Raw genomic sequence first — 144,179 nt, 5'->3', positions numbered from 1 at the left:
CAAAAGCAGGACCCCAGGCAGAGGGAGCCACACCCAACACAGACACCCCACTCCTCCTGCTGAGCACAACACAAAGGAAGGGCTGGGGCTCTTAGCAGAGCCCTTTAGAGTCTACCATTAGTGGTAATTTTCTGTATCTATTAGGTAATTCAATCTCTTATGCCATTAAGACATTAAATTGGCTAACAGTAGATTCATAGCCCCATCTGTATGGTGTGTTCCTTGGACCCAGAACAAGATTTGCAGTATTATGTTTACCTTTTGGGAATGCATTGAATGTTGCACTGCTTAGAATCAGTCTACAGCAGGCCTAAAGAAACAAAAATGCCATAATACCTTTGGTGGAGGTGCTTGGTCCTCAGTGTCCCCTGTTTTGCTTAACTAAATAACTTCTATTGGTTTGCATTACCTGTTCCTGCAAAGATAGCCCTTGTCGATCAGCACCGGCTGAGGCACAGAAATGGCCCAAAACTAAAAAAAATATACTAGGTTTAATACATGCGCTTATCCTCTTACATGTAGAAAGGTAAAAGGTTTTAGGAGCACAAATTGCAAGCAAATTCCTCTGGCTAGTCTCTACAGAAGATATAACTAAGACTTTGTGCATACTGTTTACATCGGGCTTACCTTCTGTCCAAAGGCAACCAGAAATCCACGTGACCACTTTGACATAATGCTTTTCCAGCTTCCATGCTTACAGAAATGATGCAATAAGTATAAATTAATATGTAAATTCTGGCAATGTAGATGTCTAAAACTGTCTAAATACCTATTTGCATTATTATTTACTCTAATTGCTTTAAGTCCATTCAAATGTAATTCAGTCTGTCACCTTATCAATATTTCAGGTCTGAAGGTGCATCATTGGACACATAGTTCTATGACAATCCTGTCAAATGGCTAGTTTATTATTATTTTTAATTTGTTATTATTATTAAAACAGAAACATCTGCAATCAAAATATAAGGAAAACAAATTCTGTCAACTGTGAAAGTAAGATTTCCCTCACAGATAAAATCTGCCCCAGAGGAATTCCAAGAGAACTGAAACTATGTTAGAATTACTGTATCAAGGGGGAATATCTAGTCCTTTTAACAATAAAACTATATTCCAGGAATAGAGATTTATAAGCATGTCAAATTTGATATGATATATCTTATAAATGAGGAACACTAGCATTGTCACCAGCAGTGACAATGTGGTAGATAAAAAGCATTATAAGAAGATAAGTATTTATTGAATCCATAAAACTGATTACAATCAAAAGTACTATTGTTTTGTGTAACACATTTCAATGTATGCATCTGATTAGGCTTGATTCTGGCATCTCCTTCTCCCTAGATGGCACTGTTTGAGTTAAATGGCCTTAAGAAACATCCTGTATACTCGAGATACTCAAAAAGCAAAGCATTCTAAAAGAAAATATTAACAACCCTGGTATTTCCTGTCCAATTAAAATTAGTGAAAAAAAGTCAGAAACAGTACTGACAGATCTGTGTTCTAATACACCTTCACAATTGCTGCTTCTTAAACAGAAAAATTTTGGTCTGGATATAACTTTCATTCATTTATTTTCTTTTTACTGAAAAACATCCCATATTTATAAATTGCAACCAGCTACGCTTATATTTCTTTTAGTGCTACCATAATTACACGTCTGGGGGTTGCTGACATTAGTATTTAACTTTCCATAACAGCACAGAGGATCTTTATCTTTGCAGTATTACTCAAATGAGTGAATATCTTCTCAAGCTCTGTTAACCCTTTATTGATACTCTTCTGAATGTATTTCTATATAGGTATGCCGGTAGGATGTGTTCCTTTCTTTTTATTATGATTATTTATTGAAAGAAGAATGTTGATTTTATACAACCAAAGAGGATCCACTGAAATACATAAAGTATTTTCATAATTATTCCCATTGTAACAACATGCCCAGTGTTATGAAATATGCTCTCTTTGCAGAATCCAAGATACTTGCATGTGGCTAGCAGACAGGACACAGTTTCTGTAGGACATCTGTAAACATCTGGAGAGTGACATTTAGGTCATCCCAAATGAGCAGGAAACTATGTTTAGGTGACTGAATCAGATATCTAAATGGTTGATAACTTACGTTGCTGTCTAGAGCACAATGATCATATTATTTGGATTTCCAGGGCACGGTTAATTTCCTAAGTACCAGTAAGTAACTGACATTTTGAATATAATCAAAATATATTCAAGTGTCAAGTAGTATTCAAGGCTCCAAAGATTTTTTCAAGGTTGGAAGATACTTCATGGACCTTATAGGAAGTCTGAGCAAGAGGGAAGACAAGCATGATAAAGACCAGTTTCTTCTTTCTACCAGTTGCCAATTTGACAAATCTCTTTTTTGGAGATAGTGTTAGAAGTCAGATGAAGCATTTGAAGTGGGAGAAAAGTAATGCATCATATAAATAAAAATTAAACTCCCAGTATCTGACAAAAAATACCTGCAGTGCAACAGTTCCCAGTCATAACTGGTTATGTTAGTGGAGAAGGGGAACATACCCAAAAGACTTTTAGCTCTTCAGATGATCACAAAAAATAAAACTGGGATTATTAATGACAGAAAACCACTGGCATATGCCATATTAATTGTCTTCCCAAAAAAGCACAATTTTTGATGCAAAAGAAAGACAGAAAGCAGCTGTAGGATTGTTTAGCGTTCCAAAGTGACTTGCCTGCTTCTGAGTATCTATTCTAAGTCAGTATTTAGTAGTGCAGCTGGCATTGTTATTGTTTGAAGAACTCCATTTATCACATTGAACATCTTAGCTTCCTGGTAAAGTATCTCACAACTTCCTACTCAATTTATTCATCATTCAAACTCAAATTTCTCAGTTTTTATATTTTTACTGTTTTTTTTTTTTAATATTTATTTTCTCCCTATTCCATCCCTGCTCCCCCACCCCCACTTGCCTTCCCCATCTACTTTTCCTCCTCTTTTCCCTCCCTCTATGACCCTCTCCCTCTTCCCTTTCCTCTCTGTCCCCCTTAAATTTTAATAGGTTTGATAAATAGGTTTAATAAATCCTTTAGTTTCAGACAGCAGTTTTCTCCATTTAAACTGTTTTTCATAGATTAATATTACTGTGTCATCACCAGTTTTAGAAATAAGTCTTATATTATTACAAAAGTCATGTAGTAATTGCTCAGTGAAACAGAGACCCAAATGTAGCAATGATCCTAACAGTACACAGAGATGATACTCTCTAATTAAAAAAAAAAAAAAAGTTTTATTAATTTCCCTCTCACACTCCACCTTTTTTTTTTTTTCTCTTAAACAGAGTATGCCTGGTAAGTTATATTCTTACCATTCTTTCTTTATTTTGAAAGTCTATGTTTCATTCTATAACTTAAACCATTATTACTTTAACTTACGTATAAAAAAACCCAAAACACCTTGTTGCTAAACTCTTATTCTTGGTGAAGATGACTCAGTTGTAACTTTAAGATAAAGTGTTTATTAAATATTTGGCAACTCAACCAAAATACATCCCTTTTACACAATAATATATTGCATTAGTACAGTCACTTTTTCTTCAATATTTTATTTCATACATCATAATACTATATTAAACAGATGCATATAGAATACATTATAATTTTAACATTAAATGTAACTAAAAAACATTTACAAAAATTAGTTAAGGTATTGTATTTAAATGTTAAAGAGGCAAACATTTCTACTTTAAATGAGGTGTAGCAAAAGCACTCTCCTCTCAAGAAACTACAGCAAAAATACTTTTATGCCATCATCTATGCTTCAAACATAATTGCTAAAAATGCAGATTCTTCACAGGGGACTTGAGGTATTTCTTGCAGAATTTACTGTGCCTAGCTTCTCCATTGTGTTTTGTTCTGTGCAGCAGTATGCTACCAGGGATGATAGGCCTTTGATTTTAGAAGCATTTCAAGGAGCTACTTTTCAAGTGCTCTAAATTATTATCAAAAATTTCTCAGCCTTAATGTAGGCAAGACACATTTCAGAAGGTCGACTTATCTTCACAGATAATTGTCTTTTTCTGTGAAAAAGATCGGTTGCTATTTTGCTATAAATTATTTTAAGTAGGTCTTGCCTTTCCAGACCCTACTGGCTGTACTTTTCATATCTGTAGGAAAAAATCCGTTTTAGTGGTAGGGCTTTATTTAGTGAAAATTCAGAATGTAAAGAATGGGTAGAATACACCATTTAATCACAATGGTAATACAAAACAGCGATATATATGACCATCCTTTTCTGTTTATTTAGTTTGTTGATATCTTAATTTGGGAGTGTGTGTGTGCGGGGATGTCTTTCGTTTATGAATCACCTCCATTGGAGAATTAATCTTAGTACCCGTGGGGTGGAGAAGGAGACTTCTTTTCTGACTGCAGTGGAATATCAGTTATGGCTTGTCTCGAAACTACACAGCTATATGCTTTTAAAAACAGAATTCTAATCTAAGATTTATTCATTATATGAGTAGATCTATCCTTTAATTGGTATAACAATGACAAATGCTGCACTTTCTCAGAGTTAAAAGATTCAAGTGACAAAAGTGTGTTTTATTTCAGGGTGAGACTGGAATGCAAACAATTTAAACTTCTTTTCTTGTATTACTGTTTTATTTTATTTTGTTCTGTTTTTTTTTCATTTTGGCAAGGTTTGTGGGTGTAGTTTCTGTAGTCATGTTGAAAAAGCAACAGTTTAACAAAAGAAATCAATTTTTTGTATATATGTAGGAGGAATTTACATTGCATTTTGTAAAGTAATTTTATATAACAGTTTGCAAATAGAAAGTAGAACACTAAAATATAGGAATCAAAGTTTGCTTTTCACTAGCTAATGGACTCAGTAAACCAGAACTCTACTCCATTTTTTTTTTTAAAGTTAGTTTCTTTTACGACTCACACAGTATCACAGTATCACCCTGGTTGGAAAAGACCTTCAAGACCATCAAGTCCAACCACTACCCTAACTCTGCCACGTCCATCACTAAAGCCTGTCCCCTGGCACCACATCTGTCTTTTTAGATGTCTACAGGGATGGTGGCTCAACCACATCCTCGGACAGCCTGGATCACCAAGTGAGACAATCACCTCCCTCAGCTGGCTGGCTATGCCATGCTTGATGCACCCCAGAACTCAGTTGGCCCTCCTGGCTGCCAGGGCACATTGTTGGTTCATGTTCAACTTGTCGTTGACCAGAACCCCCGGATCCCTCTCTGCAGGGCTGGTCTCCAGCCTCTCACTCCCCAGACTGTATGTAAATCCAGAGTTACCGTGTCTCAGGTGCAAAACCTGGCATTTCTCCTTGACAAAATTTATAGAATTGGTGATTGTCCAGCTCTCTAATTTGTGCAGATCCCTCTGCTGGGCCTCTCTGCTCTCCGGAGTGTCAACCACTACCCCCAATTAGTTGTCTTCCACAAACTTAATAAGTAGGCCTTCAAGTCCTGCATCTAAGTAATTTATGAACTGTCTGCTTCCAGCCTATCAGCCTTCATGTCTGAAAACTTATCAGATAGTACACTGCTATGTAATTTAAGATAGAATATTTTAAAGTAAATTATTGCATACAATGGTTTGCTTGTTTTTGTATTTCCAATGGGAAATTAGTCTAGTAGTTGCTGGAAAAACCCAGTCTGTACTAATTGCTGGTGTATGACAGGATTTTTTCTTTTGGCCCAGTTCTTTAACAGGCTACTGTTAAAGACAGTCAACTAAGACAAGTGGTCTGTAACTGAGAAAGATAGGTACTTCCAGGAAGTAATCACATTATCCTAAAAATGATGTCTAAATTTGATCAGTTTACTCACTCTTAAAGATGTCTCCACTGCCCATAAAAAAAGACATGGATTAATAACTTGGGCATAGGATTTTAGGTACCTAACTGTAGGATGTTAAATTAATGTCCTCAGAGTGACATAATATATGAAATTTAGGCTCTTAAAACATGAAAAAGAACTGCAATCTTTAATCAAAGAGTTAGCTAGTAAATTGCTTTTGTTTATGTAATACCTAGAATAGGATTATATTTACTTAAGGAGTTTTTGTCTGGTCAATATTTAAAGTACTCAAAATTTAAAGTATGTAATCTAGTTCTCTTACTGAGGAAAAAAAAAAGATTAAAGGATGTCTTTTGGAAGACAGATTTGTATAGATTTCACACATACACATAGATTCATATGTATATCTTGATTTCCGATAGTACTTGGTGCAACAGAGCTCTAATAGACAGTGCAGGAAAGAGTTGTGTTTGCATGAAGAGTTGGGTCTTTAGTTCTGCTCTGGCTGCTTTGTGCAGACTAGCACTGTAAACCGCCAGTACTGTGTATTCCCTGAACAAAGTCCTAAATTGGCATACAGATACTACAATCCTTGTATTTCTCTGCACATAATCTTAAACCTCAGAGAGAGTGAAATGAAATATCAAAGAAACCTTGTTTGGAAAATTCATCTTTTTCAGATACCAGAATGACCATTTCAGTTATAAGAGCAGAATAGCATTAATTAGGCCTTTCCTTAATGTGTTTAAGTTAGATCAGGAATCTGCAATCCTTATCTGATACCTAGATTTGGAAATCATTATAGCTACATGTCCTTTAACTTTGTCTCCCAGCCTTTACCTCCCTGTAATTGTGCACTAAGTAGAATTAATCAGAAAATGAAGAAACAAAATTTGTACTGGGTCAATAGTAACATGCTGTGTTCCATTCCGTTTAATGAAATACTGGCAGTCTCCTAATAATATTCTTCTGACATTTATGAATCAGTGCTTACCACTAAAACAAGCAAACCAATTAATTAATTAATTAATTAATTGTTTCCTTAGCATTCTGTTGACTTCAGTGGTTGCTGCTGGTTTTTTGTTTTGTTTTTATTTGCTTCTATTTTCTTCTCTTTTATTTCCTTTATTTTCTTTCAGAAGTAAAATAACAAAAAAAGTTTTTAATAATGGCAGTAACTTCATGCTAGAACACTTTACAAAAGCAATTACTGAGACAATTTTGATTCTGTTGTATTTTAACAGATTATTTTTTTTCTACATGTATTTTTATGTTGCTAAGCATATTATTGTCAGTGCTTCTTTTTGCTTATTTTTCAGACATTTTTTTATGATTAACCAGTCTATTTTTAAGTTTCAATGCTGAACCTACACAAAAGTCTTTTCATGGAAGTAATTGATTGGATAGGAATATACTAGAGAAGGAGGGTTGAGCAGGGTTGAAAGTTAGACAGAAAGTAGGATGAGCTGAAGCTTCACAGCTGTGCTGTTTGGGATTTCAGGTGCTCTCTCAGATACATAGTAGAATTTAATCTGAGTCTCTACATGTCAACGTTTGACTCAGGTCCGACAACAATGCTCTCGATCCCCTCCCCCCCCCACCCAGTCAGGGAAGGAGAGAGAGAACAGGAGAGAGACTTGGCTGGATTGAAAACTAAACTACACAGCTTTAATTAAAACACTAATGAATCACACAAGAAAAATATATACAATTATATACAGATATATTTAGATATGGGCAAAAGCCTCTCGCCTCCCCCCACCCCCAGCAACTCCCACAGCACTCCCCTGAACTGGCAAGAGTCCCGAGAAATCCCGGAGCCGCTGCTGGAGAAAGCGGAGAGTTATGAGGGTCAGGAGAGCTCGAGCCTAAGGGTCGGCGGTGACGGATGAGCAGAGTCCTCCCCGGACGCCGGCCATGGACGGAAGAGAGCGGCGAGAAGAAGGAGGAAGCTGTCTTCTAAGATCTCTGTCCTTCCTCTGAGCTTACGTAGATATATGGAATGGAATATCTTTGGCCAATTTTGCTGTCTGTCTAACTCAGCCTCCCACGGGGGGGTCAGAGATCTCCCCGTAGTGTCTGAGCCGGCGGAGTGAAGGTGTAACCTTGAAGCCTCAGTAGTTAGAAAAACATTCCACTGTCTTATCAGCCTAGCAGAACACACAGTTGCTAGTTACAAGAAAGCTTACTGAAGGAAAAAAAAGTCAGTAAAAAGAAAAATTGGCTTAATCCTGGCTCACACCAGGACATTCCACCCCTTATTCCATACCATATATTACATACAGGCTCTATACTTTACCAGCTGTCAAATTAAGGATTCTCTCCCAAAGTCAGATTACCTTGAGGTACATATTGTACTTCACCATCCTCCATCATCACACACCAGGTATGTCCAGGTCCCTGAGCAAAAGCAATACCCCTGACAGGTTTACCTTTGCCTGAAGCAGGATAGACCCAAACACTTTTACCCAGCAGGTTTCTTTCACATACCACAGGGACTTTATCCCCATCTGTAGTATGCAAAAGGTCTGACTGGGCAGGACCAGCCCGATTGATGGATCCCCTGGTATTAACTAACCAGGTGGCCTTTGCCAAATTTTTATCCCAGTTTTTGAAAGTTCCACCACCCATTGCCTTTAGGGTAGCCTTCAACAAACCATTGTACCTTTCAACTTTCCCTGAGGCCTGTGCATAGTATGGGATATGGTAGATCCATTCAATACCATGCTCTTTAGCCCAGTCAGTGACAAGACTGTTTTTGAAATGAGTCCCATTGTCTGACTCAATTCTCTCTGGAGTACCATGTCTCCACAAAATTTTCTTCTCAAGACCCAGAATAGTATTCCTGGCTGTGGCATGAGGCACAGGATATGTCTCCAACCATCCTGTACTTGTTTCCACCATTGTAAGCACATAGCGCTTACCCTGGCGGCTCTGAGGAAGTGTGATGTAGTCAATTTGCCAGGCCTCTCCAAATTTGTACTTTGACCACCTCCCCTCATACCACAAAGGTTTCAACCGTTTTGCCTGCTTAATTGCAGCACATGTCTCACAGTCATGGATCACCTGTGCAATAGTGTCCATGGTTAAGTCCACCCCTCGGTCACGAGCCCATTTGTATGTTGCATCTCTGCCCTGATGACCTGAAGCATCATGGGCCCACCGAGCCAGAAAAAGCTCACCCTTGTGTTGCCAGTCTAAGTCTACTTGGAACACTTGGGCAGCCTCATCTGCTCGTTGGTTGTGTCGATGTTCCTCAGTGGCTCGACTCAGAGGCACGTGTGCATCCACATGTCGCACTTTTACCTCCAGTTTCTCTATCCGAGCTGCAATGTCTTTCCACAGGTCAGCAACCCAAATAGGTTTACCCTTTCGCTGCCAGTTATTCTGCTGCCACTGTTTTAGCCAACCCCACAAAGCATTTGCTGCCATCCACGAGTCAGTGTAGAGGTAGAGTCTCGGCCACCCCTCTCGCTCAGCAATGTCCAAAGCCAGCTGGATGGCTTTTACCTCTGCAAACTGACTTGATTCACCTTCTCCTTCAGCTGCTTGTGCAACCAGTCGTGTAGGACTCCACACGGCAGCTTTCCACTTCCGGCGGTTCCCTACAAGACGACAGGAGCCATCGGTGAAAAGAGCAAATTGTTTCTCAGTCTCTGGTAGATGATCATATGGTGGAGCTTCTTGAGCTCGTCTTACCACTTCTTGTGGTGGCATTCCAAAGTGGGTGCCTTCTGGCCAGTTTGTAATTGCTTCCACAATACCTGGACGATTAGGTTTCCCTATTCGGGCTCTTTGGGTGATCAAAGCAGTCCATTTACTCCAAGTCACATCGGTGGCATGATGGACAGGAGAAAGGTTATTCTCGAACATGAATCTCAGCACTGGTAGCCTGGGCGCCAGAAAGAGCTGTGCTTCAGTGCCAATCACTTCTGAAGCGGCTCTAACTCCTTCATATGCTGCAAGTATCTCCTTCTCAGTTGTTGTGTAGTTGGCCTCGGAACCTCTGTAGCTCCGGCTCCAGAATCCCAGGGGTCGACCTCGAGTTTCCCCTGGTGCTTTCTGCCAGAGGCTCCAGTTGGGACCATTGTGTCCGGCTGCAGTGTAGAGCACGTTCTTGATGTCTGACCCTGTTCGAACCGGTCCAAGGGCCATTGCCTGTGCAATCTCCTTCTTGATCTGCTCAAAGGCTTTCTGTTGGTCAGGACCCCATTTGAAATCATTCTTCTTTCAGGTCACCTCATAGAGAGGTTTCACAATTTCACTGTAACATGGAATATGCATTCTCCAGAAACCAACAGTCCCTAAAAAGGCTTGAGTGTCCTTTTTAGTTGATGGTGGGGCCATAGCTGTTACTTTGTTAATCACATCCATTGGGATCTGGCGACGACCATCTTGCCACTTGATTCCCAGGAACTGGATCTCTCGCGAAGGTCCCTTGACCTTGCTTCTTTTTACAGCAAAACCAGCATCCAGAAGAATTTGGATGATCTTTTTACCTTTCTCAAAAACTTCTTCTGATGTGTCACCCCACACAATGATGTCATCAATGTACTGCAGGTGTTCTGGAGCTTCACCCTTCTCCAGTGCAGCATGGATCAGTCCATGGCAAATGGTTGAGCTGTGTTTCCACCCCTGGGGCAGTCGATTCCAGGTGTACTGGACTCCCCTCCAGGTGAAAGCAAACTGTGGCCTGCACTCTGGTGCTATGGGAATAGAGAAGAATGCATGAGCAATGTCAATAGTGGCATACCACCTAGCTGCTTTTGACTCCAACTCATACTGAAGCTCTAGCATGTCTGGTACAGCAGCACTAAGTGGTGGTGTCACCTCATTCAGGCCACGATAGTCCACTGTCAGCCTCCACTCGCCATCAGGCTTTCGCACTGGCCAGATAGGACTATTGAAGGGTGAATGAGTCCTGCTAATCACACCTTGGCTTTCCAATTGCCGAATCAGCTTATGAATGGGGATCACAGAGTCTCTGTTGGTGCGATACTGTCGTCTATGCACTGTTGAAGTGGCAATTGGCACCTGTTGGTCTTCAACCTCCAGCAACCCTACTACAGAAGGGTCATCTGAAAGGCCAGACAAAGTACGCAGCTGTTCAGTGTCCTCAGTCTCTACAGCTGCTATACCAAAGGCCCACCGGTACCCTTTCGGGTCATGGAAGTATCCTTTCCTGAGATAGTCTATGCCAAGGATGCACGGAGCACCTGGGCCAGTCACTATAGGGTGCGTTTGCCACTCCTTACCAGTGAGGCTCACACTGGCCTCCACAACAGTCAGTTGTTGAGAACCTCCTGTCACTCCAGAGATAGTGACAGGGTTTGTCCCTTTATGACTCGATGGCATTAGAGTGCACTGTGCACCAGTGTCCACCAAAGCTTTATATCTTTGTGGTTCTGACGTGCCAGGCCACCGAATCCACACAGTCCAATAAACTCGGTTGTCCCTCTCCTCCTCCTGGCTGGAGGCAGGGCATCCCTAGGGTTGAGCACTAGAGCTCGATGAACCATCCTGGTTGTTGACTGGTGCAACCTTCCTCTTGGAAGAACCATCTCCTGGCTTTGTTCTGTTTAGAAGCTCTTGCACACGTAACTGGAGCATATCAGTGGGTTTCTTGTCCCAGACTCTCATGTCCTCTCTAAAATGATTTTTCAAGAGAGACCACAGGTGGCGTCGCAGCGAGTCCTGTCTTCCTTGCTGCTGTCTCGTAGCAGGACGTCTCTTCTTAATGGCTGCAACACGTGACCAGTTGTCTCTAGGAAGAGTCTGGAGTTTACTTCCATTTGGCATCTTATACTTCCTGTCAACCATTTTCTTAACGGCTGAGGTTTGGAAGTAAAGGGAATCAGAGAGGATGTCTCCATACTGTCGTGCTTTAACAGTTACCTCACGTACAGTTGGTCTTTCGTAACCTTCAAAACATCCCATGAAGGAGAATATATGGGCATGCGCTGCTGGTACAGCCTGAACAAACTTCCGGAACATTTGTGTGTCACACTCAACATCATCAGGATCTGTGATTCCATCGTTATTATAGATCACCTCTCGCACAGCAATCTCTCTCAAGTAGGTGATGGCTTTCTCGAGAGTGGGTGTTCTGCTTCGGCGCCATCCGATGTCACCCTTGTGGGGATATCTCTCTCTCACAGCTGAAAGAAGTCGGTCCCACAGGGTAGTAGTTCCTGTCTTACTACTAAGTGCTCTGTCAATACCAGCATCTCTGGCCAGGGATCCCAACTGCTTGGCTTCTCTCTCATCCACATTGTAGGTCTCAGCACCACTATCAAAGCATCGGAGCAGCCAAGGAAGGATTCCCTCACTATCAATGCGGGTGAAGTCCTTTCTCATGAGGCGCAGTTCTTTCATAGAGAAAGGGTGGGCAAGGTCATCGTCGTCATCTGATTGAGGAGGACCTGCTGTTCTTTTATTTGCTTGAGAGTGGCTTGGTTTTTTATCTGTCTGAGAGTGGTCTGGTTTTTTATCTGTCTGAGAGTGGTCTGGTTTTTTATCTGTCTGAGAGGTACCTGCTCCATCAACTGTATTAGGATCCTCTTCTTCCTCACCCTCACTTTCTGCTGCTTTTGTCTTTGCCTTGCTCCTAGTCACAGGGTTAACTAGCTTGGTTCGCGATGGATCAGGCTTTTTCTTTGTAGAAGCAGTTGTTTTTGTAGCAGCAGGAGTGGTGGTATTGGCAGCAGTGGTGTTGGCAGCAGCAGTGGCAGCAACATTGCCTGTGGGGGAGTGGCAGTGAGCAGAACAGCATCTGACCCTACGCATCCACAATATATTATAAACATTCAGCAAAAACATCCCCACTGCAACCATGCTATTCACATCAAGAGCTGGGAGATTCAGCTTGAGAGAATATGGAGAGGTAAAATTGAACCAGCTATTGCTGTTACCAACATGGACCATTCTATCCACTTTAGGAGTTGTACCAGTAGGACTAGCAGTATAACCGTACACATACAGTGACCCCATAGAGAACAGTATCATCATCCCTAGGATCACTAGGCTGGTAATGATACGGTTGATTATGGCTACAGTTCTGTCAATAAACCACAAAAGAATCACAAGAGCAGCTACAAAGAGCAGAATGCCCTCAGCTACATACCACATGTACAATTGCAGGTTTGGAAAAAGATCCAATAGATTCATTGCAGCAAGTGTCTGTTCAGTTTTCAATCCGTCAGGACACTCAGCAGAATTATTGCTCATTGCTCTCTGAGGGATTCCTCCCTTCAGAGATGGAATTTTGGACACTCCCAATTGATGAAAATGTGTAATCTGGGCTTAAAATCGTGCCCCACGTTGGGCGCCAATTAAATTGTTGTCAACGTTTGACTCAGGTCCGACAACAATGCTCTCGATCCCCTCCCCCCCCCACCCCGTCAGGGAAGGAGAGAGAGAACAGGAGAGAGACTTGGCTGGATTGAAAACTAAACTACACAGCTTTAATTAAAACACTAATGAATCACACAAGAAAAATATATACAATTATATACAGATATATTTAGATATGGGCAAAAGCCTCTCGCCTCCCCCCACCCCCAGCAACTCCCACAGCACTCCCCTGAACTGGCAAGAGTCCCGAGAAATCCCGGAGCCGCTGCTGGAGAAAGCGGAGAGTTATGAGGGTCAGGAGAGCTCGAGCCTAAGGGTCGGCGGTGACGGATGAGCAGAGTCCTCCCCGGACGCCGGCCATGGACGGAAGAGAGCGGCGAGAAGAAGGAGGAAGCTGTCTTCTAAGATCTCTGTCCTTCCTCTGAGCTTACGTAGATATATGGAATGGAATATCTTTGGCCAATTTTGCTGTCTGTCTAACTCAGCCTCCCACGGGGGGGTCAGAGATCTCCCCGTAGTGTCTGAGCCGGCGGAGTGAAGGTGTAACCTTGAAGCCTCAGTAGTTAGAAAAACATTCCACTGTCTTATCAGCCTAGCAGAACACACAGTTGCTAGTTACAAGAAAGCTTACTGAAGGAAAAAAAAGTCAGTAAAAAGAAAAATTGGCTTAATCCTGGCTCACACCAGGACACTACATATCTTCTTATTTGTACTATATTTGAAGCAAAGCTTGCAGGGCTATGAGAAGGAATTATCACAAAGATGTAAGAGACAGTGCTTCAGATGAGCACCTAATTTCAGAAGTTGTCACTTTCCTCCTGAAAAAGTTTTCCAATTTTTTTAACATGACTCATGACCAAACAGCATCCTTCGTTGCTAATTCCTCCTGTGGCATTAAGATACTCATAGCATTTATGTCACCATCCTAGATGCAGCTGCAGAACCAAAAGAATGAAAGAAAAAAAAGAAGAAAAAAGAAAAATAGTTACATCATGGTTATTGTGTACCATTGTCTCATTTCTAGTGCTGGAGACCTCACCCTGTGACCTTTTCTTTTGACGCGGAAGACGTAACCGCTGTTGTAGCTGTAGGATGCTTCTGTCATTGAGATTCTCAGTGGGTAAGTGGGATTGCAAACATTCACAGATGCAGCCCTAGGATATCACTTCCATTTTCTTGGTTCCCCCACTCATGATCATGGTTTGTAGTACCCTGACCTCATCAATACCATTGTGTCTGTATTGATATTTGTGCTGAGTAGGGGATGACTGTTAGCAGAGAACTTGCTACTCAAGAGATGAATACCTCTTATGATAGGCACATCTTAATATCCTGCATCTCAGTTTATCTCCAAGCCCTATAAATATTTCAGCAGAGTACTTTTGAACGCTTAGTGCAGATGCTGACAGAAGAAATTCTAGCTGTGTTTCATATTAATAGACATATTTCATATTAATAAACTTCTCAGGGAGTTGTTCCTTCATCCTGGAAAGTAAAATCAGAAGCTAATGTGTTATCCAATAACCATCAGCTGTTTATCTACATAGTTTTATAGTGCATGTGAATTCATAAGCTGAGTGCGCCCATCTTGAATTTCTGTGTTGGAAACTGGGGACACTATATGGTATTTCTACATTAGGCTGGTACCAGGAAGAATCTTCTAGCAACTGAAAGCAGTGGAATGTATAAATATTCTAACTAGAGATCTAAGTTTAGGATAGCTATCTTGACAGTACAGATGTGTGACTGAGTCATTTTAAACTCTAAGTATTCATTGCTGTTAAATCTATACACTCATTCCTACTATCATAACTAATCAAGTTGACGTTTCATGTTTGAGCCTTATTCAGATCTGAAATCTAGCTCCTGACTCCGTTAAAAGTGTAATTGTTTTTTGTGTGATGAAATATTACATTGGGATAAAAGATGTTCAGTCAAAACTGAAATGAATGGTCCCTTAGAAAACACAATAGGAATTTAGGGTCAAAATGCAGAGCTTTTTTAACATCTACATAAAGTATTAGTTGAAATTAAGCCTTTTAGGTAAGAAAGTAATTCCAATGTATTAAAATTGCAGCATTTAATTGGTACTGTACAGATTTGGTTTCATTCCCATTGAACTAGTATACAATATCATTATGAAATAGAATAATACTTGGTAAAAGAGTTTGATAGGTCTTGTGTGTCAGATACAGTTCCTAACATTAAAGCTTCTTTATAATCTATGCATCCAGGACATTACTATTTTTTATACTTTATATTTTAATTGAACAGAGGACATCCTCACTGGTACTGAAGTTATTCTATCTCAAAATTGCAGTACTAGATACGACTCAAGTTTAAAGTAATTTTGTGAAATGTTCTGTGCCTTGGGTATGAGCAGAAAAATATTAAGATGACTGACTTACCTAACAAATTTTGCAGTCTTAGCAAAACTCTTAGATAACATGCAGCACGTTGTTTTTCATTCCAGATCATATCCTGAAGCCAAATGAAAGGGACCGGTCCCTTAACTTGGTAACAGTTCACTGAGAAAATCCTCTAGCAAAGCACAGATACAACACTGAAGTGCTGGTTCCATTGATGTTGAAGTACAGCTCCAAATGAGTGATGCTGAGGTTGAAGCTATATGATGAGTGAGTGGTCTGTCACAGGAGAATATGCATGTATATGAGGCATAAATCTGGTTATTGTAAAACAAAAATAATTTCTTATTTTAAGAACAGTAAAAACTTTCATTAATATATACACTAATAAATAAAATACACAAATTTATATTAGAAAACTAACAAAATCTCTCAGAAACCTGCTTTCTGAATTTTGATAAAGCACATTTTATCATGTTATATCGTATTTGGATTTTTTATATTGAATCTAGAGAAGATCCTGCTTCTTTCTTTCTTTAACCTATTGTTCAAACCAGGAAGATCAGGTGGCTGGTGTTTTTGTTTTTGTATTTTCAAAAGTGATTTCTTCAAACAGAATATTTAAAATTACCTACCAGGAAATCCCTTGTATTCAACCTGGTATATTTCTAGGTGCCCCAAGTTCAGAACTGTCTTTGGCACTAAACGAAACAAAAGATGGTGACATGGTAAATTTTTTCTGAACAGCTGTATGAACAAACTACAGCAATGCAATGCTGTCATGCTAGCTGTGTTCAAACCCATGAAGATTCCAACTGCACCTGGTGTCTTCAGTTTAGTCTCATATAAGGCTGCTGCATCAACCCTTACCAATAGCTGAAGATGAATATAAAATTCTCTGGTACAGTCAGTGCAGCCATGTGTTTGAAATCTTACAAAAATAACAGAAACCCCATTTTTCTATTTATTGGTATGAAAAGACTGTTGACAAACATCATAATACTGATAAGATGGAGTGAATAACTTCTTAAAAACATACAGAATATGTAGCCTTCTAGCCCCCAAATGTATTATTGTCTTTGGCCATAAGAGATCACCAGCTTTGCATTGACTTTACAAGGCCTCAAAACTGAGGTTCAGCAGTTTTTCTGGGCTGCCTTGAGCTTTCTGGAGCTTTGTTCTAGCATGTTTAAGTACAACTACCATTCTTTTAATATTTTTTTATTGTTGTCTCTGGTTTAATTGCTCATCCTGAGTCAAACCATGACATTTATTTTGCATTTGTTGGGGGTTTTTTTGTGGTTTTTTTTCACTTTTGCAAATCTTTAAATATCGTTACCATAAATGTGTATAGTTAGTAACAGCAAGTAGTTATGCTGTGTAGAATGGATATAATTGGAGGGGGGTTATACAGAATATAAAACATGGGATGGCACATATAAGCTGGCAAAGGATTCTCCAGGGTTATGAAGAATTCATGAGTGATCAGTTAGAGGAATGGAGATTTGAGAGCTGGAGATAACTAATGGAACAAATAGCAAGTGTATTGTGGTTTAACCACATCAGGAAGGTAAACAACACACAGCCACTCACTCACTCACTCTGTCCCCAGTGGGAAGGGAAAAAGAATGGAAAGGGTAAAAGTGAGAAAACTTATGGGTTGAGATAAAGACACTGTAATAGGGAAAGCAAAAGCTGAACATGGAAGGAAATCAAATATGAAATTAATTCACTACTTCACATTGACTGGCAAATGGAAACTAGAGTTTCCTAATGCACAACCATTACTTGGGAAGAAAAATCCCATAACTACAAGCAGCTCCCTTCCTCCTTCCTTCCCCCAGCTTTTATTTCTGAGTGCAGCATGGGATATCCCCTTACTCATGTGGAGTTAACTGTACCCCTTCCTAAACTGGACCCCCAGCCTACTTTCATAAGATGCACAGCATATATGGCTGTAACACACCACCATAGAAGCCACTGTGAGGAAAATTAACACTATTTCAGCCAAAATTACTACTATCTAAACCCCTTTACTGTATATACAATGAATTTGAATCTCTTGTGGAGTTTCAGAGCAACGAAGAAAAAGTGGTGTTACAAAAACATGTTAGAAAACATTAAAAAATCCCTAACACATACAGTGTCTTGGCAAACATTTGTCATGACCAAAAAACCTCACCATTAAAAGTTACCTACAGATGCCAGTATTGTCAGTTCTCAGACATACTTCCCAAAACTCTTCCCAAAACTGAAGCCCTTGACCATAGTACTCAGGGGGGCAATAGAAAGGTGAGCATAACAGCAAAGAAAGGCAGATGCATTGTGAAGTGTGTGTGGAGCAGCTATAATGGTATTATTCATATTTTCCACCAGATTATTACTTAATTTTCTTTCTCTTTTTTTTTTTTAATAGTTGCATCTGAATGATTTTTTTTACTTGACTGATATAATTTCCATAAATTGTAAACTGTTGTCTTGTCTTTCTGCTTTTCAAATTAGCACAGAATCACAAAATCGCAAATTGTTATGGTTGGAAAAGACTTCTAAGATCACCAAATCCAACCATCCAGCCAGGAGAAAAAAAAACCAACAACAACAAAAAAATCCAAACCAAAACTGCCACACAACAAAAAAAAAAAACAAACCAAAAAACCACTCACAATGCCCGCTAGAACACAAACTACAACTCCACATTTTTTTAATACCTCCAGGAATGGTGAGTCTACCACCACCCTGAGCAGAACCATCCAATGCCTAACTATTCTTTCAGTAAATAAATTCTTCCTAATATTTCATCTAAACCTCCCCTGGTATAACTGCAGGCCATTTCCTCTAGTCCTATCATTATTCCCTTGGGAGAAAAGGCCAACATCCAGCTCACTACACAGTCCTTTCAGGCAGTTGTAGAGAGCAATGAGGTCTCTCTCCCCTTAACCTCCACTTCTCCAGGCTTATCAGCCTCTTGCTCCCCCTGCCTCTCCTCATAAGACCTGTTCATCAGACCCCTAACCAGCCTAGTTGCCCTTCTCTGCACCCTCTCCAGCAGCTCAATGTCCTTCCTATACTGCAGTGCCCAAAACTGCACACAGTACACGAGGTGCACAGTCACTTCTCTACTCCTGCAAGCCAGGATGGTGTTGGCCTTCTTGGCCACCTGGACACACTGCTGGCTTATGTTTAGCTGGCTATTCACCAGCACCCTTAGGTCCTTTTCCACCGGGCAGCTGTCCAGCCACTCTGCCCCAAGCCTGTAGCTTTGCATTGGTTTTTTGTAACACAAATGCAAAAAACAACACTTGGCCTTATTAAACCTCAAACAGCTGGCCTCTGTCATCTAATCCAGCCTATCCAGGTCTGTCTGTAGAGCCTTACTACCCTCAAGCAGATCAACACTCCCACCTAATTTGATGTCATCTGCAAACATGCTGAGGAAGCATTCAATCCCCTCATCTAGATAATTTATAAAGGTATTGAACAATACTGGTCCCAAAACTGATCCCTGGGGAACAACACCAGTGACTGGCTGCCAGCTGGACTGAGCTCCATTCATTACAACTCTGGGTTTGGGTATCCAGCCAGTTTTTTACCCTGGAATGAGCACACGTGTTTATGCTATAATTCACCAGCTGACAGGCCTGCAGGTACCCAAATAATCTTTCTGGCTCTTCTTGTAGATGGGTGTCACAGGACTTCCCCTGTTAGACAGGACTGATGATAAATGATGGAGAGTGGCTTGGCAAACTCCTTCTCTGCCAGCACTCTCAGTACTCTAGGATGAATCTCATCCGGCCCCATAGACCAGTGAGTGTCTAGGTGCTGTAGCAGGTCATTAACTGCTTTCTCCTGTAGTAAGAAGGAGGGGATTAAGGAGCTGTTCTGCTCTCCATCTTTATCTTCCAGCTCAGAAGACTAAATATCCTGGGGACAGCTGGCCTATTAAGTATTAAAGACAGAGGCAAAGAAAGCATTAAGTATCTCAGCCTTTTCCTCGCTTTTGGTTGCAATGTTCTGTCCCACATCAAATAAGGGATGGAGTTTCTCCCTGATACTCCTTTGGAGCCTCCATCTTGAGGCTTTGCCTCCCACATTTCACTGATGGAAGACTTTGCTTCAAGGATAGTATGGTGTGGCTCCACACATCTACCTTTTTTTCACATTCTCAGATACTCCTTAATCTTTCCACCTCTTCTTCCAGCTCAGCCACCGGGCTGAGCAGATCTTTCATCTGGTAGAAGTGCATGCAGGTGTTGTCTCCACTGCCCTCCAGTATAAGTGACAGGCTCAGGCACTCCCTGCAGCCAGAGACCTGAACAGCTGCATTTTCAAGTGGGACCTCCATCTGGGTTGCCACATTCCTTCTGTTAATTTTTTTTGGCCAAGAGAAACTATGACTAGGTCCACTCTGGGAGGTGATGGCCACTAGATGAGTTCTTTCTTGAGCCAGAGAGGGGGACTGCACCATGCCCACTTGCTCTGCCCCTGCAAACTGCTGTGCGAAATGCCATACCACACCCTTCTGACACGTCAGTGCCCTGTTTGCCCTCTCAGTTTCCTACAATCCTGGTCACTCACGCTTCCTGGGAGCTGCTCTTGTATATGAGGGTGTCAGGCTGTCATCACCATTGACTCCATCCATGATGGGTCAGAGGTGCTGCTTCTCACCAGATCCCTCTTCCCACTCTGGGAGCAGAACTGAGACACCTTGTCACTCCCTGTGCTTTTGTCTTTATGGTTTTAGTCACAGTTTTGTCACTTTATGAAGAGTTCCCTGGTGTGATTGTCCACTACAAAGCCTTGTGGATTTTTGGCTTTTTTTTTGTTTGGTTGGGTGTTGGGGGTTTTTTCTGTGTTTTTTGTTGTTTTTTTTTCCATTTGAAATTTTCAGTGTATCAAATGTTCTGCCTACTGAAGTCACTTTATCTTGTGTTGCATAAGTAAATTAAGTGAACAAAGATATTAAATTAGTGGTCTCATTCAGAAATGTCCACATGATACATATGGCACTATGTTTTATGGATTCTGCAAATAAAATGTGAAAAAAACCCCAAGAACAACATTTCACAATATTTCCAATCTATGACAGGAAGCAGTTCTGCAAACACATCCTTTCCAAGTGACTCATGCTATTTTTAACTTTACTCCTCTTATACCTCTTAAACACAAAGGACAGTTCCTCTTTCCTCCCCCCAACCTTCTCTTTTACACACAATTCAATCCTTAAAGTTGTCCAAAATTAATCACCAAAGTATCAGATTAACAAAGGTAATTAAATCTTACAATTAAGTTAGTCATCCTGTAGTATCCTTAGCCCTCATCTTTGTGTCATCTTCCCTTCTCACAATTACAGGCTAAGACTGTTCTCATGCCATTCACTTCCACAAAGAGCTGTTGCAGTTTGTGGAATATTCTGATAGAGAATATGCCAGATGGCAATCATAGCAGGTAGCAGAGCTGCCAAATAATGTACAAAAAGGAATAATTTTGTACTCTTCCTTTCCAGAGAGTTCTATTAAATATGGGTAATAAATAGGAAAGGGATGACATTTGTAACATCATTCTTGATAAGAGGTGACTGTAGGACAAATTCTGAACAGTATATGTGCTAAACTGCACATCTCCACATGTACACACATACACCCACATCCCCACACACTGTTACTGATGATATATATAGAGATTATTCATGTATCATCTAAGATTACCCACTTTTTTATGTATATACACAAATGTGCATAATATATAAGAGGTATATTTAAAAAAAAATAAAAAAAATGAATAGCTGAACAGGCCTATGACATCATTGCAGTTACTGAGACATGGTGGGATATCTTCCATGACTGGAATGTTGTCATGGACAGCTATATACTCTATAGAAAAGATAGACCAACAAGGCAAGGTGGACTTGCTCTTTATGAGCGAGAACAACTGGAATGCATTAAATTCTACCCAGGAGGGGACAAAGAATGTGTTGAAAGCTTGTGGGTAAGAATTAAGGAACATGCAAATGTGGGCAAAACTGTTGTGGGTGTCTACTATAGACCATGAAACCAGGAAGAAAATGTTGATGAGTCCTGCTACAGTCAGCTAGAAGTGGCCTCTAAATCACATGTCTTAGTGCTCATGGGTGACTTCCACCACCCTGATATGTCTTGGAAAGCCCACTTAGCCAGGTGTACTCAGTCCAGAAAGCCCTTGCCTTCAATTATAACTTCCTAATGCAGGAAGGGCTTCAGTTTTGGGAAGAGGTACTTGTTTAGAGCTTATCCTGTCAGATATGGAAATGTAGCAGGGGTCATAGACACAGGAAGCCTTGTATTTGCTGGCAGACACATGACTGTTTAGGCTGACTCCTAAACAGCCTGCAATCAAGTCTTCTATAGATAGTTGCTGCTAGAGCAAGTAAGATGAATGAAGTAAAACAGTTAAGTTGCCCAAACTAGTAACGCATCAAGTACATACTTCTACTGCTGCACACAGTCCTTGAAAATTGCCTAGCAGGTTAAACCTGACTATTCAAGGATCTGCCTCAAACTGGTAGCCATAGAAAGGTCCTTGGACACAGGCTGGGAAAGCAGGCCACACACACAGCTCTGACAATCCAACAGTGATTCTGCAACAGGTGTTTCTACTGTGACAGTTCAAAATTCATCATCTTATTCTTTAATTACATTTTCTAGTCTCTAGACTGTTCATAGCCTTTAACCTCCACCCACTGAACTACCTGCTGCATGATATTGAAAGACATTACTTTCACAGAGTTTTGTATATTATTGCTTGGGTGTTTCTATTGTGCCTAGATTCATCCTCCCTCCCTCCTTCCCTGACTCTCTCCTTCCCTGCTTCCCTCCTTTCCTTCCTCCCTCCCTCCCTCCCTGCCTGCCTGCCTGCCTCCCTCCCTCCCTGCAGGATGTTATGTGAGACAGTGTCAAATGCTTTGTACAAGTCCAGGTTGATTCTATCAGTTGCTCCCCCATTGTCCACCGATGCTCTGACCCTATTGTAAAATGCCACCAAATTTGTCAGGCATGATTTGCCCTTGGTGAAGCCACACTGGTTGCCATCAACCACCTCACCTTTTTCCATGTGCCTTAGCAGAGCTTTCAGGAGGATCTGCTCTGTGATTTTGCCACGCACAGAGGTGAGACTGGCTGGCCTGTAGTTCCACAGGTCTTCCTTATTTTCCATTTTGAAAATAGAGGTTATGTTTCCCCTTTTCCAGTCAGTGAGAACCTAACTGGACTGACATGACTTTTCAAATATGGAAAGCGCCTTTTCAACTTCATCTGCCAATTCCTTCAGGAGCCACAGATGGATCTCATCAGGTCACACGGACTTGTGCACTGTCAGGTTTTTAGATTGTCTTGAACCTGCTCTGATCAGTGGAACTCAATGATCTTAGAGATCCTCTCAAATGATGACAATTCTATGATTCTGTTGTGGCGGGGGCTTCTTCCAATCCCTGCCTTTGCTGTCTTCAGCCTGCATGGTGTGGCCAGAGCTCTTGAGTCATTTGTGCAAAGAAAAGTAGATGTGAGTAACAAAGCACATGGAAAGTAACAAAATCATCTAACAGAATAATGGCAACCTTCAGAATATCATGGTTACTCCCCATGTGTTCTCTGATTAGTGTGTCTCTGCCCAGTGTGTTTCTTGGTCAGCTTTTATGGAAATTTAATTACTTGTTTCCCAATAACCTGTCATTTTTTAGTCTTTATTTTTAGAGATGGCTCCATATATACAAATATGATATATTATATTATTATTAATACTATGGTACCAAGACAAAATATTATTTTTTTTAAAAATAACTAATTTCAAATGTTTATATGTGTAATTTTCTACTTGATCTCCTGTGGCAGGGCCTGCCTTAGTACCTGAAGCCCCTACCACCTGACAGGTAGATAGATTAAAATGCATGGAATAAATGTAAGCTTTCTATAACCTATAAAGAAATGGCAGATTGACTTCTTTCATCACAGAAAATCTTACTTGTAACTGTTTTTTATTCAGTGAGACAATTCAGGTGAAGATAAAGCTGATGTGGTTGAAATTGACACTGAGCTGAAAAAAGGAAAAAGGAAAGAAAAACATTATGAAATAGTAAGAAAATCTTCATCCTGTACTATTTAAAAAGGTTGTTCGAAGTACATTTAGGAATTCCCTGAGCAGATTCTCTTCCTCCAGACAATATGAAATACATAAGATATGTAAATGGAAATTGAAACCCACATGAAGTTTAGAGGTCACTATGCCATTTGCTTAGTTGCTTAAGGTATTTTAAAAACCTCTTGAAAATCTGAATATATTAGAAGGAAATACATCATAGTACTGATAGTTAAACTTTATCATGTTTTCTTCTGCTGTTTTTTCCAGGATGGCATGTAGGAACAGTTACAAGGATTGGTCAATCTAGGGACTCTTTCAAAAAGTTAAAATCATCAAGACTGCACCAAGTTGCATCTTATCTAGTCCTGCAACTGAATTCAACCAGATAAATTGGCCTCTAATACCCTCAAGAATCTCTTATATCCATATGTTCCACTCTCCTTCCCCCTGTGCAAAATGCAGCCTTAAGCTAATGTTTCAAAAATATCAAAGTAACTTGGTTGCAAGAGAAAAAAATGCAAAAACCCAAAAAAGAGTTTTCTCTTAGTCTCAAAATGGTTTTAAAAATTTTTGTCCCTTCCTCTCATTTAACGGCATAGACATAGCCTCAGTGTCTCCTTTTGTCTTCTTTCAAGTGTATCCACATTTTAAATGAAAGTTCTGTTGAACATCAGTCAAAGTTTTAACTTTAAAGGTTCAAATAAGAAAAAAAAAATATAATACCCTCTGTCATGGTTTAATGCTGGGCTGGCAATTAAACAAATGACAGATTACTCTCTGTTAACCCCCCTCCCTCCCTTTCCAGGGAAAAGAGAGGGAATAAGAGAGAGAGACTCTTACAGATTGGAAAGTAAATTACATAGCTTTAATGAGACAGTAGTGATGAAGATGAAAATTAATGAAATATACAAATATATACAAAAGCACTATCTCACTCTCCCCACATACCCCAGTATTGCCCGCATCAACACAGAAGCTGGAGGGCAGGCCCTGGAAAAGCCCCGGGCTTGGCTGCTGGCCTCAATGGCAGAAGGGAGCTGGGATGCAGGAATGCTGGGATGCAGAAATGCAGGGACTGGGATCAACCCCAGATGAATGCATGGAATCCTTCCAGGATGCTGGCTATGGATGAAGAGAGATCAAGGCCCTTATGATCCCTCAAATTTATATCCAGTATGACATGTATCAGATGGGATAATTTGTTTGGTTAATTTTGGTCACCTTCAGGTCCGCTCCTCCCCAGAGGAGGGACTCAGGGGTGACCCCTTACTCCCTTCTTATTCTGGAGCACAAGGCATTTTCTTCAGAACCAAGCAGTGGCCTTGGTTCTATATAGCATTCTCTAGCCATAACTATAAACATGGAGCATTATCAGTCCTAGAAGCAGACAGTGATTGAAAAACATGCTGTTAATTTCAGCACTTCAGCTGCACTGAAGGGGCTTCAATGGAAAAGTAAGATTACAAAAAGAAAAAATAGTTATATCCTGGCTCAAACCAGGACATCCTCCCACCCTGCACAAAAAAACACCAAAACCCAAAAGGACTTTAAAAACTGCTAAATCAACATCCTTTAAGTGGAACATTTTTTGTATTTCTGTAAAAACTTTGCTTAAAGTTAATGTTTTAGTGTTGCAGGAAAAGATCATTCAGTCCAGTGTACTGCTCAAGGAAGATCTGAAAAAAGTCCGTCTTCATTCAGTCAATATTAGGAATAATTTCAAGGTGGGTATTACACAGCCTGTCAGAGCAACCTGTTCCAGTTTTGGTTTTTGCTTTGCTCCTCCAAGAAGACTCTAACTGTATCATCTGTATAATCATACATCAGGTAGCCAAGATCAACAACTAGAAACTCATTAACTTTCTCTTCTCTAGTCTCAACAAAATAAGGAAAATCTCAGTAATAGCTATGGGGTTTGTTCAGTGTAGGCCTAGCTTCTCATTTAAGTTAAATAGGCAGATGCTTTTAAATAAATGTTCAAGATCATCTGGCTGAAATCCCAAAGAAAACTGTGAAAAGCATTCACATGTGCCCTAAGACCTCTTTTGGTATACTGACAGTGCAAAAGGATCTCTATTGAATTTAAATGTGATATGAATATTTTTTGCTGTAAGTATGATGGAAATAAATCCTATGGTAAGTGATAATATTCTATATTTTAATCTTAAAGAACTTACCTTAGGCACCTGAAGAAGATAGTAGGCATTCTAGAATGAGATCAAAATTACTTTGTTGAAAGACTGAACAAAATTATGAAGAATTACATCTTAATAACAATTTTTTTCTTTAAAGATTTGTCGAGGTGTCTACTGCTGGTCTATAAAAAAATTAGTAACTCCAGTTACTCCAATTTAGAGTAAATAAACCCACAGAAATATTTTTTGTTGTTTTAGTGCATATTTTTTGGTGGTCTTTTCATCTTTTTAACACATCATTATTAATTGTCTTTAAAAAGACTATTTCTGCTAATAAAATCTTATAGGTACAGATACTTAGAATGCGTTGCCAATGTCACTGTTCAAAAGAAGAGATTTTTAAAGAAGCATTTTACTATAAAATCCTATTGTGAAAGACCATATTTTTCTACATTGATAGATTTCTTGAGGTTCAAAAGTAGTTTTGTTTTTTTTTTTTGCATATGAGAGACAAGAAAATTTTCACACTGAGTTTAAGATATTCTGCTACATATCACTCCCATTTATAATGCTTCAATGAGCATGATATGGAAAAATTTGACGAAGAACCTACTTTCACTATTGTAATTTAAGAGCTTCCTCTTCGGTAAGTAGACTTGACTGCTTGTTAGAGACTTCACAGTGACCACCATGTATTTCATGTGAACATAACTGATGAGGACTGATTGACACTGATTGCTATAAAATCAGCATTTCCATCAAAGCCAACATCAGTTACTGACAATGATGGGATAGCAGCTAATCTAGGAGATTCTGACAAAAAAATAAAAAATAAAAAAAAATTGCAATATAAACCAAATCACTTAAAGTTACAGGAAATACAAAATAAATAGTAACAAATGGAGAGAAAGAAAAAAAAAGAAAAAAAGAAGAATAAATAAATTAATGGGACTGTCACTACAAGCAGCCTGTTTTCTGCTGTAACCATAAAAGTATCTACAGGAAGTATCAAAACATAAAATTTCTTTTTCTTTTTACCAATATCTATTGTAAATTTGTTTTTAAAAATGCCTTCTATAAATATTTATGCAAGGAATACGGTTTTTTCAAGGACAATGTGTTTGGCTTTTTTTCTAAAGTCTCCTAAATTTTCCTAAATTTATAAATTTTCTAATTCTCCTAAATTTTGAATTTCTGCTAGGTCTGAGAGATTAATAAATTTTGAAAATATTCAATACCTTCATGTTCTTTGAAAGATGTCTATTTTTTTCTGCTGGCTTTCTCTAATTCGTTACTCATCATTGTTTGACTCAGGATCGACAATTGAACCAGTGCCAATAATGCTCTCAATCCTCTCCCCCTCACTCCCAGGTAGGGAAGGAGAGAGAATTGGGAGAGATACTTTTTGGATTAAAAACTAACCTAGACAGCTTTAACTAAATGCTGATGGCAAAAGAAAATACGTATAACAATATGCAAATGTGTTCATGAACGTGCAAAACCCTTTTGCTTCCTTCTAACCCTAGCAGCTCCCACAGCACTCTTCTTGGCTATGAGCAGTTCCAAAATGTCCTGGACCACTGCCAGAGATAGCAGCAGAGCAGACAGGAGCTGAGCGTAGAATTATGAGGCTCAGGAATGCACAAATCTAGGGATCAATGGTGTTGGGTAGACGGAGTCCTCCCTGGATGTGAGCCATGAATGGAGGCAGGAAGGGAAAAAGTAGCAGGAAGGCTTGACTTCCATGATTCCTGACCTTATACTGAGTCTTACATGTGTATATATGTATGGAATATCTCTGGCCAAATTTGCTGTCTGTGCAGTCCGCTCCTCCCTATGGGAGGGTTGCAGATACGACTCTTCTGCTCCTGTAGCGTCTGAGGCTGCATTCAACAAGTAGAGCAAAGGCACCTTGGTGTCTCAGCAGTAGGCCAAACATTCCAGCTTTGTCAGTAGACTAGTTGGGAATTTTTCCCCAAGTTGACACGGAACTCACTGAAGAAAAAAAAAATTCAGTAAAAGGAAAACTGGCTTCATCCTCGCTCAAACCAGGATATTACTGTTCTAAACTTCTACAATTCTGTAAACTTACAGTTAAGACTTGGGTACAAGATCTGAAATTAGCTAAAGCTACAATTTTCCTTTAAAACCAAAACTGGTACTCCAGGCTGAAGGAGTGTTGCAGCATACTCTACCAGATTTCCATCTAGACATGAATCTAGGATGCCAACAGATAGCCACAGTTAATTTTCTCCCACAGGAGACAGTCCTCTATTAACTTCTTCAACATGAGTCCTTCCAATGTGCTGCAGTTCCCCACAAACTGCTCCAGTGTATGCTATCCCCCCAGCTGTCCATCAGTTTATACTCACACAGTTTAGGATTAATCTCATTATTTTGTTATTGTCTTGGAAAAATCCATTTGGAAAAGTGTAAAAATCAGAGTAGGGAATTAACTACACATTAAGTCCTATGGATTACTCCATTGATCCTCTTGTAAGTAGCACCTTTTCCTGGTTTGTTTTTAACTTGAATCCAGTGACAGACAGTTTCTATTAAGGGCATGAAGACCTTGCACTGGCAGGCCTTTGTTATCCTCTCTAGTTTCCTTGAAGGGCAGAACAGAGATATTCCGGTAATCAGATACTGCCTGAATTTCCCTTTTGAACAATATTTTTGCCACATATGATTATAGTCCTTACTGTGTTTGTAGCTCTGGAAAAAATAAAAAGGTTTTATTGTGTTCCCAGTTAGTACTCTCCCTCACTAAAAGAGCAGAAGGGTTCTTCACTGGAGACATTCAAAACCCGCCTGGACGCCTTCCTGTGTGATGTACTCTAGGTGACCCTGCTCTGGCAGGGGGGTTGGACTAGATGATCTTTCGAGGTCCCTTCCAACCCCTAGGATTCTATGATTCTAAGTATTTTACATAAGCTGAGAGCAAGTTTTTGCTTCCTTTTTTTATACTGTAAAACCAGTGCCATCTGCTTCTCAAGCCTGCATTCTTTCAAGTTCCTCTGTTTTTACCCCTGGAGCTTCCACACTCTTCTCCACACTAAGGGTTTAAGGTTTTGGTGGTGGTGGTGGTTTTTGTTTGATTTGGTTTGTTTCTTTGCTTGTTTAGTTGATTTTTTTCCTGGTTGTTTTATTTCTCCCACTCATATGCTATAGAAAAATAATATAGTTGGAGTTGACCTGTCTTCATTAATGTATTTGATCTATCAGAATTTTTTTTCCAACTTTAATGTTCAGCTTACACAATCAAGGATTTTTTTTTTTTTTCATTAATGAATTATATATTTTTATATAAATTAACATAATTACATTTCAACCAGATAATACCAGACTGGTCTCCTTAGTTTGGATATATAAACACACTCTATAAACATGAAGAATGTTAAGAGTCTCGGGTGTATCTTTATACCTTTACAAAAGAGAAATGTAAAGCCTCTTCATTTTCTGCTTTTTCATTTTTATTTTCTATAGCATGCCTTGTGCCAGCATCTGCAGCTACTTAGAAGAGACTTAACTAAAAACTAAAATTACTAGAAAGAAAATTGGTTCTATCTTGGCTCAAACCAAGACACTGATGGAAGAAACTGAAGATTCAATATAGTTGGATACCTGCAGCGCAGATAACTTGCGATTACATAACTTTAAAAATTTAAATTAAGTGGAATTGTGCAACCTGATCTAGTGGTAGGGTTCCCTGCTCATGGCAGGGAGTTGGAACTTGATGATCTTTAAGATCCCTTCCAACCTTAATGATTCTATGATTCAATGATTCTATGACAGTATGTGTATTAGAAGAGACAAAACCTAGCTTGCTGACAAATACTTAACTAGTTACAATGAAAAGATATCCTGCTTTCATGGAATCCTGAGAAATTGTTTGCTGGACTTAGCTATATCTGGTTTCATTTTGCAAAGTCTTTGCTGAGGAAGTTTAAAAGAGATCCAGTACTGTAGAACAGTTAAAAATAAGCAAACTAACAAAATAAAACAAGATCTGTCAGAATAATTGTTGAGGACAAACCAAATTATTTGAATTAGTTCCTGGATTTGATCAGAAAAGTACAAAGTGATTTATTAGGGGATCAGGAATCTTTACTATCCCTAGAGGATTACACACAGACAGACTCCTTTAATTTGATTTACACCTAATTGGGTGAAAATCACATCTACTCTTGAAGATTTGTCCCTGCTTTAGAGAACAGGGAAAATCCTCATGATTCTCATTGGTGGCTTCTAAACCATATACAGTTTATGATCAGGTAAGAGAGATCTGGTCTGTTTACACAAATACAAGTAAAAATACCTAATATAACTGGGCTTAGTATCAAATATGTGAATGAAATATAATAGCATAATATATTCCTAAAATCCAGTTGAATAAGGTAATGTTCTCTGTTGACCTGGATTTCCATGACTGGATAACTAAAAAAAAAAAAAAAGGAAGATACAGAATTAAACACTGAGGCCAATTAAGACTAACCAACTTATCTTCCTGTTGCATAAAACTAGTCCTGTGTATAGCCACTTGAGCTAGACATAACAATTTCAATGTTCCAAAATAGAGCCAAGAGCCAAAATAACCATTTAAAACAGAGAGCAGTTCAACTCCACTCTTCTAGCTTAAGTTCTCACCCCCCCTTTTTTTTTTTTTCCTTTTTTTTCTTTTTTCCAGAAGTTTAGGTGTACCTTTTGGATGTAAGTCAAAATCTGTGAGTAGCTATCATTTGCTGAATTGAATAGCGAAAGGCAGTTGAGTGTTAATGAAAATAAGGTTAGTTAGGCAAAGCATTGGAATTTACTTCAACAATCCATTGCCAATAGATTTTAGTTCTAGGGATAGAATTTAGTTATTTAAAGGCTGATTGGAGAAGCTGTGCAGGAATGTAACTTGATATTATAACCCATAAACTTTGCTGTCCAGATGGCTGAACCCTTGTTTCTGTACTACAAACTCCAGAACTCAAGTTCAGTTGTAGATATAGATGCCAGTATGTAAAAGCTCACAAGAGAGCATTTGTCTTGAGGCAAGAGCTTTCAGTTTTAATTCCCTATGTATATTTCCAGTCTGACATATGACATATGATTTTGGGCTAACCTTTTTGGCAGGACAGTCTAATGGTGGTCTAAGAGAGAAATGGGCAGTAATTGTGCAAAGTGATTTTGAAGCAAATTCCTGTTAACAGCAAATTAGAAGTGGGTGAGTTGTAGCAGAAAGCAATTATTATATTCTTCTGGGTGAGCTGCAGATATATTTTCCCACATACTGTATGCAATCATTGAAAAATTCTGTGTTCACTTGTATGAAAACCATTTATGCATAGATACGTCTATGTAAAAATGACAAAATAATGACATTAAAGCTGTTCAGTGTAACTCTTCGCTTGATTCTAAAAGAGCAGCTAATTGCTTCTGGATATATTAATTTATTAGTATTGTACAGATGTATATAATCACTGCCTTGCCCTGCTTGAATAGCAGCCATCTGTTTGTCTTTGGATGATTGTAGCTTTCAATAAATACACTTCTGTTTGTATCTGAAATGGAGTCACGCTTTCCCTGCCAATGTAAGCAAGATGGCATGACACATACTGAGATTCATCTTTTAATACCACTAATGCATGTAAGTATTGTAACTGACTGTACTGGTTTGGGCTGCAGTAGAATTAGTGTTCTCTGTACTAGCTTCTATGGTGCTACGTTCTGGATTTGTGGCACAAAGTGTTTTTGATACACCGTTATGTCAGCTATAGCCAAGCAGTTCTTACACAGCACCAAGACTTTTTCTGCTTATTCCCACACTGGCCTGCCATCAAGTAGCCTGGAGTTGCACAAAAAATAGTGAGGAGACACAGCTGGGACAGCTGAACCCAACTGGCTGAAGGGAATATCCCATACCATATAACACCATGTTCAGCAATAAAACTAAGGGGAAGAAGGAGGAAGGGGACAATATTTGCAGCCATGGCCTTTATCTTCCCATGTAGATAATGTACATGATGAAGCCGTGCTTTCCTGGAGGTGGCTAAACACCTGCCTGATGAGGGGATGTAGTGAATGAATTCCTTATTTTGCTTTGCTTACATGTGCACCTTTGTCTTTCCCTTTTAAACTGTCTCTCTCTCAACCCACAGTTTTTCAAACTTTTACCCTTCTGAGTCTTCCTCATTCTGCTGTATGGGGAATGCATGATTAGCTATCAGTGTGACCAATACTATCTTTTTTGAAAGAGCTCCTATGATTCAGTTAAGTAAACTGTGACAAATATGTATGTCGATTAATTGTACGATTTATAGTAATCACAGAGGGATTCTTCCTCTTTTCATCAAGAGATTATTTCCTAAGAATTGCTCAGGAAACAGTTGTATTACCCCCTTGTTTTTATTATTTAGCTAAAGAAAAAGAAGAGATAATAAAAATAGACTTCTAAGTCATTTCACTACTAAATGAACAGGAGACTTGGAAGCCAGAAAAATATGTTGATCAGATACAAAAGAGTTGATATTCAAACACAGTTTGCAGTTACACCATGTAATTTTTGTTGCTGAGAATATTTATTTTAATGTTGAGAAATACTTGAGAAATATGAGACAAATGTAATCACAGAGAATACAAGATTGTAAATAAATTAAATACCAGCTATTCAATATCAAGTATTTAATCTGGAGGTATTTTTTTACCCTGAAAGCTCAGTATGTGAGAAAGAACTCTTTATGCTGCCTCTAACTTTCTAAGTACATTGAGAAGCATAGATCATATGAGATATCGAACAACTTTTAATTTTTTTATGGGGATAAATTGAAGAAGATTTTCTTTAGATTAATTTCAAAATGTGGAGTAACTTTCAATAAACCTCTTCAGTTTGCTTTTCAATTCATGAATGGTTGAAGAAATTTCTTTTACCATTTTGTAAGTTATTTGTTTAAGCTGTAAAAGAATCAGGATATACCTTATAAAGTGTGATGGACTGCAAACTGTTTTATTGTTGATGCTTTCATTTACTTGCTCTTGATTTTAGAATTATTCAGGGTTATTAAGAACTACTAAATCACACTCCTTTGAGCATCCTGTTGTGCTTTGTGATGTGCAAATAATGAAAACAGCCATTTTTCCTGACATAAAGAAGTTCTAGTCTTTAAGGTAAGTCTTTTCCAAAATTAATTTACCTGTCAAATAGACCATCTCAAAAAAGAGCAATTAATGCCAAATGAGACATACCTGCAGAGACGTGTACAGGTATCTACAAGGGTAATTGGTGGAATGGTCCTGTGAGCATGCTTCTTCTCCTTCCCATTCCCAGTCTTCTCCAAGTGCTTGGTTTTGAGAGCTCAAGAACAAGGTAGAGTCAGTGGAGCTAAGAGTGGAACACAGCCAGCCAGTGGTGGTGGGAAGAGATCCTCAGGCACTGCTGCAGGATGGCTGCAACTGGGCTCCACTGCCAGCCTTTGAGTTCTGTCTTCATCTGAGAGTCTCCCTGGCCCTGATTGAGCCCTACAGCCCTGTTCTGCTTAGCCAGGCCTCAATGGTGGGCCAATGTCCTCTCCTAGCCTTGTACACCCCCATCCCCACAGCCCTGCATGGCCATCTTAGGGCTGTCTGAACCTGGTTCCCCTCACTGGGCCTGATTCTGACCACATAACTCCCAGAACTTCAGACCCAAGGATCTGCCAGCCCTGATAATCTGCAAATTGGAAATTTGTGTATATCCATCCTCCATGTGTGCAAAACAACTTTTACAAGTATCTACAGTTTTCTGAAGACTGACAATCATATGTAGTAGTCCAGAGGTGCCTAAACAATTCAGACTAAGTAAGTAGTCTTGTTTTTAACTCTTTCCCACTTTTGATCATAAAGTTCATAATATCATTTTAATCAAAAGTTCTACAAAGGTGATAAAAATATACTGCTTAACTTTGCTCCATGAACTGTAGTACCAGATATATCTTACCTAACTTGAGGCAATTCACTAACAGCCACTTAATCTAACCTTCCAATGTAACAGAGAAGGATAGGTTCTTTCAAGGAACAATTCAACTGTTTTGAAAATGTTAATTCTTCTCCTGAGGTGGCTATTTTTTTACATGAATGGTCCGTTCTGAATAAGACAATATCTTAAATTAGACATCTGCATGCCTAGCTATACCTAGGTCTTTCCTTTGAGGATAAGGTGAGCTTTCTGAGAATTTAAAAGTTATTATGAGTTAAAATAATGTATCAGATTTTATTCATACTGAGAGTTCATTAATCTCTTCTATCCAAGCTATATTTGAATAAACATGTTTTTTTCAAAAGTGAGGTTATTGATTATTAAGACATCTAATAATCAAAATTAGATTCCCAGAGAGAATTAAACAAGAACAAAACCCACAGTTGCAAGCAGTGTTCACAGCAGAAGTTGAATACTTAAATACTTCATTTAAGGAAGAGAACCCTCAGAAATTTAAAAGGATTAAGCAATTAATTATTGAAAAATGCAGAGGTATTTGAGACCTAAGGAATATGTGACCATGTCAGTAACCATAAATACTGACATAATCAAAAAAGAGAATGGTTATTAAAGCACATAGTGTTTGTAGTCTTAAGTCAAAGTGTTCTTAAAATTATTATTGTGGTGCATTTTAATCCTTTAGCATGTTTATGCTTTTTAAAAATATACATTCAACTGAAATTTCAAAATCTGGTTTTGAGGGTTATGCAATTACTGCAGTCATTGCTTTTGGGGTTTGTTTGTGGTGTTGTTTTTTTTCTTTAACTTGTTGAATGTTTTCAATTAAATTGATTTGGAAAGAACTTTTGGTTTGGGAATTTCATAGAGCCAAAAAAACTATCATAAGGATTGAACACCTCTCCTATGAAAACAGGCTGAGAGAGTTTGGGTTGTCTAGCCTAGAAAAGAGAAAACTCTGGGGGAACCTTATTGTGGCTTTCCAATATTTAAAATCTATAAGAAGGATGGAGACCTTTTACTAGTGTCTGTAGCAGTAGGACAAAGGGTAATGTTTTTAAACTGAGAGAGGGTGGATTTAGATTAGATATTAGGAAGAAATTAATTTGCGTGAGGGTGGTGAAACATTGCAACAGGTTGTCCAGAGAGGTGGTAGAAGCCCCATCCATGGAAATTTTCAAGGTCAGTGTCACAGTTTAGGTCTAGCTGGTAACATCCAGGCTTCCACTCAATCACAGCTCCTCCCTTAATGTGGAACAGGGAGGAGAAAATCCAACTAAAAGCGCATAAATTGAGACATGGGCAGGGATGGGGGTCTTTTCACTCACCAATTATGGTAACATTCTAAACAGACTCAACTTGGGGAAAAATGAATTTAATTTACTGCCATCAGATCAGAACAGGAGAAAGAGAAAACCAAATCAGATCTTGAATAACTTCCAGTGGCTGCTCCCTTTTTTCCCAAATTACTTCACTCCTGATTTCTCTGTGTCCTCCCTCTCAGTGACACAGGGAGACAGGGAATGGGGTTTACAGTCAAATCATCACATGTTTTTTTCTGCCATTACTTCCTCCTGAGAGGGAAGACTCTTCACACTCTTGCCTCAGTCTAATGCAGGGTCCCTCCATGGGAAAGAGTCCTTCACAAACCCCTACAATATGAATCACTCCCTCAGGAATCATAGAATCATCAAGGTTGGAAAAGACCTTCAAGTCAAACGATCAGTCCTACAAACTATAACCTCTAAACCAACTCCCGAAACACAACATCTATGTGTTACTAGAACATCTCCAGTGATGGTGACTCTACCACCTCCCTGGGCAGCCTATTCCAATGCCTCACCACTCTTTCTGTGAAGAAATTTTTCCTGTTATCCAGTTCGAACCTCCCCTGGTACAACTTGACCCCATTTCCACTTGTCCTCTCACTAGTCACTAGGGAGAAGAGGCCACCTCACTACAACCTCCTTTCAGGTAGTTGTGAAGAGCAATGAGGTCTCTCCTCTCAGTCTCTTCCTCTCCAGGCTGAACAGGCCCCAGCTCCTTCAGCTTCTCCTCATGAGACCTGTTCTTTACACTCTTAATCAGCCTTGCTGCCCTTCTCTGCACCCTCTCCAGCATCTCAATGCCCTTCCTATACTGCGGTGCCCAAAACTGCACACAGTACTTGAGGTGCAGCCTCACCAAGGCCAAGTAACATCACCCCCTTGGTCCTGCTGGTCACACTATTCCTGATGCAGGCCAGGATGGTGTTGGCCTTCTTGGCCACCTGGGCACACTGCTGGCTCATGTTCATCTGGCGATCAATCAATACCCCCAGGTCCCTCTCTGCTGGGCAGCTCTCCAGCTAATCCTCCTCAAGCCAGTAGCGCTGCTGGGCGTTGTTGTGGCCAAAGTGCAGTACCTGACATTTGGTCTTATTAAAACTTGTAGAATTGGCCTTGGCCCATCGGTCAAGCCTGGCCAGTTCTCTCTGCAGAGCCTCCCTACCCTCAAGCAGATTGACATTCCCGCCCAACTTAGTGTCATCTGCAAACTTAATAAGGGTGCACTCTATCCCCTCATCCAAGTCATCAGTAAAGATGTTAAACAGGAGCAGCCCCAGCACTGAGCCCTGGGGAACACCACTTGTGACTGGTTGCCAACTGGATTTAACTGCATTGAACACAACTCTTGGGACCTGGCCATCCAATCAAGTTTTTATCCAGCAAAGAGTATATGCATCCAAGCCACAAGTAGCCAGCTTCTCAAGGAGAGTGCTGTGGGAAACCTTGTCAAAGGCCTTGCTAAAGTCAAGATAGGCAACATCCACAGGTCTTCCCTTGTTCAATAAGCAGGTCACCCTGTCATAGAAGGAGATGAGGTTAGTCAAACAGGACCTGCCCTTCATGAAACCAGCGAGTTGTAAATCAGCCAATGTAACCCCCATATAGAAGAAGGGACAGAATGATGATCCAGGAAATTACAGGCCTGTTAGTTTGACTTCAGCACCCAGGGAAGATGATGGAGCAGATCATCCTGAGTACCAATGTGCAGTATATGCAGGACAAGCAGCTGATCAGGCCTAGTCAGTATGGTTTCATACTGTGGCCTCCCCTACCAAAACCTCACCACACTAACTCAAAGCTGCCAGGTTGAACAGGGCTCTGAGCAACCTGATCTAAAGATGTCCCTGCTCATTGCTTTGGGGCTGGACTAGACGGCCGTTAGAGGTTTCTTCTGACCCAAGTCATTATATGTTTCTTTGATTCAACTAGCTATGCATTCTGAGGATTAGAAACTCTCCCTGAGTTTCACAAATGTACAGAATGTCTTATGGAAAATCTATTTATTGATAGAATAAGCCAGTTGTGCATACTATCTGCTCTCTTTTAGTCTTTTTCTTAAGGAAGATACTTGGTTGGATTTGTTTGTGAGGGGTTTTTTGTTGGGTTTGTTTGGGGGGTGTTGTGGTGGGTTTTTTTTGGGTTTGGGTTGGGTTGTTTTTTTGTGTGTATATATATGTGTGGGTTTTTGTGATTGAGGGGTTTTTTCCCTCTTGAACACAAGTCAGTCACCAAAGGCTGGTCATGACCCCCACCTTATTTACTTCTCTTTAACTTAAAAATAGATTAGTGTGGTGGGTTGAAGGACAGAAGAAATTTCATAGTAAAGGTGACTGGACATTGGTAATGACTGTGAGGGTTAGCTTAACTGGGGGAGGGGTTTGTTTTTAATAATTACTATAGTTGATTGGGTTTGATTGGTATTGATTGATTCCACAGAAGAATACAGAGTTTTGCCCCACTATCTAATAAACCATGAGCCTCAAAGGAATGGAGAAACATCTTTTATCAGTTGTCAGGCAAAGATGATGGAGAGTGGCCTAGCAATGACCTCCGCCAGCTCCCTCAGCACCCTTGGGTGCATTCCATCCGGACCCATCAATTTATGGATGTCCAGATTACTCAACTGATCCTTAACCCAATCCTCATCTACCATGGCAAACTCCTCCTCTATCTTGACTTCTTCTGGGGCTATATGAATCTGGGGCTCATGGGGAAATCCTGCAGGAGTAAAGACAGAGGCAAAGAAGGCGTTCAGCACCTCTGCCTTCTTTATATCCTCTGTCACCAGGGCTCCCACCTCTTTCATCAGAGGGCCAATATTGCCTCTAGTGTTAGATTTGTTAGCTATGTATTTGAAAAAGCCCTTTCTATTTTCCTTAACCTGACTTGCAAGGTTAAGTTCCAAGGAGGCCTTAGCTTTCCTGATTGCCTCCCTACATCCTCTGACAACAGACCTATATTCCTCCCAAGTGACCAGCCCCTCCTTCCATGATGTGTAGATTATGTTTCTGTGAATCCAAAATGTATTTTGCTGTAACAGTCTGATTCCCCATATCTATTTACTGAAATTATTACTGGAGTTCTGTGATTATGAGACAATAGGTTATGGCTTTTGGTAGCTCTGTGTCATCTATTGTACATCAAGCTATTTTTGCTAATATATGACTTCTGAGAAGGATAAGACTGCACCATTTCTAGCAAGGACTTCAACATGTTACATATACAAAAAAGCATTTTTAATGTGTTATGTCTTGCAAAAATAAATATGGTGTCATTAAATGTTTATGTAACTTGAAATAGTATTGTATGAAAATATGTAAGTACACACATGCATATAAATATTTAAAACATTTGAATTTGTAGAATAAAGGAAGTCACTCCTTTCTGAGGGTCAGTGTGAAGGAAATAACTTGAAGCAATGCTGTGTCTTAATGACTTCTTGTTACTGATTACACTGACTGCTGGTTTTGGTTGCTGAGTAGACTGCTGATGTTAGAAAACTAAGGAAAGCTTTCAGCCAGTTATATGAGACTTTCACCATTGTTGGTAAGAGTCTATACGCTTTTTAACATAGGCATAGGGTGCAGTCTCAGAACTTGTTTGGGCTTACCTTGGCCTAAGCTGGTGTTTCCACACTTATTTAAAGGTCAAGTGTCTATTGCTTGACCTGTCCTGAGCTTTTGGTCAGGGGATACTAGATACAAAAGTCTGACAAGTCTAAATTAATGACAGCTCATCAAAACTTCACTTTCCTGTGCCTGTTCTTGATGAAGTCTGAAGCAGCAGCTTCAGGATCAAGAGGAATACTTTGATGAACACAACATGAATGAAAAACAGAAGATACTGTTATACATTTGTATAACAATTTTAACTGCATTATAAATTACATAGTTTGGTATTAGTCTAGGTCTTCAGTAACAGTCTATGTGTAAGACTGTTAAAACATTAATTAGACTAGCCATACTTTCTTGTCTCTATGTATGTGGGCTGTTACCTTTGGCTTACAGCAAGGTTCTGGGTGCAGCAACCTCAGTTGCAGGTATTCAGGTAACAGAGCAGGCATTCAGTAGTCAGAGCTCCAGTAAGGCTGGTGGAACTATTACAGGCTGTACCTTCTGATATATTCAGAACCAGGTTATTTTGAATTTAGTTCTAAAAATTCTCATTCCACATGCTCTTTCAAAACAAATGATGGTATAAGGTTGCTGACCTCAACATTACTAAGAGTGGAGAAAAAGTCTATAAATTATTGGTCCAAATGTTGATTAACATTAGCAATTTCCCTAAGCACTGACAATCACAGAATCACAGAATGGTTGAGGTTGGAAAGGAACCTCTGCAGGTCATCTGCTCCAACCACCCTGCTCAAGCAGACTGCCCAGAATGGTGTCCAGACATCTTTTAACTCTCTCTAAGGAGGGAGGTACTAAGGAGGGTTGGAATGGACCTCTGACATCTGTGATAACCACACGAGTCAAGCAAAGCCACCTAGAGTAGCCTGTCCAGGATGATGTCCATATGGATTTTTAATATCTCCAAGGAGGGAGACTCCACAGCCTCCCCAGGCAACCAGTGACAGAGCTCAGACACACTCAAAATACAAAAATCTGTTTCCTGATGTTCAAATGGAACCTCTTGTTTTTCAGTCTGTGCCCACTGCCTACAGTGTTGTTATTGGGCACCCCTGATAAGAACCTGGATCCATCCTCTCTGCACCCTCCCTTCAGGCATTTATACATATTGATAAAATCACCCCTGAGCATTCTCTAAACTAGAGATCTCCTCATAGCAGAGATACTCCAGTCCCTTAACTATCTTTGTGGCCGTTCACTGGACTCTCTCTTTTATGTCCATGTCTCCCTTGTACTGAGAAGTCCAGAACTGGGCACAGTAGTCCAGATATGGCCTTGATAGTGTTGGGTAGATGGGAAGGATCATCTCAATTGACCTGCTGCCCATATTTTGCCTAACAAAGCCCAGAATACCCTTAGCCTATTTTGAAGCAAGGGCAAACTGCTGGCTAATGTTCAACCTGTTGTCCACCAGGACCCTCAAGTCCTTTTCTGCCCAGTTACTTTCCTTGTGGTAGGCCCCCCAGCATAAACTGGTGCACGGGTTGCAATATAATCTACTTCATACAAATATGAAATACTATAAAAAATGAATATAGTGTTAAGAAAAATAAATTCCTTTTCTTCTATATTTTTTACGTTTTTGTCCTGGTTTGAGCCAGGATGAAGCCAATTTTCCTTTTACTGATTTTTTTTTTCCTTCAGTAAGCTTTCTTTTAACTAGCACCAGTGTGTTCTAGCTAGGCTGATAAGACATTGGAATGTTTTTCTAACTGCTGGGTCTTCAAGGTCACATCTTGACTCTGCTGGCTTAGACACTACGGGGAGACCTATAACCGCCCCCATAAGAGACTGAGTTAGACAGACAGCAAAATTGGCCACAGATATTCCATTCCATATATCTACGTAAGCTCAGAGGAAGGTCAGAGATGACAGAAGACAACTTCCTTCCTGCTTCTTCTTGTCTTCTTTTCCATCCATGGCTGGTGTCCGGGGAGGACTCTGTCCATCCATCACTGTCAACCTTTAGGCTCAAGCTCTCCTGACCCTCATTGGTCTGTGCTTTCTCCAGCAGCTCCGGGATTCTTCGAGACTGCTCACAGCTCAGGGGAGTGCTGTGGGAGTTTCAGGGGATGGGAGCAGGCGAGACACTTTTGCACACACCTGAACATATTTGTATATAATTGTATATATTTTCTTATATCATTAGTGTTTAATTAAAGCTGTGCAGTTTAGTTTTCAATCCAGCCAAGTCTCTCTCTTTTTCTCTCTCTCCTCCCCTACCTGGGTGCGAGGGGATTGAGGGCATTGTTGTTGAACCCGAGTCAAAAGGTGACAGTCCTTTTCAACCAGATTTTGTTTTAACTTATGTATCAGTGAAATTTAATTATTTTATTAACTCTAGTACATTAGCATTTCAGGAATGATGATCTAAAATTTACAGAATTATGAGCTAAAAGTACATTCATTGCCTATAACAGAGAGCATCTCATCTGCTTAAAGCCATGAAAATAATTTTACCAGAAGATGTATGACTACTTAACTTGTTTTCTGGCCTCTCTTACATCTACTCCAAGTCTGACCTCATGTGTGGACAAACACTTTTCGTGATGCTTTATATTTGAACTACCATTTCTAGATTAAAAATCTAGCCCTACTGTATTCAGATGTTTCTGGTGTGTAATTCTAAACATTTTAAGATTGTAGTTTCCTTCAGAAATATAACTATTGCAAGATTACATTTTACTTTTAATGTATTTACATATATATTTACAGGGTTTTTTTTAAATCTCTACGTACACTGCTCCATCTCCAGAACTGGATTTAGCTTCAGCTTGAAACTGAGACTTCTCAGAATTATTCTCACAAGTAACTGGTGACAGAACAAGAGGAAATGGCCTCAAGCTGTGCCAGGACAGGTTTAGACTAGACATTAGGGAGAACTTTTTCACAGAAAGATTTGTCAGATATCGGAGCATGCTGCCCAGGGAGGTGGTTGAGTCACCATTCCTGAATGTGTTTAAAAGTCACCTACATGTGACACTTTGAAATATGCTTTAGAGCTGGACTTGGTAGTGTAGGGTTAATGGCTGGACTTAATGGAGCATCTTAAAGGTCTGTTCCAACCATAGTGATTCAATCATTCTGTGATTCTATGAATTGCTATTTTTAAGCTTTCTGCAATATATTAATTTTTTACATAAGCAAACAGAGTTCCTAATGTTACACTACAAGTAACAGTGCACATAACATATTCTATGTATTTTAAGAAATTAAAATAGGTTAATGTTTATGCAAGAACATTTTCTTGCAAATATCTTCTAAATCATACATATATTGTATTAAATCCCTCTTGAGATAATTAGATTATTAATCATGCAGTTTGTATGTAGCTTGTTTCTCAAAATTTAGTCATCCAGCATTGTTTCCTGAAATCATCTTCTATCTGCAAACCCTTTACAAGAAAAAAAGGCTTGCATGGGTTAGGGAAATCTTATTTCCTAAAAGCAAAATGGGAATTCTTGTGTTTAAAATATGAATTAAATATTTTAGAAACTGAAACTTTTTATCAAGGTGATGGTTATGTGACACAATGTCCTTTATTTCTATTGCAACTCTAATTTAGGAAGATGAGGAGGAAGGATAGAAATGATGTTATGACTCTCTAGTGGAAGCATAAATTCCCTATTTGTCTTTTATGCAATACATCTTTGGAGTAATTTACTGGAAAAAGTCTTACTTCTTACTTTTTTTTCTTCTAAGATCAGGTGATTTTTTTGAGGTAGCCTGGAAGTAATAATTAGCAGGACTCAATCGTCCATGCTTAACTATCTAGAGCCATGTTATATTCTAAAGCTGTTGCCTCCAGTAAGTGCTCCAAAAAAACTTCCGGCAGTGTGGCAGCCCTGTGTCATATTTGCCAGTTACATGACTATCTCAGTCTGTGTCTCAAGCAGCACTAGACAATTACATTTAAAAATCTAAATTCTGCTATATTTACTTCCTGGGCTGAGATTTAGGTCATACATCTCAGGCTACATGTTCAGTTGTTAAGGGAATGTGTTTAAACTTGTATTAAATCAGTAGAAATCTAGAGATGGATGTATTTACACAAAACCAAGCAATCCTGAAATGCTCTAGGTCACCATTTGTATTTGCTCAGGATGAATGAAAATGACATGTGACTAACAGGAGATCTGTGTCATTCTGGAATCTGGAGGCCAGGAAGACTATCATACAGGCTCTAAAATGACATAAATTCCTGCATTTGGGCAAGTGGATGAAACCTGAGTCACTAGTTGGGTCTATTGACAAATGTGGAATTTTAAACACCCTGCACACATGTAAGACATTAAATTCAGGTTAATTAACTTGGAATTCAGTCCAATTTCTACAGAAACTGTAAGCAATGTTTGTTGTGATGATATGCCACAGAACTTTAGTGCTTGCTTTATCCTTGTGAAGTCATGCTAGCTGGTAACCAGAGGAATTGTAGGGTACTTTTTTTCACTAAATTTTCAGAAGAGAGGACATCCATAAACAAATAAAAACCTCTCCGCTTTTGTCTCCTAGCTATAAAACTATCAAAGAAAGTGTCTGAATCCACCAACCCTCTTAAGCAAGGATAATAGAAGACAAATGTGTTGTTTCACACAGTTTTCTGTTCTTCTTTAAGGATGAGTGTACAGTATCTGTAACGGTGTGGGATGGTTATACTCTGTGAATCCCACAATGATGTTTCCCCCCTAAGTATCCAGACCAGGACAGCTACTGCAGTTATTGTGGTTCCTTCCTAACCGTCTATCAGGATTATTTTTCTCAGAGGGACATGAGTAAGAATCCAGGCCTATTGCCAGTGTGAGGTCAGGTTGTATTTAACACTTAGGAAATAGAATGTCACAACTCTTTCCTTGCAGGATAAACAAAACCAGCATGAAACATATTTGGCATTTAAATAGATACTGCATACATATTTGGTGTTTGTGTCATTCTTGCACCTAAGGTATCAAAAAGTTTGCATGAATTTTGGGTTTACACTGTTTTAAAAATATATTACGGTAATTCTTTGAATCCAGGATTTATACTTATCACCTGGTAATTGTATAGCTGTCACAGGTGAAAAGAGAACAAGCAAAGAACACAGAGTGAAATACAGAGATGAAAAGAGATTAAGATCTTTTTACTTTGGGCTTCTATTTCTATAGCCCTGGGCAATCTCATGGTTCTTTAACAAGTGCTGCTGCTTACTTCTGCCTAATGAGAATAATAGGTCCAGAGAGAACAGTTCAAAGATAAGTGCTTCAAAGACAGATTGCATTTAATACTATTTTCCCACCAGCTTCCTTAGTCTGCGTCCATGACATTTTTTTTCTGCTGTCATCTAGTATTCTTGAGCTTGAACTGTGGGAAAGCTTTAAATTAACAGTTACATTATGCAAATAAATACTTCTTGGGCAACTTTTTCAAAGAAATATAGTTTCCTGCACTTAATATCTCTGTCCATATTTGATGTCTCTCTTCCATCAGTTTTTGTCTCCTGTTCCACTACCTGTTTGTTTCCCTGCAGTGATCTATGTAACCAATGACTATGAAGTTTAGGTTTTCCAGACGTGTAAGATGATTCCTTGTTCCCTTCCTGCTCCATTCTGTACACAGCAGAATCATACCTTTGTGTAATCTGTAGTCAGGACATAATTCAGATACTTTGTATGAAAATAAGATTGATTGTGCAGTTGCAGTCTCTCTCTCAACTTCCTAATCAATAACAGAGTTATATCCCTATCTGAAAGTTCCACAGATTCATATATAAAATATACAAAGAATTGTATATTTTCAAATATTTAAAAAATAAAGAGGAAAAGCTTACCTTTAGAATAATAATCATCATCATTTTCTCACAACGATAACAATCAGCCATTGCAATAATTGCTGTAGAAAATTGGTGGATTCCCCAACATTGGACCCTTTCAAGTTTTGTTTGGACACGGCGCTAGGCCATCATGTCCAGAGTGTGTATTTGCCAAGAAAGGTTGGACCAGATGATCCTTGAGATCCCTTTCAACCTGATATGCTATGGTCACCACCATCACCCTGTAGATAAAAACACCCAAGAAAGAAACACAAGAATAAATGTAACTAGAAAATATTTATTAAATCTTCTCTAATGTTAATTTGGATAGTTAATTTGACAGATTTCAATATATATTGCTTGCATATTGCACTGCTTCTGGAAAGAACTACTTAATTGCACAACTTAAAGGATGGCGTGAACAGAACTTGTACTATAGAAAAGGTTCATTCTCTTAGGAAGTTTTGAAGTTATTTGTGATGCAATTTGCCTGGCCTTATCCTATATAATGAATCAGTTATCAAAGTATTATTATTATATTATTATATCTAATAATATAATTATAGATTAGATAAAATTATATATGATACATCATATAATTATATATTAGATATGATTATATCTAATAATATAATAATTGAGTACTAAAGCTTCTGTAAAATATTGATTTTATATATTTTATATTTTCATTAATTGTTTATATTTTAAAATAATTTGTCTGCAATGCCATCTTAAAACATTTATTTGCTTTTACTGTATTAAGGTAATAGAATACAATAAGAAAAAGTGCTGTATTTCAGTCTGTTATTTATACAGGTCTTGTAGTGACAGCATATTACTATGACACTTGTGTTCAGTGGCAGGTTTCTAAGTCACAAAAATTGTCAGACTCTTCAGAATGTCACAACCTACTTGATACACCACAGCTGCAAGCCAGTCTATCTCTCAGAAAAAGGGATCTTGGGTGTAGAGCTATTTCCTGTGATACAAGGGATTTTGCCCACAGTCAGTGAAGAACTACAGAAAGCAGAGGTAGCTGATCACCACTGTGAAGACCTAATAATTTGCAACAAAACTTTAATCTGCGACAAAAATTTAGGTTGTAGAAAACAACAAAAAAAAAGTAATTAAATCCAGGGAAGCCCACAAACATACACAATGTAGCATACAATTTGTCATTTTATGGCGTTATTTTAATTCTATTGTACTTACGCTGGAGCTGGCTAGATTGAACCTGCTATATTTCCTATGAAAGAAAAATGTCAGGAAAATATTTCTGTTCTACTCTCAGTGAACATTTCAACTTAACTCCCTCCACTCTTTTTTACTTTTTTTTCTTAATGTATTTTTTTTTTCCTTATTTTTTTCTTCCTTTTTCCTCCCAGAATGGATAAATATGAACCTGTGGATATATCATGAAATCTGCAGAAAAAGACTTATAGTTCTTCCCATGAGCATAACTGCATTTTACTTCTTGGATTTGCTTTGATGCTCATGGCTGTAGCCAAAGGCAAGTAAAAAGATCAAAGGGAGATAAGAGTTTGCTGGGAACTTGGAGAATGAGGGTAGAGTGTACTTGCTGAAAATAGTCCACAAGGAAGGAGGAATGGGTAGTAAAGAGCCACAAAGTTCTTCCTGGACTGGGAAGGGAAATTACAGATAACTACAGTTTAACCAGAAAAAAAGCTTAGGACACAGTAACATTGTGTGTGGATCTACTGGTGTTGTTTCTGTGGACAAAAGAACAATACAGGAATCTAGGAATGGATCTGCACTAAAGTACGTAAATGTCAACTACTGTGTATATAGCTTCTGAGAACTGACTGCCTCATGGAGCAGTGACCTAAACCACTCAAAATGGTTGCTTCTCGCACTCCCTGCCTTCCCCTTCCTCAGCGACTAAAAAAAAAACTTGCCTTCCATAAGGGAGAAGATAGGCTCCAGGCGGGAAACCTGTGGCAGGAAAACCGCAACATTGTTGCTGGTCCACGCAGAGACTGCAGCGAGTTCTGGGACTCTGATTAGATAGCTCGGAGAGCGAAGAACCAACTAGAGAGTCTAAACTATAATGTATCAATCTATAAAGGCAGCCCCGGACAGACTGCAGCGGCTGCTTTTGCCTTGGACTGCTTGATTGCTGCTTCTCCAGTTTGGATTGCCTTTGAATACTTTGTTGCTGCTGACTGCAGAGGACCTGCTGCATCTGGGCTTATGGCTGGGACTGAGACTGCTGCTGCTCTGCTCTGCTGCCAAAGAGGAGAAGAAGAAAAGAAGAGGACGCTTCTTCCAAGAACACACCTTATATCCTCTTAGAGACAGAAGACACTTCAGGACCTCCTCCGTCACGGCCCACCCTGTCCTCACTGCACGTGGTCCTGCTACCGTGCAGGTGAGACAGAGTGGCTGTGAAGACCAATCATTCGGCAGACCGTGGTAAAGGATTTATTTTATTTACCTTTCTTCCCCACTTGCCTAGTCAACACACACACACACACACACATCTGGCTACCCCACAGAGGGGAAAAGTCATTGTCGGGCCTGCCCTTCATCTCCTCCTCCTCTCCTCAATTCTCCTAACTTTCCACCCCCTTACAAGTACTGTTGGGTGGGAAACAGTAACTGCAGGAGTGCTACCCCAAGTTTCTTTTGTTATCTCGTATTATTCTTCACCATTACTGAATCTCCTTTCCTTAAATTCCGTTAAATTCCTTAAACAAACAGTTTAATTCATAAACCTTAAATTCGGTATCAACTGCATTTATTGCGGCCATGGTGAGGGTTGGCTGCTTTCCCACTCTAAAAGTTGGCAATGCAGTTGGCCGCTCCTCTGAGAGAGGCAGACACGGCATGCAGACCCTCAGTCCCTTTAAATTTCTCCAAAAGAGAGAAAATAATTGGATTGTGACACATATTCAATTCATATATTAACGTCTTACCTTAATTCTCAATAAACATGCTGATGTATATTCCATTCTGGCTTATGTATACAAACATTTGACCCCAGAATAAACACTTGGATCCAGGAATGTGAAAACAGTTCTATGCATGCAGATATAGGTCTTATTAACCTATCTTACATTATTTTTTTGTTAGAAAGCTTGTATTATTGAACACAGAGAAAGTCTGTGTCACTAGCTTAAGCTAGACAACTTTATTTGAAAGAGCTAAATGTTTATGGGGTTGACTTGGTTTTTAATTTTTAGATAGAATGTAATAAATAATTTATTTTTTTAACCTAACTAACTTACTGAATTAGTTAATTTGGAAGACACCATTCATATAGCTATACTTGTCTGTGTTTAATTAGTTTGGAGGTCCATTATTTCCAGGAATCTCATAGTATGATACCAAAATGTTATGCAAAACATCTATTCAAAGCCTTCACAGAAGAGAAATGTAAATACTTCTTTGCTTAACTGTTCAAGGCTTGCCACTGTTCCAGAGGCTGCTCAAGAATATTAATATACAAACCTCAGTAACGTGCAATCTCACGCTTGTGTGGTAAATAGTGTTTCAGTAGTTGTTTGCAGAATACTTGCCAAACTAAGAAATTAATAGCTACAGATTTTACATGTATGGAAATTGGAAAGTATGGTGCACAATCATAACTACTAGTAGTTTCACAGCATTTATTTTGTTCATTCAGTTATGTAGCATGAGAAAGCAGAGAGCTTGGGGATTTTGAGCTGAACCATCTGCTGCTGCAGCACCTGTAGTGTTCGATTAAAAGGATACAGTAAGATATATGAAAGCATTATATCTAGAGTGTTAGGATAAGAATGGTGGCACACGCCTATGATGGTATTATTTGCCATTAGCTTAGAGAAAGAGTAAATACACTGCATTTTTGACCTTAAGACATACAATGAGTAGGGATTTACAAATATATATTTAAATTTATTCCAGGTTAGAAACAGGTGACATTCTGGAAGTTCCATTTTTTTTTTTTCCTTTTAAGAACTCTTCCAGTAACGCAAGGGACAGTTGCCAATACTGGGCTTTATTCTGACATACCTTTAAGCTTGACTGGCAGCTTGTAGCTCCATGAGTCTGGCTATTTTCAAGTGCAATACAAAGGTTTTTGTAGATGGCCTTAATGTGTTGCACCCATAGTTGTAGCAGTTCTCTTCTGTGACTACAGTACAAAAAGCTGATAAGTCAGCTAGAGCAGTGCTTCAAGATTCACCTAAATTGAGCCAGTAACAAGTAAGATGAATAACATTGCTGAGTACTGAAATTCACGGATTTTAATTCGCTGATGCCCTGTGTTGAAAAAGTCTCCTATATTGTGTGTAAGAAAATTAATAATTCACTAAATTAGTATTCAAAGTAGCTAGCACATCGACTGGGAAGCTGATTAAGGTTATATATTGAGGAAACAGTATGAATTGCCATGTCCCAAATTCTTTTACTTTTTGGAACTTAGAAACCTAGCTTGTCTACTCTGACGGATGGATTTATGTGCATCTTGAATAACAAATATTCCATGCTACATGTGTAAATGTTTTTAAGACTTGCCTTCGTAGGCAAGTATATTAAAAAATAGGCTCTAAGGTTACTCTCATTCATATTCTCCACATCTTTATTTATTACCTCCTCTTTCTTCTTTCCTTCTCTTTCTTCTCCTCCCCCTCCCCCTCCCCCTCCATCTCCTTATCATCGTCATCATCATCATCGCCATCATCATCATCATCATCATAGCTATTTTTGCTTATATACAGAAACATGATAGAAATGCATAAGGATTGATAAGAAGCTTAAGCCTGATTAAACCAAATGGGACTTTTATTATTATCCATTGTGTTACAGTCCTCTACTGTCTAAGTAGTCTGGGGGAATGAGATATGGAAGTGTAGCCAGCTTTAAATTGTTATGAGATTTATGCCAGTCTAAGAGTGATAGTATTTATGCATCAGTAAACATCCTTTTATTTTTCTTTTTTTTCTTTTTTTTTTTTATAACTAATCAAGCTTGTGATATACTAAATATTTAATATTTTTTTACAAGAAATCTCAGTAGAATGTTGTAAGGTTTACTGCTTCCAACTCACATTATCTTTATAATTTTCATACATGTCTTGGACATTTTCAGTTGACACAGATGGAACACAAAGTAAAGCAGATCCTTGAGGATCTCTGGAACTAAGGCTTACCATGAAATTTAAATGTTAGTAACTGTGTGTGTAACATTTTTAACCAAACGGAAAAAAAATTATTCTACAATACCTTCCCTTCCCTTTCCATATATTTGGAATAATAATTTTTCTTTACACTAAGTGTAAATCATTGGCTTTCATTCTTGGTGTGCTTTCTTTTTGCCTGTAAAATATTTTAAGTGTGATATTTCCTACACATAGCATTACTTGAGATGTCCAGTGCTGTTCAACCTGACTTCCAGCTGCTGCTCATTAGGAGCAAGAAACCATCATGTGTTATGTATAAAATTTATCAGCTCCACTTTCATGCTTTTGATCTCTTGGGGCTGCCAAAATGGCACTAACCTATGTATGAACAACAGAGTTAAGCCTTCTGTCTTTAGACTGCCTCTTGGGAAACAAATACACTTAGTCTGAGAAAATGCTGTCTTTCTCAGGAAATTTCAATAGTCTCGGTCTTCTTGACATTCCCGAAATAAGAAAGTTCCTTTTAAATCTTGTTACAGATGAGCAACATTGCTGAGATAACAATGGTAGTATCCTTCTCAGTAATCTTCTATGCTCTAAAAATCAACTGCTAAAATAATAAAAATAAATAAAAAATAGATATCTCAGAAAGCCAAAGGACAAAGACAGACACAGACATTTCTCTACTATCTTTTCCTATCCTATTTCAAAATTAACTTGCAAGATACATGGCAGGAATTGCCCTCAGCAGAGGTAGCCTAGATGACAGATATAATCTAGATGCTTGCTCAAATAGCTTTTCCAAATACATATAGCAAATTTTAACTCTTTAAATGAAATTATTAATTTAAAAGACTAGTGTTTGCACAGACATATATATAAACAAAGATGTAGATGCAAAACCCAAAAATATTGATAAACTAGGAGATGGCTGACTGAATAGATGTTCTTAGGAATTGTCTACCTAAAAATTACTTAAATGAACAGGTAGCATGTTACATGCCAGTGATTAAATAACAAACAAGCAAACAAAACCCCAAACCTGCTTAAAATACTGCTGGTAGGAAAAAAATAACAATTAAAAAAAAAAAGAAAAAAGTTGCATATGTGTATTAATAAGACGAGGCAAATTTTAAGGGATATGAATGCATGATCTCCAATTTCAGTAAAGATAATTATGCAGATCTCAGAGATAAAGGTCAGATAATTTTTTAAAAAAGCAACAAATACGTGGAGGGGTCAAGTAATCTCCATCCTTAGATTAGGAAAGAACATGAACATGATATTTCAAGTCTCATACTTAATATTTTAGTAAATCTATAAAGTCAGGTTTATTACCCATGAATCACAGAATTGCAGAATTGTCCCAGTTTGAAAAGATCTCTAAGATCACCAAGTCCAACCATCCACCCAGGATAAAAAACAAAACCACACACCCCACAAGACCAAAACAACACACAGTGCCCATAGTATGTCCTGAAGTGCCACATCTATACATTTCTTGAATACTTCCAGGGATGGTGACTCTATCACCTCCCTGGGCAGCCCCTTACAGTGCCTAACTACTCTTTTGATAAAGAAATTCTGCCTTAAATCTAGTCTAAAACTCCCCTGCTATAACTTCAGGCCATTTCCTGTCTTATTTTCTTGGAAGAAGAGGCCAACACCCACCTCCCTACAACCTCCTTTCAGGTAGTTGTAGAGGGAGATGAGATCTCCCCTCAGCCTCTTCTTCTCCAGACTAAACAATCCCAGTTCCCTCAGCCTTTTCTTATAGGACTTGTTCCCTTCACCAGCCCGGTTGCCCTTCTCTGAAGTTCCTCCAGCAATTCAATATCCTTCTTGTAGTCAGGTGTTGAAGAATGGCTTGAGCAGCAGGGCCATGGGCCCTTGCTATCTCCTCGAGAGGCCTTGAGAGTGTAACACAAATAGCAGCTGTACAAGCAATCTCTTTTTTTAGCCTAACACAAGTATAAACAATCTCTCTGTTAGCTTAAACAGACTCAAGGACAAGGTAGAGAAGTAGAATAATAGAAAACAAGGAAGAACCCTGGAACTCAGATGTAAAATCACTGCAAGTAGTTACCATCCAGTGAAATCACTACAAGTAGTTACTATCCAATGAAACCACTACAAGTAGTTACTATCCAATGAATTCACTACATGTAGGTTCGGAAAAAGGTATAAAAGTAACACTGTGTATTCAATAAATCAGAGCGTGCTTTATTAATCACATTGATTCTGGACTGCTTGCTTCCCTCGCCGCTGGCAGTCAGGGGCCCATAACTGAACACAGCATTAAAGGTGCGGCCTCACCAGTGCAGAGTACAGGGAGACAATCACTTCCCTACTGCTGCTGGCCAAGCTAGTTCTGATAGAAACCAGGATTCTGTTGATCTTCTTGGCCACCTGGGCACATTGCTGGCTCATGTTAAGCTGGCTGTCCACCAGCACCCTCAGGTCATTTTCTGCTGGGCACCTCTCCAGCCACTCTTCCCCATGCCTGTAGCATTGCTTGGGGTTGTTGTAACTGAAATGTAGGAACCAGCACTTGGCCTTATTGAATCTCATACAATTGGCCTCGGCCCATCAATCCAGCTTGTCAAGATTCTTTCGTAGAGCCTTCCTACCCTCAAACAGATCAACACTCCTATCCAATTTGGTGTTTTCTGCAAACTTACTGAGCATGTACTCAATCCTCTCATATAGATAATTAATAAAGATATTGAACAAGATTAGCCCCAAAACTGATCTATGGGAGACTGCCAGCTGTGTTTATATACATTAATTACTACTCTCTGGGCTTGGCCATCCCGCCAATTTTTTACCCAGTAAAACACACACCTATCTATGTCATGATCCACCAGCTTCTTTAGGAGAATGTTGTGGGAGATGGTGTCAAAGGCTTTACTGAAGTCTAGATAGGCAACATCCAAAGACTCTTCTGTAATCCACCAGGTGAGTCACCTGGTCATAGAAGGAGAATGTATCAAAGAACAGCAAATATATTGAATATATCTGAAAGAAAAATAAAACCACATCTGGTTAAACTTACATATCTGACCTCAATAATATACAAGACATTAAATATTTTTTTAAATAAAAGTATGATTACATATTTGAAGATAAATGAGAAATAGGCTACAATATATTGTGAATTAAACAAAGATAAATTTTGCTAGTTGTCTGACAACTTTCTTCTTCAGATAGAAACTTTAAAGACTACTAAAATTCATTTGTTGCCACCTATTTGAGCATCACTAACAAGATGCTGCTAAATAAGAAACTACTAGTTATACTGGAAAGGATTGATATTTTCTAATTTTAGTTATGGGAGGGTTATGACATGAATAAGGAGTTAATGTTCAAAGGCAAACACAATTAGAAAATGTTGAATGAGAGATTATGGTGCAGAGAAATTATTTGTATTGAGAACTGGGGGGAGGGTTAAATAATATTAAATTTATTATTTTTTTATTTTCTATAATGAACATTCATTTGCTAATGATTCAAGTTGCACAAGAATCATAAATACTGAGAAGAAACTGGATTATCAAGATAATGTATTTTGAGCTCTCTGAGGATCAGAATAACAGAAGAAGAATGAACTTTATGGAAAAAAAAAAACACACAAAAACACCTCTAATATTATTCCTTTTGAATGACCACTATATTTATGGTACACTTCTCATAAAATATATTGTTCCTAAAGGACCCTGTACAAAATAAGTTCAGATGTTCTGGCATTTCTTGAATTCTTTCCTGGTTATCTTTTCTTATGGATGTGCGAAGCTCTCTTCCATCAGCCCCAGCAACAGGAAGCTATTAAAATAATACAAGGTTTAGTCAGCCAAACACTATTTGACTTGTAGAAACAGTAGGGCAAGTGGAAAACTGATAATTATTCATTAATATCCTAAAGTATATTTTAGTGAAGTGAAACTAACTATATATGTAAATCTAGGATGTTAAGAGTGAAAAAAGTTGTTTCACAGTGAAGAGGTATACTGACAGTCGTGACACAAGGACCAGATGCAAAGAATAACTTAGCATCTTAAAGGGATGTATTCAAGTCCAATATTGTGATTTTGTTTTTTGAACATTGCCTTAGCACAAAGACACGTAAGTCCTATACACTTTTTGTGATGAGTTTGAACATTTCCCTTTTGCCTAGTATGCAAAACTTGAAAGTGCAAAATGATCACTAGCTGTTGCACAAAAGACAGGTTTCTAGGAGCTGTGAGGTTAAGCACTAATGAGGAAGCCACTCTGATAAGCTAATGGAATTGTGTTTGCTGGTCAGGCAGGCATCAGTCAGGAAGTGGTCTTTGCTTCTCCCGCAGTTCCCTTGCCCCTTTCTATTTTGATTCTCTGAATAATTCTGAGATAGAAAATATTTTTCCTTTACTATTCTTTTTTTTTTTTTAATTTGATCTAAGGGGACATAATTTTTCTCTTCAAATTGCATCTTTTATGTTCAAGACAGGATTTTCTATTTTGTGAAGAAGTCCGAATTGTTTCCGTTTGAAATGCAACAGTTTGTTTATATTGTTTACATATTAAATGAGTCTTTTAGTTAGAATTATATCTGCCCTGTGCATCAATATTATGATGGACTGAAAAAATGTATTCTGTAATACAGTGTTCTTCTGCTAATAGAGCAGAGACAAAGTTCAGATGTCCACCCCACACAGTCTTTATTATCTCCATTCGTATTTCATTTTTCAAAGTAAGATTTGTTTCTTCTTTGAGTTGCGCTTTTTTAAAAGTAACAATAAAGATGGCTTTTGCACTGCAGACTACTTTAGCTTCTTTACAAAACTTTATTTAAATAATTAAATTACGCTAATTATCTCTGGAACATCAGTATGTCAATTGCATAGCAGCTCATTATCAGAATAACTGACATAATCACTACTACCATAAACATAGCAAAAAAACCTGTGCTATAACAAAAAAATCCCAAAATAGAGCAACACAGCCTTTGTGGTAAAGCCATTTTTATTATAATGAGAGTGGAAAAAAAGAAAATGAAAAAAAAAACAAACCAAAACCAAAACACATAAAGGCTTAGGTTGTTAAAGTTAAGCATTCAGAAAGTAAGACAATAAAGATTCTAATGTACCAATCAATCTTTTGTGTGTGTGTGTCTATTTGAGAGATAGTATTTAAATTATTTCTGCAGTTTTACATAGTATGTGGGAAGAAGGAAGAAATTGAAACTGTTAGAATAAGACAAGAATGATCTTGAATAATCTTTGTTATGTGTGGGAAAGATGTAGTAGCTGAGAAAACACAGGGATTTATCTACTGTAACTTGTGCAGGTAAAATTTAGACTAGGAAGATAGTTCTTGATAGTGAAGAGGTAAACAAACACCTCCAGAAGATGACACATCTAATCTGGAATTTATTTGATTAATAATCCTTTGGTGATCACTATCTTTATCTACTGATTAGAAATAAAGCTCAAAAAATTTGCTTTAACTTTAGTATCTAATTTAGATTAGATGGATTTAACCTAAGAGAGGCTACAATATGAACTGGAGAATATTTCAAGTTTTAACTAATGCTATGTGACTGATTAATTCAGATTGCTGTAAATCTCTTGAATTCAAACTCACTTAAGGCTATCCAGATGAGGTCAAAATTCTGCAGATGTTTTCTCAGCATCATTTCATACATGAGTAGGACAAAGCTAACAAAATGTATGGTGATATATTCCTGTGTAACATGCAATAAGTTAAAAATTACTCTCTTCAGTAATGGATCAATTTAAAGAATGCATTTCTATTTATCTTCAAGAGTTTTCTTTATTCCCTCTCCATATGAACTGGGGAGTCTTCACTCTCCTTAGAATCAAAACAGTTGAACAATCACTTCTAGAGTACAGGTTATTTCTAAATAACATTTGAAAGTTCTCAGATAAATCTCTTATTTTTCTCTCTGACTGAAATGACTAGATTTCTGTCTCAGACATAGACACATCTATGCTGTGGTCTCACTTCCAATTTTTACAAAAGTTACTGGAAAATGTACAGCAGCAAACTTGGGATGTTCAGTTAATAGAACTGACAATAGCAGTTTCTAATGTCTTTTGTTAAGACAAATATGATGAGCAGACTTTGTCATACAGGTCATTCATAAAGCAATCAGAAATGAAAATTATTTATTACTATCATATTTTTCTAATAATAATAATCTGTAAACAATCAGCATCACAGATCTGAGATTAATGAAGTTTAAAAGAGGTAAATTAGATATAGTATTTTAATGAGTACTGTGTTTGCATAAATTTTGGAACTTTTTCTAGTTTCCGTATAAAATATTGAGGGAAATGTAATTGTGGAATTCTGTAAGTGGCAGAAAACCAAATACTACGCTGTAGGCAAATCCTACACATCATGTTATATCTTGTGATAAGATTCATGGGTATCTTTTTACAGTTCATAATAAACATGAAAAAGATATCTTAGAAATGTCTACATTGAGGCTCCTTCTCTGGAGACAGTCAAAACCTTTCTGGATGCAGTCCTGTGTGATGTGCTCTAGGTGATCCTGCTTTAGTGAGGGAGCTGGACTAAATGATCCCTAGAGGTCCCTTCCAGCTCTGGCAATTCTGTGAATCTGTAAGACGTTCATCTTGTCCATTGTATACAAGAAAATCTAATGTTCTTGTTTAGTGTATAAGCTGTACAGCAAGCGGGAATGTATAAGAAACAGAATAGGAAAAAAATCATCCTTTTTAATGGCTTTTAGAAGACTTTTCTTATCTGTCTTTGTTTTGTTCCTCATCCAAGGAGAAGAACTTAAATAGTAAGGGCCTCAGTAAATGTAGTGGGTCTGGCAAGTTGGTGTCTCTCATAATTTTTCATGATGACATCTTGTAACGACATACAGTGTTTTGTTGCCAACTCTCATTAGTGTAAGCTGGCAGAATGTTAGTGTTGTCATTTTCTTAAGCTGCCCTGTTTTTGCTATGGCATGACACTACATACTTGTTTTCAATCAAACATCTGTTCTTTTTACCTACAGCCAAGCTGAAGAGTGCTGGTTTTACACTCTAGCAAGCAAAAGCCAATATTTTTCTCTTTATCTAGATAAAGAAGTTGATAATGTGAAAACTATATATATATATATATGTATGTATATATATTTTCAGCTTTAATGACTGTATCTCAAGTTCATCTCATGGCAACACTCAGGAATTAGGTGGTATTCAAGAACAGCCAGATTAACGAACGGTGTAGTTTATTGAAGAAACAGATACACAAATTCTTTGATATTGTCAATGATAAATTCACTGTCTGCAACGCAAGTGCAAATGAATTGATAAGGCCAGGTTACACATGCATGGAACTAAAATTACTCAATAGGGATTCCTGAGTTTCCTGGGGATGCACTCGGGATAGCAGAGTATTTAAATCTTACCAAAAAGCATCCCTATTGGGGGAAGAGAGGGTCTGCCTGTTGACTGGTCCCAAAGGTCAGGGGAACAGGGTCATTCCTGCAATGGTATCTTTCCTGAAATCTGTCCCCTTTCAGACTATTTTATAGCATTATACATTACAGGTGGACCTTGAATGACTCTACTAATAAGTACCTTTATCACGATTGGTCCAAAATTATCTCACTTCATGTTTAAAGGTATAGAGTAGAGAAAATTCAGAGTGCAAGCTCAGTGTGGAGTGGTCACACCTTGAGAAGCAGGTAGCTCTTAGGATGGAGGTCTGTTTTGGTATTATAATGAACAAAGTTCACTCAGTACAGCATTTAATCAAAACTTGATAGACTTGTTGGCCCAGAGCATCAAATGTGCAGCTTATGAATTTTATGAAGTATATTGTGTACCTTTAGATCCCTTTGTTATCACAGAGCAGTCATGAGGTCTCCACTTTGCTCTGCCCTCCATCTAGTTTCTCTTATAGTCAGCACACCAAGTTCCTCTGCTGTTGCCAACATCTAGGGTTGCCTAGAGAACTAACATGGTCCAAACACTGCACATCAGCTGCGTTCCACACTGCAAGTTTTGTCAATGCTGTCTTGTCTTAAAGTGTGAATACAAGTTTAATATCTAAGTTACGCCTGGCAATTATTCCATAGAAGGTGAAAAATTCATTTCTCAACCACGGATTGTGGCTGAGTTCCTGTTCAGAGAATTAAAGGCAAGAGCAGGAGGCTGGCAGCATGTCATCCCCAAACCAAGATGGCGCTGAAGTGCATCCATTTCCCATTTCTGTATCAGTCACTGATGTCAGCAGTGATGCCAAGCTTCCAAAAGTAGCTGCAGGAAAATGGAAGAAAAAAAAAAAAGTTGTAATTATTACAAAATATTAAAAATAATTTATTAATTAAAATATATCAAAGTAAAGACAGAAAATAAGGTATGAATAAAAATTAACACACAGAATGAAATATTCCAGCAAAATTCTACAATGTGAAGACAGTCAATTGGATTACATTAAAATGAGTATCACTATTTATAGAGTATGTTAACTAAAGACTCCGTATATATTTCCCATAACTTTACTTTTATTCTACAAATGTCCATTTTCCTAAAAGCTGTTATGGAGAGCCTACTTTTTATATCATTATAATTTATATAAACATGCACATATAAAAAATTAATAATCATTCATAAAAGTGGGCCCAAGACCAAGGAGGAAAAAACTGTGCCCAGCAACATCATATTCTTCTGAGCAAGAACCTCAGGTTACTGGTGATGTGTCGTATTAATTCTCTGGCTTATTTTGTTAAGATCAGATCTGTATACCTTCAGACTCAGAAGACCCTTGAAAGTATAAACACAAGACCAGGGAAAAATTCTCCAGTGGATATATTATGTATGTATTTGAACTGTATTACTGACTGTGTTATCTTCAGTGTAACCGGAGTAAGAGTAACTCCTTGCTGCATTTTTATTAGACTCGTAAAGCCTTAATTAGACTAATGAAAAATTATTGGCTTTACATATGAGGCATGTTTCTTTCTACTCCTAACAAGATTTTGACTGTAACAAGGAAGGAGGGAGAATTTTACTAATAGAGATGCAGGAGCTATTAATTCCCTATTATCCCATTTATCACTAAATTGTCCTATTTACACAGTAAGGATCTTGTATCACTCCACCCTTCACACTGGTCCTCTTTCTAGTTTAATTAAGAGTTTCTTCAATCAATTACAGAAAGCAACAGTTTATCAACCTTATCAAACCAATAAAGAAGATTAAATTAATAATCTCACAGACAGCTTTGATTCCTAGGGTGCAGAGATATATCACAAACCCAGAGTTGAAAGGGATTTTATGGGAGATGGAATGGCTATGGCTTTTCTTTTCCATTCATATGCTAAGTACTTTACACATAGACTTCTATGCCTATCTGAATTAAATGGGAAAATATTATTTAAGAATGCAAAATCTAGTTTCTATGGATAATAGAATTTGTCTTAAATCAGGTTCTTTAAATTCTCTATCTGTACTTCAATTCACAGATCCTAAGGATAAGAATTAGGAAGTCTCCTATCCCTTACTGATCACTCATCAATTGAGTTACTGTGATATTTGTTGTCATGCAACTTTCAGCCTGAGAAATTATTGTTGCCGAGTGCAGCAGCTGCAGAAGCAGTTGCTGGATTTGGTTTGGTGGCATGCATCCAAAAAAACTTACATGTAAACCAAAAATCCAAAAATTATTTCTGGCCTATTGCCAGGTCATCCCACTTTTCCATCTGCTGCAGAGATTTTAATTTGCAATCACATTTTTTATATGTGTTCAGGCTTTTGCAGTCACATTTCTTACTAAATGCTTGCTTGACTGGCAGCCAAACTTCATTTTGGGAGATCTCTGAGATTACCATTTCACAGCATTGTTGGGAGTCCCTACAATAAAGATTGAGAAGTATTTTGAGTGGATGTGTGGTGACCATGACTGACATGTATGATAAACATAGCAAAAGGTTCAAGGCCACAGATGAAAGAAAAAGTATCAGAAGTTTCCTCCTTTAAAATATGCCACTTTCAAGTTCAACAACAATATGAAGTCTTTCCAGACAGCTTGACCTGAGCACGAAAGTAATGCCTGGAAGAATATTCAAGAAAGAAAATAAAAGAAAAGAAAAAAAATCATTAATACTAAGAAACCAAGAAAAAACTTTTAAAAGCTAAATTTTCAGAACTAGTGATCTCATGGACTGAAAAACTGTGAGTGTTCAGTAGTTCAACACTGTTTTTCAAAATACCATCTTAGAGGAACAATATATTCCCTGGAAATTGTTCAGGAGCATATATTTAATATCTCTAAAGAACCCTGCCACACAAGCAGTGTGGCAGCATTCTTGCTAGTCATTAAACCACACCAATAAACAATGTGAGATAAATAAATTAAATACAATAAAATAAAATCCACATTAAATTAAGATTTATTAAATAAAACAAATGAGCAAACAGACAAAACAGTCAAGCAAAGCTGAGATTTCATGTAGCAATGCTAGTTTCTTGAGTTAGGTATCATCTGTTAGCAGCTGCCTGCAGTCATTCCTGTGTTTTTTCAATGCCTTCATTGCAGAATCCTGTATTTCCACACATTTATATTCTGATATTCCACGATGAACCCTGTCTCTTTAAACACTGTTGTGAGTTTAATTTAACAGCAGAGACTAGTCTAGATTGATTGAACATAGCGTATTAATCTAATATGCTTGTTCCAACAAGGTGTTAATATTTTATTTAAAAACTCTCACTAGTTTTTTCTTCCTTTAGTTTCCTTTGAAAATCTCTCTGCTCACATTCCAGTCCCTTGTTCAGGTGGTCCCATGACAATTACTTTAATATAATCTGGGTAAGCTTTTATAAACAATGTCTAAAAGACAGGACTCAATAACATACAATGATGAAAAAAGAAAGATAGTTACTCAGGGAATAAGAAGGCTTTTTTAACTATCAGTTGAATTATCTAGTGCCTAGAGTCTTTGTGAATTCTCTCTCCCTTTCAGTAAGACTGAAAGCTTTCCAAAGAAAGGCCCCTATACCTTTATTACCAGATAACATTCTCTGTCCTAGACTTTAGAGTGGAGGCAAGATACAGTGGTTTTGTTTTGTTGTTTTGTTTTTTTTTTTTACTTAATTTGCCTTATTACAGATCCTTATGAATGCAGTAATGACAAAACTGCCTGTTCTTTTACTGCAGGCTCTCTTCAACATGCATAATCTGCAATCCACTCATCATTCCTGAGTATGAGTTTGGGTAAGGCAGTGTGGTGACACTGAAGAAGAAGTGGTGATCCTCACCTAAAATCTAGACAAATTGTGCAAACTATGGTGACAGAACACTCTGCTGTCTCATTAGGAATTATTCACTGTGGGAGTCTCAGCTATACTTATACAAAGCAGAAATAAAAGATAGGTTTTTTAGGAATTACAGTGACAGCAGACAGTACAATATGATAATTGCTTGCTTTCATGCTAGAAGGTCTTTTAAAATGCCTGAATTTTTTTATTTCTGTAATGATACTGTTAGAATTTAAGTCAAGCACTTTGTAACTGCAAGAACTGTGGAGTGGTACAGGATAAAATGCATTATATCCTGGGAGTTACATAATGGACCCACTAGCTTCTGTTTGTGTTCCCTCACTAATGCAGAATTTAGCCCAGCTACACATTTTTATGTCCTCCATCTGTACTAACCTGTCTTCTAAAGACAGATGGGCTTTGCAAGCTGTAAACTTACAATTGATAAAAACATCTACACAGGACAATTTCTCTACTTCTGACACATTCATAAAGGAAAAAAAAAATATATATAAACCCACTATTTCTACCCTGCCACAAGAGACCGTTTGTCCTTCAAAATATCTCAGAGGAATAGTCATAAGGAAATGCAAGTGCCTAATATGTCTTAAGTAGTACTACATACTGCTAAATATTTCCCTTGCCAATTGTACTCATTAGGGAAGCTCTTAATGTTATTGAAATAGGGAGGGCTCTTCACAGTTATGATTTTTCTGTCTTTTCTTTTTGTTCCCTCTGGCATTAGTACTCTTCTAATTTGTGGCCAGCTAGACCATTCTTGACTGTCTGCCATTTCTGCTGCTTTTGTAATGCCTTAAGTGATTTTCCATCTTTTTTTCTAAGGGCTAACTAATTATCTGCATTTTCTCCAGCATAAATCTAATAATAAATGTTTAGATTTCTAGAATATACGTTGTCTTCTTTATCCTCTTTTTCTGCTACAGGGATAACAATGAAAATATCAACAGTTTTACATCCAGCAGATAACGAAACTCATTTCCTTTTCTATCTTGTAACATCAATGAAGGGGGAACAGCTGATAACAGACTCACAGAATATGAACATGTGCTGGTTTTAGCTGGTATAGAGTTAATTGAGTTCACAGTATCTTGTATGGTGCTATGTTTTGGATCTGTGACCAAAAGAACACTGATAAAACACCAATGTTTTAATTATTGCAGAACAGTGCTTGGACAGTGCTAAGGTCTTTTCTACTTTTTATACTGTCCCATCAGCAAGTATGCTAGAGTTGCATAAGAAATTGGGAGAGGACACAACCAGGACAGCTGATCTGAACTGACCAAAGAGATATCCAATATCACATGTCATTGTGCAATAAAAGCAGGGGGAAGAAGGGAGGTGGGAGGTGGAGAGAGTGGCATTCAGAATAACAGCATTTTTCTTCCCAAGTAATCATTATGCATGATGAACCTCTGCTAAACACCTGCCTGCTGATGGGAGGCAGTGAATGAATTCCTTGGTTTGCTTCACTTCTGCATGTAGCTTTTCCTTTACGTGTTGAATTGTTTTAATCTCAATCCATGATTTCTTCTTGGTTTTGTCTTTCCTATTATCTTCCTAGTCCATCTGCAGGAGTAAGTGGCTGTGTGGGGCTTGCTGCCTATCAGAGTTAAATCCCATCACATAAAAATCAGCAATGCCTGTGCTGAGACTCTGCAGAGACAAAAGCCTGAGCCCTATGCTGCAAGGAGTAAACCATGGGTAGAGAACACATTGAAAGGAAGCAGTTGGGACAATGGCAAGGAAGGCAGGAAGTATATACTTTCTGGCAGCAGAGAACACTTATTCTCCACCTGCATATCTGCAGCTTCAGAAGTGATATTTTGTCCTAGCAGTAGGCAAGGAGAAATAGCTCCTAGGATGGAAGCACCAGTGTCAGCTAATGTTGAAACAAGTGTCTGCACCAAACATGATGGCATATGATAGTGTCCTGCAGGGAATCAAAGCAGCCACCTACTAACCTGAATGATGTTCTAGGAGTTTTGCACTTTGGTAGGTGCTCAGATATGGTAGGCTGCTGAGATTGCCAAGGCTTTTTCAGTCCTCAAACTATTAGCTCTTGCTGCTCACAATGTGCCCTTGCAGCAAAAGCCAGCAGCACCCTGAGTTGCACTAGCAACAGTATAGCCAGCAGGACAAGAAAAATTAGCCTTTCTCTCTGTTCAGCAGAGTCCACATATTGAGTACTGTGTTCAGTGTTCAGTTTCCTAGTACACAAAATGACATGTACACACTGGAGTAAGCAGCAGAAACCACCTTGACAGTCAGAGGACATAGAAAGATGCTAGGGTAACTAGGTTTGTGCAGGCTGGACAAAGAATGCTTAATGGGAGGTCTCATTACTGTCTATGGCTACATATTATGTGGTTTGTGTTCATTTAGCCTCTAGCTAGGGCTAAACTGAAGCAGTTTCCTCTCAGCCCATGACTCCTCCTCAGCTGAGGAGAATGGTAGAGATACCACATAAGTTGAAATATAAACAGGTTTAACAAAATATCAAAACTAAAGAATAAAACTGGAACTCCTTTCAACGTTTTAGTAATAGGACACAAGCTGGAAAAATTGAAAACCTGACTATGTATAAGAAGTCTTTGTCACATAAATGACAAAGCCAAGGAATGGAAGTTCTGTGACTGGAGATATTCAAAGCTCCAATTTGGACAAGCCCCTGAACTGTTTAGTCTAACTTGACCAGATTTAAGGAGGGCACTAGAATCTATGACCTTCAGATGCCCCTGCCAACCTGAATTATTCTGGTATTCTGTGGTTACACCTACTTCTTTCCAAATTATACACCACTTACTATTATTCCCCCCAAAAGTATATCTTACATTGGGGGGTGTTTCTGTGTGAGTCTGTATGGCAGTTTCATTTTCTGTGTATAATGGTGGTTCATCACAAGCCAATTAGTTGTTCTGTTCTTAGACTGAAAAGACGTTTCCATATGTCCTGTAAGAGTAATTTGGTGTCTTCAACATGGAAGTCAAAATGTATTCCTTTGGTGGCCTTGTAGACTAGTATGGATAAGCACAAAGAATACCTTTTGTGCTTAAATTAAAATGGTCTCATCTGATTATGTATCTACTATAAAAGTTTTAGCCTTTAGGTTTTGTTACATCCTAATTGAAGATAATGTTGACTGTTCACTTAAACAGGAAAGCTGTTTAACCATATTGAGAACTGTCCTTTAATATTGTGAGTTTTGTGTTCACTGGGTAAGAAACAACTCAAATTAGGAAAGTCATAAAAAAGGCAGATATTCTTCTCACAGGACTACTCAAGTCAGCAAAAGGCTAAGAATAATATACCTAAATTAATATCTAATTAGGATTTTCTCATTTGCTTGCATGGCTAAATCCTACTAATACTATGAATTAGGCTGTGCTCCCCCTTCCAGCTATATAATAATAGGAATGCTCCAAATTGCAAATTTTTATTTTCCTTTTTTCAGGTATTATGCTTATTCTATTATATATAATTATATTAATATAATTACATGTAGATACATAAATATATAATATATATTAAACAAGCAGTTCTTAAGTGTTGTTTGGTTGGTTTTTTTTAAACGTAACACCAGTCAGTGACTTGGAGACCAGTAAAGAAATAAGATAAAATGAGCTTTGTTGCAAAGGGTCTCAAAAAATAGGATAGGAGGCTCTTATAGAACAGTTTTCCTAAAGGTAAAGTGGATTTAGGTGTTATTTCTGGAACAATGGATTGCTATACCATTTTTAATATCAGCTAGAGATATGCAAGTCAGAACCTAACCTACTTTCTGCCAAATAAATATACCCCGGGATGCTACTAATGCGTAAATGTGAACTTCAGCATGATGATCCTTTATCTCAGCCAAGTGCTTGTTTTTGTAATGATTGCAAATTGTTCCCTAAAAAGAAATATTTTCATGAAACCTGTTCATACATCTCTTTAGCCAGATAAAATGTTGAAGTCATAGATGTTTCATCTGGTGTTGTTTTGCGTATTATCATTTGGCATTTTGGTGTCCTAGCAAAGTCGAGGTATGGAAATAGGACTGTTATAATTATGCTTTGGTATAAATAAGAATTACATCCATACAAACCACAGAGTATGCTAATTTTTTCTAGCTAGCACATCAATTTCAATATATTCTGTCATGGTTTGACTCAGGATAGGCAATTAGACCAGCAGCAATAATACTTTCAATCTCCTCCTGCCCAGATAGGGAAAGGAGAGAGAGAAACAGGAAAGAGACTTTCTGTATCGAAATATAAACTAGACAGCTTTAATTAAATACTAATGATAAAAGAAATATGTGCAATTACATAAAATGTGTTCAAGAATACGCAAAACCCTTTTGCCTCCCGCCACTTCCAGCAACTCCCATGGCACTATCCTTAGCTGGGAGCAGTTCCAGAATGTCCTGGACCCCTGCAGGAGGGAGCAGCAGAGCGAACAGGAGCTGAGGGTAGAGTTATGAGGGTCATGAATGCACAAGCCTAGGGATCAATGGTGATGCATAGATGGAGTCTTCCCTGGACACAGGCCACAAAGGGAAGAGAAGGGAAGAAGAAGAAAGAAGGGGCTTGATTTTCATGATCCCTGACTTTATACTGAGAGCTCCATAGATATTATGGGATGGAATGCTATCTTTGGCCAGGTTTGCCATCCGTCTAGTGTGCTCCTCTCTACAGAAGGGTTGCAGATATGACTCTGCTGCTCCTTTAGCATTTGAAGGAGTGGATTCACAAGAAGAGCAAAGTGTCCTTGGTCTCTTGGCACTAACTATAAACATCCAGGCATTGTAAGTCCACTGGCTTGAAAAATTGTGTGCTGCTTAAAAGGTAATTCACTGAGGGAAAGAAAAAAAAAAAATAAATAAAAGGCAATTGGCTTCATCCTGGCTCAAACAAGGACATACTCTCACAAAATCACTCACTAGACTTGCACATACTATGGAATTCAATATCACCCATAGAAAACAAAAACATTTTCACAAACTGTCTAAAATTGAAACATTTGTAAGGCTTGATTTGAAAGTTATACCAGAGGGAGAAATGGCATTAAATGTCACTGAGTAGTCCTCATCGGAATGTGTTAAGTAGTTCACTGAATAGAGATTGTATCACCATTCTTATCAAGTCTTACTAGGTGAATCTGCAGCAAAGGATTCAGTTTCAGGATGTGATACCTTCTTCCCTGTGTTTAAATATAGGTGTCTACAAGTGAGCAGGCTTTCAGTTTCCCAGTTTAGTTCTTGAAGATCTTGTCCGTTCAGCTGGTAGAGCCTGGTGAGAGATCCAACTCTTGGCCATGCAGAGTTGGTCACGTGAGTCTCATTTGGCTCCATACTCTAAGATAACCAGAGAAACAGCCACCATGTTAGATATTAAACTCATCTCTAGATACAGCAGGCTTAGGTTAGTAGCTAACACATAAGTAACGAGAGTAGTTTAAGCTGCTCTAGGATACACTATCTGTTCTGCAAATGCTGCTAAAGAAGGCACAAGTCTTCTTTTGACCCTGTGACTTATCTGCTGGCACCTACACAGATCAACAGAAATGACTCAAGGCCGGTTACCCCTTTCAGGGGTGGCAGGTGAAGATGTTGTAGAAAGCCCTGGGACATTACAAATGGCACTATATTTGCCATTTAAGTAGCTGAGTTCATACCAACATGTTGACAGCTGAATTTTAAGTGGTTTAATTTCAAACTGATTAGCACTTCTACCACAGAATAATTATAGCCTTCCTATCTTAAGCTTAATTTATTTGCTTATTCAGTTCATTTTTAAGATCATACATTTCAGTTTATGTTTCCAAATATTCTCTGGTGTTTCCTATTACTTTATAAATTTCAGAAAATTATTTCATATTTTTCTATTTCAAAATGACACATGGTGAATATATTCTTAAGTTCATCTAGCAATTAAGCATGCACAAACACATTTAAAATATCACAGTGGTTATTTTCTTGTTTTTTTCCTTCTCTGTATTCATCATAGTTACTGTGAAATATTTATTACTGTATTAGGCAATGAAGTAATAAATGAAATTTTTGTTTCCTCCTGGCCATGTGCTTTTTTTACAGTATTAATCGGTGGGCAAAACCTTCAACTCAAACCCCCTAGAGGCACTTCTGTCTTAAGTACATGTGTCATTTTAAGTTGCCATAATAAATTCTGAACTCCTGAAAGCAAACACAGAACTAATTCTCAGCTGTAACACTGAACTGAAGTGTTGTCAGTAGCTCTAATCCTGCTCTAGAGCTACAGAGAACTCTTAAATATAAAATACGATACTGAAGACATCTTGGTTTTTGTCCACTGTGCATTTGATAGTTGCTGGTGTGTATTTAAGCAAAAAAGCAACAGAAACTGTCAGCTCCTAATTTTTGGGTTTTACATTGTTTTTTTAAAATTACGGTTAATTCTAAAGCAGAATTTAAAGTGTTCCTATTAGCTAATGTCAAAGAGTTTTTAGAGATGGGTAATGTGTTTTTTTTTAGAATAAGTACAGCTGGAAAAAAAAAGAAAAGAAAAAAGACAAGCTTTTGAGCATGCAAACCCTTCTTCAGCTTTAAAATAGAAACAGAAGCCTTCAAGCTAAATACTAGGTAAGAGCAATTGCTCTGGGTTTAACTGCTTTATGTTAATCATTAAGACAATTTGAAAAAAAGGCATCTAGCACTGGCGGAGCCGAGGGAGATGTGGGTGAGATTCCTAGTTCCTACAGGAAAGAGGGAGGCAGTTAATTATTACTTTTGGTGTAATGAAGAGGAGGATGAAGGCCAGGCAAAATCAGTATGCTACCCCACTGGTATATGTATTGAGTCTGCATTTTTTAGTAGAACTATAATTTAGATCACAGCCTTGTCTTCTGAGAATACCATGTACAACATCTTTGAAACAGGATTTGGATGTAGAGGGTGTGATTATTTGAAATTCCTCTGTACTCTTTGATTTGTTTGATTTCAGCATCAGAGATTCCATTCAAGTATTTGGCATATGGAATCAAGTATGAAATAAAGACATATATGTGTGCTATCTGTGGATTTGTTCTGCTCTTTTTGTGGGTGAATTGAAGGAGTAGGCAACAGAGAATGGTGGAAGAGAATTCTTGAGAAAGCATTGGAAATTAAAAAATCTAGAAGTATAAGATTTTCTTAGACGATAATTGATCATGCAGGTCAGTCAGACTACTCCAGGAAGCTGTATTTCATGGGTCTACTTCCAGAATTTCAGGATGTGGGTGAAATGACTATAATAACCTGTGGATCACTTTTTCTACAGTCTGAATATAGTGTAAATTTTGAGTGAAATCCAGAGTTCAGACTAGCACTTAAGGCCTGTGGCAAGCAAAACTGAAGTTTTATAACCTTCAAAATATATATAATTACCCTGCATCCCACTGTCATTTTGCCAGTCCCTCCACTTCCATCACATGAAGTATAAACTGCTTCAGAAGCTACTATGGTCTCTTACACACTTTAAAAAGTTGATGGATAGGTCCATTTGTTCCATTGCACTAGTTTTTATACCTTCATCTTCCAAACAGGTAAATTAATGTGTTTAGGTTTTTTTCTGTCTTTTTCTGATTTTAGGTCTCAGTGAAGGCTCACAAGTATATTTCTGCCACAACCAGCAAGCTACCAGAAGCCCTCAGCAGCTGTTCAGGCCACTTTGTCATTGTTAGAATGATAATGCTGATGGTTAAGCTATCTTCAAATGCCGCTGTGCAGATGTAAAAAAACAATGTGTGGTTTCTATTTCCATACCTTCTCTCTTTCTTGCTGTCTTGTGTCTTACACTGAAGTTCTAAACAAATTTCAGAGCCAGATATTCTTTTGATATTTCTTACAGTTTAGTCCTGGTCATATATAATAAAATAAATTTTGATTCTCATGATTAAACATTGTGGGAAATAATCAGAATGATGCTATTGCTGGAAGTTGCAGACACATAAATCTTTGAAGGGTTTCTTCTGATTTTCTGAACATTGTCTCCACTGGAATTATCCTTGAGGACTTAAGAAGAAAGTAATAAATATGTGTTATGGGAAACCTGTAAAAAATGAGGATCAACATTAAAGCTATCACATGTCATTGCATCTGCACATTGCAGCTTTCTAAAGTCTATGGTTATTTGTGTGTAATGAACAAATCATAGAATCATAGATTCATAGAATGATTTGGGTTTGAAGGGACCTTAAAGATCATCTAGTTCCAACCCCTCTGCATAAGCGGGGGCACCTTCCACTTGAGTAGGTTGCTCAACATTCTGTTCAACCTGTCCTTAAAAAATTCCAGGGAGGAAGCATCCACATCTTCCCTGGGCAACCTGTTCAATGTCTCACCACTCTCACAGCAAAGAATTCCTTCCTAATATCCAACCTAAATCTCCCGTCTTCCACTTTATAGCCATCCTCCTCATCCTATCACTACATGTATTTGTAAATAGTTCTGCCCCAGCTTTCATGTAAGCCCACCTTGGGCACTGGAAGGTGGCTATAATGTCACCCAGGAGCCTTCACTTTTCCAGGCTAAACAACCCTAAGTCTCCCTGCCTCTCTTCATAGGACAGGTGCTCCAGCCCCCTGATCATCTTTGTGGCCCTCCTCTGGACTAACTCCAACAGCTCCACGTCTTTCTTATGTTGAGGGCTACAGAACTAGACACAGTATTCCAGATGGCATCTCACGAGAGCAGAGTAGATGGGGAGACTCACCTCCCTTGGCCTGCTGGTGGCATTTCTTGTGATGCAGCCCAGCCTACCATTGGCTTTCTGGGCCACAAGCACAAATTGCTGGCTCACACTGAGCTTCTTCTCAACCATCACCCCCAAGTCCTTCTCCTCAGGCTTATCCTTTCTCCTCCCAGCTGGAATTTGTGCTTGGGATTGCCCTGACCCAGGTTCAGCACCTTGCACTTGTCCTTATTGAACTTCATGAGGTTGGCATGTACCCTCCCCCTGCCCAAGCCTGTCGAGGTCCCTCTGGATGGCCTCCCTTCCCGCCAGCATGTCAAGTACACCACATATTTGGTGTTGTCAGCAAACTCATTGAGGGTGCATTTAATTCCGCTGTCCATGTCACCGACAAAGATGTTAAACAACACCAGTTCCAGTACTGACCCTTGAGGAATGCCATTCTTCACTGGTCTCAATTTGGATGTCAAACCATTGACCACTATTCCTTGAATGCAACCACCCAGCCAATTCCTTATTCAATGAGTGGTCCATTAATCTAATCCATATCTTTCCTATTTAGAGACCAGGATGTCATGCCAGACAGTGTCGATATCATGTGCTCTGTACTTGTCCACCAACACTATGATCCCATTGTAAAAGGTCACCAAAATGGTGAGGCACAATTAGCCCTTGGTGAAGCCATGCCACCAACCACCTCCCATTTTGACATCTGGACTCTGTTAAAAAGAAGATATTTGTTTTATCATTTATTTAGACTGCAGCTTGCAGTGATCAAGCTCAGCACCGCCCAGTAAGGAAAAAAAAAAAAAAAAAAAAAAAAGCAGCTCCAGTCACTCAACTTGTGTATCCTATCATCTTATCTTGGTTCTCAACTATCCTTTTTGTTGCCCTTGTACCTCCCTTTCTCTTTTCAAATCTTCTTCAAATAAACGACCTGCCTCTAATTACATTTTCCCCCTTGGCCTCAATTTTTCTTCATCTGCACCCAGTCTTGGTAGTTTTGATACTGTGACCTGGATCATCTTTGCTTCTCATGTTGTCTCAGATGGAGTTATCAAGGTACTTGTGGTCTTTCAGGACTCTGCTCCCCCAAAGGTCCCAGTGGAGGGAGAGAGACATAATGTCAGAGACACAAATGTCAGGAGAGGCCAAAGATAACTTTGATAAGGCTGATTTGATTTATTCATTACAGACATTTTTCCATATGCTTTATTCTATGCTTGCTCTTTTCTTGTACTTGCTTTCCATATGGCAGTCCCTCCTCCCAAAACCTGTTCCCCTCTTTCAGTAGAGATTTTTGAAGAATGAATGAAAATGCCAGACTACAGTTAAGAATCTGTAATTATGAGGTTGTGAGGACTGGAAGTGATGATGAAACTGCATAATCCACAGCCTAAATAATAAAAGAAGGTATAGTTTGCATTTGTTCCCATTCAGGTAACACGTCAGATTACAGTCTTCCTCATTTAAAGCGTTCAAGTACATGAGCAAGATGAAAATGCAGTTTGAAAAAAAAGTCCATTTGAGACAATAAATGAACCACAGAGGCAGATACAGAAATAAATAAATCCAGAAATACATACTTGTATCCATTACTAAATCTGGTTGAAATATGGCTCTATTTTACCATGTTGTATGATGGCTATCATCCTCCTTGAATATCAAGTCCTTTACTTACTGCTTCACTTCCTGAAATTCCTGTTAGATTTACTACTGAAATTTTCTTGTGCTGTATTTTCTAATCTTACATCATCCTGTTATTCTGCTTCCAAGACTGCAGAATCTCAGCATGACATCTTTACATGTATGTCATGCCAGTCATCTCAGGTATTTTACATCATCACACTACACCTACAATTTTCTTGTCCTACTTTGTGATTATACTATTTATCCCATTTTTCCTTCTGTTTCTAGGTTCTTTTCCTTATACTTTTTTTTTTTTTTTTCAGTTTCAACTTGACATTATTATTTATTCCACAGTATGTGTGGAGTGTTTCTATACCAACATTGTGTCATCAGAGTTTACTGTGTCTTATAGCATCTATATTTGTCCTTTATGAGAAAAAAGAAATAAAATTATTGAACACCACTTTGTAGTAATTTGGTTTTTTAAGTTGCTCCCAAACACAATTTGAGATGATGAGTGTTACTTTTGTAAAAATTTATTCAGGTTAACAATACTACATTATTTCACATTAAACCACCTCTGTCCAAGTCTTCTTACAAAAGCTATATACTTTAATGTTTTATGCTTCTAAGATTTCAGCAATTTTCAGTAGAGTAATATTGCCCAAAGTACATCCTATTTTGTGTTCTTTTTTGTGTGTTTTGTTTTGTTGATTATTTTCGGAAGAAATAAATTAATAAAACAGTTGAACATACTAACTTATAGTATCTAAAGAGAAAGATTTTATGAAATATACTTTCAGACAAAATCAGAGGTCTTTCCTATACCAACTGTATTTATTTCTCTCACTAAAACATATTCTGATTCAGGTCTTTAATAAGCAAATGATATATGTTGAGAAGAATCATTATCTTATTGATTTGTTAATTGATTCTATTTCATATAGAATCAATCACATTGCTCACATTCAATAATTGCCATATAGTTTTCCTCTTATGAAATGAATAATACTATTCAATTTCTGGTCCTCTTTATTATTCAGACTTTAAGAATAAATTCTATTATGCATTATTCTTGAAATTATTTGAAGGAATAATTTACTGACACTGACGTAACAGAATGCTACCAATGTTTTAGTTTTAAATAGAATTATACTTCAAATTATTTGTCATGGTTTAACAGCTGGCAACTAAGCACCACCCAGCCGCTCACTGAGTCACTCCTCTGCTGTGGGATGGAAGAGAAAATTGGAATAGTAAAAGTGAGAACACTCATGAGCTGAGCTAAAGACAGTTAAATAAGTAAAGCAAAAGCCACATACACACGGAAGGCAAAACAAGGGATTTGTGCACTACTTCCCATTGGCAGGCAGGTGGTCAGTCATCTCCAGGAAAACAGGTCTCCATCACATATAACAGTTACTTGGAAAGACAAACACCATCACTTCAAATATACCCCCTTCCTTCTTCTTCCCTCAGCTTTATATGCTGAGCATGACATCATGCTCATTTTAACTCAGAACTGAAAAAGATCAATTTCTTCGCAGTTTCTCATGTTACCCATGATGATAATTCACTTGTCAGAAACATGTAGCAGTTTTAATTCTATTTTATTTGTTAAGCTGAAAGACAAATGCCATTTTCCATGGAAAAAATAATAAGCAAGTGTCTGGAGAGGACTTTACCATTGTCTCGTGCTCTATTGTTCTGACCTAGCTGCTGCATAAGATAGATAATAACTATTTAATTCCATCTGATTTCATGTTCAATGCTTTCCTTTCCCCTCAAATTCCTATTTTGTAAAAGAAACGAGCTAAAAAAAGAGTACTCTTTCACTATCAAGGAAAATCAAAGTGGCTCTTTGTGTTCCTGCAAATTTATGATCCTTGTTGCATGATCATTCCCCATAGTGACTGAGAGATGTTATTGAAACAAGGACAGCAACATGTGGCTGCTTATAATATGCATTTTTCTGAGGCATTTTAGAAGGGAAAAAAAAGCAAGAAAGGAAGACTTCTAGCTTCACAAGATGAAAAGCTGACATTCTACAGCTTTGAACTACAATAATTGAAATAAGTGATTTTAATTAATGAGTTAAATAATCTTAATGGTCGTAAAAATATCTTTGATGAGGGAAATAGCATACCCACATTTAGTCTAGAATTATGCCACTTTTCTTCTGTTAGCTATAATGTTACCAGACCTTGGTTTCAAGTTCATTAGTTCATTCTTTAGGAAATTAAATTTGCTCAACTACATGTTAGGTCAAAAAAAAGACTTGGTAGAGCAAGTAAAAAACAGAGAATAAAGAAGACAGGAAAATATGTTTCTTTTTACACTGCATTCTCTTTACCAGAATCTTCTTTAGTAGCAGCTGAAGAACAATGGATAAGCATGGACACTACCTCTCCCATCTTGTCTTCTTTATTATGTATTCAGAGTTTTTGCAGTGGATTGCTCTTGAATTTTAGTCACTAAATGAAATAGCTTTTATTTACTGTGATTTATGTCATCTTACTGAAAGTGTCTGAAGTGTGAGAAAACAGATAATATTAGATGCCAGAGTCTTTTTGTCATAACCTAGCTAAGGCAAAAAATTTGATTTATTCATAACCCTCAGTCCCATGTTAATAAATATTTTCCCTGAAGATGTATTGTAAGTTATGTGGTGAGTTGTCTTATGATAAGTTGCATTAACTTGTTAAATAAAAAGCTTAAAAGTCCAGGCTAGGTAACTATATGCAATTTCGAGACCATTTCTGTGTTTAAAAGGCTAGACAATAATAGGTTTTATTATACTATTAGAGGGACACAATTTTTTGAGAATTAAGTCTCTAATTTAAACAACTTTGTAACTTTTCAAAGAATCCGGTAGTGTTATTTAATTTATACAGTTAGATAAAGAACTTTAAAGAGTCTTATTCTGTCAAAACATTTTTTTTTGCTACAATAAATAAACTATTGTCTATCTTAATATATAAATTAGCAGCAGTTTGTTGCCACTGACTGACTGAGGAAATTTATCAAAATCTTTCTGTGTGGAAGTAAAACAAAAGAAACACTGTCTCCATGGAGCAAAAAGTCCTTTTGTTCTTCACTGTAGATTTCTTTGTAAATTTAACTTCATTATGACACCATTTTGCTCTCTTTGTAAGGCTGAAGAAAAAATTAAAAATCTGCAAACTCCAGCAATTTCTGATTAATTTTCTCCTTGAGAGTGAGCAAATAGATCTTTATATTTACATACATACTCATCCTTTTAGCATTTTGTTTCCATGATCTTTTTCCAAACTCATCTGTGTTTTCCATTGTTAGTCCAAAATTGTTTTATTAGCTGAATAAATGAAGTATTAGTCATCCTTTGTACAAGAAATTAAACTCTTAGAATTTCTATTAAATTATTTTATTTCTATTTAATTAAATTTTTGAGCTTTACTGGAGATGAAAAACCATGTGCAAAGCTACAACTACACTTTAAATGAAAGATGGATTGTGGAAAAAAATTGTCATATGCTATTTAAGAATATATTTGCTAAGAATGGGTCCTCCAGTGGATTTTTCCACCTTTGATGATGTCTCTCATCTGACTACAAGATACTGTCCCTAACTTCAGGTGGCTAACCTGCTTCTGTATCCATGGCTGAAATAGATTAGGGAACTGAATCAGTCAAAAATAAAAAAAAAATAAATAAATAAACAAAGAACATACCCTTAGATTCTTACAGCTGATCTAGTTCAGTGTGTGCTTCCATACAAAAAAAAAATGCTGGAAAAGAGGAAGATGCATTAGATTGCAAGAACAAACAAACAGTAGAAAAAGAAAGGCTTCAGTTCCTAAAAACAGTACCACTCCCAAAGACCTTCATGTGGAGCTGTACCATCAATATTGGCATTACTGTATTCCCTTTTACCTGCATTTCCTCCTAACATCTTGCTATTCCACTTTCTGTTTTCACCGTGAGCCTAGAAGACAATGAAACAACACTACTCTTTTTGCTAAAATCTTTTGTGCTCTAAATTAAATGTACTTTTTGTTTAAATGGTTAAATTTGACCTCCAATTTGATCTTGAAATACTTACTTCCAATCTGTAATGATCTTGATTCGCTGATTCTGTTTCTGATCTCGAGAGGAACTTGTGTATTGACAGCTGATCTATATTTCCCACCAATATCAATCTAATAAAATTAGAATTTCTTTCTTTTTATGAAAAAAATATACCTTTTTCCCAGAATTTTTATGCTCAGAGGCAACTGAGGAGTTCCTAAACTAAAAAGTATTTCTTGTTCAGCTATTTGATCAATTCCAAAGAAAGCTAACACTTAGATCTTGCTAACAGTAATTTTTTAAGAAACAAGAAAAAAAATATGGAAACTCACATTCTGTATAGCTATAATTGAAATTATTTGTAAAGTTGAGACTGATTTCATTTATCTTATTTTGTGTGTACGTACATATACACATTCTAAAGTATAGTCACAGATGTACATACACACTGTAAAATATATATGAAGTTCTTCTTCTATATATATAGAAGAACTGTTTTAACTGGAGTATTTTATATGCATAATCTTTCAGAGAAAAACTTTTCTTCTTTGAAGTAATAAACAGTCACTGTCTTGTACAGCAAGTCCTTCCTGTAAGGGTCCCTTTATTAAACTTATTTTTGTAAAATTATTGTTAGAAAAATATTTAAGAATGGCTAATATTTTTATGCATAATAATCTACCGGGTACTAGATGTGCTGCTTGTTGAAAGTTATCTTCTCAATCTGATGTCAGGTCTTGAGCCCTCCACACTAGTGATTTTTGCACTTTTGTGTGTGTGTATGTACACAAGCATCTGCATGACATAGAGCTTTACTTGTCCCTAAAGCTTAGAACTGCTTCTAATTTTATAGTTATGATTTATTGAAAATAATTTATATCACTCTTGCAACAGAGATTTACCCAAAATTTTCAAATGTATCTTCTTTTTTCTTCTGCATTTTCACTCATTAATGATGAGAAGTGGCCAGAGATCCAGGAAAGTTTTGAAAATATCAAAAGCCAGTGGGTCATCAGTGTTGTGTCATGGGTCATTTGGCTCCATGCCTAAGTTAAGTCTACTCCAAATAAAATAGACTGATGTTCAATAATCTTAAAACTAAGATCCTTGTCTTCAGTCTTCTTTTAATTCTATACTTTTTGATTAATTCCTCAAACCAGGACACTAATGCTTTCCAGTTCATCTTTTGTGGTAACATAATATTTGAATGGGGGGAAAAAAAGTGTACCTGAAATACTTACTAGAAAACTTACTGTCATTCTAGAAAAGTGATTAAAAAAATCCTAAGTAAAACTGCCTGAGGTACTTCGCTTATTGAATAGTAACTGGCAGATAAATGCACAGTACAGTTCTCAGACTCATTCAAGTTGTAAGTCTATTCAATAGAACAGATAGGGACAAGAAGTGATTAATGCATATATTCTGATATATTAAAAGAAACATGGTTTCATGCAGAAATCCTCCATCCATTTCTGCGTTTTCTGTTTACAACATCATCCTCCCAAGCAGAGATCTAATCTTAAGGAAGAACATAAAGTATCAGAGTAATACCCGGCAGCATAGCACTTAATAACAAAACCCTTCAAGCAACAAGAACTCGTAACTGTAATATACTTCTGTTAGGTTTTATATTCAAAAATTACCACCAATATCTAACTGAATATTGAGAAGCAATCACTTTAAAGGCAATTTACCTGAAATAGACTAATTTTTTCCATGTCTCATTGCCTAAATCTTGTGGGTTTTGTCCAGTTCTCAAACTGCTTTTCAGCATGTTTCTAAAAAATACCACACATTTTACATCATTTTACATTGTCAGCATAGAACATTACCTTGTTGACTCACCACCTAGAGCTACATAAATGTTTTCTTTACACTCTTGAGACAACACTTATTTTCTTTCCCCCTGCCCCATACTCATTATTATTTGTGTAAATATTTGGGTACATTATTCTGTCTTTAAATCATGTGAATAACAGGAATACAGTTAGTGAATATAATAAAATATAGGTTCTTAAAATTATTATCGAAGTTAAACATGGATTCTGTCATGCTCAATTGAGGACAAGGGTAGAGGAAATAGCCTTTTGTAGATATTATTTCACAATTAACATATATTTGCTTACTGAAAAGTCATTCTGTATCTGAGGAGTTATAAAAAATCTTCTTTCCCAAGTATATATCCAGCAAAATCTAAAATATTTATGTTCTCTTAATGTACTCACCAGGCTTATCACATAATTTTAATATGTTAAGTCTCCACTGTTCACAAAGGAATAAAAATAAAACCTTTTAACAACTCTGGGAAGTAACTGTCCATTTTTAATAAGGGAATTCAGATATTTAGTGCTTGTACTGGTTTTGGGATAGGGTTAGTTTTCGTCATGGTGGCTGACATGGGGCTGTGTTTTGGATTTCTGCTGAAAACAGTGTTCAAAACACACGGATGTTTTAATTATTGCTGAGCAGGTCTTGCAGAGAGTCAAGGTCTTTTCTGCTGCTCACACCACCACACCAGCAAGTAGATTGGTGGTGCATAAGAAGCTCGGACAAAGCATAGCCAGGACAGCTGAATCCAACTGACCAAAGCGATATTCCATACCATACGACATCATACTCAACATATAAAGCTAGAGGAAGAAGAAGAAAGTGGGGGATGTTCAGAATGAGGGTGTTTGTCTTCCCAAGTAACAGTTACTCATGATGGAGCCCTGTTTTCCTGCAGATGGTTGAACACCTGCCTGCTGATGGGAAGTAGTGAATTAATTCCTTGGCCTCCTTTGCTTGTGTAAGGGGCTTTGCTTTACCTATTATACTGTCTTTATCTCAACCCATGAGTGTTCTCATTTTTACTCTTCCAGTCCTCTCACCAGCCCATCACACAGGAGTGAGCAAGTGGCTGTGTGGTGCTTAGCTGTTGGCTGGGTTTAAACTGTGACAGCACTGTGCTCTCAGTCACTGTAGAAAGGTCACTCCAGATGGTGCAGATGACGCTCATGGCAAACAGGAAGGCAGGCAGAAAGTAGGCTGGAAGATAAGAGAAATAATATATCATTGGTAAGTCTGAGTGGTGTAAAAAAATGCCAACAAACAAACAGACAAAAACCTTAAAAAATTGTTAGCTATGCCATTACATTGCAAAACAATCTCCTAGTAGACTGCTTTCTTATAGGAGATATGTTAGTTCAGAGGAGGCTTTGCACAAGGGTTGGAAACATGAGAAATGCAGCAGTATTGCTACAAACTGGCAATGATTAGAGATAATGGCTGAGTGGGATATCACAGGGTAATGGTCACAATGAAAATATAACAGCTGTGTTTTGCTTTGAATGGAGGATGATCTGAAATGTAAATATATAAATATTACTCACTACATTTCTGTTAAACTCTAATGTGAATTATACAGGTGCCCTAGAGCCATATAACCATCTGGGTACCATGCTAGCTTGACAGGCTATGGGCAGAAACAACAGCACTGCCAAGAAAAATAACTGAAAGCAGTCTGTGTTTCACCAGCTTGAAAAAATAACATAGCTTATTTTTCAAGTGTAATCCTCAGTTCATTATAACATTTTGTTGCTTAATAATATTATCTGACTCCATGTAAAGCAACCAATTAAAGAAACTAGTTAGCATCCCTGTGTACATCAGCTTCAGGCAGTAATTTGTCCTAGAAATCAGATAGAAAATGATGTAAACTGATATGTGCATAACTGCATCTCCTCCTCTGATTTTTCTTTCTACTCCTCATCTCCTGTCTCTAAAGATGAGGTGCAGCGTGGTAAACGTTTTTATTTTCTCTTCAACTCAAAGACGCCTCTTCTAAACTGTTCTCATTTTCAGGAACAAAACAAGTACCTTAAGGCTGTCAGCTTAATTCTTGCCTGGTATAAACTGCCATAGTTACACCAGTTTAGATCTTGTTCCTCTGTCTTTCTCTTTCCTTTCTGTATATGTTATGACCCTTCTGTAATTTCTTTTTGCTATGAAGAAATCCAAGTATCTCTTTTTGAAGGTCATGTCCTTTTCTGCAAGCAATACAAGCTGAAATTGTTAGGGCCCTGTAATGAGGTACATCATTATTAATTACACTTTATACAGTCCTGTCTATGTCTTAATCCTTATGAACATTTAGGAAAATTAGGTCCCTGCCTAACAATCTTTTTTAAATATAAATGTCTTTGCAGAGGGGACAGAGGCAGCTCACTGAAAAGATAATGACCAGAAATCTTTTAGAATCATAGCTAATTCTGCCGTGTTCAAATAAAAGTGTTTCATTTTTCTTCAACACTAAATAAAAGATCTGAAGCTTTTATGTTTAATTTAATAAATTTAGTAGCAAATGTGTACATTTTCAGCGTCCCACCTGACTATTTTTAGCATTTTCACTGCAAATTTTTGTCATGCAACAATAGGAATTTCGGGTCCTAAAGATTTGAGAGTATCTTTGCATTATATAATGAAGTCCCCACAGTTGTGTTAAATTAAGTCAACATGAATTATTCCAATTCATTTTGTAGATCAAGCCTAAGGCTGTGTTTACTCTTGTTTCTGAAAATTAGATGCAATATTTTACAATGCCATTCTTTTTATCTTGTTGAAGTTACTTTTTAGTATCCACTGCACTAAACTTTATATCTTGTTTCTCAATCTTAGCACATCATTACTTTTCCTTTTTACACACAGTTCACTGCTGGATGGGTAGAGTACCTCTTCCAATTTTGTCTTTTGCAGTTCATGTTCTACTCATGGTTAGATGTATTCTATTCATCTTTCCAGCAGGTATTTTTCTCTACTGTGTCTACCAATGTATCTCCTTTCTGATATTGCTTTTCAGGATTTTACACTGCATTATGCTTTCTACATCCTATTGGCAGCCTATCTTCCTGTATTTCTGTAGGAATTTATATTATTTACTGTCTACTTTCCCCACACACACACATTTTCCTTCCAATTGCTCTATTTTTCTTTTTGTTGTTGTTCTTCATGTATATTATATTTAATTTATGTTACTATCTTTTATTATTTATTTTTTGATGACACCAGGCTGCCAGCAAGATTCCAGTTGCAGTATCTTGGGTTTTTAAGCATATAATCAGCTGCCACTGAATGATGCATACTATACTAGGGAACAGTGGTTTTTTTTCGGATTTCAACTCATTCTCATCTCTTCTTCCCTCAATACTTACACATTTTTTAAAATGTTTGATGTAAGTCCTATTTTGTTGAAGCTATATAACTTACGCATTACAAGACACAAACAAGTTTTTACACATTTTACATATTCATGACACTTTAGACTCATAAAACTTATGAACAAGTTACTTGAATGTCCCTTCTTATTAGCAGTATAGAATAACATTCAGTGGATTTGCTGCAAGTCTTACAACATGTTTGCAACAGCACAGTTGATGCAAGTGATTTGATCTGAGGATGAAACTTAATTTGCTAAAAACAAAATTAAATTGCAGTAGGCAGTTAATTCAAGGCATAACTGGACACCTGAAGTTACAATTATGTACAATTCAGGACTGAAATACTGAATAAAACAATGTAGAAAAACAGAATATCGCTAATTACAAACAACATTAAAAAAAAAAAAAAAACACAAAAACGAGACTCCTTACCTGGGTTAAATAATTTTAAATATGCTTTAAAAACTGGTGTTTGAAAGTGATGAGCAGCTTTCCAGAGGGTTTACTGACTAGTTCTCTCTCCTGGTTTTTCAGTACTATTTGCAAATTCCATCAAAATTCACATCCGAACTAGATATTATATCAATATATGTTGACATCGTCTGGTAAAGATTTTGGAGATTCTTTATGACAAGATACTAACTTACTTAAGCTTACCAACCTGAAATATGTGATTTCTTACCTCATACAAATTTAGAGCAAATATACTACATTATGTTGTGCATTGTCTGTTGAAATAACCTGTCTTTCTCCACCAGCTCTGAGAAGAATGTAAACTGCCAAGTGAAAGTCTGAACTTACATGATATTTACTGTCTCATTTGGTGAGGTGTTTGTATTGAGAGAGGGATTGAAATATGCTCAAGAATCTTGTACAGCCATGAAAGTGTTTATGATATAGATCACAAATGTATTGAAAGCTATCTGTGCAATTAGTCCACAGAAATTCCACACCAAATCAAATTCTCCAAGAACACAATCAGTCTTCCATCCGCTCAACTTCATGGTCTGCCCTCTATGAGACTGCAGTTATTTAATACAAAATCTAAACACAATACTTTCTTTCATATTTACTTGCAGTGATGTTATGGAGAAGATCAGGTCTGTAATGGTGAAAATATATATATTATTAGACTGACAAACATGGGACTCATTAACACATTTTCAGATGTGTTAGTTTTTTTTTCAAGTTACAGTATTATTTTATGTGAAGACAATCAGACTTTAATTAAACAAATTTCCAAATCTGATTATGCCTAAAAAAGACTTGGCTGTTGGAAAGAGGGAGCATGTAGCAGGAGAAAAGCAACAGTCAAACAAACAAACAAACAAACATCCCTCAGAAAACCCTTCTTCAATTCAGCAATTATTCAGATAGAACTATCATGGACTTATGGAAAATGGTCACTCAGAAGGGTAAACCTAGGTCAATGCTATGCTGGTTGTCTAAACAAGTCCAGTAAACTATTCAAGGTTTTAATGCCTTAAACTTTTACCTGAAATTATTCAGTAGATAGTGAGAAAGGCAAATTGCACAGGTAATTAATTTTCTGTGGAAATTCTATGTAATCCGGAACTTGCTAGCTTTGGCACTGTGGGGTTTTGGGTTTTTTTATGGGACAGGGGATACATATCCCAGTGATTATAATTAAATTCCCCTCTGAAAGGGATGTGAGGCTGTGTCGCTGCAGGTGTCTATAGAGATGAATGACTCAGGTGGTGCTTTTCACTGGAGTAAAATGAACTTCGAGATCAGGGAGAAACTGCTACCTTAAAAATTTTAAGGGAAAGCCAATATGTAACAATTTAGTGACTTGGAAAATACTTCATTTTTTAAAGAAAGAGTAAGAACTTGATATGTTTAATATGGCATTATTTTATATTTTTGTTAAGGGTCCAAACATCTTTTCTGTTGAATAACTTAGTATTATAAGGTGTTTTTTTAGTATCCCAGTTCTTATTGTACTTAATGGGCAGCCTCTTGGCTAGTAAGCAATAGTGTAATTCTACACTTCCTGTGTCTCTGGAGCCCTGAGATATATGCTTGAGAAGCGAAGAAGACTAATGAAGCCAAATTTTCTGGGAAAAAATGAATGTGGCAGAAATTATTTCAAAGCGGTTTCTTCTGATTTATTTTTTTTATTTCTGCAACAGATTTCTTCACCATCTTTCAAGGATACTAATTCATTTAAATGGGAGTCATACAGTTAAAATATACTGATCTCTTGAATATTTATCTGTTAATAGCTATGTTTGGAATGCCTTGAGATAAACGGGTGCTCATTATAGAAATAATCTTGTAGTATTAAAGAAAATTAGGTTCCCATTATATAGTTCAATGCATTATAGGTACTACTTTCAAAGTATTTACTCTCAGGTATATGTGGATCTTTGCATGATGTAAATAACACAAAACCAGACATAAAAGTCATCAAAAGCCAGAAAGTCTTGTATCCTGTCTCATATCACTATTACTGGCTTTTTCGTCACTATTTAAAGACTTCCAGAATGAGAATGCATGCCTGAATATTTTTTTACTATCCTGATAAATATATTTCATGAATTCTGATGCATTTTTTAACCTTTATGTTTTTAACCTTTGGCAAAATTAGTTTCCACTATGTGTTTTTTTAATATGTTAAAAGTACGTCCTTGAGCGTATAATTTTGTCCTAGCAATTTCACTGTTAGGAGAGTTAAGTTTTCCTGAATTTAGTATCTAAAAAAATTGGAAAAAATTATTTGCTTTGTAGTTTCTCAGTGTGATCCAATATTTAATATTGTCTGTTTAAACCTATCCGTAGTGTGTATTTCAAACTGCAGAGCTCTGAACTGCTCTGTTACTCCTGATCATGGAAGATTTTCCATACCCCAGAGTCACTTTTCCCCTTCATTGCACATTTTATTTGTGTTATCTTTACAATGCCATGTTAATAAACCTATTCCGTAATCAAGCTGTGGGTCTATACTGATTGGTGAAAGAACATTATGATATTTTCTGGTTTGCTCTCCAGTGCTTTTCCTAACAATTGCCAATATCATCTTTACATCTTCTAAACAAGGATGGGTATTGATGCTTAAAGACTTAAAAGTTGTTTGTTTTTTCTTTTTTTTCTTGAGTATTTTTTGTGATTCCTTGTCTTTCTCCTGCCTGGCTCACCAATCATGTTGTGGTTTGGGCCCAACACGACAACAAAGGAACAGGCACATGGCTGCTCACTCAACTGCCACCCCTGCTCTCTCCTCCACCCCCCACACACACACTCTGGGATGAGGACAAAGCTCATGGGTTGAGATGAAGGACAAGGAGAGTTCTTCACTGATGAAGGTCCCAGGCAAAACAGACTCCACTTGAGGAAAAAAAAAAAAAAATAATAAAAAAAAATCACAGTAATCAAACACACAGGACACAGACAACACAAAGAGCAATGCATGTGTATGTTACCTCCACTCCTCCCTTCTTCCAGAGCCCACTTTGTTCCCGGTTTCTCTCCCTCCTTCCAGTGCCACAGGGACACAGGGGATGGGGTTTAGAGTCAGTTCACAGGCTGGTGGTTCCTGCTGCTCCTTCCTCTTCAGGAAGGATTCCTTAAAAGTCCTTCCTTACTTCCCCACGGGGTCACTCCCACGGGAGAGTTCTCCACAAACCTCTTCTTCATGAGTCCATCCCACGAGGTCCAGAGCTGCTCCGGCCTGGGCTTCCCACAGAGTCACAGGCTGCTTCAGGAACAGTCACCTCCCCTGGCACCAGGGTATTCCAAAGCTCTGTAATCAGAGTCAAGTGGCAACAAATCCACTGGCCAAAAAATCCAAGTCAACTGGCCAAGCTCACCCCTCCTGCACCTTCAGGGAATGTTCCACCACATTCCTCCATGAGTGCAGGGGGACAGCCTGCCATCTTGCCATGGGTTGCAGGGAAACTTCTGCTTGGGAATCTTCTTCCCCTTCTTCCTCACCAACCACCAGCACCACTCTTCCTCCCCAGCACAACTCTTCTGCCCCCAAGTGCTTCTCTCCTCAGGTGTTGTATCAGTTCTTTCGTATGTTAATCACTGAGGTACATCTAATGTCTCCTTGGCTGGGTTTGGAGCAGGTGGAGCTTCTCAGCTTTTTACCCCAGCCACTCCTGTAGCCTTTCCCCTGCTACCAAAAAAAACACCAAACCAAACCAGAACAGAAATAATAACTAATTTGGGAGAGTACTATAATTTCTTTGTGGTTTAATTTCAGTCAATCCCTCCTATTTAGCACTTTAATTTGATAACTCCTCTCAGTGTCCCATTTTGCTAAATCATCTACTCATTTGTGTAATCTACATTGATTTCAATGTACCAATTAATATATGTTAATTTTCTGTCTCAGTATTAACCCTTTGTTAAAGAAATTATAAATATGCAGGTTCACTGATGTAGGTGCAAGTTCACTGATCATTTTCCCACACTGAATCTATGAAGAAGTCTTCATTTTACAAATGCTATTCTGCAGGTTTTTTCTGCCTCTTGGGACACTAGGCCTTCAACATTTGTTTGGTTTTTAGTTCCCTGATTTCTATTTTTCCTACTTATGCAAATTAATTTGCATTTTGTGGAATAACATTATCTTTAGTGACTACTGAAGATCTTAAGTCTCTGAAACAGTCCACAATATTTAAATCCATAATATTTATAGGTTTTGGAGTGGCTAAGGCTGCATAAATGTATTTAATTATGTCTTCACTGTTAAAGATAATAAAGTCAACCTTGGCAAATCCAAATGCAAATGAATAATTATCCTTTAATCAGGAAACATATAGGTAAAGATGACTGGTGTTTGTCTAATTTGTGATAATATCAGGTTTGAAAGGTGAAATTTTTTCTAGCAAGTGAGTGCTGATTGGTGTACCTATCAACATAATTATTTTGATCTGTATTAAATATTGACGTTAAACTTTGATCAAGGTTAAAGTTCAATTGCACTTGGCAACCCAAAAGCACAGAAAACAGCAATCATCCCCAGAGGCTTAATAATTTAGGTCCCAAATCCCAGAAATGCTTACAAATTACCTTAATTGAAAAACTATTTGCAATTCCTGCACAATTAAAGAAGCTGATCTCATAGATAAATGTTATCAATTTGTTGACCTAAAGAGACAGAAGAGAGAAAAATAAATCAAGAAGATAGTCAAATACCCTTCCTTGTGCAGGCATAGAACTAATGTTAAAATCCTTTTGACTGTATAAGTCACCATGTCCATGAATAAAATGGAAAAAAAAAAAAAAAAAGGAAACTTAGATTCTGAATTTGACTTTACTTTCCATATGGTTTGAGATTTCTTCTTTTTAATAAAATATTTCATATATAAGCAATAATTGTAAAGGAGATATTTTCACTCTATTAAAATCTAGTTTAGTTTATAGTTTAGAAATTAATTATGTTTCACTTAATTATTTAGGACTAGAACTGCAAATTTAAATTGTCTTACTTATAAACTGTCAGGAGTCAACTACAATGTTTAAGGTCTGAAGGTAATGATTCTCATGGATAATCTAGTACAGATACTGGCAGAATTTATAAATACTTTTAAATGATAATTAGTCTGTTTGAATCAGTTCTAGCATGTAATTTGTGTTAAGTAGTAACTGAAATGTTTATGAGTTTTATCACTTCCTTATTAAGACTGCCTGACATTCAAACCCTGCAAGTCTTTTTGTCTGTTAAAATATAAGATTATCTCAACATACCTCATGTCTGCTTTTTACTTCTCAGTGCTTTAAAAACTTAATCACATTTTTTTAAAAAAAAAAAAGCCTTTTTTGAGGCTTTCTGTCTTTGGAATTAATCTTGGTTTCTATATAGTTAGTAGTTATCATAGGAACAGTTGTCAAGGTGTAAAGACTATCTGTGTAAGGAAGATTATCTGATTTGGCCAATGGAAGACAAAAAATCAAAATAAGAGAAAGGCATCTTTTCTTTCTATGTATATAAAACACATACTGTGTAAATATATAACATGGAAAAGATTATCTTTACTCCATGAACCTAAAATCTATTAGAATTACTGTTTCACCAAATATCACATTTGAAAATCAACTGTTACTACCTGTGGGCAGAAACTGATTCTTCCAAATACGGACTTAAATACTGCATGGCTTAGGTATTTAGTATGTACTGCATATGTGTTATGGGATGTAAGTAACTATTAAATACTGAGTTCTATATCTAAGAGGTATAAATTCCCAATGAACTGGGAGATAGTTGAACATCTAAAAATGAAATCAATAACAGTCACAATAGTGACAAATTAGGTGTCCTACCCAACTGATAGAAATCACTAATCACAAAAGAGTTCTCAACTCTAGCTTGGAAGCCTAACTTGATAACAGGGGATCAAACACTGCACCTGTATGCACTCTACATAAAAATATTAACTCTTCAATTACAACAACTGTTTCAATCATTCAAAGCAAAAAAAATCCAGGGCTAGTTATCTCAGAGGCAGAACCATTTGGATAAAGTTTAAGCTGGTTTGTTTAGCACTCGCTCAGAGACCTTGTACCAGTACACTTCACGTATGTGATAGGGGGACATAGGAAGAAGGTTTAAAACCTGTGTGACCAAATGTAGATCATTCCATCTGCCTTACTTTTCTAGACCTTTCTTTACAGGGGCCTCTAGATAGAAGGTTATTTTATCCTTAAAGTATGTTACTGAAATAGGGCATATTAGTCATATCCTAAAAAATTAATGTTTTTCTCCATTTGGTGTAAAGACAGCCTACCTCAACTACTTAGGAGCCTGTGGCACCTAGCCCTGTTTAGACAACAAATGTCACTCTAGCAGCTCTTCCCCACCTGCTCTAGAAATGTGAGGTTCCTTTTTAGTCAAATATTATACCTGCCAGTTCCATCTTCATGCACTAGAGCTTTGAGAATTAATAAACACAAAAACATATATATATTCATAAAAATAAGACAAATTAATTAAAAAATGAACTAATTTGTCACCTAAAATGAGGCAAGATTCATTTAAAACATTCTCATATTTGCTTAATTTATTTCAAATACCATTACATTTTTTGACCAAAAGTAAGAAAAATTAATAAAAGGTAAAATGGTTAAAAATACATTGAGTACACTGAAAATCTGAAAAATCACACACAGCTCAATAACATCTTGACACACATTTCATGGTGACTGGATTGCACAAGAGAGAAGTGATAGCATGTAGTAGGTGGGAACCGTATAGTTTCTCTGCCACTTCCATCTTTCCTAGTAGAATATTAGTCAAGGTTGTATCTGTAAGAAAGCATCAGTCTCTGAATTTAAGTACAGTGCATTGGCTGGAGGTAAACTGCATTAACTTACAGGTGCATTATGTTCCTATTTCTTATAACAAGCAAATATCTTCCAAACAGCCCGAGATTTTAAATCTAACCATTGTTATCTGAGAGTGCCTTCAGTATTGTATCGTGAACTAATCACCAAGATAACTTGAAGATGAGTGATTCAGATCTTCCTGTCTTATGAACAGAAGAGCTGTCCTTCTCACAACATCTCTTTAAGTGCACCAATCTGTCTCCCTTTCTGAAGAAAGAAAACATTATGCCCATTTTTAAGAGTAGAAAGGAGGACCCTGGGAAATACTGGCCTGTCAGCCTCACCTCTGTGCCTTGGAAGATCATGGAACAGATCCTCCTAGGAGACATGCTAAGGCACATGGAGGACACAGAGGTAATTTAGGATAGCTATCATGGCTTTACCAGGGTCAAATCCTGCCTGACCAACCTAGTGGCTTTTTACAATGGAGTGACTGCATCAGTGGACAAGGGAAGACCTATGGATGTAATCTATCTAGACTTCTTCAAGGCCTTTGACGTGGTCCCCCACAATATCCTTCTCTCTAAGTTGAGGAGATATGGGTTTGATGGGTAGAATATTCAGTGCATAAGGAATTGGCTGGATGGTTGCACCAATGGCTGTAAGTCCAGATGGAAAACAGTGACAAGTTGTGTCCCTCAGGGGTCAGTACTGGGACCAGTGTTATTTAATATCTTCATTAACGATATTGATGGTGGCATTGAGAGCACCCTCAGCAAGTTTGCTGATGACACCAAGCTGAGTGGTGCGGTCAGTATGCCAGAGGGATGGGATGCCATCCAGGGGAACCTGGCCCAGCTGGAGAAGTGGGCCCAGGTGAACCTCATGAGGTTCAACAAGACAAAGTGCACAGTCCTGCACCTGGGGTGGGGCAACCAGAGATATCGGTACAGGCTGGGGGAAGACATGCCTGTGAGCAGACCTGTGGAAAAAGACCTGGTGATACTAGTGGATCAAAAGCTAGACATGAGCCACCAAAGTGCAGCTGTAGCAAAGGCCAACAGCATTCTGGGCTGCATACCAAAAGAAGTGTGGCCAGCAGATTGAGAGAGGTGATTCTGCCCTCTACTCTGCCCTGGTGAGACATCACCTGAAGGGTGGTGGATCACTGGAATGGGTTGCCTAGAGAGGTGGTGGGGGACCTATCCCTGGAGACATGCAAGGTCAGTCTTGATGGGGCTCTAAGCAATATATTCTAGTGTGAGATGTCCCTGCTTACTGTAGGGGGGGTTGGAGTAGATGATCTTTAGAGGTCCCTTCCAATCCAAGACATTCTATGATTCTATGATTTTATGATTTTATGATCCTATGCAAAGTAATAGAATTTTGTCACATAATTACTTAACTCCAAAATAGATCAGATATTTTTCATAGGATATTTTTTTTAGTGCATTAAACTTTTTAAACTATAATATTCATAATAATGTATTGCCAGTTTAAATGCAATGACAATAACGCTACTGCAGTAATACACACATGAGAAAGTCTTGTTATCTTTGGTAAAAGAATCTGGATATATCACAGAATCATAGAATCACTGAATCATAGAATGGTTTCAGTTGCAAGGAAACTTAAAGAAACCCCTGCCCTGTGCAGGGACACCTCCCACTAGATCAGGTTGCTCAAAGTCCCATCCAGTCTCTCCCTGAGTTCCTCCAGGGATGAGGCATCCACAGCTTGCCTGGGCAATATGTTCCAGTGTCTCCCCTCCCTCACAGTAAAGAATTTCTTCCTAATGTCTAACCTAAATCTCCCCTCTTCCAGTTTAAGCCACTACCCCTTGTCCTATTATTTCATACCTGTTCTGGCTTGAGCCAGGATTAAGCCAATTTTTCTTTTCACTGATTTTTTTTTCCTTCAGTAAGCTTTCTTGTAACTAGCAACTGTGTGTTCTGGTAGGCTGATAAGACAGTGGAATGTTTTTCTAACTACTGAGGTTTCAAGGTTACATCTTCACTCTGCCGGCTCAGACACTATGGGGAGATCTCTGACCCCCCCGTGGGAGGCTGAGTTAGACAGACAGCAAAATTGGCCAAAGATATTCCATTCCATATATCTACGTAAGCTCAGAGGAAGGACAGAGATCTTAGAAGACAGCTTCCTCCTTCTTCTCGCCGCTCTCTTCCGTCCATGGCCGGCGTCCGGGGAGGACTCTGCTCATCCATCACCGCCGACCCTTAGGCTCGAGCTCTCCTGACCCTCATAACTCTCTGCTTTCTCCAGCAGCGGCTCCGGGATTTCTCGGGACTCTTCCCAGTTCAGGGGAGTGCTGTGGGAGTTGCTGGGGGTGGGGGGAGGCAAGAGGCTTTTGCCCATATCTGAATATATCTGTATATAATTGTACATATTTTCTTGTGTGATTCATTAGTGTTTTAATTAAAGCTGTGTAGTTTAGTTTTCAATCCAGCCAAGTCTCTCTCTTTTTCTCTCTCTCCTTCCCTGACTGGGTGGGGGGGGGAGGGGATCGAGAGCATTGTTGTCGGACCTGAGTCAAACGGTGACAACAATTTAATTGGCGCCCAACGTGGGGCTTGATTTTAAGCCCAGATTACACATTTTCATCAATTGGGAGTGTCCAAAATTCCATCTCTGAGGGGAGGAATCCCTCAGATAGCGATGAGCAATAATTCTGCTGAGTGTGCTGACGGATTGAAAACTGAACAGACACTTGCTGCAATGAATCTATTGGATCTTTTTCCGAACCTGCAATTGTACATGTGGTATGTAGCTGAGGGCATTCTGCACTTTGTAGCTGCTCTTGTGATTCTTTTGTGGTTTATTGACAGAACTGTAGCCATAGTCAACCGTATCATTACCAGCCTAGTGATCCTAGGGATGATGATACTGTTCTCTATGGGGTCACTGTATGTGTACAGTTACACTGCTAGTCCTACTGGTACAACTCCTAAAGTGAATGGAACGGTCCATGTTGGTAACAGCAATAGCTGGTTCAATTTTACCTCTCCATATTCTCTCAAGCTGAATCTCCCAGCTCTTGATGTGAATAGCATGGTTGCAGTGGGGATGTTTTTGCTGAATGTTTATAATATATTGTGGATGCGTAGGGCCAGATGTTGTTCTGCTCACTGCCACTCCCCCACAGGCAATGTTGCTGCCCCTGCTGCTGCCAACACCACTGCTGCCAATACCACCACTCCTGCTGCTACAAAAACAACTGCTTCTACAAAGAAAAAGCCTGATCCATCGCGAACCAAGCTAGTTAACCCTGTGACTAGGAGCAAGGCAAAGACAAAAGCAGCAGAAAGTGAGGGTGAGGAAGAAGAGGATCCTAATACAGTTGATGGAGCAGGTACCTCTCAGACAGAGGCTGACGGTGAGGAAGGGAAGGATTCTAAATCAGATGATGGAGCAGGTACCTCTCAGACAGATAAAAAACCAGACCACTCTCAGACAGATAAAAAACCAGACCACTCTCAGACAGATAAAAAATCAAGCCACTCTCAAGCAAATAAAAGAACAGCAGGTCCTCCTCAATCAGATGACGACGATGACCTTGCCCACCCTTTCTCTATGAAAGAACTGCGCCTCATGAGAAAGGACTTCACCCACATTGATGGTGAGGGAATCCTTCCTTGGCTGCTCTGATGCTTTGATAGTGGTGCTGAGACCTACAATGTGGATGAGAGAGAAGCCAAGCAGTTGGGATCCCTGGCCAGAGATGCTGGTATTGACAGAGCACTTAGTAGTAAGACAGGAACTACTACCCTGTGGGATCGACTTCTTTCAGCTGTGAGAGAGAGATATCCCCACAAGGGTGACATCGGATGGCGCCGAAGCAGAACACCCACTCTCGAGAAAGCCATCACCTACTTGAGAGAGATTGCTGTGAGAGAAGTGATCTATAATAACGATGGAATCACAGATCCTGATGATGTTGAGTGTGACACGCAAATGTTCCGGAAGTTTGTTCAGGCTGTACCAGCAGCGCATGCCCATATATTCTCCTTCATGGGATGTTTTGAAGGTTACGAAAGACCAACTGTACGTGAGGTAACTGTTAAAGCACGACAGTATGGAGACATCCTCTCTGATTCCCTTTACTTCCAAACCTCAGCCGTTAAGAAAATGGTTGACAAGAAGTATAAGATGCCAAACGGATGGGGAAGTAAACCCCAGACTCTTCCTAGAGACAACTGGTCACGTGTTGCAGCCATTAAGAAGAGACATCCTGCTACAAGACAGCAGCAAGGAAGACAGGACTCGCTGCGACGCCACCTGTGGTCTCTCTTGAAAAATCATTTTAGAGAGGACATGAGAGTCTGGGACAAGAAACCCACTGATATGCTCCAGTTAAGTGTGCAAGAGCTTCTAAACAGAACAAAGCCAGGAGATGGTTCTTCCAAGAGGAAGGTTGCACCCGTCAACAACCAGGATGGTTCATCGAGCTCTAGTGCTCAACCCTAGGGATGCCCTGCCTCCAGCCAGGAGGAGGAGAGGGACAACCGAGTTTATTGGACTGTGTGGATTCGGTGGCCTGGCACATCAGAACCACAAAGATATAAAGCTTTGGTGGACACTGGTGCACAGTGCACTCTAATGCCATCGAATCATAAAGGGACAAACCCTGTCACTATCTCTGGAGTGACAGGAGGTTCTCAACAACTGACTGTTGTGGAGGCCGGTGTGAGCCTCACTGGTAAGGAGTGGCAAATGCACCCTATAGTGACTGGCCCAGGTGCTCCGTGCATCCTTGGCATAGACTATCTCAGGAAAGGATACTTCCATGACCCGAAAGGGTACCGGTGGGCCTTTGGTATAGCAGCTGTAGAGACTGAGGACACTGAACAGCTGCGTACTTTGTCTGGCCTTTCAGATGACCCTTCTGTAGTAGGGTTGCTGGAGGTTGAAGACCAACAGGTGCCAATTGCCACTTCAACAGTGCATAGACGACAGTATCGCACCAACAGAGACTCTGTGATCCCCATTCATAAGCTGATTCGGCAATTGGAAAGCCAAGGTGTGATTAGCAGGACTCATTCACCCTTCAATAGTCCTATCTGGCCAGTGCGAAAGCCTGATGGCGAGTGGAGGCTGACAGTGGACTATCGTGGCCTGAATGAGGTGACACCACCACTTAGTGCTGCTGTACCGGACATGCTAGAGCTTCAGTATGAGTTGGAGTCAAAAGCAGCTAGGTGGTATGCCACTATTGACATTGCTCATGCATTCTTCTCTATTCCCATAGCACCAGAGTGCAGGCCACAGTTTGCTTTCACCTGGAGGGGAGTCCAGTACACCTGGAATCGACTGCCCCAGGGGTGGAAACACAGCTCAACCATTTGCCATGGACTGATCCATGCTGCACTGGAGAAGGGTGGAGCTCCAGAACACCTGCAGTACATTGATGACATCATTGTGTGGGGTGACACATCAGAAGAAGTTTTTGAGAAAGGTAAAAAGATCATCCAAATTCTTCTGGATGCTGGTTTTGCTGTAAAAAGAAGCAAGGTCAAGGGACCTTCGCGAGAGATCCAGTTCCTGGGAATCAAGTGGCAAGATGGTCGTCGCCAGATCCCAATGGATGTGATTAACAAAGTAACAGCTATGGCCCCACCATCAACTAAAAAGGACACTCAAACCTTTTTAGGGACTGTTGGTTTCTGGAGAATGCATATTCCATGTTACAGTGAAATTGTGAAACCTCTCTATGAGGTGACCAGAAAGAAGAATGATTTCAAATGGGGTCCTGACCAACAGAAAGCTTTTGAGCAGATCAAGAAGGAGATTGCGCAGGCAATGGCCCTTGGACCGGTTCGAACAGGGCCAGACATCAAGAACGTGCTCTACACTGCAGCCGGACACAATGGTCCCAACTGGAGCCTCTGGCAGAAAGCACCAGGGGAAACTCGAGGTCGACCCCTGGGATTCTGGAGCCGGAGCTACAGAGGTTCCGAGGCCAACTACACAACAACTGAGAAGGAGATACTTGCAGCATATGAAGGAGTTAGAGCCGCTTCAGAAGTGATTGGCACTGAAGCACAGCTCTTTCTGGCGCCCAGACTACCGGTGCTGAGATTCATGTTCGAGAATAACCTTTCTCCTGTCCATCATGCCACCGATGTGACTTGGAGTAAATGGACTGCTTTGATCACCCAAAGAGCCCGAATAGGGAAACCTAATCGTCCAGGTATTGTGGAAGCAATTACAAACTGGCCAGAAGGCACCCACTTTGGAATGCCACCACAAGAAGTGGTGAGACGAGCTCAAGAAGCTCCACCATATGATCATCTACCAGAGACTGAGAAACAATTTGCTCTTTTCACCGATGGCTCCTGTCGTCTTGTAGGGAACCACCGGAAGTGGAAAGCTGCCGTGTGGAGTCCTACACGACTGGTTGCACAAGCAGCTGAAGGAGAAGGTGAATCAAGTCAGTTTGCAGAGGTAAAAGCCATCCAGCTGGCTTTGGACATTGCTGAGCGAGAGGGGTGGCCGAGACTCTACCTCTACACTGACTCGTGGATGGCAGCAAATGCCTTGTGGGGTTGGCTAAAACAGTGGCAGCAGAATAACTGGCAGCGAAAGGGTAAACCTATTTGGGTTGCTGACCTGTGGAAAGACATTGCAGCTCGGATAGAAAAACTGGAAGTAAAAGTGCGTCATGTGGATGCACACGTGCCTCTGAGTCGAGCCACTGAGGAACATCGACACAACCAACGAGCAGATGAGGCTGCCCAAGTGTTCCAAGTAGACTTAGACTGGGAACACAAGGGTGAGCTTTTTCTGGCTCGGTGGGCCCATGATGCTTCAGGTCATCAGGGCAGAGATGCAACATACAAATGGGCTCGTGACCGAGGGGTGGACTTAACCATGGACACTATTGCACAGGTGATCCATGACTGTGAGACATGTGCTGCAATTAAGCAGGCAAAACGGTTGAAACCTTTGTGGTATGAGGGGAGGTGGTCAAAGTACAGATTTGGAGAGGCCTGGCAAATTGACTACATCACACTTCCTCAGAGCCGCCAGGGTAAGCGTTATGTGCTTACAATGGTGGAAACAAGTACAGGATGGTTGGAGACATATCCTGTGCCTCGTGCCACAGCCAGGAATACTATTCTGGGTCTTGAGAAGAAAATTTTGTGGAGACATGGTACTCCAGAGAGAATTGAGTCAGACAATGGGACTCATTTCAAAAAGAGTCTTGTTACTGATTGGGCTAAAGAGCATGGTATTGAATAGATCTACCATATCCCATACTATGCACAGGCCTCAGGGAAAGTTGAAAGGTACAATGGTCTGTTGAAGGCTACCCTAAAAGCAATGGGTGGTGGAACTTTCAAAAACTGGGATAAAAATTTGGCAAAGGCCACCTGGTTAGTTAATACCAGGGGATCCATCAATCGGGCTGGTCCTGCCCAGTCAGACCTTTTGCATACTACAGATGGGGATAAAGTCCCTGTGGTGTGTGAAAGAAACCTGCTGGGTAAAAGTGTTTGGGTCTATCCTGCTTCAGGCAAAGGTAAACCTGTCAGGGGTATTGCTTTTGCTCAGGGACCTGGACATACCTGGTGTGTGATGATGGAGGATGGTGAAGTGCAATATGTACCTCAAGGTAATCTGACTTTGGGAGAGAATCCTTAATTTGACAGCTGGTAATGTATAGAGCCTGTATGTAATATATGGTATGGAATAAGGGGTGGAATGTCCTGGCTTGAGCCAGGATTAAGCCAATTTTTCTTTTCACTGATTTTTTTTTCCTTCAGTAAGCTTTCTTGTAACTAGCAACTGTGTGTTCTGGTAGGCTGATAAGACAGTGGAATGTTTTTCTAACTACTGAGGTTTCAAGGTTACATCTTCACTCTGCCGGCTCAGACACTATGGGGAGATCTCTGACCCCCCCGTGGGAGGCTGAGTTAGACAGACAGCAAAATTGGCCAAAGATATTCCATTCCATATATCTACGTAAGCTCAGAGGAAGGACAGAGATCTTAGAAGACAGCTTCCTCCTTCTTCTCGCCGCTCTCTTCCGTCCATGGCCGGCGTCCGGGGAGGACTCTGCTCATCCATCACCGCCGACCCTTAGGCTCGAGCTCTCCTGACCCTCATAACTCTCTGCTTTCTCCAGCAGCGGCTCCGGGATTTCTCGGGACTCTTGCCAGTTCAGGGGAGTGCTGTGGGAGTTGCTGGGGGTGGGGGGAGGCAAGAGGCTTTTGCCCATATCTGAATATATCTGTATATAATTGTACATATTTTCTTGTGTGATTCATTAGTGTTTTAATTAAAGCTGTGTAGTTTAGTTTTCAATCCAGCCAAGTCTCTTTCTTTTTCTCTCTCTCCTTCCCTGACTGGGTGGGGGGGGGAGGGGATCGAGAGCATTGTTGTCGGACCTGAGTCAAACGGTGACAACACCTCATAAAAGTCCCTTCCCAGCTTTCCTGTAAGGCTCCTTCAGGTACTTTAAGGCATCTCTAAGGTGTCCCTTGACCTTTTCCTTCTCTAGACTAAACAACCCCAACTTTCTCAGCCTGTCTTCATACGAAAGGTTTTGCAGCCCTCTGATCAGATTTGTGGCCCTCCTCTGGACTCACTCCAAAAGTTTCATGTCTCCAGATATGGATGTATATAATATGGAAAGGAGAGAAATCAGCACTTATAAAGCTATGTTTGGCTTAATTATTTTAGAAAATTTGTTGAATAAAATGAAACAAATTTCTAAAAGTTATATAGCAGAAACATGAGTCATGCTTAATTCTCTATAATTCTTTATTTTATTTTCTGTTAATCTCTCAACAGACTTCTGAAGAAAGATTCATCTTACCTGAGGTAAGATGCCTACAGGAAAAATGGCAGTGTCTGATCTGGTCATCTTAAACAACCTTAATAATCAACAGGGAAAACAAAACAAAACAGCTTTTGGTATTTGGCTCATCTGACCTGTGTGAGATACTTTACAATAAGATCAGTGATAGCCCTCTGAAGACCATTTTGTTTCTCTCCAGTCTAAAGGAATTTTAAGATTACTAACTTGTATTGGATGTCTGTATTGTAAATATCTATTCTAAGTCACATTAATCATTCACACAATCACCATAACATATTTTTGCTCACAGCTTTGACTTCATTGCTAATGTGCTAAAAGGACTTTAAGGAATGATTTTGTTGTTTTGTTGTTGTTGTTTGTTTTTTGTTGTTGTTGTTTAGTTGGTTTGTTCAGTTTGTTTTGTTCGGGGGTTTTTTGTTTGTTGGTTGGTTTGGTTTTAATTGATTATATTTATAAGAATATTTGTATGTGTATTTAGCAGAAGTGCAAAAGACAGTCCCATACTTAGGACACAAGCATTCCAGTAGTTTTGTGAAGGCAAAAGGAACTTTCCTATGTGGATATGATAGTGCATAATTATCTATCAAGTGGGTTTTATATTTTTCTGTCAAACTTCACTTGATAGCTGCAGGGAAGTGACAATGCCCAATAAACAAGATATTTGAGTGTATGCCAAGACACTCCAGTTGCACATTTATACTCAGTACGGTCATTTTTTCTACCTGAATGCAAAATGCTACACATTTAACCTCTGGCCTGAATTACTTTCTATGCTTTTGGTTTTTCACAGTTCTTCACAGTTCACAGCAGAAAATAACTCTGTTTTAATGTTAAGCCTTTATGCGCTACAGAAATTATAATTATATGTAGTACAATTGTCATACAAAGTTTTCTGTAGAACATCTACCTGATGTGATTGCCCTCTATGATAAGTCTTCTTGCTGTTGCAACATTAGAAATATAAGTCCCATGTGCAGAAAGTGTGTTGTGTTGAATAAGCCAGTGGTCTAATAGAAAGGAAATCTGGTTCTATTAAGAGAAGATCTGTCAATTACAACAAGTCCCTAGTGTAAAAGAGGTCATTTCACTACCCTTTCACAACATAAAGTAGAAACCAATTTATTTTTAAGAATAATAAAACCATGAGGAACTCTCCTCCTTGCATTAGCATGTATTCTTAGAGATTGAGATTACATTTTCTTTTCAGTTGAACTCTCAAAGCAGCTGTGCATAAAAGTGAAGTGCTGAAGACTTTTGTAATATTTATAATGTTTAAAATTTCATTCAATTTATATACAGCTTATTGATAAGAGTATATACAAATCCAAGGTATTTCTGCACTGGAGCAGTTCAGAGAAGGGAGTTTAGTTCAAGTCCTCATTTGCTTTTTGTATTCACTACTTTAAATGTTGCAGAGCTATTCTTGCTGAGTCTTGTTCTGCTGAATCAGCTCATATAGGAGCATCATTGTTCTTGGAGACTGACACAAGCTACAGATGGCTTAAGAAATGTGGATTAGGTGTACTTGTGCATAAGAATGAGGAGAAGAACTTGAAAGCCTTTTTTTAAAATTTTATTTTGTCTGATCAACTCTGCCTATCTCTGTAGTGCTTATATCCAGGTTATCCCCAAGCTTCAAAGAGTTTTTAAGAAAGCCTCAAAGCAGTCAGTTTACACATCACTATTACCCTACTTTGAAAACATACCTCTTTCTTCAGAGTGCAAACACACTTTAAAGAGGGACTAAAATCCAAAACAAAATTCCAAGAAATTGAATTAAACTGGGCAAAACCTGTTACCTCTTTCCTAGGCATTTTTTTCTTTATAGCATTGACACAATCTGCTTTCCTTTTCAGGATCATTTTGTCATACCACTTAAAATACAGTGAAGTAGCTGCGACATGTTCCATAGAGGACTTCAAATCACTTCAGAAGGTCACTATGCATCTTCAAATGTTCATTTCCATGCAGCAAAAAGTGAGCAATTAAGATGAAAGAAACTGACATGATACAGTTTGTGCCTCTGCAGGACAAGTGTTCTGCTGCATAGATTTAGTGGGCCCCTACATGATATTTCTATGAGATTAAAAATTACTGCAGAGAAGACAGATTTATGGGTTGTCTACTGTTCCCCTCCTTATAGATATGTATCGGTGAAAATCAGTATTCATGCTGCATCCTCGGGTCTCCTTCTTAAATGTCCATGTTTTACAATATTCTGGCAAAGAAGCAAGTCATATCCACGTTGCATCTGAGTTTAAAAAGACTGAGACATGATTAATGGGGGATGCTAGACACTTTTAACCTTATGGTGCTATTCAGTTGAAGGTAGCAAATTGTGGTTTTCTGTAATGACTAATGTCTGTGTGGTTCCAAATTAAACAGTATTTCCAAATCATGTGTCTGCTGTAGATGGACTGTTAGTCAAATAATTTGGCATCTGTACCAGTACAACATAAATGTCTGAATGAGGATGTACCAACTGAGACATTTTCATCAAGTGACCAGATTGGTACAATACAGATATAACCCTTTATTATCCACTAATGATAGTGTGAGTATTACAGGTATCTTAATGTTCTGACTGGAGAGAGCTGCAATTTTCCAAACAAGCATTTATTTATTTAAATGTGATTGACCAACATTTTGAGGACATATTCAAAACTGAAATACAAACATTAAAAATTTGAGCATATCTATGCTTTCGAGAAAATATTTGTCTTTCAACTGACTGTAAGGAAAGCAAATTACAGTTGATCAACTTAAAGCCCCTTGTTTGGTGAATAAGAGTATCCACAGAGGATGCTTATGTAGTAAGATTAGTCCACCTTAAATTTACTTCTGCAATAAATTTACATTAATTTAACTAACATCCCTCCATGAATCAAATACATTTTGGGGGAGAGGATGTGAAAGACACAATTAAAAAATGATAGAAAAGTCTAGGCTGGAAAGGACCTCCGGATAACCTCTGATCCAATCCTCTTCAGAAAGTAGGGCCTTAGAATAGGCTAACTATGGCCCTTTCAAGGCATCTTGAATGTTTCCAGCAAAGGAGATTCTACCACTGGTCTGAGCAGCCTATCCAGTGTTTAACAGTCCAGAATAATATTTTTTTCCTTACATCCAAATGGAATTTCCTCTGAATTGACTCATGCATGTTGTCTCTTGTCTGCCATTCAGGTAATGGAAAACAGTGATTAGATGCCTCCTGAGCCTTCTCTTCCCTCAGCTGAAAAACCCCACTTAATTTTTTTCTTCATACATCAAATTCTCCAGCACTCTAATAATCTTGAGGACCCTCATCTGATCTCTCTCTGTTTAAGCTGTCTTTTGCTGGGGCTGCCGAAACTGAACACAGGAGGCTAGGTGTGGCCTAAAAAGAGCTGAGTGCAATAATCACACCCCTTGTGATGCAGTTACTTCTGCAGTCACATACATGGTTTGTTGTCATTGCTACAAAGGCACACTGTTAATGCACATTCATCTCACTGTCCATCAGTACACTCAGATCCTTTCTAGCAGAGCTGCTCCCCAGCTCATTAGTCCCCAGTTTGTACTACTGATTGGGATTATTCTACCACTGCTGCAGGGCTTCACATTTGTCTTTGATAAATCTCATTCAGTTCCTTTTGGTCTGATTTTCTAGACTGTCAAGGCCTCAGCATTTTACCTCTTCCATTCAGTGTTACCTACATCTCCACCCAATATGGTGTCACTTGCAAACTTGGAAATATTGTAATCAACCCTATAACTCAGGTAATTTTTAAAGTCCCTGAGGAATTCCACTCACGACCACTTGCCAGTTTGAGATATTAGCTGCCTTTTGAGTTCAGCATTTTAGACAATTTTCCACCAATCTTGAGACTAATTAATCCAGACCATAATTTAACAGCTTCAACAAGGATGTGAGACTTCTTGTAAAATGTCTTGAAAAGTCAAAGCACATGGATATCTACTGCTTTCCTCCATTAACTAAAGAAGCCATTTCATCATAGAAGGCAGTTAGACTGGCTCAGTACAATTTAATCTTGGTAAATCTGTGTTAGCTTTTCCAAGTCTCCTTCCTGTCCTTCACTTGTATGGAAAAGGCTTCCATTCAGAGCAGTTCTATAGTTTTTTCAGGAACCAAAGTGAGGTTACCTAGTCTGTTGTTTTGTAGATTTTTTACTATTGCCGATAGACATATCTGACTTTTTTTTAATCATCTGTGATCTTCCCTGATCTCCACAACATTCTAAAAATGACAATGTAGCTTTGCAATAGTGTTTTCTAATTCTCAGATATATCACAACCTCTATCTGTCAAGTTGGTACAGATTATCCCTATTTTAACCCTCCTCTACTGTCAGTATCTCACAATTTGCTTTGTCATTTCATCTTGGAATAGAGACCAGGGAGCTGACATCACCTTTAAAGATCAAAATGAAAATAACAGTGAGTACTTTTTTTCTGTGTAATTTCAAACTAGCTTGCCAACTCCATTCAGCAGCAGTCCTGTGTCCTCTTTGTACTTCAATTCAGCATGAACATACCTATAGAAGCCTCTCTTGCCGGTTGGAACTCCTGCTGAGCTTTTGCCTTCTTAACTACACCTCTCCAAGCTCAAGCAATATTTTATTATTCCTCTTTAGGCATCTTCCCTGTTTCCCATTTCTCATATGTTTCTTTTTCATATTTGAGCTCTTTGAGCACTTATCTACTTAACAAGGTTGTTTTCTTTGTATTCCTAGACCTGTTCTCTCTCTCCTGGCAAGACAGACTACCATGAGAATCCTAATAATTCCCTGAGCAAAAACTCCTCCAAGAACTGAAATCTGCACTTCTGAAATCTAAGACATTTATTTTGTTACTAGAATTTTGAATGAGAACTATACTGTGAGGAGTAAGAGGAAGCATGTGTATGTGTGTGTGTTTCTGTTTGTGAGATTTAAAGTATTTTTAAAATTTTGTTTGTGGTATTACTTATGTATATGCAATATATACCAGTCACAAAGATTTATCAATACTGAACCCAAGTGTCTCAGGAATTCAGGATAAAGGAAAACTGTCTCCAAGAATTAACTAATGTGTTTATTTGCTCCTTGAGCCCAATCTTTGGCTGTTCTTATGTTTAGAGCAAAGGGTCAAAATATTTCCCTGCTAGCAACAATGTCAATTAAAACAAAACAAAACAAACAAAAACAACAACCCCCCCCCAAAAAAAAAAATTAACAAACAAAACAGAGAACAGTTTCATGGTAAAAGCAATAAAGGAATAAAGTTTCCGCATGAAATTTTCAAAACAGTTTCTTTCCATACCCATGAATATGAATAAAACAGTAAAAGCTTCAGCAGCATAATGTAAATTGGAACTATTCTTGGAGAATTTCAGCTCACTATGGGACAGTAAATGAGATTCATTTAATCAGTTAGGTGTCTATACTTCCCATATAATCAATGAAAAAAAGAGAAGGAGTGAGATCTCCAGAGAGTGATTAATTTATCTTTGAATAGATATCTACTAGAGGCATTATAAATACATCTTTGGAGATTATTTTCTGTTTAATGTCTGTGGAGGAAATTTAGATTAATAGCAAGGATGTCTAATTTTTAGATACTTAAATTGAGGTGAAATGGATCTCATTACCTATGTTAGCTTTTCTTACACAAATATGTTAGCTGAAGACATTACATTCTGAGTTGTATATACAGTATACCTGAATAGTTGTATTAGCATACTGAAGCAACTCATACAAACAACAATACCATAATACCTAAGAGGTTTTTTGTTTTTTTTTTTTTATTCCTGAGAAAGATTTTTGCCATTTTCTTTAATCTTTTTTTTTTTTTTTTTGTACACAAACTTTTGGTTTTACACTTCAGTGTGTTTAGAATTTAGTCTCTTTTGCTGCCATCTTATTAATTCTCCTTCCTTATTATTCACTGATTATGTTGTCATACTCCACACTGTTATCTTCCAGTTTTCCAAGTTGCTGCTTTTAAGTTGTTTTCCCCCTTGTGTAGTGACCTTTGCAGAAATAAATAATTATAAAGGACAAATTTAATGAATGGGTTAATTGCTCTGGTAAAAGGAACAGGATAATTTGTTCACTTTTATAACTGTTACATTTTAAAACCATAACTATTTTATAAAGCTATTTATGTATTATTTTGTATGTAATTAAAATGTGTAAATAAAGATCCTAAGAGGAACATACAGCTACTTCTCTGTGTCCAAAATGCAGCAGAAAGCCTTCAGAAAAAGCAGATATCTACATAAATAAGTTCAACCACTTCCAACTGAAGCAATGAATATTTGTTAACAAAATTAAAAGGAGTTTCAGCAAACACATACCTTCTTAGCTAGGCTTAAATCTGCTTACAGAAAAGATATTTCTGGGAATCACTCAAAGACAGACATGAAAATAAACTAACAAAAAGCTTTATTAAAATTTTCACCAAAGAAGGAAGCAACACATCTTGCAATCAGACAAACTCAATGTATTTAAACAAAATAAGGTTCTACTCCTGTGTTCCCCATTAAATATTGAAGTTGGAATATAAGTATTCTGCTTGTGTGTTTGGAACTGGGCTCTGGACACAATGACCTGCAGTAATCCTCGAGAGATATTTTGGCATTTGAACTCTGTTTATCCCAAAGTAAGTAATATGAAAAGAATCTTGAAAAGTCTGCTTGAACCTCAAGAATACATGATGTCGGAAAAGGGGGTGAATCCATCAGAAAAAGGGAAATAACTTTAAAGTTTGTTAATGCTCAGATTTCAAGGTTCAGTTTTTCATAATCAACTCAAGAAATATGACTAAACAAAATCAAATTATTATTCATTAAAATTAACTATTTCAGCAATCCACATTTTCTAATCCAAAACATAGAACATATTGATATTTGATTTATCTTCTTAAAACAAGAAGTCAATAGAGACAAATAGGTATGGTGAGAATCTATTTTCATACATTAGTGGTACCTTCTTATTGCCCATCAATTAACAGTAAAAGGATTAGTTCAGATTTATAAGTCTCAGATAGCAGAACTTCACAGTTGAATTCCATGAATTCCATTTAATGCATCATTTTTTAACAGAAACATTGTACTATGCAATGCAAATTGTTCTGAGTAACATGGGTAATGCTTCAAGTCAAATAAAATACAGTAACAAGGGAAGAAACCCACTTAAGACCCTTGCAAAGCAACAAGGAAAATATTTTCCATGTAACTTCCAGATTACTTATTCAAAGAGCCACCTATAAAAAGATCTATATTTTTTTACTACCTGTTCTTTTGTAAAGAGCTTTGAATGGAATCTTAACTGACACAAATGTCTGCTTTCCAGAGGATCTTTATTTTAGTGCAATGGGTTCAGATGCAGGTTTAGTCACTGGTTTATCCATTGATTTCCATTTTTCCCTGTTAGATGTGAGTTTTTATGTTCTCCTGAACACTTTAATTTTTCAGGTAGCTGTAATACCGGATACTGTATCACATAAAGCATTGGTAACAGATAATGGGCAGTACATCAGGACCCCTGTAGCAGGATTTAAATTAACTAGCTTGATATTCTTAACCCACTGCATTCCTAACCATGAGATTCAAAAAGTGTTTTCAGTCATGATTTATACTTTTTGTGTTGCTGCTGTACTACTAACAATTATTTGAAATAAAAAGGGATGCTTAAATATGATTCAGACAACAAACTTTGAAGATTTCTGCTTTGGTAAAAGGTCTTTTGGCTTTATGTTTCAGTTTTGCTTTTATTGTTTAGTTTCCAGGGCAGTATTACTCTATTTTAAAACCCTGTTTGCGCTGATGATCAGCCGACAGGCTTTTAACATGTGACTGATGTTAAAAAGTATTTGATCTCCCATATCAGCATGATTGCTCTTTTAATTCTCATTACCCTGTGTATTCCAACTGCATGTCTTAAAATCAGTACATGTTACAGCTTATGGAAAAAGTTACTTCTTTGCGTAGCAGGATATGATACTGTTGTTTCTTTTATGAAGATTATAATAATGGACTCATTTAAAACAACAGAGAGTTTCCATTCCAGTTCCTCTGCTGGGATTTAATTCTCATACTCAGGGCAGCAAGTGTGGCGATTCTTGTATATAAATGTGAAGAACAAAGCCTAGAAAGACCATGTAATTCAAGTTCTAATATTAAAAGTGTTGTTTAGTATTATGATCTCACAATATACAAGGTTTCCTCAGCTAATTAGCTTTGGATCAGTGGTTACCCATTTTTCCTTTTCATGTGTTTAATATTAATATTTATTTATATATCAATTTTATATTATTTTAAAATAAAAATGTACACAGCTTACAGCTTACAGCTGAGAAGTCAGTTTGTTGTTTTCTTTAATATTTTTTCCTCAGTACAAAGAATATGCCAAGCAATTTACTTTCATTTAAACATTCTGTATAGTAATTAAAAGATCTATCTAAGCTGAATGCTATCATGTAAGTGAATTAATATTGTCTTCCTTGTACATAACTTATTAGATTAGTAAATAATTACTAAAAGTTAGAATTAAAGTATGCATTGAGTTTTTGCTTACCAGAATAAATGTGACATGCCATTTCACCAGGAAAGAAATAATTTTATATTATAAAGGCAAATATCACTGTAGATTTGTGTTATCATGCAAAGAACACAAACATATTTTTCCTCATATTGTAAAATTATTCAGATTCCTACATCCAAAGCAACATCTAATAGAAAAAAATGAAAAAATATTTATGTTAGGAGGCACCCAGCTTGAGCTGAAATAAACTAATTCTGTGACAGAACTTAGGGTATGAATTTTCTTCAGAATCAGTGTTTAAGACTGGGTCCAATCACACCCAGATTCTTCTCTGAGAAGCAGTTTAGAAAGGAAGGAGGTCCAGTCTGAACCTAGCAACTTGACAGCAGGAGCAGAGTCTTCCCAGTCTTTTCTTTAACAGCATATAAAAGAGATTTTATTAGAAGAGTTATAATATCAAGCTCAAATGCCACTTTGGAAAAAAAACCCCTAACAACTTTTCAAAATAAAGCTCTGACTAGAAAAAAAAATTGTCTTGAAATCTGTGGCTTAACTAATCCATAAGGATAAAAAATATTTTATCCATACTATGTATTTCAAATTAATCTATGTGTGCCAGATTCAAAAATGTAATTTATCCACAGAAGTAATGAACAACCATCATTGCAGGCTAAATCAACTGCTTGAAAGTATTTAAAATTAATTGTTAGCTTTACCTTTGCATTACATTAATGAAGCTGGCCATTTGTCAATGGTACTGAAATGAGAGGCTGAGAAATAGGAGGACATTAAAGCAATTTGTGTTCAGAATTTTCTAAGGAATTGATATCCTATTTAATAAATAACATCAAATTATTTTGTTATTTTCTACATTTAGAACACAGTTTAAGTGTTTGACCTTATCTATTTTTGAAAGATGGTCCATATACCTGCCTCTGGTGTTCAGAACTAAGACACATCTTCCTACAGACCACTGATGCTGCTTTTTTCAGACCTCTTCTTAAGTTAATTCTAGACAGCAGTTGCCCACTTTTTGTTGATTTCTTTAGATTTTGAATCATGTCTGCTCTGAATAGTTGTTCTGAAATACTACTTAGGGAATAGTGAATGAGTCAGTAAGCAAAAGAATCCTTCATAAACAAATAAACTATGTGAAGGAGAATAAATGTCATACACTCCTTGTTAGCCCTCAAGCTTCATGTACGTGAACAGCATGAAAAAGAGCTTTCAATGCCACCACATAGTCTGTGGCAGACAGCTCTGTATTTCAAACCCTTGTAGTTCTAGTTCACCTTCTAACCTGTGTGGTTCAACAGCAAAACACTCAGTAACATTTTGGATAGAGGTGAGTCTGTCTGCCACAGAATCCCTCCCTCGTTTTGCTGCCGCCGCTGCGCGAGCCACGAGGGGCTGCCTCCCCACGAAACCACGGATTTCAAGATCCTGCCGTAGCTGCCTGCCCGGTCAGCCTGCTGCTGCTGCTGCTGCTGCTGGGGGGTCGCCCCTGTTACCGGGAAGCCGCCCCTACGGACCTGCTGCCGAGCCCTGCCGGCTGGAAAAGAAGCCGCATCCCAGGAGCCACACGCTACGGAAGGCTAAACACACACACCCACCCACCCACTCTAACTGTCCTGCCGGGCTCAACTCCCCTCTTCCTCTCCTTTGATCCACAACCCTCTCTCGCAGAGAACGCCTTAAGAGCGCAGCACTTTTTGCATTCCCTCGCTAAAGGACACGTCACTTCCCTGATACATCCCTGGTAGCCATTTGCCATTTGTACATTTTCCCTAAACCTCATCCCTCAGTTTGTGTTAACCCTTAATAAACCGGTTAATTCGTAAACTAAACATCGGTCTCAGCAGCAATTTGTGAGCGCGGTGGGGGTGTATCTAACTTCCACTCTAAGATACGGTCCCGCAGCGGCCGCTCCTCTGTGAGAGGCGAACGCCGCGTGTGACCCTCGGTCTTGTTCAACAACCCCTCCAAGCTGGGGGGGGGGAAGTCCCGAAAGCACCTGACAGCCCATAGCCCCCCTGGCATCGGCTCGCAAAGCAATATGCAAGATTTGGCACCAAACAGAAATAATTGATTTTTTATTTATTTTTCATAAAATTATGAATGTGGGAGTAGAGATGAGGAAAATAAGAAGCTGCTTTGAACCCCAAATTTCCAGTTTAAGACTGGCAATATAACTCTGGAAAATTATATGGAACAAAGACAATAGTATCTGGTTTCAAAACTTGTAAGTGAAATGATTATTTGGATTTGCTTCATATGTAATCCTTGTTGCTTATATTTGTAATTAACAGTAGGATTAATTTAATCCACTTTTAGATATTTACTATACAGTTTATTTATAAACTGGCATTTCTGGTTTTATTTTACAATCAATAGAGTGAAATAAACATGGGGAAAAAAATAACTCATCCTACAGTAGCAGACTAAATTAGGTCAGAGGAACTGTACTCTAGAAGCGCCTGCTTCTCTGGAGAACAGCAGCTAGGGTAATTTTAGCTATCTATACTACTTATATCAAAATGTATGTGAGATGGATGCCACACTAAAAGTTTTACCAAATAAAACTTTGTGTTTGTTTGTTTCACTATTACACATATGTGATACCAGCAGCCAATAAAACAGAAGGGTATCCTAAGACACCAAAGCCTGTTTACATAATCCAAGAAACTGGGAATACCTACTGTCTGCCTGTAGCATTCAGTCAAAAGCTGAATGTTTCAGGTTCACACACCATCTAAACCTTGCCTTTTTTACAGAGCTTTGTAGACAGCAGAGAGGCCACAGACACATCCTGGACACGCTGGTATATTATTTCATAGCTGATGTGTTAGATTTCTTAACTGGTTATGTAAAATAGCAGTGCAGGTTCATCATTAGTCAAGTCCTATGATGTTAGGAGCTACAACGTGAGGGAAAGGTAGGCCGTTATCACAGGCTTCTTATTATGCCTAGATTTTAAGTAAAAAAAACTGACAGAAAGCTATGGATTAATCTTGGGTTTGTAGGGTTAAAACTTTCAAGTTCATTGTCATAATGTAATGTACAAATGACTGAATCAGAAACTGCCTCAATGTTTCCTAATAGGAACAACAGTCTCAATAGCTGAACCTTCCAAAAAAACCCATAATGATTTAGTTCTTCTCCCCCTCTCAGCTGTTCCTAACTGAAGACTGGAGTCAATACTGAAAATTTCTAAACACTTTGGCCTTTGCTTCTCAAGTAATGCTATAGACTCTCTTTAAATTGCTTCCCAGTCTGATACCAAGAAAGTTCTGATGATCTTTAATTAGTTTCTGTTTTCTAGTCTATGTACAATTATACTATTCCGCTTAATATTTTACACTACTTATTGAAATATATTGTTCTGTGATTTTTGTGACTGACTGATGAAATGCAGTCTTTCTGGCTCTGCTAATTCACCCGAAAAGCAGACATTATTGATTAACTTTTTATTATTGTTATTAACACAGCTTGAGCAAGTATCTAACACTTCAGACCGCAGCAGGTGCAAGAAGACAGCAGAAGCCAGAATCAACATTGCATATAACATTCTGCTTGCACTTATCTTTTTATTGGGGTAAGTGACAATTCTGCATCATTCAGCTGGGTGGGAGGGAGAGATGATTTGGAATGATGAATAAAAGAGCTTTCTTCAGATCAGGAAATCTGGTATGGTAACCACTGTAAAATGTTCACTGCAAAATGTGTCATCAGAAAGAAAATCTGTCTTGTATAAAATGCCCTGTGAAGGACATGTAACGGGTTGGATTTTGTTGTTTGGGTTTTTTCCCTAATTTTTCCTTTTTTTTTGCCTTTTTCAGAGGTAATAAAAAAATAAAATAATGCATCTTGCCTCATTTGGAGGTAGTATTAATTACAATCTCTAAAATACATTAAGTTGAAGAGTCATTGTACTTCATAGTTTAGGTTAATATTTCACATAAAGACATAGAAAAATTCCAGTATATATTTTAAAAACTCAGTAATTGTTTGCATGTTTTGCTTAAGCTGACTAAAAGAATCTTCTCCAGAAGTAGATAATCAACAGCTTCTGAACATTTAGAACTTTTTTAAGTGCTTTCACTTTAGGCTCTGTATAGGCCCCCACACAGCTTGGTATCATCAGCAAACTTGCTGAGGATACACTCCATCCCACTGTCTGTATCCACAACAAAGATGTTAAACAGCACTGGTCCCAGTACTGACTCCTGAGGGACACCACTTGTCACCTACCTCCATTTGGACATTGAGCCATTGATCACAACTCTCTGGGTGCAGCCGTCCAGCCAATTTCTTATCCACCAAGTGGTCCATCTGTCAAATCCATGCCTTGTCAGTTTGGAGACCAGGATGTCATGTGGGACAGTGTCAAAGGCCTTGCACAAATCTAGGTGGATGATGCCAGTTGCTCTGCCACCATCCACCATCTCTGTACCCTTGTTGTAGAAGGCCACCAGATTAGTCAGGCATGACTTGCCCTTAGTGAAACCATATTGGCTGTCACCAATCACCTCTTTATTTTCCATGTGCCTTAGCAGACTTTCCAGCAGGGTCTAGTCCATGATCTTGCCGGGCACAGAGGTGAGACTGACTGGCCTGTAGTTCCCTGAGTCTTCCTTTTCCTCCTTTTTAAAAATAAGGGCTATGTTCCCTTTTTTCCAATCAGCAGGAACCTCACCAGGCTACCATGACCTCTCAAATATGATGGACAGAGGCTTAGCAATTGCATCTGTCACCTTCCTCAGGATCCATGGGTGAATCATATCAGGTCCCATAGATTTATGAACCTTCAGGTCACAAACCTGCTCTACTCCTACAGTGAGGGTTAATTCATTCTCCCAGTCCCTGCTTTCACCTGTTTTGGTCTTTGTGTTGAGGCTGAAGCACTTGCCAGAGAAGACTGAAGCAAAGAAGTCATTAAGGACCTCAGCCTTCTCAATGTCCTGTGTTATCTTGCCCATTTCCTTCATGAGAGGGCCTACATCCTCCTTGATTGTCCCTTTCTCTGCAACATACCTAAAGAAGCTTTTCTTATTGTTCTTAACATCCTGGCAAGATTTAATTCTAGCAGGGATTTGGTTCTCCCCACCTGATCCCTAGCTGCTCAGACAACCTCTCTGTAATCCTTCCAGGATACCTGCCCTGCCTTCCAGCCCCTGTGTGCTTCCTTCTTCCATTTGAGATTTTCTAGGAGCTGCTTACTCATCCACGCCTGCCCCCTGGAGTTTCTACCTGACTTCCTTTTAGTTGGGATGCAACGCTCTTGGGCCTGGAGAAAGTGGTCCTTAAATATCAGACAGCTTTCATGGGCCCCACTATCCTCCAGGATGTTATCCCAAAACACTGTCTCGAGCAGAACCCTGAAGAGGCTGAAATCTGCCCTTCTGAAGTCAAGGGTAGTAAGCTTGCTGTGAGTCTTCCCTGCTGTCCTAAGGATCTTGAACTCCACCATTTCCTGGTCACTACAACCTTGCCCTTGAGGTTTCCATCCCTCACCAGCTCTTCTTCGTTGGTGAGGACAAGGTCCAGCATAGCACCTCTCCTTGTTGGTTCCTCAATTATTTGGAAAAGGGACTTATCATTGTTGTACTCTAGGAACCTCCTGGATTGTTTGCATTTATCAAAGTTGTTGTCCCAACAGATATCAGGGTGGTTGAAGTCTCCCATGAGGACCATGCCTTGTGATTGCGAATCTGCTCCTATTTGTCTATATAGTGCTTCACCTATATTATCCTCCTGCTCAGGCGACCTGTAGCAAACCCCCACCGTGATGTCACTTTGGCCTTTTTTCCCCTTAATTTTAGCCCATAAGCTCTCATTTGCCTCCTCATCAGTCCCCAGGGAGAGCTCCATGCACTCCAGCTGGTCTTTGACTTAGAGGGCAACACCTCCAACCCATTTCCCCTGTCTGTCCTTCCTAAAGAGTTTATAACCCTCCATTCTTACGTTCCACTCATGGGAGCCATTCTACCAGGTCTCAGTGATGCCATTTCAGAAATGACTAGTCTATAGTTTGCCATCACATATATGAAATTAAGTATTATGTTATCAATATTGGATAAAAGAAAGTCAGATTTATAGGCAAAGCAAGTGTTAGAATCATAGAATCATAGAATCATAGAATCATAGAATCATAGGGGTTGGAAGGGACCTCAAAAGATCATCTAGTCCAACCCCCCTGCCAGAGCAGGAATTTCAATTTCAATTTTGGGTTGCAACATTACAGGTGATACAAAAACCTTGTATCTCTGTTTTCCAATTTGCATGGTGTGTACATCAAGATGCTGTATCTAAAAGAAATGTAATGAATTCACAAATTACGATGCTTAGTCAAAGCAGTTCTGTTGATTTCTCAATCAGGAAAGGAACTAGGTACTTCTATGAGGTGATATAGAATGGGGAGGACCAAGTGTCAAAGATTTTGCAACAGGAGGCATAAAACTGTCTTTATATATCTATTGTGACAAATTAAAGTGCTTTATCATGAGACAAGAAACTGAACTTTTTCTTTCCTAATAATTATAACACAAAATTAGTCATACAAATGAAGTCGGTAGACATAATGGCATTCACTTTTAGAAAAGGCATATTCAGGGATTTTGTTGGCTTGAAACCTCTTTCTGTTATAGACAGCTCTAAATTTAAAAATACAAGAAGTCAGAGTGACAGTTCTTATATTTCTTCAGATACAGAGGTGTGTATATACTTGCATCTTTCTTATGTTGGCTAATTGTTACATGTGCATCTTAATGTTAATGTATTTATATATATTTGGTTCCCTCAAATAGCCTGGTGAGAGAAAAATTATATAAGAAGACACCAAAAATATTAAATAATTATAATATTTTTAAATCACTAACTTTTTTCCTATTTTTTTCCTAATTCTTCCAAAGTTGCTGTTCTATTTTGTGCAAAGGGGAAAGTTTCACATAAAACAAGTGAAATCTGTGGGGTTTCACTTAGGAAATAATTATTTGGGAAAAAAATAAATCAGTTAAATCTTAATAATTTTTCAGTCAAGTATTCAATTAGAATTATTCAAATGTTCCTGTCTGGTTGTTCATGTCCAGCTGGAAGCAGGAAAAATTATCTGCAGTTTTTACTAAAGCTGTTAACTGACTAAGAAATTATCCTTAATTTACTTTGCAAGTCCATTATCAACCTGAGCTTTAGCAAGTAGTGAAGTAAAAAGCTATTTTTTTCCAGCTATTATTTTGTGCTACTGTCCATCAGAGATGGAAGCACTAGAATAAGAATTCTTATTGTTGCTTTTATTTTCAAGGGTTCAAAGACCAAATTTTTGTTTATGTATATGCTTAATCCTGCTCTTCAAAACTAATAATTCTTACATGTAGATAATTCAAGTAAAGAAATAGTAGAGAAATATGGTACATTACCTCTGGCATACATATAGAGGATGAATAGAGGTAGTAGTTGTGTTCAGTAAAATGAACAAATGTCTCACCATTATTAATCCTGACACAGATGGTACTGCTTCAGAAAGGGAATAACAAAAAAGCAAATTAGCAAGAGCAATAAAATAGTTACATAAGCAATTTCTGGAGAGACAGTTCTGAAAGCAAAAAGCTGTTTGTGAGAAAAAGCTGAAAGTACTTGAAGAAAAATGGATTTAGGGTCATAGAGGCCACAGAATACCTAGTGGTACTTTTTTGCAAAGAGATGGATAATAACAAACCCCTGCTCTAAACATCACGTCTCATCTCCATTAAAGGTGTGGTAAAAGCATCAGAAAAAGTTACCCTGGAATTGCCACCCTGGAGATGGTCAAAAGCAAGCCAGATAACACCCTGAACTCACTCTAACACTGAAGCTGGCCTGCTTAGAGCATAAGATTGGACCATCTGGCCTCCAGGATCTCCTTCCAATCTAAATGACTCTATGATAATATGATTCAGCTAGTCATAGATTGTTCTGAAACACTTGGCAGGAGAAAAAATTTAAGAAATCACCATAGCATTCCCTGAAAATAATTTTAAGAGTGTTTAAGTACACAGTGGATCTGACAATTGAATAAAGATCTGATTTAACTGGCTAAGCCAGTCTCCATCATTTATCATCAGTCCTGGCTAATGGGGGAGGTCCCAGATGACTGGAAGTTGACCAGTGTGACACCCATCCACATGAAGGGCTGGAAGGAAGATCCTGAGATCTATAGGCCTGTCAGCCTGACCTTGGTGCTTGGCAAGGTTATGGAGCAGATCATCCTGAATGCCATCAAGTGGCATGCACAATACAATCAGGGGTTCATGCTCTGTCAACATGGGTTTAGGAAAGGAAGGTCCTGCCTGACCAATCTCATCTCCTTCTATAACTAGATGACCCATCTAGTGGTTGAGAGGAAGGCTGTGGGTGTGTGTCCACCTCGACTTCAGCAAGGCCTTTGACACATTCTTCCACAGCATCCTCCTGGAAAAGCTAGCAATCCACCACTTGGACAGGTGCACCCTTCGCCGGGTTGAAAACCGGCTGGATGACTGGGCCCAGAAAGTGTTGGTGAGTGGTTCTGCATCCAGTTGGCATCTGGTGACCAGCAGTGTCCCTCAGGGATCAGCACTGGGCTCAGTCCTATTCAACATCTTTTTTGATGACCTGGATTAGGGAATTGAGTTATACCCTTAGTAAATTTGTGGATGACACCAAACTGGAAGGGAGTTGATCTGCTTCAGGGTAGGATGACGCTGCAGAGGGATCTGGACAGGCTGGGTCGATAGGCCTAGGCCAAGGCCATCGGTATGTAGTTCAACAAGAACAAATGCAGGGTCCTACCCTTTGGCCACAATAACCCCAGGCAGCACTACAGACTGGGAGAAGAGTGGCTGGAGAGCAGCTCGGCAGAGAGGGACCTGGGAGTACTGGTTGACATCTGGTTGAACATGAGCCAGCAAAGTGCCCAGGTGGCCCAGAAGGCCAATGGCATCCTGGCTTGTATCAGGAATAGTGTGGCCAGCAGGAGTAGGGATGTAATTCTCCCCCTGTGCACAGCACTGGTGAGGCCTCACCTTGAGTACTGTGCTCCTTTCTGGGCCACTCACTTCAAGAAGGATATTGAGATGCTGGAGTATGTCCAGGCTTGTGAAGGGACTAGAGAGAAAGTCTTATGGCTTTTTCTAGCATAAAGAATATCTTGGAAATTACTCTTACATTTCACTATAGTAGTTTTTAGAGAATTTTTATTTATTTCTCTTACATGAGTTTTTGAGCTTCAGGCATGTGCGACTATTATACATGTTGTAAAGTTGTCAAACTAAGTCGAAATTATGTGCCTGGAGAATGCTTTTGTGGACACAGCATCTGCTTTTGGAAGACTAAAAGTTCTCAGTTGGATGTACCTACTAGTACATAACAACAGCAAAACAACTCTACTTCTTGACAGTGGTACCTAGCACTGGATGACACGTGCTTCAGTGGTAAATTGGAAAATTTAAAGCCAGTATAAATAGGACCATATATACTTAATGTATACTTCAATACAGGTAGTTTCATTTAATTTAGGACTAATACGCTGAATTCCTTTGGCCTTACTTTGAGATTGATAATATAATAGATTTTTTCCACTGTTGCTGTAGCCTAAAAATGCCAAGATGCTAATTGTGAGAACAACAGATATTATCTCCCTCACTAATTATTTAAAGTTATGTGATACAGTATTTCACAATACAAGCCATCAGGGGTGGGGAGGGTATATTTTTATTAAAGGAGAAAAGATGCAGTTCTGGTGCTTGTAAGGTTACTTAAACAGCAAAAAAACAGTTTTGCAAGAAATTCTACTGAATAATATATTGTGCATTTTATGCTCCATTCAGGATGGAAAAAAATATTTTTAGGAAAAAAGTCCACAGTAATTACAACGTGGTTTGGGTTATGTATTGTGTAGAAATCATGCTGTGTCTAGCTTGTTATTAAAAGCAGGGGAAAAAAAGAGGAAGCAATTAAAAAACATTTTTCAAGTGTTAGCAGATGCAAAAAGTGTATATTATCTCAAAAAATTTTAGACTGAAGCAAAATTTCAGCCTTTCAGGGCGTTATACTCTCAGTCTGCTTTATGTAATGATACACTGAAATGAAAAAATGACAGCTAAACTCCAAAACTTGAATGAAATATCTGTCAACTTTTTATATAAGTCCTTTATTAATTTATTTTTAATCTTTTCCAGATGGAACCAAAGTGCAGAATAGCATAAATCAGTTGTTCACTTTAAGAGAGTAGTCTCCTACTGTCACTGAATTCTCAGTGACTGAAATCTGGAGGATGATAAGCTTACTCTTATTTTAATAACATTGTGATATTTACAATACATAAGGGATAAATATGACCCTGCATTTTATGTGCATTATCCCCATCTATGACTGCTTCCTTAAGTGCTCGGTTGAGATTCCAGATACAAGCTGTGATTTTGGTCTTGACCAGAGCAGCTGCTTCTTCATTCTCTTTCAGGACAGAGCACAAAGACCCAGGTTTGTGGGTTCTGCCCTTCATGCTTGGGCATATGGAGAGGTGCATTCCTTCTTCTTCGAACTCATCAGGTTAGATTCCCATGTTAGCTTTTAGCATTTGGTTCCTGCCACTCAAGGACTGTATCTTATGATCTTCTATGTCTTTGGTGTTGTATTAGTATTTTTCCATCTTAGCATTCTAAACTTAGTTAAAAAAAAAAAAAAAAATAGGAGCTAGTTGCATACATATAGTGTCATATATATAGTTTGTATTTATTGTCTTTTCCTTTGCTATTTGGTATCCTTTTCATTATTCCCACATTCAGAAGCCTAACCCTCCTTCAGAGTCCTAATTAGACCCATGTTTTCCATTCTGTTCTCTCATGGTGATGCAAGTTAGATTGAAACATCACCTACAACTACTCTGTAGCAAAGATTGTTCACATGTTCTTTTGCTATACTCAATTTAGACAATAATACAGCCTCTCCTGTTACTCCATTCAGCTTCTATTTTTTTTACTTTTAGACTTACTGCTAGGTAAGTCCCAAGCTTGCTAAAATTACGTTTTAAGTTAAAATTCTAACTTCCATTAGAGTTTCTTGTTCATGTCCTTGAGTGTCATTAGGAAGAACTTAATCATCAATTAACACTGATAACTTCATTTCAATCTATCTAGAGTATTTAACTTTAAAATTAAGCCTTTGTTTCCATTGTTCCCTTAACTTTTACTGGGGGGGAGGAAAAACTGTCCCCCCAAAAAAAACCCAAACAACCACTCTTTTAGGCTTCATAATGAAAAAAACTGTTTATATACTTTGTGATCTTTCATCCTCAGTAGTTCTTTGTGTGCAAAGCCATTAAGGAGATTGTCAGGATGAACACTAGTGTGGACCGATAGCTTTCCCTTTTTTATTTTCTAGATGAGTATGAAGAGGATGTGAGTCTAACAGGGCTGGGAAGTTCACAGCAACAACAGTTCCCAGTTTGACTCTTGCAGGCAGGATCAGGCACTGGAGCTGAGGGAGAAGGCATAAGATATTTGAATTATTTCAGGAGATTAAAGTTGTGCTCAAAAATATTTTTTCTCAAATTGCAAATATTTTTTAAACAAAAATAAATATGAGAGAAAATAGCTGGTGAAGCATATTACCATTATATTTTAATTGGGGAGCAAATAGCAGTTATCTACAAAACAAACTGAACTGCTGCTCTGAGATGAATGCCAGAGCTGGCTTCAAAACCAGAAAGGAGAAGTCAAGGCAAATTAGCATCAGGCAGTGTATAAATTATTTTGAAAGTGACAAATATAAATTAGAAACATATTGCTGAGAAAGAAGCATATTGCTAAGGGAAAAGGCTGTATTTAAAATCATCTTGGTAGTCTTTCAAGCAAACTGATTTTTAAAGTCTGGGGAGGTACTTCAAGTCGAGTACTTCAACTGCAGTGCAATCAACAGTTTATTTTACCAGCCAAGGCAGATGCACTATGGTAGAAAGTTTAGAGCCTGGCCAACTTGGTAGAATCTGTCTTGCAGCTGCTGGAGTTTTAAGGGGATAAACAGGCTGTAGTCAGCTCAAAGGTACTCAATTTGCACTGAAGGTGAAGTGGCACTTTAATGTGGCAGCCATGAAAACATAGGTTTTGCAGTAAACTAAGTGTTTTGGAGTTATTTTAACTTTAACAGATTCAAGATGAAAATAATATCTGGTTTGGTTGGGTTTTTTTTGCTATGGCTGATATTTTTTAATATATTTTTTCATGCTGAGAGGACATCTTTATCTAATTAATATTTTAAACATATTTGCAAAAATAAAATTATTTTTATTTAGGGATGCTCATATCTGGTGAGTATTAAGGAAGGCAGGCCACTTCTCTGAATAAAAAGATCCCGTGGCATAAGCAGGTAATGCAAAAAGCTCTGAGTCAAGACATTGCTGAGGCAGCAAATGGTACAGGAAAGTATGACAAGGAATAGGATCTTCCTAACAAAGTGCACCTATCTTTTAAGTTATTATGAATGTGTTGGCAATTTGTAGACATAAAACTATCCAAACTTCCCTTTTTCTTTGTGTGTTTCATACAGATCAAATGCACTGTTCTGAATGAAGCAACTGTTTACTGCACAAGCAATACCAGTCATTGTGACAAACACATGAGTCATTTGTACAAATGTGTCCAGAAAAGAATCTGTGAAAATGGCAAGGCAGTATCAACTAAAAGTGTAAGGAAAGAAAAGGCAAAGGAAATTAAAGATTGAATGAAGTTTAGATTATAGGAACAAGTAAATAATGCATGACAAATGCTCAGACCAGAATCAATACAGGCTACAAGGAAAAAGAAATAAAAAACCAGGAGTGACTAGATGCAGAGTTTTAGGCAGTTTAAACTGTGGCTACAGAAATTAGAGGGAAAAGCCATGTAGCTAGTTTTTAAGATGCCTATAGACAGTCTGTAGGAATAGTATTGTGGGAACATAAGGGAAAAGCACATCCCGTCTTCCAGATGCCTCAAGCATAAGAAGACAGTTACATGTTGTAAATCTTCCTTCTGCCCTGTGTCTGTTCAATATAATAAATAACCTAATCTGAACTTTTCCTTTGACCATGTCTATACTGTTCTTGTTTTTCCTTTTAACTTAATGTTGCAACACATTGATGCATGTTGCTTTAAAAACAAATAAAAATTATTCAAGAATTAATAAATTTAGCTCTTTTTAGTAACTGAAGTATCCATACCAGTTTTATTTTAAGATGATGTATTTTGAAGGTCTGTTTCTTGGCAATACCTGTTGATAATTTTTTCCTTTGGCATAAAGCAAGAATCTTGTTAAGAATATTTCAGTGGCTCTTTCATAGGTTGCTTAGTAGAAAATAGGAAGAACAATCAACAATGGCAAAAGAACAAGCAATGCGATTTGACAAAAGACACAAAGGAAGAGCAATCTATTTTAGTAGAGTTTGAAAGTGGACAAATTATAGAAAAACAGGAAGCTTAACTTAAAAAAAACCCAAACCAAACCAAACCAAAAGTTTGAAGAAGCCTATAATTGTGTTTAGGTCCTCAGGAGGCATAAATTATTATTGCTCCATTTTTTTTGCAATGAGACCTACTAAGCAAGTTAAAAGACTCAGAGTAGTCTTAACTTTGGATTGTAATGATAACTCAATTTGAATACACACATTTCAAATATGGACAAAGTACAGTCTGGTCTTGATTTGTTACTCATGCTGGAATAGAAATTTTCATAAAATCCTGAACCTTAAGTATTCCTGTTTATTAGAAGACTGAATACTTGAAATTCAAACCATTAGATAGTTCCTATACCTAGTAAACAGTGCAAGAACAACACAAAATTATGAAAAAGAAAGAAAAACAAAAATAAAACCAAAACCAGGATAAGTGAAAGACAAAAAACAAGAGGAAAATAGGGAAAAAGAAATGATCTATATATAAAAAAAAAAAACCTTTAGAAAAATGTATGGAAACACAGGAGAGGGTAGTTTCCCATATACAATAAAACCACAAACCTGTCCTGTCCTTCTGCTTTTACTGTGCAAGACTGGTTAGCAGGTGAGGAACCCAGGCAGCTCTGGAAGCTGTCTTTGTATAACGGAAAAATCAAATAAGCCCCTTGCAAAAGGAATTTCAGCCAGAAGGTCAAACAACACTGCTGGGAGAAGTGGTTGAAGGATGGGGTGGGCAGAGGAATTGCTACAGTAGTTGTGTGGGAATCCTTTTCAGAAACTTTATGTCACCTTGTAATGTGAAGGATGAAATTTTGTCTATCCCTTTCTGAAAGATATTGTTTCAATTCTGTGGTTCTAAATATAATGTTATTTTGGCAGTGAAACAAAAATCAGACTTCCTATGGGACTCCTAGTGTGTATTTGTTTGCTACAATGATAAAACTCTATGGTCCAGCCAATTATGAAGTGAAATGACAGCATGATCACACTATGAAACAGCATTCTGCACCAGTGGGAAACTCATCGAAGGATGTAGCAATAAATCTGATTTATTTTAACAAATAAGTTATTTGTATAACTATGCTTGCATAATAGGATGACAGAGACATAAAAATATCAGCATGGAGCTCTGTTGAAAGAAAGAGGTGTAAGAAGGCAACCACTCCGAGACAGTAACCAAATTATATCTGTACATTAAATTAATTATCTAAATGGAAGATGCCCAGGGCAGCTACTAGGACTCAGAATCAGAATCATAGGGGTTGGAAGAGACCTCTGAATGCATCCAGGCAAATCTTGAAAGTCTCCAGAGAAGGAGACTCCACAACCTCTCTGGGCAGCCTGTTTCAGTGCTCTGTCACCCTCACGGTAAAGAAGTTTTTCCTCATGTTTAGGTGGAACTTTCTGTGTTGCAACTTGGTGCCGTTTCTCCTTGTCCTATCACAGGGAACTACTGAAAAGACATTGGCCCATTCTTGATGTCCAACCTTCAGATATTTATAGACATTAATAAGGTCCCCTCTCAGTCTTCTCTTCTCAAGACTAAACAGCCCCAGGTCTCTCAGCCTTTCCTTGTATGAGAGATGTTCCAGTCCCTTAATCATCCTTGTAGCCTTCTGTTGGACTCTTTCCAGCATGTCCCTATCCCTCTTAAACTGGAGAGCCCAGAACTGGACATAATACTGCAGATGTGGTCTTACAAGGGCAGAGTAGAGGGGGAGGAGAACCTTCCCTGACCTGCTGGCCACACTGTTCTTAATGCATCCCATATACTATTGGCTGTCTTGGCCACAAGGGCACATTGCTGTCCCATGGATAACTTGTTGTCCACCAGGACACTAAGGCCCTTCTCCATGGGGCTGCTTTATAGCAGATCAACCCTTAATCTATATTGGTTTATGGTGTATTTTCTCCACAGGTGCATGACTCTACAGTTATTATTCAGGTGTATCAGCTAGTCCTCCCAGCTTCATATCACTAGCAAACTTGCTGAGGAAACACTCTATCTCCTCATCCAGGTCACTAATAAAGATGTTGAATAAGGCTGGGCCCAGTACTGATCTCTGAGGAACATCACTAGTCACAGGTCTCCAACTGGACTCTGCACCATTGATCAGAACATTCGGGGCTCTATTGTTTAGCCAGTTGTCAATCCATCTCACTGTCCACTTTTCTAAATCACACTTTCTGAACTTATCCACAAGGATGTTATGGGAGACAGTATCAAAAGCCTTGCTAAAGCTGAGAAAGACAACATCCACTGTTCTCCTTTCATCTATCACTTCTGTCACACCATTATAGAATGCTACTAGATTAATCAGACATTACTTGCCTTGGTGAATCCATGCCGGCTACTCCTGATAACCTTATTTTCTTCTGTCTGCTTAGACATTACCTCTAGAATAAGCTTTCCAGGGAAGGATGTGAGGCTGACTGGTCTATAGTTACCCAGTTCTTGTTTCTTACCCTTCTTGAAGACTGGAGTGACATTATCTTTCCTCCTGTCCTCAGGCGCCTCTCCCATTTTCTGGGACTTTTCAAAGATGATGGAGAGCAGTCTAGCAATTACTTTACAATTATGGGTTTGTTTTGGTTTGTTTTTCTTTTTTTTTTAATGGTTTGGATTTTATAATTTCTTTTGTTTGTGTGTTGTTGGTTTTTTTTAATTTTAACTTTTAGTTGAGGTTGATGAAACCTGCCAATAGATGTTTTTTAGTTCCTCAGCAACCAAATTTGAGATATTTTTCTAGTAATTACTCTACCTTGAAATAAAACATTTAGTTTCATAGGAATTTTGACATGGTTTAGTTTTTAAATCAGTACAAAACACATTCACCACTGTAGCACTGTTGGGCTTTAGTGTCAGACTCTTCACTCAGTGTCTCCATAAGGCCTAAAGTGCAGAGAGTTCATATGGGAGGCAATTATAGTTTTACTTCACCTTTTTCTCCCACAGCTGTGAAAGCTGTCAGTTTCTAAAGCATTCACATTGGGAAATCAGAATATCTTCAGAATAGGTCAGTTGTCTCCCACCAGTGTTTCCTTCACTGCTTTCAGAAGACGTAGGGTGGAAATTGGGAAAGCTAAGGCCTCCTTGGAATTAAACCTTGCAAGAGAGGCCAAGGACAACAGAAATTGCTTATTCAAATTCATTGCCGACAAAACTAATGCTAGAGGCAATATCGGCCCCCTGCTGAATGATATGGGTGTCCTGGTGACAGAGGATACAAAGAAGGCTGAGTTACTGAATGCATTCTTTGTCTCTACCTACACTGCTGAAAACTATCCTCAGCAGCCCCAGAACCCTGAGCCCCCAAAGGAAGTCAGGGTAAAGGAGGAGTTTGCCTTGGTTGATGAGGATTGAGTTACGGATCAGTTAAGCAATCTGGACATCCATAAATCCATGGGTCCTGAGGCGATGTACCTGCAGGTGCTGAGGGAGTCATTGCTAGGCCACTTATCATCATCTTTGGTAAGTCATGGGGAACAGGAGAGGTGCCTGAAGACTGGAGAAAAGCAAATGTCACTTGAGTCTTCAAAAAGGCCAAGAAGGAGGACCTGGGTAACTATGGACTCATCAGCTTCACCTCCATCCCTGGAAAGGTGATGGAACAACTTACTCTTGGCACTGTCTCTAGGCATATCAAGGATAAGAGGGTCATTAGGAGCAGTCAACATGGTTTTACCAAGGGGAAGTAATGTTTAACCTTCTTGATAGCCTTTTATGAAGACATAACCAGGTGGATAGATGATAGTAGTACAATGGATGTGGTTTATCTTGATTTCAGTAAAGCATTTGGCACTGTCCCCCACAGCATCCTGGCAGCTAAACGGAGTGTGGTCTGGATGACTGGGTAGTGAGATGGATCGTGAACTGGTTGAAGGAAAGATGTCAGAGTTGGGGTCACTGGGACAGAGTTTATTTGGAGGCCTGTATCCAGTGGAGTCCCTCAGGAGTCAGTACTGGGACCAGCACTGTTCAATATATTCATCAACGACCTGGATGAAGGAACAGAGTGCACTGTCTGCAAGTTTGCTGATGACACTGAACTGGGAGGAGTGGCCAACACACCAGAAGGCTGTGCTGCCGTTCAGCAAGACCTAGACAGGCTGGAGAGTTGGGCAGGGAGAAACTTAATGAAGTACAACGAGGGCAAGTGTAGACTCTTACATCTGGGACAGAACAACCCCATGTAGCAGTACAGGTTGAGGACTGACCTGTTGGAGAGCAGTGTAGGGGAGAGGGACCTGGGGGTCCTGGTGGACAGAAGGATAAGCATGAGCCAGAAATGTGCCCTTGTGGCCAAGAAGACCAATGGCATCCTGGGGTGTATTAGAAGGGATGTAGTGAGCAGGTTGAGAGAGGTTCTCTTCCCCCTCTACTCTGCCCTGATGTGGCCACATATGGAATATTGTGTCCAGTCCTGTGCCCCTCAGTTCAAGAAGGACAGCGAACTGCTTGAAAGTGTCCAGCACAGAGCCACAAGGCTGATTAAGGGAGTGGAATATTGCCCTTATAAGGAAAGGCTGAGGGAGCTGGGGAGCTGGGTCTCTTTAGCTTGGAGAAGAGGAGACTAAGGGGAGACCTCATTAATACTTACAAACATGTAAAAAGTGAGTATCAGTAGGAAGAAGCCAGGCACATCTATATGCTAAGCTTCCAAGCTGACACTTCAGATTCCATGTTGTTCTTATGAAAAAAGGAATTCACGGAATCATGGAATTGTCAGAATTTGAAGGAACCTCTAGAGATCATTTAGTCTAGCTCCCCCACTAAAGCAGAATCACCTACAGTACATTACTCAGGACTGCATCCAGGCAGGTCTTGAAAGTCTCCAGAGAAGTGACTCCACAAACTCTCTGGGCAGCCTGTTCCAGTGCTATGTAACCCTCATGGTAAAGAAGTTTTTCCTCATACTCAAGTGGAACTTCCCGTGTTTCAGCTTGTGCCTGTTGCTCCTTGTCTAGTCACTGGGAACTACTGAAAAAGAGTGGCTACATCCTCTTTGCACCCACCTTTTAGACACTTGTAGGCATTAATAAGGTCTCCCCTCAGCCTTCTCCAGATTAAAGAGGCCCAGCTTTCTCAGCCTTTCCTCATAAGGGAGACGCTCCAATCCCCCAATTGCCTTTGTTGCCCTCCACTGGACTCTGTCTAGTAGTTCCCAGTCTCTCTTGAACTGTGGAGCCCAGAACTGGATGCAGTATTCCAGGTGTAGCCTTACCATGGCAGAGTAGAGGGGGAGAATGACCTCTCTTGACCTACTGGCCACATGCCTCCTTATGCAAACCAGGATTCCATTTGCCTTCCTGGCAGCAAAGGCATATTGCTGGCTCATGGGTAATGTACTACCTATCGAGACTCCCAGATCCTTCTTCTTAGAACTGTTTTCCAGCAGGTCCACCCCTAACCTATATTGGTGTATGGGATTCTTCCTCCTCAGGTGGAGGACCCTTGCCCTTGTACTTTCCCTTGTTGAACCTCATTGGGTTCTCCTTTGTCCAGCTCTCCAGCCTGTCGCCAGCTCATGCTGGATGGCAGTACAGCCTTCTGGAGTGTCAGCCACCCCTCCCAGATTGGTATCAACCGGAAACTTGCTGAGAATACACTCTATCCCCTCATCCAGGTCATTGATTAATATGTTGAACAAGACCGGACTGAATATTGACCCTTGGGGGACACCACTGATTACAGGCCTCCAACTCAACGCTGCTCCACTGATTACAACCCTCTGACTTCTGTCACACAGCCAGCTCTCAATCCACTTCACTATTCAATCTCTCTTCTCAGTAATGTCCAATGATAGGACAAGGGGCAACAGGTGCAAGCAGGAGCACAGGAGGTTCCACATCAACTCTAAGGAAAAACTTTTTCACTGTGAGGGTGACAGAACACTGGTACAGGCTGCCCAGAGAGGTTGTGGAGTCTCCTTCTCTGGAGACATTCAAACCCCGCGTGGATGGGTTCCTGTATGATGTGCTCTCTGTGATCCTGCTCCGGTAGGGAGGTTGGACTAGATGATCTTTTGAGGTCCCTTCCAACCCCTAACATTCTGTGATTCTGTGATTCACTTGTTTCTGGGTCTCCCTTTTTCATTAATGGTAAGATAACCTTCTCTCTATGTACATTAACTGGATATATATTTACTACAGTCATCGTTTGTGTGGGTGTAAATAATTCTCTTTAAACTAAAGACTTAATTTTATGACAGTTACTGAGTCCTGAAAAATCTTAAGAAATGTTCTGGTAGACAGCAATAATGAACAAGCCTTTAAAGGATGGAATATTTTCTAATGCTATTTGCTGTACTGCCAAAAATCACATTTTCAAATGTCTACACTTAGCCTTTATCTCACACACAGATAGCACTGGAGGTGTGCAAGATGTTACTTCTTATTGAACTGAAAGCTGATATTTCAAAATTTGTTCTCACTCCAAATCAAATAAAGACTTATTTTTCTGATAATTTCCCATTAAACAGATTTGTTGAAAATGTCAGGAAATTTTAAAGTTATAGTTTTGTTCTAGAAAGAAAAACGTTTTCATCTTTTGATTGTATAATGTGGCTTAATAGGTTCCTATTATGCACTATTAATGCTTTCTATCAATATATCTTACAAAATGTATAGTACCATAGAATATTCTGAATTGTAAGTCACCCATAAGGAGCATAGTGTCCAAAGTCTGACTCCATACAGGGCAATCTAAAAGTTAAACCATATTTTGACCAGTTAGCTATAGTGTGCTTGATGCACCCTAGGATATGGTCATTTTCATGCTCCAGACTTAGCAGTTCATATTTTTAGTTTTCATTTAAAATATTCATCAACGTCAAAAGATGGAGTTCATCTCAATTAAATATATTTGCTTAAAAAATTGACATTTCATCTAAGTCAACTAGACTTTACAGCAAGTAGATAGGGGTAGGCATCTCCAAATGGAGGTTCTTTTCAATAATTTATCACCATTCTATTATGTACCTGTTTAAACTCTCAGTGCCAAAAGAAGAGAGCCTATAGTTCTCATATTCTCTTGTCATTTATTCTTGCTAAGATACTGCCACCTCTCCTGCAATTGAATACATATAGATATATCTCACAGATAGCCAGGTTAAAACTGACATAGGAGGAAAATATAATGGCATTTACTATAAGTAGTTGAGGAAATAGCTTTATTTGCTTGATGTAAAGGAAACAGAAGAAGAAACATAACATTTGGACAGATTTTGTGTATGTAATAATTCTTGTATAAGTGGTAAAACTGAACCAAATGGACCTGAATAATTTGCATGTGAATAAATTGTTTCAATTTTTATTATCCACAGATGCAGCAATATGAAAAAGATGCAAATAATTGTCAATATACAAATGCTATTGGCAATATTCTTTGTAAATTAGGTGTTCTCATTCATTCTTGCTTAAAATACAATTTGGTTCCAGGTTTTTATATCTTTGAATTCACAAATGTAGCATAAAAATTTTAACATGCAAAAAGAAATTAATCTGCATTTTTACTCAGAAACACAGAGCATTTAAAACTCTGGTTAGAAATATTGCTCTGAAAAAGGCACTGTAGAATGTATCAATTTCAAAGAACAAGGTCTTCAGAAAACTGTGACCCTGACTCTTAAAATGTTTTACAGTAACACATAAAACATGGTTTTTCATATAAGTTGCAAAACTTTAATTATCCTTTAACATATTGTTTTCTTTTAAATCATCTCTCTTAATTATTCATGGCAGTGAAGCAGACTAATTATGTTTCTTGGATAAAAGCACACTGGCTCATTAATCTTTTTCAGTTACATATAAACATCAACTACGATGAAGAGGAAAATTTTTTATTCAATATTTTTTTGCCTATATTAGATAGAAAAAGTTTGGGATCCTGAGGCAACGCAAATAGTATTTGAAGGCCATAGTAATGATTGCAACATTCATATGAAATACTAAGAAAAAATTGTATTAGACACCATATACAATCATTATTTCTGAATTTCATCTTCTAATAAATTCCTGCCATTAGTATTTTTCAGGGTGTTAGCCATTAACTGAAGTAATATTTCCCAAAATATTGATAATAGATGCAAGGATTCATTATGCATTAACAAACTTTTAGCACACATAACAAAAAAACCCTTTCTTACTCTTTCTTCATTTTAAAAATTAATGAGAAAAATTGAATCAATTATTCAGAAGACTGTATGTTTAAGAGTTTCCTCGTGTCTTTTTTAGAACCACAATAGCCACCACTTATGACATTGCCATTGTATTCTCTTTTCCTATTTCTGTAAACCCTTATTGTTACATATGATTACACTGGTTAGCAAATCTAGTCCACTACTCTGCTTTTTACTATAAGGTTAAAAGGCACAGAAATTAATTCTGACCTGGCAAGCTTACTCAAACTGTTGAAGCATTTTCCTGATTTTCTGGTTGATATCTATCATTTTTTTTTGCTTTGGTTCCTTATCTCATTGCCTCCTCTTTTTTATGTGCTCGAGTTCACTTCAAATAGTTTCAAATTATGATACATAATTATTGTAATATAGAAACCTGCAAAATACTAACACACACTTGTATGTTCACTTTTAATTAATTCATAACACTTAGATACCTCAAAATTATAAAATCAGATAAATTTAGGTAGAATCTCTGGAGGGCACAGGAGGCAAACACCAGCTCAAACCTGGGCCAACTTAAAAATTGCAATTAGCTGAAGAGTTAGATCTATTTACTCAAAGCTTGTCCTGTGGAATTCTGAGTATCTCCAAGGATGAAGATTACACGGGCTCTCCAAACAGCTTGTTCTAATGCTTGGCTAAGCTCACTATGGAGAGCATTTTCCTTATATATAATTCATTTTTTTTTTAATGCAAGAAGCATACATTTCCTCATGAGCTTTCACTGTGGACCTCAAAGGAAATCTCAGCAAAACTGTTTCTTATACATAGTGCCTCTGTCTCCCAGGTACTTTTAGCAATTCTTTCCCAGATGAACTTGTTCTAGTTTGTCAGTATCTTCCTTGTAAAGGGAATTTCAAACCCAGACCAAAAAACTCTAGATGCAATTTCACAGTACCCAGAAGAAAGAAATGACATTTTTTGACCCATTGCCTACATGATTGCTAATGCAGCACAGCACATTGCCAGCCTTCTTTGCTATGGGGATTACTCTGCTGGCTTATGTGTAACTTCTTGTCCACCAGGATTCCCAGGAATCCTTGATTTATTATCTGGAAACCAGCTCTCTAGCCAATTGGAAATGCCAGATCTGTACTAGAACATGGGATTACTCATCCCAAGGACAAAACTTTGTGAATTTTGTCAAACTTCAGGAGATTTGGCTGCAAAGATATTATGGCTGTCTGTGAGAATATTGCTAAAATTGAAATCATTTACATACATGGCACTTCCCTCACCCACACAGCCAGACATCTCACCAGTGAAGACCATCAGGCTGCTAAAACAGCTTTGGTAAATACATACTGGCTGTTCCAAATCTTCTTTATGTAGATGTAAATTACTTACATCAGGATTTGCTTCAAAATCTTCCAGGGTAATGAGGTAAAGCTGATAATAATACCATTCCCCAGATCTTCCTTCCTTTTTTTCTTGAAAAGAGATGTAAAAATTCCATTTTTCCATTTTGAAAGCAGCCTCACAATGTTATCAGCTGTTGTGGGTTAGCCCCAATAGGCAGCTAAGCCCCACGCAGCTGCTTGTTTATTCTCCCACAGTGGGTTGAGGGAGAGAATCAGAAGGGTAAAATGGAAAACTCATACATTGAGATAAAGACAGTTTAACACATTGAGCAAAAACTGCACTTGCAAGCAAAACAAAAAAAGGAATTCATTCACTACTGCCCACCAGCAGGTGGGTGTTCAGCCATTTCCAGAAAAGTAGGGCTTCCTCATGCCTAATATCTATTTGGGAAGGCAAATACCATAACTCCAAATGTACTTCCTTCAGCATTAAAAGCTGAGCACTATGTCACATGCTATGAGATATCCCTTTGGTCATTTGAGGTCAGCTGTCCAGTCTGTGTACCTTCTCAACTTCTTGTGCCACTTCCCTGTCAGGACAGTGCAAGAAACAGAAAAGTGTAATGCTGTCTAAGCAATATTCAGCAATATAAAAAATGTGTGTGTTATAAGCGCTGTTTGGTCACAAATCTGAAACATAGCCCGATACAAGTTACTATAAAGAAAATGAACTGTAACCCAGCCAAACCCAGTACGTTTGTATCTTACATTTTTGGTGTCCCTTGCCATGAGAGAACCTACCCCACTCAAATGCAGCTCCATGTTTTCCTTGGGTTTAGTTCTGCTATTGATATACTCCCAGAAGCCCTTGTTGCCCTTCAGATTCCTCAGTAATTTTAGCTCCAGCTGAGTTTGGTCTTTCATAATTCCCTGCATGATTTGTCAGTATCACCTCAAACCAGGACAGTCAGTGTTTCCATAATCTTCCAGGATAGCTAGATGCCTTCTTGAACAGCTTCCACCTTTTTGCATTTTGGCTTAGTCAGGAGGTCTTTTTCAACCATTCTGGCCATGCTTGCTCAACATTCTGCACATGGAAATTGACTTTTTTGAGCTTTGAGAAGATTAATATGTCCCTTAAGTTCAACAAACATGCCTTGGCTCCTCTGCCCTTCAGAGCAACCTCTTTTACTAGTTCCCTAAACAAGTCTGTTCTGAATCCGGAGCTTTCATTCTGCTACTTGTTTTTCTTGCTTCAGTTAGGATTTTAAATTTCACCACCTCAAGGCTGCTTCAGTGAAGCTTTCATATCTCTTAACTAGTTCTTCCTTTTAACTGAACAGAGTAGTTTAAAAAAATCTAGTAATCCTACCACTAGTAGGAATATAGGCTTTGTATAGTTAACAGTGTAGGCCTCATACCTCGTTTGGACACAGTTTGTCCTGAATAGACATTAGCTTGTTCTGGCTGTAGGCTTTAGCTTATTCTGGCTGTAACTAACAACTGTTCAACAGTCAGGCGATTGTTGCCAATCTTCTTGTTAGCTAAGCTTGCTGAATAACATGTGGTATAAGAATTTGGGTAGCTACTAAGCCACATTAGCCCTTTATGTTAACAGGGGCTTGGGGAGGTTGCTATTGGGTATCTACCTAATAGCTAACCAGAAAAATATAATTTTATTTGAGAACCACTAAGGAAAGAGAAAATAGGCAGGCTATTCAACTAACCAAGGCAGATCCAAGATAAAAAAGGAACAAGCTTCCACAATTCACTTCTCTCCTGCAAAGAAATAGAACACTGGCAACCCCTCATAACTCTCCCATCCTTCATGGAAGGTTGGTACTATCAACCATGGGTTACATGGATGTTCTGGAAGTCATAGTTACAGCAGAAAAAAGGTAGATATTAAAAAGTTTATGTGGAACTATTTGACTTTGTTATTAATGATGTGTTTTTTCTGAATTAGACAGTTTGGATAAATGCTAATATAATCTTAACTGAATTGATAAGAACTTTTGTTTTATTTTTATTAGGCCATTAAAATATTAATCAGTTCAACAATAAATAACTGGATCTGTAGGTACAGTGTGTTCTCTTTCTGCCAGTAAAAAAATATATTAATTCATCGGCCCAAAAGAGCATGTTGCTAGTTGGCTATTTCGCACTTCATTACAAAAATGCCCTCAGTGAAATTTAGAAATCTCTTTCATTGCTTTTGTTATGCCATATTGAGTTTCCACTAGGTAACAGGGTGGTTAAAGTAACCCTTGGCAATGAGAACTCATAAGAACCAGACCTTATGACTGTATCTTCTCAGTATTTAAGAAAGGTTTTTCTGTTTATTTGTCTATGTTATCTGTTCACAGCAGATACCCACAGTATTTTCTTTGCTGGATTCCCTTCCGATCCTGGCCCATACATTCTCAAACTGCCATCATCCATTCAAAAGGTCTGTGCATTTGTGCTGCTCCTTTGCATACAGTACCATCTTCCCATTTTTGTTTTCCTTGTCAGTTCTTCCCAAAAGCCTATATCCATCCAGAACTCCTATAGTTTTTCTTAGGTGGTATGTACTCACATACTGGAACTTGAGATGGACCCCAGCTGTGTTACTTGCTGAAGGGAAGCGTGAGGCCCTCCCCTACTATCTTTTTCCTAGATGTTTCTTCCTTGCTTCCTGTTCCTCCATTTTTCTCTCATTTGATCTTCATCCACCCGCTAGCCTACTGCAAATTCACCCTTTAAGTACTTTTCTTAATGAAATAAAATGAAATATATTTAATATTTATTTTTCCCTCAAAAAAAATGTTGGTTTTTTTTTTATTTTTATCTCTGTATAAACTGGCATTGATGTCTACAGAGCCATGAGAATTTATACTATTCACATGCTGGTACCCAGGTGTATTTTAGCTTTTAAATATAATTTGATTTTGGACAAGTAAATACAGATCTCCTCAGATGTATTAAGAGTTGGGCATTGAAGACTCTTGGAAGTGTGGATTTTTTTGATGGATTCAGGAGTGTTATTTGCATAAAATTTTAAAAACTTGGCTGTAAATAACTCCCCATCATTTTCTTTTTGCATGCTCATATAAATGCTTTCACAGATCTTCCCCTGAAAATGTGTCATCTGTAGGTTAAACCAGTTAAACTATGATTTAAATTATTAACAGTTCGGAGAAACATCTTATCACAGAATCATCATGGCTGGAAAAAAACTCTAAGATCACTGAGTCCCACTGACAGAACAACAAAAAAAAACCCCAAAACCAACAAAAAACAACAACAAAACAACAGAAAAACAAAAACCAAACAACCACACACACTCCACAAAAAAAAACACCCACAAAAAATCCCCACAACCTTGGCCACTAGAGCATGTCCTAAAGAACCAAAGCTACATGGCTTTTGAATACTTCCAGGGATGGTGACTCAACCACCTCCATGGGCAGCCTGTTCCACTGCCTGAAAACACTTTCAGTATAGAAATTCTTCCTAATACCTGACCTAAACGTCCCCTGCTGCAACATCAGACCATTTTCTCTGGTCCTGTCATTATTCACTTGAGAGACGAGGCCAACACTCACCTCCCTACAACCTCCTTTCAAGTAGCTCGAGAGGGCAATGAAGTCTTCCCTCAGTCTCCCTGTCTCCAAACCAAACAACCCCAGTTTCCTCAGCCTATTCTAATAGGACTTTCACCATCTTGGTAGCTCTTCTCTGGACATGCTCCAGCCCCTCAATGTCTTTCTTGTAGTGAGGGGCCCAGAACTGAACACAGTACTCGAGGTGTGACCTCACCAGTGCAGAGTACAGAAGAACTATTACCTCCCTACTCCTGCTGGGCATGCTATTCCTGATACAGGCCAGGATGCTATTGGCCTTCATGGCCACCTGAACACACTGCTGGCTCATGTTCATCCAGGTATCAACCAGGACCCTGAGGTCCTTTTCTGCTGGGCAGCTTTCCAGCCACTCTGCTCCAAGTCTGTAGTGTTGCATGGGGTTTTTGTGACCAAAATGCAGGACCCAGCACTTGGCCTTGTTGAACCTCATACAGTAGGCCTCTGCCATCTAATCCAGCCTGTCCAAGTAGAGATCTCTGCACTCCTCTTGAGTTGCCTGTTCCTTCTTCTGAAGGTGGTAAACCCTCCTTTTTTTCTTAAATCCCATTGAAAGCTCCCTGTTCAGCCAGGCTGGCCATCTTCCCTGCCCTTTAATCTTGCAAGACATGGGGACAGCCTGCTCCTGGGCTGTTAAGATTTCCTTCTTGAAGAGTGTCCAGCCTTTCTGGCCTCCTTTGCCCTTCAGGACTGTCTCCCAAGGGACTTTCTCAACCAGTGTACTGAAGAGGCCAAAGTCCTCTCTCCGGAAGTCTAAGGTGGAGGTTTTGCTAACCTTCCTCAGATCACTAAGAATTGAAAACTTCTCCATTTCATGATTGTTAAGACCAGGATGGCATCTGTCCACCACATCTCCCACTAGTCTTTCTCTATTTGTGAACAGGAGATTCAGTGAGGCTCCTCCCTTGGTAAGCTCACTTACCAGTTATGTCAGGAAGTTATCCCCACACTTGAGGAACCTCCTAGCCTGCCTGCTCTCTGCTGTGTTATGTTTCCAGCAGATGTCCAGTAGGTTGAAATCCCCCACCAGAACAAGAGCTGGTGATTGTGAGACTTCAGCCATCTGCTTGTAGAATACTTCATCTGCCTCGCTGTCCTGGTTGGGTGGTCTATAACAGACTCTCAGCACAACATCTGCCTTATTTGCCTTCCTTTTCATCCTTACACATAAACACTCAACTTCATCATCACTCTAATCAAGATCTACAAAATCAAAACAGTTCCTAATGTATAGAGCCATGCCACTCCCTCTCCCTCCTTGCCTATCCCTTTTTAAGAGCTTATATCCATTCATTGCAGCATTCCAGCCATGACAGTCATCCCACCATGTTTCTGTTATGGCAATGATGTCATAAATATCCTACTGCACAGTGGCTTCCAGCTCATCCTGGTTTTGTCCATGTGCATTAGTGTAGATTCACCTGAGCTGGGCTATCCCAGCTCCATCTTTGGCCTTTCACGCCGAGGCTCATCTCTATTTGGCCTGGTTTTATCCCCCTCCCCCTTCAAACCTTGTTTAAAACCCTGTCCACGAGCACTGCTAACTCTTGCCCTAGTACAATTTTCCACCTGGAGAAATGGTTTTCCCATCTGTTGCAAGCAGGCCCGGTGTCCTGTAAATCAAACCATGATCAAAAAACCCAAAGTCCTGCTGACAGCACCAGGTTTGGAGCCAGGCATTGATCTGGTGAGTGTTCTTGTTTATTCATTCATCATTTCCTGTAACTGGAGGGATAGAGGACTCACATTTTACTTTCTGTTCTACCTCTTTAACTTCCAAATACACTAAGTTCCTCTAGGATAACCTAAGGCAAAATTTGTTCTGTCATTTCTGCACCAGAATAAAGGGAAAAAAATAGAATAAAGGGAAAAAAATCCAAATAAACATTCCTAAATAACAGAGACTGTGCAAAATCCTAACAGATTAAGTAGAGTAACTGTATGATTGAATTAATATACTCATATATTATATTTTAAAAAATGCTATATTGTATTTATGAAAAAATCCCAAATGTTTTTTTGCAATATGAAAAATAATTATTTTATATTTTTCCAAAGGGATCAACTACTCACCATGTTTCATAACTGAGAAGTTTGCAGGTGAGTTGTTTGTACACGCAGTTGCATCAAGACTAATTTACTTATGCAGAACCTACTTTGTGGTAGAAGAATCACATTTTTACAGACAGATGTAAATAAATAACACTTTGAATTGAAAATTATTAATTAAAAATTTATTTAAATCCTTGTAAAGTTGGACTTATCTGAAAAAAGTTACTAAGTTACTTCATTTGCAACTCAGTCTTTTTTGTTTTATTTATATTTTAACAGTGAATCATAGATTTACATAATTTTATATGGGCACTTATGTGATGGAGCTTTCCTATGTTTTGGCACACACTGTACGGCCTATTGAACTTCATGCAAAGTGTCTAGCTTTCTCCATTGGCTATAAATGACAAACTGGATATTATGAATATAGAAATTTCTATTAGATGCTTTTAATTAAGTATGTAGGCAAAAAATTATCCAGGAAATAAAATTCTGTCCCTGGTTTTAAACCTCTGTTGTGCTTAGACCTATGAGGACATAATTGTAGCACATATAACAATAAATGTATTCAAATTAATCTGGAAAAAAAAAAAGTAAAATGTTTAATGCAAAAGTTTTTATAAAACCAGTTGTTATCGATGCCTAAGTTTTGGATATTTTTCTATCACAAAATGGAACCCTTAGCAGAGATATCTTTGGAGTTCACATTAGTTGGTAGGTTTGCATGAACAGAACTATTTAAGCATATTAACTCATGGCATATAAACAGTATAGTCAGGTAAACAGGGCACTGTTCAGCCCAGACCTGGTGCAATTCCAATTTCATAACTAGACCTTTCATAACTAGCTGAGACATCTCTGTACAAGCCTCCATGCAGTGGACTGGACATACCTGTAGGCTGTTAAACTCATGGTAAATCACATTTACTGAGTGAATGGCCATATTTTTCAGAGTGGTGTAACCTCTTCAAATAACACCGTAGATTTCAAAGAAAATTATAGAAATCTCAGGCATAAATATAATTATGACTGTAAAACTCCTTATACTTCTCAAAATCTGGAGTGTCTGGAGGGAATTGGTCAGAGGTGTTAGTTTGTTTTAAATTCCAAATGTAATACTATTTTTTATAGCACAAACCAGTAAAATCTATTCAGAAAACCAGTATCAGTATGCTACACAGAAATGTTAAAATAGGAGTACATTAAGCTAGAGTTAAAAAAAAAAAAAAAAAGGTTCCTATATGATTTTGGAGACAAGGGTGAAAATAATTAGACAATTAACTTGTGTCTAAACTTCAGATGTTTAAGCGGATGTTTTGAGGGGGAGCTTGTGTTTTGTTTTTAAGTACTGTTTTCTCCATATAGAAATGAAGTGATGTGGCTGTCTTCAAGTCCTCCAGAGACACATCTGTGAAATTAACTTTAAGTACTTAAGTTAGACAGACTGGCTCTTTTCCATCCTTTCTGGGAAGAACTGATTGACTATTCTTGTGTTTTATATTCTAGCCATATGAATAATGTGCTTTTACTATGCAGAAATATATATTTTAGCCATTTAAAATTTGTTTCCTTTCATTTACTGTTTGAAACAATTGGGACTTAAACAAGTAATTAATCAATCACTTCTATGTTTTGTCAAATAGTTTACATCATGAGAATCATACAGACCATTTAGATGCATTGAGAACTTTTCCAGATACTTCAATTCAAGGAGATGTGTGATTTGAATAGAATTGGCTCTTATTTAGTCATGCATCAGACAATGCTTTCACCCTCCCATCAAGATGTAATATATCAGAGTACTACCCTGAAAAGGCAAATGAAAGAATTAAGAAATCAATTAATTGAAGTTGCTTTCATTTGTTAAGAAAAACACTCCTAGCAAAAAATACCAAACACAAAAGCCTCCTAAAGCATCATGCTCTGCTCTTCCAGAGTTTACTGTTCCATTGCAGATCAGTTTGTATAGGGAAAAATGTTTACCAGTGCTTTTTATATCCTTTTTTAATAGAAATTCCTAATTCTTTACTTCTACTGTGATTTCAAGCACATCTTATATTTTCACCTTACTTGCTTTGAAACAGAACACACAGATATTTTACAGACATCTCTGTCTGTAAGATACTTTCCTCTCATGTGACCAAAAATGAATTTTATAATTTACTTTATCCAAAGGAAAACTAATTCAATTTTTTCAAGATTTTCCTTTAATTGGATGAAAAAGGTAGTATGACACAAGCAAACACTATAAGAGGAGTGTTCGGGCAGGATTTAGAAGACAGGAGAGGGTTCAGACTGGCTTTTCAGCCTAGTGCAATCACAGATCAGCTTGAAGTCAAATGAGAAGCTACATTACGTATTTAACAGAGACACCAGAGTAAATGATCTGACTATAGGCCTAGGTTCCTGATTTTTACACAGTTGTTAAAGTGTCCATTTCATCTAAGTACAAATTAGTAACATGTAGACCTAATACGATGGTAGTATTTCTTAGGCTGTAATTGAGATATTTCTCTTAATAACTTTAAATGCTTTTAATAATAAAAAATTAAAATAGGATTATTTTTTTTAATTATTATGTTAAATGTGACATATCTTTTAAGTATTTCTACCAGGGAAAGGAATCTGACTGTTCTGAAAGCATGCAGAAAATACAGGCATATTAATAATAGTAGAAATGAGCATTTCAGCTTGAGACTGCTTATTATTTTCTAGCTTTCCTTTGCATGTAAATCCAAAACTAAGTTCTTATTTTTAATACAAATATATCTGCTTTTCCCATGAGATAGCTTCATACTCTGTTTCTTAATCCAACATGAAAAATATTCATTTACTAAGGTTATTTAATTTCTTAATGTAAATTTGCTCCTCCTCTTTAGTCTTAATTTTCACCATAGTGTCTACATGTATAAATGTGACCTTCATGAAGCCTGAAAGAAATATTCAACTGAAATCCACATAGTTTCAGTTGTAGTTCTGAGAGAAGACAAGGGATACATTAAAACAACATTCTAAACATTTTTGACAGCAGCAGAACACTTATTTTTGCCATTCTCTGGACGGTTGCTTAAAAACGACATGCCTGGTCTCCCACTTTACAGGTGTCACTCCCCATATTGTCATCTCACAGTTTCCTCTTTATTCCAGTGGCCCGTCACTGAGGAATGAGCACTGTCTTGAACTGATATACTCAGGTTGAAGCTCATACACCTGGAAGAACTTTATTATTGTGCAAGCATCCTCCTACTTGGGAGAGCTAGATGGTTGTCACACACCCATGCACACATCCACTTGTATGTGGATCATTGCTTTGAATGAAAGAAGCTATTTTGAAACCTAAGATAGTCTTCTTAAAAAAGAAACAAAACCTAAACAGAATCCTGGAGTAAATTACAAGAAAACCTGAAATGCTATAAGCATAGACACCTAGTCCAGTTGTACTGGTAATAATAAAAGTCACTACTTACAGTTATTAAATGGCATATATAGCTTTTGAAAATCATTTCAGTGTGAAATCCCAAATCCCATTTTTTCACAGTTATTCACATTGGGTGAACTTGTGAGCATAAGCCTGGTAATTACTTTGGATTGCAATGGAGCTAGGCAACCAATTAATTGTTGCTTTTCCAGTTCAGTTTCTACACATCAAAATGTATTATTCCATATCAAATAATGGCTGTAATTCAATATAAAAACCAGACTGCCAATGTGTTTCTTAAAACCTGGGTTTCTCTCCAAGTTGGTTATTCATTATAAAGTCAAGTAACATTTTTTTATTTATGATGTACAATTAAACTGTTACACCTTTCTTGTGCAACTGCTGTATCAGCCTTTTTCTTCCTGTATAGTTTTTTTTAGATACTTTGAGATGATAAATCAGAAAAATATTTCTCAGAATGCAAAAGACAATCTCAATTGCAGTTTGCTTTGCTTACTCTTCCTCTTACAATAAAAAGATAATCTTGAGAAAACAGCATAATGATAATTTTATTAACACATATGACAAGCTTTTACAGAATGGAAATACTGAAAGTATCATTTATTCTTTCTGAAACAGCTTCACAAGATGCAAAATTTTCCCATTTCCCAATAGGTCGTTGGTGATGAGACCGATTACAGGTTTGATTCCTTTCATACTGAGAAGCATCTAGGTTACCTGAATTTAGCTGCATGTCTTAATAACAAAATTATTATTTGGAAACAGTGTGAGTGAGAGAGAGCTGCTATCACTATTACCTCCTCCTGTAGGTATTTCTTAAAAGAAAGCAGTGTCAATTGCAGTTTTTTGTCCAGAGCTCAATCACAAAATGTGCTCCAACACTAACATCTGGAATGAATTCCTTAGGCAGAAGTGCATCTAGTTTCTGAAAATGCTGCCTTCTTACATGGAATATAGATTCACAGAATTATAGAATATCTCAAATTGGAAGGGACCCGTAAAGATCAAGTCCAACTCCTTGCTTCTCACTCGACTACCTGAAACGAAACCATATGACTAAGAGTGTGGTCCAGATACTCCTTGAATTCTGGACATGGCTTGGTGCCATGACCACTTCCCTGGGAAGTCTGTTCCAGTGACTGACCACCTTCTCAGTGAAGAACCTTTTCCTAATGTCCAACTTGAACCTCTCTTGATGAGATTTTATTCAATTTCCTCATGTTCTATTGCTGCTCACTGGAGAGAGGAGATCAGCACCTTCCCCACCTGGTGCTCCCCTTGAGGAAGCTGTAGACTGTGATGAGGTCATCCCTCAGCCTTTGCTCTCCAAGATTAATAAACCAAGTAACCTCAGGCGCTCCTCCTAAGTCTTGCCCTTTGTCCTGGTTTGAGCCAGGATGAAGCCAAGTTTCCTCTTACCTGATTTTTTTTCCTTCAGTAAGCTTTCTTTTAACTAGCAACATTCTGTTCTAGCTAGGCTGATAAGACATTGGAATGTTTTTCTAACTGCTGGGGCTTCAAGGTCGCACCTTCACTCTGCCGGCTCAGACACTATGGGGAAAAGGGAGATCCATGACCCCCCCGTAGGAGGCTGAGTTAGACAGACAGCAAAATTGGCCAGAGATATTCCATTCTATATATCTACGTAAGCTCAGAGGAAGGTTAGAGATCACAGAAGACAACTTCCTTCCTTCTTCTTCTTCTTCCCTTCTCTCCCATCCATGGCCGGCATCCGGGGAGGACTCCATCCATCCACCACCGTCGACCCTTAGGCTCGAGCTCTCCTGACCCTCATCCCTCTCCGCTTTCTCCAGCAGCAGCTCTGGGATTTCTCGGGACTGTTTGCAGCTCAGGGGAGTGTGGTGGGAGTTGCTGCGGGTGGGGGGAGGCGAGAGGCTCTTACACATACCTGAACATATTTGTATATAATTGTATTTTCTTATATCATTAGTGTTTAATTAAAGCTGTGTAGTTTAGTTTTCAATCCAGCCAAGTCTCTCTCTTTTTCTCTCTCTCCTTCCCTACCTGGGTGGGGGGGGGGAGGGGATCGAGAGCATTGTTGTCGGACCTGAGTCAAACGGTGACACCCTTGAAACATTTCATAATCTTTTTAACCCTCCTCTGGACATACCGTAATCGTTTGGTGTCCTTATGTTGAGGTGTCCAAAACTGCACACACAGTACTCAAGGTGGGTCTGCATCAGTGCAGTGTAGAGTGGGGCAATCACCTTTATGCCATACTTAATGCACCCCAAGATGTGGTTGGTCCTTTTCACTGTTAGGGCACACTCAGTTGAACAATATACAACTTGCCATCAAACCCAGACTCCCAGATCTTTTTCCGTGGAGCTGCTTTCCAGCCCCTCCTCCCTCAGTTTGTATGTTTAACCAGGATTGCTCCACCCCAGGTGGAGAATCAATACTTGCTCTTGTTGAATTTCATGTGATTGGTGAAAGCCCAACTCTCTTTTTATGCAGAGGTCTTGGTAAGGTTTCTCTACTCTCTCTAACTTCAGGTCCTCTTAGTTTAGGATCATTAGTAATCTTACTTAATGCACATTTGATTCCTGCATCCAGATATTTTACAAAAACACTAAAGAGCACTGTCCCTAAAATTGAGTCCTGGGGAACTCCACTGATGACTGGGTGCTAGCCCAGTGTAGCCCCATTTATTATGACTCTTTGGGCCCAACTCATCAACAATTGCTCGCGCAATGTATTATGAACTTACCTAGCTGTGTGCTGGACAGTTTATCCAGAAGGCTGCATTGAGAAACAGTATTAAAAGCTTTGCTAAAATCCGAAACCACCACATCTTCTTGCTTTGATTGGTTGGCTAGGTAGGTGACCTTGTCATAAAAGGAAATTAAGTTGGTTAAGTAGGACTTGTCTCTCATGAACCCATGCTGGCTATGAACAATGACTGCTCTGTCTCTCAAGTTTTTCAATTATTCGCAGAACAACCTTCTCCATACCAGGCACTCAGGTGGTACTGATAGTCCTGTAATTACCAGAGTCTTCCTTCTCACCTGTCTAGAAAATTGGGACAGTTTTTTCCAGCTTCCAATCCACTTCACACTCCCAAGACCATTGAAAAATAATTGAGAGGTTCCACAATGACATAGACAAGCTCTTTCAGTACCCTGGGAAAAATCCTATCAGGTCATATAGAAATATGTGCATCCATCTGGAACTGGAAGTCTTGAACAAGTTTAGGGTCAGGTAGGAGTTTAGCAACCCCCCCATTCACAGTCTTCTGACACAGGTGTCTAGGGGTCCCAGGGTACATCATTGATGTTGAAGACAGAGGCAAAAAAAGCTATTAAAATTCTCCACTTTGTTTACATTCCTACTGGTAAGCTGACCAACCTCATAAAATAATAGACTAAAGTTATATCTGACTTTCTTTATATCTATAGTCACCTAACTGCTCATCTCTGTCAAAGCTGAACAGTTTCTGGACTGAAGCAGAAGCTAAATTGTAGATCTCTGCAAAACTCTGAGAACTGAAGTAAGAGTTCAGAGAAATGGAGACCGGATAGGACTCAGGATTTCAGATTTGGTATTAAGAATATAATTTCAGGAGAGATGGGGAAAAGTGCAACCATAAAAATATTTATCATTTCTTGGAAGCTTACAGCTCACGGTTAACTTCTGATGGTTGTTAAGTAAATTCAGATACTCCACAGAATGTTTTGAACTGGGGTTGACAGAAACGGAAAAAAAAGTCTTCATGAAGAATTGTTTCATTCTGGTCATATCTGAAAGATACGCCTTGCACTATTTATTTCTGAAGTCGTTCTTATGGACTCCACCCATCCGCTGTAGAAAGGTGGATGGCTTTTTTCCTCACAGGTCACAAAACAGTTTTTCAAACTATGCTTATGTTTTGTACAAATCACAACTTGGAAACAAAGGGAAAATAAAGATTTACTCTGACTCTTGTATTGATATAACTTTCTCAAATATAGAAATCTTTCATTCTTTCTGAATGAATGAAACTTCTTTCTGAAGTTGAAAGAGTTATGGAACAGCATTTTTTGGTTTTGACACTTGGTGGACAGGAAGAAAACATTGTTAAGATTGTATGTCCACAAGGTAAGTTTGAATGGGGAACTGACATTCTATGGATTTCTCAAGGTAGATTTCAAATCTGTAAAAAAAAATGCTTTCTAATTTGAGAGATCTTATAACCTATATTAAAATATAACTGAATATTAATAATCTTTGTTAATGAAAGTAAGGAATAGTCTCTCATTCAGTTTAAAGATGGGTGTTTTCAATTAGGCTTTATCTTTACTTTCATCTTTCAGATCAAGACAATTTGTTACATAAATTAAAAAAAATATATAAAATATCCTTGCATGTAAACAATATTTTTGATGGATTCATTTATTATCCTTCTCCTTCATTATTATTCTCTCTGGTACACTGGAGGGAGAAGGACTGCAAGCCTGAATAATTCAAAGTTTCTGTCACAGGATGAAAAATTACCATGTTAAGGACACCACAGTAAGCTATGAACAACCTTGGCATTTACAACATTCAACACCACAGAATAATATCTAGATGGAGTGTGATACACAGTTTACCTTTCTGACAGTGCTTATTCTCAGGTAGGTCAGCCAACTACATAAAGGCATATCTCAATGTGGACATATTGTAGTTTTTCTGAGTTCTCTGGTTTCTCTGGTAAGACTAACTCAAACCAGCTCTCCTGCAAGGCTCCATTTATACCCTAGTTGAATCTAATCTGTGGTCAGTTTTGATTAGCTGGTGACTTCATCTTCTGGGAACTGTGTGCCTGGCAACAGTCACTGTAAGAACATGAAAAAAGCAAGGTAAGTGTGTGAAAAAAAGTTATCAGATTTCAACAGGAAAACCTTGGTCTTTGTCCGGTCTTTGACATGGTGGGTCTTAAATTCTTTACTTTTAGGTACTCTGCAGTATTCAAAAAACATAGATATCATAGTTTGGGTTCTTTTGGAGGTTATTGTATGCCACTCATGATCTTGTCAGGTTTCAAGCATTAATAGCTTTTAATTGTAAGTCATATGTGGACTTTGTGGAACAGATCATGTACGTAGCTGTTTCCATATTAGGGAAGTAATTATTATTACTTCATCAAATTTTAATTGTATTTTAAATGTGTTACTTATATGAGAAAAAGGTAGTGCATCCTCTTTAGAGATGGAACATCAACTGGCTGAATGTGAATTATTTCTTTCTGGATATTTGCAAGTGCAACAAATCACACAGTTAATTTAAAAAAGAATCCTCACAACTGATGTGGTTGTGCAATTTTTTTTTTTATTTTTTTTTTTTTTTTTTTTTTTTTTTTTTACTTCTGTGAATCATAGAATCACAGAATGTCCCTGGCTGGAAGAGACCTCCAAGATCATCCAGCCCTAGACCTAACAGCACAAGCTCGCCACTAGACCATGTCCCTAAGCACTAGTTCCACATACTGTTTAAATGCATGTAGAAATGGTGACTCCATCACTTCCCTAGGCAATCTATTCCAACGCCTGACAATCCTTTAGGTGAAAAAATTCTTCCTAATATCTAACCTAAACCTCCCCTGGCGCAGCTTGCATCCATTCCCTCTGTTCGTATCACAAGTCACCAGGGAGAAGAGGCTGTCTCCCTCACCACTCCAGCCTCCTTTCAGGTAGCTGTAAAGAGCAATGAGGTCTCCCCTCAGCTTCCTCTTCTCCAGACTAAACAACCCCAGCTCCCTCAGCTGGTCCTCATAAGGCTTATGCTCAGCCCTTCACAAACTTCATTGCCCTTTTCTGGACATATACATCATCGAATGAATGAATGAAACAATAGAACGATATAAGACAATTCAAAAGACAATGTTGAAACTCTTTGAAATGTTTGTAACATTCAACAAACATAGTCAAACAATTCAGACATAAATGATTATTATATCTTTTGTTACATTCCTACTCTGTTGTAGTCTAAAGAATGTTAGGACAATTCTAAAACAGTACCACTCAGACTTGATTTGATATGGATGAACTTCAACTGTAATTTTTCTTCAATTCTAGTTATTCTGCTATTCTATGTTTTGAAATTTGTAAGTGGCTGAAAGCACATTTCCAAAGTCCCCATTATAGAATACGTGTCTTTTGGGTCTTCATTATATGTGTCTTAGCATTAACAATCAGAGAACAGTTCCATCTGTCAGTTCCCACTGTCCTATTGCTTAATGCTGAAGCATCTGTTTTTTTCAGAAGACTGTCCTCTAATGGTTTGGGTTAGATTTATTAGATAAAGACACTTAGACAGGTAGACTTATTTAAAGACACTGAGGAAAATTAATTCTGACTTCTCTGTATTTTGTTCTTATCTTTCTTTTTCCCAAAAGTTTCAGTAATTCCTTGTTTAAATTTCTTCCTGTTACTCTTCCTAAGATCTCTCTTCAGTGTTTCCATGTCTGCAGAGCTGGTGACCAACTCAAAAGACGATGAAATAAAATTAGTAGAATGTGACTTAATATTAACAAGAAGAAAGATTTATAGAGTGGAGGGTACTAAGTTTATGAGAGGAGCCGTATATGGAGGCTGGAACGTTACTGAACAAAGTGCAACACAGTTCCTGACAAATTATGCTTTTGAGATCTTTTTTCCGCTTTATTCATTCAGATTTGTTTTCTGCCATTTAAGACAGAACATAAAACCTTTACACTTTCTTACATGAAAATCAATTATTTAATTATTTTAGTATGATTATTTTTATGTAAAATAAAATAACACATGGTAAGTCATAGCACTAGAGGCAAAAGACTTTTCCAATTACTTATGAAGAAGTGAAAAATGAACAAACCTGCATAATTTGTTTATATCATAAGCAATTCAACAATGATTTTGAGACTGGGCAGAATACTATGTGGCTTACATTGCTTCTTAAGAGAACACATTAAATACCTCTTTTTTCAGAATGAAGTACCTGTCATTCATGGGCACAGATAACAGCTCTACTGGCCTCTGTATGTCAATGCAGTTTTATTTCCACATGTTTCCAT

Source organism: Apus apus, chromosome 1 (genome assembly GCF_020740795.1).
Source record: "Apus apus isolate bApuApu2 chromosome 1, bApuApu2.pri.cur, whole genome shotgun sequence".
Taxonomy (NCBI): domain Eukaryota; kingdom Metazoa; phylum Chordata; class Aves; order Apodiformes; family Apodidae; genus Apus; species Apus apus.
This window is presented reverse-complemented; position numbering follows the sequence as displayed.